Genomic DNA, 144179 nt, shown 5'->3' on the forward strand with positions numbered 1-144179 from the left:
ACAGGAGTGGGTAGCCTTTCCCTTCTCCGGGGGGAACTTCCTGATCCAGGAATCCAACCAGGGTCTCCTGCATTGCAGGGGGATTCTTTACCAGATGAGCTACCAGGGAAGCCCTGGTATGACTTGTTAGATATGGTGCCAGATACAGATCAAGGCTCTTTCTTTTAACATTTGTATGTCACATTGTTCTACCGGCATTTATTATTATTGTTTTTTAATATCTTGTCTGGGACTTCCCTAGTGGTCCAATGGGTAAGACTAAGGATCCCAACACAGGGCACCCGGGCTTAATCCCTCGTCAGGAAACTAGATCCCACCTGCCACAACTAAAAGATCCTGCATGCTGTCACAACCAAATAAATAAATATTAAAAAAAAAATTCATATAAAAGTTGTCATCTTAACCATTTTTAAGCATATAGTTCAGTAAGTGGCACTCTTTTAATGGTTCCCATTTGCTTGTTTCTTAAATCTTGAATGAGTACTGAACTTTATCAGATATTTTCCTGCATCTATTAAGATGATTATATTTGTTTCCTTTTTCCCTTTTTTAGAATGGTGAATTACATTGAGTTTTCAAATATTAAGCCTGACTTGTATTTCTGGAAATAACCCCATTTAGCCGTGATATATCAATAGTCTCCTTTTCGTATGTTGCCAATTTTTATTTGGGAAAATATCATGGAGTATCTTTATGGACACAACATACTGAAGGCTGCTGAGTTTCTGGGTGGAAGAAGAGATACTTTAAAAATGTTTAATCAGTTCATTTACCATAACATGCAGTGTAAGCATACTACTCAAAAATATGTAAGCAAGTGTCAGAAATAACAGCTCAGAATTAAAAGTGAATGGAAGCAGGAGTAGAAAATGAGGTTATTCTTCCACTGTTTGCACCACCTGTTAAAATTATGTGCACATTACTTTAGAAGTAAAACAATTTAAATTAAATTTAAGAAAAAGATCCTCCCCAACCAGAAACCAAACAACTCTGATTCAGCTGGGATTTTTTTGTTGGTGCATGCCATGCAAACTGGAAAGATAAATAGAAAACTAATTTGTCCCAGCGTAACTGATTAATTAGTCCTTAATTTTCTTCCCATGATTTGTTAATACTCTTGTATCACGGTGTTTCTGTACTATTTGTCCTTGCTCGGATACTACACTGATTAGAGATACCGTAGCATGAGTGTGGGCTTCCGTGATGGCTCAGACAGTAAAAGAATCCGTCTGCAGTGTGGGAGACTGGGTTCGACCTCTGGGTTGGGAAGATCCCGTGGAGGAGGGCATGCCAACCCACTCCAGTATTCTTCCCTTGAACAGGGCTACAGTCCAGGGGTCGCAGAGTCGAACACGACTGAGCGATTGAACATACCATGAGTTAACTGTAGTGAACCTCATTTTACAAAAAATAAAAAAAGGATGTGCAAAGGCACAGAGGTTTATAAAAAAGTAGGTGGCTGGTAAGCGCGTGGAGGAATCTGAATACATAAATAATGAACGTTGAAACATCCACAGTAAACGGCACTCGTTTAAACGAAAAACTCCGGCCGCGCAGTTCCCTGGGAGGAAACAAACATCACAATTTGACAGCCGTAAGTGAAGCAGAGACGTAGAGACTCAGACCACCAAGGCCAGGTTTGCAGGCCCTCACCTGCTCAGGCTGATTGGCAGCGGCTGCGGGGGCGGGGCGAGCCGAACGTCACTTCCCGTCGCGGCCGGCCTGGTCCTCTCGCGCGATGACGGCCAGCGTGGAGCCGCGGGGGCGGCGCCCGGGGGTCGGAGTGGGCGTCGTGGTGACCAGCGGCAGGCATCCTCGCTGCGTCCTCCTGGGGAAGAGGAAAGGGTCGTTCGGAGCCGGCAGTTTCCAGCTTCCCGGGGGCCACTTGGAGTTCGGGTAAGCAGCCGCCTGGCTGACTGGGAAAACGAAACGGGCGCGCAGAGGACGACGTCGCCGCCTGCGCGCATCCGTGCGTGAGTGCGCGCTGACGCTGCGTCGTTTCTCGCGCGTTTGTCTTTCTCGCCTGAGGCCGGCAGGGGGCGCTGTTCTGGGCGAGGCGGGAGCAGGAGTCGCCACGTCCGCGTGCGAGCTGCCCTCGAGGGGTCAGCTCCTCTCGAGCCCTGACGCGGCTGGGCGCTGTGAGTTGTCTTTTTCCTGCTGCTTGCGCTTGAAAGGCCGGAAGTGCGTATTTACAGGCCTCGAGTAGTGTAGTTGTCCCTTCAAATGTTTGCACGGTTTGCTGGCTATTTAAACGCAGGCAGTATGATATTTTCCTGCTCCCGTACGTCTTCGTAGCGCTCCAACCAAGCGAATGGTTAACGGAAACCCTGGGCCTCTACCTCCCTCGTTAAAACGGGGAAATCGTCCGAAGTACTCCCTAAGGTCTCCCTCTCTGCTTTGACTTTCTGTGAATTGAGGTGTCAGACCGACAGAGAAAGTTTAGTTGTACACAAGGGTGAATGAAGAAAGGCGGAGAGTGACCTAGAAGGTGGGTTCACCCAGGCTCTTGGACTCTTTAATCGATAGAAATTGGTAAGATGGCAGAGGAGGAATTTAGGCAGAGGTTTGTCGGGGCTCGTGCTGTAGCCGAAGGGAGGGAGCGAGAACAAGAAACAGGTGCCCTTGCTCGCTCTCCTGGAGCGGGAGGTGGTGGTGAGCTGGTTTCTTAAATGGAGTGGGGCGTAGGTATGGATCTGCGGGTTGCGCAGAAGGTGCGGCTTAAGTGATCCGCCTGCTCCTTTGGTGGTTCTGTGTGCGGAAATCATGCCTGGTAACCCTGCTTCGCTCTGACCAACTCACAAATGGCTGTAGGTTTGTGGCTTTTTTTGTAGTTTGTCTTTAATTGCCCCAACTGTGCATGCGTTATTTTTAGTCTCTAACTTTGTCCAGGTGCGAGCATCCCGGAAAGGGTCCCATCCTATCTCATAGTGAGAATAAGGATGACCTCTGCAGCAGATAAACAGCATCAGAAACGTTCAAGGGGCTTCCCAGGTGCCGCAGTGGTAAAGAATCCGCCTGCCAATGCAGGAGATATAACAGAAGCAGGTCGGGAAGATCTCATTAAGGAGGAAATGGCAACCCACTCCAGTATTCTTGCCTGGAGAATCCCATGGACAGAGGGAGCCTGGCCGGCTACAGTCCATAGGGTCGCACAGAGTCGGACACAACTGAAGCGACTTAGCAGCAGCACCAAGCTATCGCTTAATAAATAATAAAATTACTAGATTAAAAATCAAATTGCACAGACAAGCACACCCCTTGATGGTGCTGAGTGCAGAAATCATTTGAGGTACCCTGCTTTTGCTCCTGGCAGCTCACAAGTGGCAGTTGGGTTTTTGAATCTTGTTCATAATTTGTGCCAGCTGTGCATGGCAGCTGTGCTCTGGTCTACTTATTTTGGGTCCCTCATTGTTTCTTTTTGTTCTGCCGGATAGAGGAGAGGAGACATAAGGGTCCCAGGTCTCAGCCTGTCCCACCATCAACGGGATGGAGGGAGGGGGGATGTACAATTATGGCTGATGGCAGTGTTGTGTGGCAGAAACCAACACAACATCGTAAAAATTAAGAAAAATAAAAGTAGTATTTTGGTATTCTGGTCCTCTTCCAGGCGTTTGTGTTTCCTTTGTGGTGGGGAGAGGAGGTGCGGGCCCGTGTTTTGCTCGCTCTCTCTCTCTCTGCCGCCTCCTCTTCTCAGTGTTTCTGATTTCTTTATCTCGAGAGTGCCGAGGTCGGAGGGGAGGGCGCAGAGCGTTCCCTGGGTGGTGCTGCTGCGCTCCATGTGCCCTCTGGGTGCAGTATTCACGTGTGCGCTCTTTCTGAGGGTGTGTTTGGTGGCTGGTTGGAAGTCCTCCAATCCTACAAGGATTTCTGCACTGCACAGTTCCCTAACACAGGTGACCAAAAACTTCTTGTGATGCTGGCCGCCAGCTCCTGGTGCTAGCTAGCACACCGCGCTACATTTTCTTTCTGCCGGGTTCCCAGTAGTCTCACAGCATCTGCTTGGCCCGGAGAAAACATGATGCTCTCACCGCCGCTTGTTTTCTCTGCTCAGCCATCGTGGGCTGCTTTCGCCAGTCCCGTACCGTCCAAATGCCTAAAGTGGGGATGAGCTGCTGTGTTCACGTGCATCCCTGACACCTCGGGACGCGCTTCAGACTTCCCCAGCTCGTTCCCTGCTGGTCCTCTGCTCTGAGGCACCGGGCAGCCCTGTATGCTTCCACAGCTCAGCCCTTTAAGTGGGGGTAACGCACCGGTGCCTCCTTGGGAGTCAGTGGTCACCCGTCTCCCTGACCATTTATTTCTCTTGGAGCGCCTCTTGGTTTGGGGGCAGAGTTGGCCCCCCATCAGGAAGAAAGGGAACATTCCTACAGCCTGAAAACTCACAACTTTCCTCCTTCCACAAAGATCTGTCTAATGGGTAGAGTGAGGGTAGATTAGATAATTAGAGAAATAGTCAAGGTAGAAAAAATAGAGAAACAGTATTCTTTTTTGCTGAATATCTCACATACTAAAGTGCTTCATAAATATAAGGAAATTTAATCTAAAAGTCACTGAACCACACAGATTTCTTTTCATACTTGTTTTCACTTGATACTCACATACTTTATCTGACTATAAAATTCCATTTGGAACCATTTCTAAAGGGGGATACTGTATATTTTTAATCTTGTTTCATGTATGATAACTGTACAGTGAAATGTTTTAATTTATATGCAGGTTTTGGTAACTTAGAGTATCAGTTCTTGTCAATATCTAGTTATTATGGATCATATTGAAGGTGAACTAATCACATAAGTGTATTTTAATATTTTATGAATGCCTTTTGTTCTCAATTTTGAGGCATAAACTGAAATTCTGAACCTACTGGAAAAGACTTTACTTACTTCTTGATACACTTACAACAAGCCTGTGAGAAAGTAGCATTATCTTTTTACTTATCCAAAGTGGAAAGGAATGGACTTTGAACTCAAACCTAGGTCTAGTTAACTACGAGGCCTGTGCTCTTAACTGATACATCAGACCACCTGGTTGCATGCTGCTTCCGGGCAAGCGAACTAGTGCTGGATTGGCTAAATGTTCGTTTTTTGTTGTTCAATATGAAGTCCTTTTGGTCTTCAGATAACTAGATACAGGATAAACAGTATCTAAGGGTTGTTGATTTATTGTTTTAAAGCATGGATCAATTACAGCTCTTTTGGGTTACACTGGAAATTTCTAGCCAGAAATTTCATGGCTAAAAAAAAAATGAATAAATAGAATCGAATATGGTGGTGTGTTTCTGTTTTCCAGTGAAACCTGGGAAGAATGTGCTCAAAGGGAAACCTGGGAAGAAGCAGCTCTTCACCTGAAAAATGTTCGCTTTGCCTCGGTTGTGAATTCTTTCATTGAGAAAGAGAATTACCATTATGTCACTATTTTAATGAAAGGAGAGGTGGACCTGACTCATGATTCAGAACCAAAGAATGTAGAGCCTGAAAAGAATGAAAGTAAGAGAATTACATACAATAGTGTGTTTTCTACGAGAGCATGTCTGAAGGAAGATTATGTCACCATATGAAGAGAGTTAGAATGTAATTATACTTTAATTAGAGCTTAAATCTACTTAAGTTCTGAAGACATAAGGATAGAACAGGAAAGAGAATGGGTCTAGAGCCAGACTGCTTGGTTCTTCCGCTTAGAGATTTGTGACCTCCAGCCAAGTTCTTTAGGTCTCTGGGCCTCTTTTCTCATTTGTTATAATAGTAGCTACCTCAGATGGGTTGTTGTAAGGATGAAATGAGTTATTACCTACAGTGGGCCGGTCCTAATGAACACAGTAAGTACTCAGTGTTAGTTTTATTGCTAGTGTTTAATTTTGTTTCAAACTGACTTTTTTAAGCAAAACATTTAATGTGCCTTCCTCAGTTTTCTCACCTGTGCAAGAGAGATAGTAACTTTCTTTTATAGAAAATGATTAACTTGCAAAACACCTAATCTGTTGCCTTCTGTGTTGAATTGAGTGCTCTGAAAGCTTTAATGACAGTAATTGATATCCTTTTATTTACTGTGTACTACACTTTGTCCCTGGGGCTTCCCTGCTGGCTCAAAGGTAAAGAATCCACCTGCCAGTGCGGGAGATGGGGGTTCGATCTGTGGGTCAGGAAGATCCCCTGGAGGGGAAATGGCAACCCACTCCAATATTCTTGCCTGGATAATCCCATGGACAGAGAAGCCTGATGGGCTACAGCCCATGGGGTCGCAAAAGAGTCAGGGTTTAAACAACAACACGGCAAGGTGTGGGGGCGGGGGCATGGATGCACCACCCTCCCAGCAGCTTGACGTGTTCAACTCTGAAGCTTTCTGAACCCAGTTGTGTGGAGTTTTTATGAAGGATCATTATGTTATGGGATTATTATTATTGTGATTGAGTAAACCATTGCCCATTGATTAACTGAAACCTCCAGCCCCTCTCCCTCTCCCTAAGGTGGAGTGTGGGGGTCAGCGGTGGGCTGAAAGTTCCAACCCTGTGATGATGCCTCTGTCTTTCTAGTCAGCACCCACTTCCCGAAACTGTGTAGGAGCCACCAGCCATCTCATTAACTCAGCCTTGGTTGAAAGGGGCTTATTATGGAAAACAAAAAGATGCTCCTCTGATCCCTGTCACTCAGGAAATTATTAATACAAAGGTTTCAGGAATCCTGCCAGGAAACAGAGATGAAGACCAAATACATATTTCCTATTTCATGATATCACATGAAGAAAAACACAAGAAGGATCCAAAGGCCTTCAGCTGGACTAGGGTACAAAAAAAGATTCACACCTTAAGAATGGGAAGGCAGGATTGTACCAAATTCACTAGGGGAGCTGATACCTGGCCAAGGTACAGTGGCTCGGGGCTCTTTATTTACAATACAGGCATGCGCTCTGCCCCGTGTTCATCGGGCCCTGGATCTGAACAGCCTACTTCAGTCCTCTAGTCACTGCATCTTTCCTCCGGCCGTCAGATTATAATTAGAGGGATTATCCAGATGCTTCCTTCTCTAGGAGGCGCAGCTAACTGAGCATCTTGCAACACGTGGTTAGTGTGTGCCTCCCCTCTTCGTCCCCCACCTCTCCTCGCCCCCACCCCCATACTGTGTGGTCACAGGTACTGAGCAGCCCTTCCAGAGCTTGTTCCAGGTTCATGGATTCTTTGTCTCCTTCCTTCCCAGAGTGAAACTACATATCTATTTTATAGGCAGAGAAATGCTTAATGAAAGAAACAGTAATTATGCATAGATATATACATGTAATCATAAACTAATTTAGAACATAGAATTCTTAATCATTGTATTTTTGTTGTTAATATCATAATATTTAAACATTCACCTGTCGTGAGCATCTGTACACACTCAGTCATGTCTCTTTGCAACCCCATGGACTGTAGCCCACCAGGCTCCTCTGTCCATGAGATTATCCAGGCAAGAATACTGGAGTGGGTTGCCATGCCCTCCAGGGAATCTTCCTGACCCACAGCTCCTGCCACATACCCGCATCACAGGCAGATTCTTTACTGCTGAGCCACTGAAAATCATGTTTGTATAGCCAAGATAATGTGTAGCATCACTCTTGCGCTTCATTTTATTAGTAGCAAATCACTTTTTAATTTTTCTTAGTACAGGTTAACTAGCCAAAATGAATATGCTTTGTTTCAACTGAAGAAATTGCTTTAATGTCTTTCTTTTCTAGGTTGGGAGTGGGTTCCTTGGGAAGAATTTCCTCCCCTGGACCAGCTTTTCTGGGGACTACGTTGTTTAAAAGAACAAGGCTACGATCCTTTTAAAGAAGATTTGGATCATCTGGTAGGATATAAAGGAAGTCACCTAGAGGTGAACAAGGAGATTCACTGAGTTGGTTTTTTTTTTTTTTAATGGGTTGGCCAAAAAGTTCAGTTAGATTTTTTTTGTACGATGCCTATAGTCTTGCTTAGTTGTCTCTAACTTCATTTAAAACAATTTTGTGAGATTGTATTATGACACCTGTCACAGCAATGTGCATTTTTTAAAAGAAACATCAAAATTGGTGAATTTGGGGGGTAGCCATTTTAATATTGAAGATGGAAGAAAAAAGGCAACAATTTCGGCATATTATGCTTGATTATTTCAAGAAAGGTAAAAATGCAACGGATACAAAAAAAAAGATTTGTGCAGAGTATGGAGAAGGTGCTGTGACTGAGCGAACATGTCAAAAGTGGTTTGCGAAGTTTCGTGCTGGAGATTTCTCTCTGTATGATGCTCCACGGTCAGGTAGACCAGTTGAAGTGGATAGCAATCAAATTGAGACATTAATTGAGAGCAATCAACATTATACCACACGAGAGATAGCCGACATACTCAAAATATCCAAATCGAGCGTTGAAAACCATTTGCACCAGCTTGGTTATGTTAATCGCTTTGATGTTTGGGTTCCACTTAAGTTAAGCCAGAAAAACCTTCTTGATCGTATTTCCACTTGTGATTCTCTACTGAAACGTAATGAAAGTGTTCCGTTTTTAAAACAAATTGTGACAGGCAATGAGAAATGGATACTGTTCAATAATGTGGAACGGAAGAGATCATGGGACAAGCGAAATGAACCACCGCCAGCCATGCCAAAGGCCGGTCTTCATCCAAAGAGGGTGATGTTGTGTATATGGTGGGATTGGATGGGAGTCCTTTATTATGAGCTCCTTCCAGAAAACCAATCCATCAATTCCAAGAAGTACTGCTCCCAGTTGGACCAGCTGAAAGCAGCACTCAATGAAAAGCGTCCAGAATCAGCCGACAGAAAGTGCATAATCTTTCATCAGGATAATGCAAGACCACATGTTTCTTTGATGACCAGACAAAAATTGTTACAGCTTGGCTGGGAAGTTCTGATTCCTCCACCATATTCCCCAGACATTGCACCTTCAGATTACCATTTATTTCGGTCTTTACAAAATTCTCTCAATGGAAAAAATTTCAGTTCCCTGGAAGACTGCAAAAGGCACCTGGAACAGTTCTTTGCTCAAAAAGATAAAAAGTTTTGGGAAGATGGAATTATGAAGTTGCCTGAAAAATGGCAGAAGGTAGTGGAACAAAACGGTGAATACATTGTTCAGTTCAGTTCTTGGTGAAAGTGAAAAATGTGGTTTTTATTTTTGCTTAAAAATCAAAAGAACTTTTGGGCCAACCCAATACATAAAAGGCAAAATAAGGTCCTGTTAAAGAATTAAAAATATCTACATTTCAGAACAACTCCATTTTACCTGAGAAGTCCCACGTGATGGACAGTTTATTTGTAGTCTCTTAATATACCCAACACCTTTTCATTCAGTACTTGTGAAGAATTTTCAGAGATTGTGTCATGAACTGTGCTTCAGATTCAGAACACGTGACAATTGGTGATGTTATAAGTGGTAATTCTGCTTTCTGTATTGCTCTGGTATTGATGTGTCACTACCAGTGTGTGTGGAGGAGAGTGCAGTGGAATTCGTCTTAGTGTTTCAGTTCTAGTAGAGATCCTAATTCAAGTGCTACCACAGAATTTATCACACTTGTTGGTTTTCCTTTCCTGTTCTGTTGTTGTTAATGTATTTTGACAGTTCCTACCACTAAAGCAGACAGGACAGGTCATTAGGCTGTATTTCTGATTGGGAATGTAAACCTAGGGAAGCGAGTTAAACCATCCAGGATCTGTATCCCATTGTTAACAGGCCTTACCATTTTGGATCTCAGTTGATCTCTCTCGAGATTCAACTTCCTTGTATGTGAAATGTGATTAGACTAGGGCGGCGGTTCTCAGTATGGTCCGGAGAAGTCCTCAAGGACCTTCAAAGGTCCTCGGGGTCAGAGTCGCTTTTGTCACATCCACAGCGGAGTTTTCCAGAAACTGCGTGTTATAGGTTACTCTAGTAGAGTGACTGCAAAGCAGAGAAGAAAATCTAGCTCTCTCCTAGTAAGCTAGATGTGGAAGAAATGGACAAATAATGTAAAACAATGCCATGCATCTCACTTTTTTTTTAAGAAAAACATCTATATTTTTTATAAAAATTATGTTAACATACAAGTTTTGTGTTATGGGTTTTTGTTATTTGTAAATAAATAAAAGAATTCTTAGAATTTATCAGTTTTAGTTGCTAGTATGATACTATTACTAGATAACATCCTACAAAAACTCTTTGGGGCCTCAGTTGGTTTTTTTTTTTTTTATGAAGTATAGTTGTTTACAACGTAGTGTTAGTTTCAGGTATGTACCAGAGTGATTTAGATAGGTATTAATGCACACACATTTTCAGATTCTTTTCCATTACAGATTGTTGTAAGATAAATATAGTTCCATGTATTATACAGTATGTCCTTATTGTTTATCTGTTTTATACACATAAAGTGTGTATTTGTTAATCCCAAACTCCTAATTTGCCCCTCCCCATCTCCTTTCCCTTCTGGTAATCATGCCTTTTCCCTGCATCTGTGAGTCTGTTTTGTAAATAAGTTCCTTTGTATCATTTTCTTAGAGTCCATGTATTAGTGACATCATGATATTTGTCTTTCTCTGCCTGCCTGCCTGTGTCTGGGTCCACCCGTGTTGCTGCAGGTGGCGTTATTTCATTGTTTTTGTGGCTGAGTAATACTCCATTGTGTATATGTGCCATTCTTTATCCATTCATCTGTTGATGGACGCTTAGGTCGTTTTCACGTCTCAGCTATTGTAAATAGTGCTGCTGTGAACGTTGGGTGTGTTAATTTTTTCAAATTCGTCTTCATCTGCCCAGTATCTGCCCAGAAGGGGGATTTCTGGATCGTATGGCATCTTAGTTTTTTAGGGAACCTCCTTCCTGTCCTCTTCAGTGGCCGCACAGTGTACATTCCCACCAACAGTGTAGTAGGGTTCCATTGTCTTCCCCACCCTCCTCAGCATTTACTTGTAGACTTTTCAATGATGACCGTTCTGACTGGTATGAAGTAGTACCTCATCATAGTTTTGATTTGTGATATTGAGCATCTTTTCTTATGGCTCTTGGCCACCTGTATGTCTTTGGAGAAATGATGTTTAGGTCTTCTCACTTTTATGATTTTGGGTTTTTTTTTTGATGTTGAGCTGCATGTCGGTTACATAATTTGCAGATATTCTCTCCCATTCTGTAGGTTGTCATTTTGTTTTGTTTATGGTTTCCCTTGCTGTGCAAAAGCTTACAAGTTTGACTAAGTCCCATTTGTCTATTTTTGCTTTTATTTCTTTGGCCTTGGGAAACTGACCTAAGAAAACATTGGTACAATTTTATGTCAGAGTTTTGCCTGTGTTCTTTTCTAGAAGTTGTATAATGTCATGTCTTATTGAAGTCTTTAAGCCATTTTGAGTTTATTTTTGTGTATAGTAAAAGGGAGAAAAAAAATAAAAGGGAGTGTTCTAACTTCACTGATTTTGATGCAACTTTCAAACTTTTCCAACACCACTTGCTGAAGAGACTGTCTTCTCTCCATTTTTTATCTCTTTTGTCAAAGATTAACTGGTATGGGTTTATTTCTGGGCTCTCTCTTCTGTTCCATTGATCCGGATGTCTGTTTTCGTTACTAGTATCACGCTGTTTTGATACCCTAGTGTTGTCAGAAGTCTGGGAGGGTTATACCTCCAGCTTTGCTCTTTTTCCTTAGAATTGCTTTGGCATTTCCGGGTTTTCTGTGGCTCCATGTACATTTTAGGATCATTTTTTTCTGGTTCTGTGAAAAATGTTTGGGTAATTTGATAGAGATTGCATTAAATATGTAATTTGCTTTGGATAATATGGCCACATTAATAATATTCTTCCAGTCTGGGAGCGTGGGATAGCTTTACATTTTTTTAAAAATCATCAATTTCCTTTATCAATGTTTTATAGTTGTCAGCATATAAGTCTTTCTCCTCCTAGCTCAGGTTTTTTCCTAAGTGTGTGTTTTGGGTTTTTTTTAATGTGATTTTAAAAGGGATTATTTTTCACTTTCTGATACTGTTTTTAGTGTAAAGAAATATAATAGATTTATGTAATTCATCTTGTATCCTGCTACCTTGCTAAATTCATTTATCAGTTCTAATATTTTTTGTTTAATGACAACCCACTGCAGTATTCTTGCCTGGGAAACCCCATGGACGGAGCCTGGCAGGCTGAAGTCCATGGGGTCACAAGGAGTTGGACATGCCTGAGCACGCACATATGCACCTTATTAAGTTTGTTTATCAGTTAGAAAAAGATTTTCTTTTAATATTTAGGTCCTCAGTAATATTTAAGAGTGTAATAAGATTCAAAACCAAAGTTGGAGAACTGCTGAATTAGACCATAAACTCATCTTTTTTCATCATGAACCCATTTCTATAAAATCCCTTGCTTCTCCTAGAGCTTGTTATATTTGAATTTTGCCCTGTCAGAAGACTCAAGTACTGTTGTAATACATGGTACAAAAGAATTTTTCCAATGAAGGAGGATCATTTTTAAAGTTTTTAATTGCTTGCTTTTTCTAAATTGTATGTGCACATTGTAGAGTTTACCATTTACAAATCTCATTTTCTGTTCTGACAAACTTGTTTTAGAGTGAGCTCAAGTAAAATTAGTCTATGTTCCTTGAACTAATGAATTTCAGTTCTTCCTACTCCTATTTGATTATTCACATCCTTCTCTTGCCTGCTCATTAGTTTTACTCTCTTCAACCGACTTAACCCCTTTCTGTCCCTGAAAGTGAAGTGAAAGTGTTAGTTGCTCAGTTGTGTCTCTTTGCCACTGCATAGACTACAGCCCACCAGGCTCCTCTGTCCGTGAATTCTCCAGGCAGGAATACTAGAGTGGGTTGCCATGCCCTTCTTCAGGGGCTCTTCCCAACCCAGGTTTCAAACCTGGGTCTCCCACATTGCAGGCAGATTCTTTACGAAGCCTCCTCCTTGAATGGCAGATATGGGAGGCTTAATAAGAACCCAGGCAAGCCTTGTGGATGAAACTCAATAACTTAATCCCAAGTATGTTGATTGGGAATTCATTGAGGTATGTCTTTATGCTAGCTAGTACTATATAAACAGGTTATAGTTTCAGAAACTTAACATAAACTACAAGTTTCTTCCGTTATCTACTTTTTAAAAATTTTAGTAGACAAATTCATTAGGAGCTTGTGAGGTTTTCCATTTGTTTTAAATTCACCAAACTAGACATGACGGTTTACTTCAATGGAAAGAGAAAAACCAATCTGGGCTCTTTATTTATAGCAAAAAGTAAAAAGGTGACTTTTCTATTTAGAGGGGGATTGTACTTTCTCAGCATCTGACATGTACAGTGGCATCCAGTAATCACTCTAAATATTTCTCTAAAAGAGCGAATGGCCAGAATAAGGTTTAGAGCTGTTGAGTAAGCAGTTAATTCTTAAATGGTTGAGAATTGCCTTTAATAGAAAAAACTAATACACTGACTAGCAATATTCTCCTAAAATGAAATGTCTATATATACCTCACTCTGCGAGGATGCTGGCAAGTCTGAAATAGCTCTTCATGTGTTTGTTCAGTCAAGCCCCGATGTGTCCTCTATCCCAGGCAAGTCCTCCTACACCGACCCTCCAAACGTCTGAGGAACATAAAGGACAGCTGTTTCTAGAGCTGTAGAGAGAGGAGCTAAAGTCTGAAATAGAGATGTCCTGAAGGTTAAAGACCTGTACAAAGTCCAAAACCAGGCGGGAGACCGATCATCAGTTTAACAGGAATAATCCTGTGTTGGGGAAATTGCTAAATAACGTGTGTGTGTGTGTGTGTGTGTGTGTGTGTGTGTGTAATGTGCCTAAAATGAAGGTTTAATATGCATAATTTATAAGATGCCTCTTCAGTTCTTGCTGGGGGTTTATTCTATAATATTCAATATTTAAGTCCTGCTAACTTTCTAGAATTTTTTTAAAAATCCAAGTTCTGAGATAAGGGTTTTGGGTGAGAGGTGGTAGAGCTGTACAGATAAACACCAAATGAGCATGTACACAGCAGTCTCATTTGAGGTACACGTGGAACTCCCATTTTCAAATCCACTGGTCCACCAACACTCAAAGAATCTAGGTATTCCTTGAGTCCTATTTTTCCATTTTGGTTTATTTTTTTGTTGTGTTGTTTGTGTTGGTTTGTAAGTGAAAACCCCTCAAGGGAAGAGGTGCTAAGATTCTTGGGTTGTGAATGGCAGGGACCTTAAGGGCTTTAGGGCTCCAGTACTTAAGATTTGGATGTGAAGGCTTCACACAGATGCCGCTTCAGCAGGTTAAGAAGCAGATTCCTCAGTCTGCCTTCTAACAGCACCCAAGTGATTTTCATACGCTTGGCTTGTGGCCACACTTGAGAAATACCACTTTCGAGATAAAGTGTAACTAGTTATTGTCCTCTGCACAAATCTAACATCCGTAATATGGGCTGCTGTTTTTTTTGTAAACAAAATATATATAGTGTGCCCTTTTTTTTAAAAAGATAAGAGTCTATACCAGGAAAAAGAGTAAACGATGCAGTACTGTCTAAAACTGAAAAATCAAAATGTAGTTAACCACCAGAAAAAAAAGTGATTCTAGGAGCTGCAGTAAGAGGGAAGGTGAAGCCTGAGAGTGTTTTCCATTCTAAAACACTTCTTATAATTTATGTTTGTTATGACATTTCTATGGTAAGTTGTCAGAAAAAAAACCTACTTCATTTTGTTTCTTCTAAGGACGGCAGTCTATGCCTTTGAGAAACCTACCAAAGTTGGGATTACCAGTTCAGATGGGTACATCATCATATTTGATATCATATATGAACATATATGATACTGCGTCATATTTGTTCATCTTCCAGATTCTAAAGTATGTACAAAATGCAACTGGATTTACAGAAATATCTTACCTACACTGAAAGTACATTTAAAAATTTTTTAAAACATACAAGAATACAAACAAAAATAAGTTTATTTACAAAAAAATACAATAATTACAAACGGTATAAATTGAGATGATTTCTCCTCTTCCTGTGACAGAAAGTTAAATAGCCTTTACTTTCAAATGAAGGTTTCTGTTATATAATGCAGTGATCTGCTGCTCTTGCTTATGCTTTCTAAATAATTCCAGCCCTGTGAGTGATATGTACATGGGTCATTTCCCTCAAATCTTACTTCCAGTACTATGCACAAGTCCAACACAACTGGAACAGAACAAGGTAAGACAGCATTGAACTGAAAAAGCTTTACCCCAACAGTAAAGTGTGATTCTTCTTTAAGTATTAACCTAGTGGTTTAGAACTGAAACCATAATTTTTGGGTTAAAAAGAAAGTCCACTATGATTTTTAATGGGCAGAACAATTCTACTACAGCCAACATCACCTGGCTAGCTTTCCACGTTTGCCATTTAAGAAACAGATTTCTATAGTATTCAATTCTGTATGCTCTTTGTCTCACGGTCTCTAATCAGAGTCACTGCTGCTGCTTGAGGAGTCCGTTGACATAACCTCTACATCATCCTCGTTTTCTTTGTTGTGCCCTGGAGGTTCCAACAGAAAGTCATGACTGTGGTTTGGTGGTAACATGTTCATCGCCATGTCATTTGACTGCCATGGATACTGTGGAGCAAGGACATCTGGACAAAAAGACGCACACATGAGAACATTTCTACTAACGATTCATTCACTTCTTCTTCTTTCCTTCATGCAAATACTTTAAAAATTTTTTTAAAGGTTAGAAATCAAAATATACATTTGGCCAAATTAATGATCAAACTTATCAAGGAAAAATGTGATGTTTTAAAAAGTAACTAGAATCTACGATTTATTTTTTTAAATCATACTTTCCTACAGTCACTATTCAAGACAGTCACAATTTCAAATCAAATGTCTCCTCTATATATATATATAAAATGCACGTATATTAACAATATGTAACAGGTCATGTATAGTACTTTCTATACATTCTCTCTATATACACATTATAAATAGCTAATGTGTACTATACTAAGTATTGCAGTTTAGGCTGCCTCTAAGCCTCCACTCTTCTCCCTGGACCCTAAACACGGTTCTCCGCCAGCAGCTACAGTGTTCGGCTCTGCCCGTAGAGGGCGCTGCAGGGACTCCACCGGTGTCACCAAGTCGTGTGCCCAACTCTTGAGACCCCATGGACTGTAGGCTACCATGCTCCTCCGTCCATGGGATTCTCCAGGCAAGAATACTGGAGCAGGTTGCCACTTCCTTCTCCAGGGCACTTCCCAACCCAGGGATCAAACCCAGGTCTCCTGCATTGCAGGCAGACTCTACTGACTAAGCTAGGAGGGAAGCCCACAAGAGGAAAAGGCTTCTTCCCCTACTGGGCCTGCACTCCCTCCTGTGGTGCCTGGTTGGTGTGCAGGATGTCAGCGGCATCCCAGCTGGATGGGCTGGTGTAGTTTCAGTCTTCTGCTGGGACTGTACTGACACATGGTACAATCACAATGAGAAAAATGAGGTGATACTAAGGGAATCTAAGGCACAGTGAACTCCCAGTTTGTCTTAGTTAACAATATTCACAAAAGCATTTTTAGTAACACAGGGACAGCCTGACAACAAAACATTAAACACTGAAAAAGCATTATCTAGAGTACATTTTTAGCAATGTAAAAAATACAGGGTGGGGCTTCCCAGTGGCTAGGACTCTGCCTGCCAATGCCAGTAACGAGGGTTCAATCCCCGGTCCAGGAACTCAGATTCCACAGCGGGGCAGCTGGGCCCGTGCAGCCCAACTACTGAGGCTGCTCTGTGCTCTGCAATGAGAGAAGCCACCTCAATGAGAAGCCGGCTTGCCATTAACTAAAGACAGCCCACGAGCCACGACAAAGACCCAGTGGAGCTGAATAAATTTAGAATAGGTATTTTAAAAAATACACGGAAAATCATGAGATATGTAAAATATTAAGTGACTGCCCAAAAAATTTTTTCCTTTCTTCTGCCTTTTAGAAAACTTTTAAAAAGTTCTACCAGATGAAAACAAGTAGACTTCTACGTGAAACCAGAGGGGGTCTGAAGCTCAGAATGAACTCTCATAAAAAACATACTCTATTTAGTTACTAAAAAGTCCATTAGAAGCTTTGTTATTCACTTAGTTAATTTGGGGGTTTTTAACAAGTATGTTCATGTGGTATCCTTTAAACTGAATACTTCTTACTCTGTTTATAAAGTATGGTTCATTAAAAAAAAAAACCATGTCTGGAGCTTAAGTTAATGAGAGGCCTAATGCCTGAGGAAAATGGCACAATATCACCTTATTCTAATTTCTTGGGGCTTCCCTTGTGGCTCAGCTGGTAAAGAATCCACCTGCAATGCGGGAGACCTGGGTTCAATCCCTGAGTTGGGAAGATCCCCTGGAGAAGGGAAAGACTACCCACTCCAGTATTCTCGCCTGGAGAATTCCATGGACTCTCTAGTCCATGGGTCGCAAAGAGTCAGACATGACTGAGTGACTTTCACATCACATTCTAATTTCATAGCCTCCATCTAGAATGGTCTTAAAGGAGAGGAAGCAGAGAGCAGCATAACTGGTAGTTAACTAACTCTAGCAACTAAAATCGGAGAAGGCAATGGCACCCCACTCCAGTACTCTTGCCTGGAAAATCCCATGGATGGAAGAGCCTGGTAGGTTGCAGTCCATGGGGTCGCTAAGAGTCGGACACGACTGAGCGACTTCACTTTCACTTCTCACTTTCATGCATTGGAAAAGGCAATGGCAACCCACTCCAGTGTTCTTGCCTAGAGAATCCCAGGGACGGGGAGCCTCTTGGGCTGCCGTCTATGGGGTCGCACAGAGTCGGACACGACTGAAGTGACTTAGCAGCAGAAGCAGCAACTAAAATAAGATGGGTCCAGACCCTCAAACTTGTTCAACAGCCAGGTCTTTGTCTTCATCATCATCTCTGAAAAAAAGCCTTCATCTCGAAGTACTGTTCTGATTAACACATACCTGGCAGTCTGCCTGCTGCAAGTGCGTCCCCTGGGAGATGACCGTTTACTCCATTAGTGGAAGGATTGTTCATCTGACCCAGTAATCCACTTCTCATCTCCAAATCAGTTGGGTACGGTCTCCGTGGGTCCCCTAAAAAATACAGCCTGCTTTTAATTCAATCACACATGGAAATATGCTTAAATACCTTCTTGGAAATATTGATTTTCCTTGGTTCACTTTGAAAAACTCAAGCCACATTTTAAATTTTGGAATATTAAAGTCATCTTATCAATTGCTATTAAGAACATGTTGAAGTTTTAATTACATGTATTTTTATATCTTTAGATCTTCACAATAACACTATATGAAAATTGTCATTTCAGCAACCATTCCAAATGACAAAATTATAATCCTGATTCCTCTAAATTAAAACCTTTTCCTAATAACCTTTTTGTCATGTCATTTAAAGACTAATTCCTGGGGACTTCCCTGGTAGTGCACTGATTAAGACTCAGCTTTCACTGCAGGGGCCTCAGGTTCCATCCCTGGTCAGGGAAGTAAGAGTCCACATGCCACACAGTATGGCAAAAAAGACCAATTCCTATAACTTTCAGGCAGAGAATCAGAAGCCAATGATGTTCATTTCCAAACATGAAAGCACACTGTTTAGTTCTGGGCTGATGAAAAGTTGGCCAGATGTGAACCAATACTGGGGTATTTTCTCACCAACTCTAAATTATTTACCCTCCAAAACTGCAGCCACCCTTAATGTTTCAAGCTGTGGCAAAACACCACTGTCAGGAGTGACTAAAAATAACTACTCCCATCCTCCCAAAAGGCTGGAGCTCTACATGAGGTCTCTGGCTGTCAATACACGTTGCAGTTTCTCTCTCCTGTTCCTTAGTTACTCCAGCTTTCTGCAGCCTGTGCACCTGCTGCCTGGTGTCCAGTGCTTCATCTTTATACCCTAAGAGGTGGGATTGTCTCTCAGGCTGGAGCCCTTGTGGAAATCCCTCGAAAAAGTTGGCTTCTGGCCAGCCAGGGTTTTCCAGGTATACAAATACAGCTTTAGAATCATCACATATTACCTTGTATTTTAAAATATATACATTCTATATTTAAATCTTTTTTCCTATTTTATGTATAGCTACCTAAGAATTTTCACAACCACCATGTATCTAGTAAAAAGAGAATCATTTTTACCTGGGACCCAGGTCAGTGGGGCGCACACAGCATTACTTGCACTAATCCTATGTGCATACTTAATTATTTCTTCAGAGGAAATAGCACCTAAGAGAGTCAAGAGGAGTTTTAACACTTCAGCCTACTAACATACAAATTTGTCAGTGCATATGTCACAGTTACACTTCATATTCATTTAATACACTTAATTTTATTACACTTAATACATACACTTCATTTTTTATATTCATAAAAAAAGTGCACGTAAGTAGTAATATGTATAGCATGGCCTAGTTTTACTATTATTATTGTCACATATGTATTACACATCTAAGAAAAATCTCGAAGAACACACATCAAACATTAACAGCAGTTAATCTAAAATAGGAAAAGAGGGAATTTAGATGTAAATCACACCTACAAATCATGAAAAGCAAATAGCCAAGGTTTTCATTACAATTCTGACTTTTAGTATCCAAACTAAAAGATCCAAAATGGAAGCCTTTTAAAGAGAAAAGCAGGACAGGACGAGAAGGCAGGCTGAGCGTCTCCCAGCACCACCAAATGGGCACACCCCAAAGCCTTACTCAGTTCTGACTTCATGGTGCTCTAGTCCTATTCGAGTTGTCCACTGCATGCTCTCATCCTCTATCCCATCTTTCAAGGTCCACCTCAAATCACATTGTTTCCAGCCCATATTCTGTTCTCCCAACAATGTAAAAAACCCACTGTCTTTATTACACATTTAAGTAATAGCCATACTTCTTTATCTCATTTTGTAACCTGAAAAAGGACGTGACACCTCCCTAACAATGTCCAGCACAGGGCTGTAACATAGCAGACACTTCACAATGGAAATTCATTGGAAACTTTTTAACAGCATGACATGACTACCATTAATACTCTCATCAGTTTCTTGAATGGAGAAGGCAATGGGACCCCACTCCGGTACTCTTGCCTGGAAAATCCCATGGACAGAGGGGCCTGGTGGGCTGCAGTCCATGGGGTCGCTAGGAGTCGGACACGATTGAGCTTTTGACTTCACTTTCACTTTTCACTTTCATGCATTGGAGAAGGAAATGGCAACCCACTCCAGTGTTCTTGCCTGGAGAATCCCAGGGATGGGGGAGCCTGGTGGGCTGCCGTCTATGGGGTCGCACAGAGTTGGACACAACTGAAGTGACTTAGCAGCAGCAGTTTCTTGAAACCAAAACTTGAGTCTTTCAGAAAGTCATTTAATGTCCCCACATTACTAACCTTTCCTTGCTTTTTCTATTGACTTGAGTTTTTCTTTTGCTTGGTAAACAGCTGTTGCCTAATTTAAACAACATTTTAAAAAGAAATACAGATTATTCAGAACTATACCAAGTCCAGTTTTTGGCCTAATTCACAAAATCATTTATCCCATAGAAACAATATATAAAACTTGGAAATCCCCACAATTTATTTATAATATTCTGAAATACCACTTGGGTATCATTTACATCAGCTATAATCAATGAGAAAAATACCATATTTATGTATTTATGAATTAGCCTCCATTCACAAATTAATTGTTGGAAACAAAACATAAATTGGATTATTCGCTACCATTTTTGCTTTATGTCTTCTATCATAAGAATGCAGAAAACAGACCAGGTACTACTCCCAAAACAATCCTTACATCTGGTTCAAGGATAAAACACCAAAACTATTTTTTTTCTAGTTTACAAGGTAAGTTTGTAGGTTGAGAGTGTCACTCATTTATACATTATCAATGCATAATGACTATTATAATGAGCTCTTCCCCCCCCCGGGCAAAGACAAACTCAGGGTAAAACGAGGCTGACCCTAGCGTGTGCATCCTTAGCCGTAACACAGCGGGTAAAAGCAGGCAGGCAGAGGGATCTAGGTTTAAGTTCCATCTCTCTACTTTTACCCTCTTGGGCAAGATAGGTATTCATTTAAAATCATGTTTTCATCTGTAAAAATAGAAAAATGGTACTGACCTCATAAAAGTGTTAAGATTAAGCTAATACACTAGTGTACCAGGGGGCACTAGTAAAACTGTCAGTTGCCATTGTCTAACTCACAAGATTTATTCTTTTTCTAGCCCTCATGTTCACTGTCTTTAGAGAAGAGCCTGCAAAGTCTGGTCCGAATGAGAATCAAACTCAGCTCTTCCTGCAATACCACCACATAACAATTACGTAGGTCAGCACTGAGAGAAATAACTGAACAAATAAATTGTCTCTTTGAAATAGTAGAACAAGAAAAACTAAGAGTCCTCGACATATCCAAATCCCACCTCATTTAAGATGGAAGATGACATAAATTAATGTAAATTTTAATCAATTTATAAAATTGGTATATATTTTTACTGATTGCAAAATTTCTAAAACTGAAGATTTAGACTATTAATAAATGACACTTATATGAGGACAGGATAAAAGTAAAATGTCATACTTCTGTGAATTCAATCACGTGATATCTTTAAATAATGAAAATATGGTTCTAAAGAAATGCAGAGTATCTGAAAATAATTAAAAAGTGAAAGACATGGTCTTTCATCTAATGAAAGTGACAAGTTTGGTTAGATTTTAGACTGGAGATTCAAGTTTTCTGCCACTTCAAAATTCTGAAAATAGGTTTATTTTTTGTAAATAGAGTAAATAATAGCCCTTTTTACATTAAGAACCAGCCTCTATCAGCTTACCAGTATCTGTTCTGCTTCCTTTAGCTGTTTTTGTAGTTGCTGAATATCACTGTCTCTCTTTTCTACTTCTTTTTCTAAAACTTGCATTTCATGATGGATTTTTCCCTGATTAAGTGCCAATTTCATTAGTTCCTGAAATTCCCCATCTCTGTGAATTAACAACTCCAGGACCTGTGAGATAATAGTTGGTTAAAACAGACAACAGAATACTGAAGAACTACATTTCCAATGAAACCAGCCACACGTGAACTGGCAAGTCCTCAAAATCTTAACACCTTCAAAGTATTATTTTCTAATCATTATTAGAAATAAAAATAGCGTATCTATGATTATTTTAGAAAGATTAATCAAGATTTTCTACTTTTTCTAATTATATGCTATTCTTTCATACAAAAGAAATCTTTCAGAACTAGCAATATGCCAAAATGAGCAGGCTTATTCATTTCTCAGGGAAGGAAAAATTTGAGATGATTTTAGTTGACAGCCCTGGCAACCCACTCCAGTAATCTTGCCTGGAAAATCCCATGGACAGAGGAGCCTGGCAGGTTGTCCATGGGGTTGCAAGAGTCAGACACGACTGAGCAACTAAGCATGTATGTATGTTAGCTGACACCGGGAACTGAACAGACATTTCTCCAAAGATACACAAATGAACAAAACCAGAAGCAAAGGCACCCAATATCACTAATCATCAGGGAAATGCAAATCAAAATCACAACTGGATATTGCCTTGCACCAGCTAGGTGGTATCGTCAGAAAGACAAACGATAACAAGAGTTGGCAAGAATGTGGAGAAAGAGGAACCCTTAGTACACTGTTGGCAGCGATCTAAATTAGTGCAACTACTGCGGAAAACATTCCAGTAAGTGTGGAGGACACTTAAAAAGTTTAAAAAAAAAAAAAAAAAGAACCACCATATGATCCAGCAATTGTTTCCGGGTATTTATCCAAAAGCAATGAAATCACTACTTGCAAAAAGATATCTGCACTCGTATGTTCACTGCAGCATTATTCACAATAGCCAATACATGGAAGTAATCTAAGTGTCGATGAATGGAAAAAGAAAATGTGATGTAGATCTATACACATGCACATACACACAAAGGAGTATCATTCATCCACAAAAAGGAAATCCTGGCATTTGGAATAACATGCATGGACCTTATAGAACATCACATTAAAGGAAGTAAAGTCAGACAGAAAGACATTGTATGATCTCAGTTACCCGAGGAATGTAAAAAAGCCAACACACAAGAAAAGAGCTCAGGTTGGTGGCTGCCAGAGGGAAGGGAGTCAAATGGGTGAAGGTGGTCAAAAGGTACAAACTTCCAGCTGTCAGACAAGTGAATTCTGGAACTGTAACGTACAGCATGGTGACTTTAAGTAAGAACACAGTACTGAAATCTGAAAGTTGCAAAGAGTACATCTCAGCAACATGAAGTTCTTAAAAATGTGCAGAATGCAACAGACATTTTTCCAAACACATACAAATTGCCAACAGGTACATGAAAAGTTGCCACCTCCACCTTCCTTGCAATTTTCTTAAATGGTCTTATCATAAAAAAGACTTCCTTGGAAATCCAGTGATTAAGACTCTGTACTTCCACTGCAGAAGGTGCAGGCTGGATCCCTGGTCAGGGAACTAAGATCTCGCATGTTAACTAAACTTATAATGGTAATTTTGCAATGTGCACGTATATCAAATCATAATGATATACGTATTAAGCTAATCCAGTTTAATGTATTAAATATATTTGTATCAAATATATAAACATTAAGTATATATAATTAAATATAAATAAGACATTAAATATATTAAATAATGTATTAAATATCACATAATTATATGTCAACTATATCAATTACATCTCACCTAAATGATGCAAAAAAATCCATTTAAAAACTGCAATTAATAATTTAATAGTCTGATCTTCCTGTTCTCACACAAAGTAAACATAAACAGGAAACTGAGGAAATGACGCAGGTTTTTTGTTTTTAATTCAAAAAGAAACCACTTACCTGGTTCTCCTCTCCAGACTGTAGCAACTTTTGGTTTCTTGAAATTGCCAGCATTTCTATAAGTTCTCTATAAAACAAAAACAAAGTCTGCAAAGTAAACACAACAGAGGCGCTCTTATCTGACCTCCACCCAGCCGATGTGCGGGACTGATGGTCCTCACAGCAAGCAGACTCAGAGCTCCTGCCCCACAGGCCCTCTGACTGGACTTCAGCTCTCACCAGCACAGCGCATTCTCACCAAGACTCAGCTGTGCTCATTACCAGCCCCATTTATTCAAGTTTTACTATTACTATAAATATATAAATCAATATGGAGTAGATAAACACAAATCAAGTATGACTGTGAACAGGCAGAACTGGTTTCCATAAAAACCTAAGCTGGGAAATACTCAACAGAGGTGTTACAAAGGAAAACTGTATCGAACCAAGAGAAGTCAAGTCATAAAAACTCAGCAAGAGCCTGCCCTAAGACTGCCTGATGAGTGGCCAAGGGCTCATTTCACTTTAAAGAAACTGAAGGAGAAAACGCAGATGATGAATTACGGGTGGTTTATGCAAGAAAAACTCCTGCTCCATCAGGGGTCTACAAATCCAGCCCATCTGTGGTTTAGGTAAGTAGCTATTTTAGGAAGACAGCCACGCCTCTTCATTTATATATTGCCAAAAGCTGCTTCCCATGACAAAGGCAGAACAGAGTAGTTGTGACGGAGAACTTCTGGCCTGCACATTTTTTAATTAACCAAACAGGTATCAGCTAAGAGGGATTCTTACACATAATAAATCATACATTTCTAGAATGCTTCTCTGTTAAATATGTTAACTTTCCTATATGAAAAATAGTAGAATGATTGGGAGGAAATGTGCAGCAGGCATTTTCTATTTATACATTAATTTCAAAATCGATGACAGATGGGACAATTCAGGAAAGGACAGCTTCACAATTAGCCGCCTGACACTACTGGTCAGTCCGGTTTGCACCTTTTCATCTTCATTTTCCATTTTACCTTCATATTCCCACCATCCACCTTCCTCTCACTAGCCTCAGGCTATTTAGTGGATGGTACCGACTGGACTCAGTATTTCCCACTACTACCTCCCTCCCATACACTACTACGTATGAATTAATTAAAGCTAATTAATGAGAAAAGTGGATAAAGGGGTGAAAAGTTCATACATTCAAATATTTCCTGAGTGCCTATTATGGGTCAGGCACTTTCTAGATGATCTGAGTTATAAAAATGAATTAAAGTCTAATGCAGAAGTCAAGAAAATATATAAAACCAGAGTTGACAAGGATTAGGAAGAAAATTAAGCGGAGTGTTACAGCAGAAAGTGTCAGGGAGGTAGTCTGGCTACTTACACTGTGTGGTCAGGGGAGGTTTCTCTACAGGGTTATCTTTGGAGTAAAGCATGAACTAAACAAGAGAAGCCGGCCAGCAGATGTGGGAGGAAAGAATGCTTGTCAAAGACACAGCCAGTGCATCAGCGCACAGACGGGCTTGAGGAAGCACACCGGAGGCGCCAGGGAGGGCACAGAGCAAGGACGTGAGGGCTGCACCGTGTGGGGCAGGAGCCCCAGCCCGGGGAGAACTCTGAGGTCATCACAAAACGGAAAGTAAAATGCACAGACGTGTAGTGCCCTCTAGTCATCCCGAAACCATACCCCTCTCCTTCCCCACCCTGTCCCTGGAAAACTCTTCCATGAAACAGGCCCCTGGTCCCGCAGAGGTTGGCGCCTGCTCGTGCAGGGCCTTGTCGGTCAGGTTAAAGGATCAGTATTTCACTCCAAGTGCAAAGACAAGTTACTAAATTGTTTTAAACAGGAAAAGGACAGGACCTGATTCATGTTTTTAGACAATTACTGAGCTATCTGGAGACAAGACTGTAAGAAAGCTAGAGTGCGAATCAGGTCAGGTGGTCTTTGTAGGAGCTCAGGCAAAAGAATGACACTGGCTTTGACTAGGTCCTGGGCATGAGGATTTAGTCATGGAAATGGGGAAACCTGGACAGATTTAGGGTACATTTTGGAGGCAGAGCTGACAGGACTTGCTAAGATGACCAACTATTTTAGCCCATTTCTGTACCCCTTAATGAGATGAAGAGTTGGGAACCCCTGCCCTAAATGCAAGCTGGCTTCTGGGGGCTGGGCTGGGGGTGGCCGTGGGGAGCATGGTGTGAGATGCTGAGAAAGGAAGTACACAGGGCTGACCAAGAACTCAGGCACGGACATCAGGGTGTGGATTCAAGTCCTCTACTCCTTTCTTCTTGTGCGACCTGGAAAAGATGTTGGGATTGTCTATACGGTGGATCCCTCATCAGCCAAATGTAAGTAATCACAGCGCTACCATAGAGAGTGATTTTAAGGAGGTGATGTCCGTATGTATCTGAAGGACTTAAAACCCTGGCACCCTTCTACACTGTTGGCTGGAATGTAAATCGATATAACCACTATGGAGAACAGTATCGAAGCCCCTTAAAAACTAAAAGGGGATTTCCCTGGTGGTCTAGTCTGCCTGCCAATGCAGAGGACACGGATCTGATCCCTAGTCAGGGAACTAGGATCCTACATGTGTGTGTTAGTAGCTCAGTTGTATCCGACTCTTTTCGAACCCAGGGACTGTAGCCCACTAGGCTCCTCTGTCCATGGAATTCTCCAGGCAAGAATGCTGGAGTGGGTTGCCATTCCCTTCTGCAGGGGATCTTCCCAACCCAGGGATCAAACCCAGGTGTCCCACACTGCAGGCAGCATTATGCCAATATAAATTTTCATCAGGAGTCAAAATAACCAGAGAGAATGTAGGGTGGGAAGCTGTAACCAATGGCGTTGGACTGGAATTGTTATAATAAATCATAGATAGCCATTTCAAGACCTTGGAGCCATACATGACTCCCTAAAGCTAAAAACAGGCCCTTGAAGGAAGAAAACATGATTAAAAATTAGAACTATGCATCCATATACACCTGAAATATGTAACAAGTATGCCAGTTCTATTTGATACAAATTATTTGGGTTTCCCTGGTGGCTCCAATGGTAAAAAATCTGCCTGCATTGCAGGAGACCGGGTTTCGATCCCTGGGTCAGAAAGATCCAAATTAATAGGAATCAGAATTCGGAGGCAAATTATTATAGCCCTTAGTTGAAATACTAACACATTCCTGATACTACATCTTAACCAAATTCCAATTGAATAATCCATGACGAATAGTATACTGGAAATAGTAGTGAACTGCGAGTACCGGACACCACAGTTCTCATCTCAATTCAGCCACTAACTAGTCACACATCCTGAACCAGGATCATAGTAAATACCCAGCAAATGGGATGTTAAATCCAGGAACCTAACTTCTTTGAATCTCTAGTTCATTTGTAATAGAGATCACTGGATTAAAAGATCCTACATGTCACAGGGCAACTAAAACCATGTACCACCTACTGAGCCCATAAGCACAGAACTCACCATGCTTTGCACACGAAACCACAGCAATTTGAAGCCTGTGACCCACAGCTAGAGAGTGATCCCCGCTCACCATAACTATTAATACAAATAAGTAAGTTAATTTTTTAATAAAACTAAACCTACCATGTGATGCAGCAATCCCACTCCTGGGCATATATCCAGAGAAAACTGTAATTCAAAAAGATACATGCACCCCAGTGTTCGCTGCAGCACTATTTACAACTGCCAAGGAAATGGAAGCAACCTGTCCACTGACAGAGGAATGGATAAAGATGTGATACACATACACAACTGAATATTACTCAGCCATAAAACAGAATGAAATAATGCCATTTACAGCAACAAGGATGGAACAAGGCATTATCATACTCAGTCAGGTGGACAGAAAAAGGTAAGTATCATATGATATCCCCTATATGTGGAATCTAAAAAAATGAAACAAATGAACTCATTTACAAAACAAAAACAGACTCAGAAAACAAATTAAGGGTTACTAAAGGGGGAAAGTGGGAAGGAGGAGGGATAAATCAGGAGGTTGGGATTAGCATATACACACTGCTCCATATAAAACAAATCATCAACAAGGATCTACTGTATAGAATAGGGAGCTCTACTCAATACTCTGTAATAACCTATATGGGAAAAGAATCTGAAAAAGAACAGATATGTAATAGATAAAAAAAAATCTTGGTATTCTTCTAAAAGTTAAATCATTAAAGACACGTTGCCTGTAAGCTTAAATTATACAAAATGTCCCATCTCGGGGAAGCCTGCCTCCCAGGTAATGAGCATTAAGCTAAAATACCTTGTTTAACTCACAGGAAACATCCTGACCAGGCCCACCCTTGAAGGACTGCAGGAAGAAATTAACAATTCCCCTCCGGAAACTGTGGGAAACATTTGATTTGCCTCCCCTCCTAGTATAAAAGAAGACGGAATTCTAACTCAGACAGGTGGCTCTTTAGGGCACAACTCTACCATCTCGGTTTGCTGGCTTTCTGAATAAAGTCGCTATTCCCCTGCCCCAACAATTCATCTCTCTATTGGCCTGTCATGAGGTAAACAGTAGGAGCTAAAACTGGATAACTGATATATACACACACACACACAACTGAATCACTGCTGTACACGTGTGTGTGACTGTGTGTGTTGCTTAGTCGTGTCCGACTCTTTGCAACCCCATAGACTGTAGCCCACCAGGCCCCTCTGTCCATGGGACTCTCTAGGCAAGAACACTGGAGTGGGTTGCCATTTCCTTCTCCAAAAGGAACTATAGAAAGAAAGTGAAGTCGCCCAGTTGTGTCCGAATCTTTGTGACCCCATGGACTGTAGCCTACCAGGCTCTTCCATCTATGGAATTTTCCAGGGAAGAGTACTGGAATGGGTTGCCAGTTCCTTCTCCACTGTACACCTTAAACTAACACAGGATCTGACTACACCGAGGACAGGCCTTAGGGAGGCTCCGCGCCACAATCACTGTTGACACAGACGTTCCTCTGGGTCAGTGGTCTCTCGCCAATTACACCAAGCTCCTCCTCGTAGTACCCCTGGGGACCGTTTCCCAGCGCGCAGCACCCACGGGAGTTCCTTACACGTCTGTCGAGTGTCGGTGGACGAAGGGACCCACACCCGGCGACCTCTGACGTCCGCTAAGATTCCCATATTCTGGAGATCAGGGTCACTATCAGTATTAAGATGGACGTGAGTCTGAGCAAGCTCCAGGGGATGGTGAAGGACGGGGAAGCCCGGCCTGCTGCAGTCCATGGGGTTGCAAAGAGTCGAACACGACTGAGCGACTGAGCAACAACAAAGAGGGCTCTTGACCCCGAGTCCCTGAGGGTTGCAGACCCACTTCCACCGCGCTCGGGCACTGTCCCTCGGGGCGCGGCCCTCCCCTTCGAGCCCCGGGGAACCAGCCCAAGGCAGGCCGGTGGTCCCGACTCAGTCCTTCCGGCCCAGCCGCAGCAATGGCCTGGGGCCGACGGCCTCACCTCGACAAGACCTCCAGATCTTCCAGCGCTGACAGCAGCCGCTCGCGCGTGCTGTTACCGCCAGCCGCTACTAAGCCGCCGCCCGGCCGCTCCTTCTCCTTCTCGCCGCTCGACGCCGCCGCCATGGTGCCCACGGGCAGGCGTGCGCGCAGCTGCGCACTGGCGACGAGAGGCGGGCTCGGCCGGCGGAAGGAAGGATCGCCGAGGCAGGGAGGAGCGGCGGGCCAGAGCGCCCCCTGCGCGCCTGGCGGTACGCTGAGGGCGCCAGCGCCCCCTGCTGGTCAGTGAGGGCTTCGCCTTCCACCCCCTGATTCAGTTCAGTTCAGTTCGGTTCAGTCGCTCAATCGTGTCCGACTCGTTGTGACCCCATGGACTGCAGCACGCCAGGCCTCCCTGTCCATCGCCAGCTCCCGGAGCTTGCTCAAACTCGTGTCCATTGAGTCGGTGACGCCATCCAACCATCTCATCCTCTGTCGTCCCCTTCTCCGCCTGCCTTCAGTCTTTCCCAGCATCAGGGTCTTTTCCAATGAGTCAGTTCTTCGCATCAGGTGGCCAAAGTATTGGGGTTTCAGCTTCAGTTCCAGCCCCTGGAGGCAGAGCCAAACTGAGAACTGCGGGCCAACGCGGTCAGAGTCTCCTAGCCTGTGCTTAGTCGCTCAGCCCTGTCCAACTCAGCGTCTCCTAAGCCTTAAGTTATTCAAGCAGGAATGGGAAGCTTCTGCTCAACGGATTTTCAGCATTCGAAGGACTTACTTAATGGCCTGCCTCTGTTTCAGTTTCTTCGTGAAATGTGCAGGCGGGGGCGGGGGGGGGGGGGCGCTCCTCTTATTAACTTCTCTCCTAGTCTGCGTTTCCATAACGCTATTCCCATTCTCCTGTTTGGGCTCTCAGGAAGGCTGTAAGAAGTTTAGGGCAGGAGCCAAAATCTATCATATTTTCTTCCTTTTTTTCTTGGTGGTAAAATACACTTAGCATAAAATGTACCATTTAACCATGTTTAAGCGTACAGTTCAGTGACATCAAGTACCTTCATATTGTGCTACCATCACCACCATCCTTCTCTCAGTTCAATTCAGTTCTGTTCCTCAGCCCTGTCTGACTGCTTGCGACCCCATGGACCTTTGTTGTCAAAGTAATGTCTCTGCTTTTTAATATGCTGTCTAGCTTTGTCATAGCTTTTCTTCCAAGGAGTAAGCGTCTTTTAACTTCATGGCTGCAGTCACCATCTGCAGTGACTTAGGAGCCCAAGAAATAAAGTCTCTCACTGTTTCCATTTTTCCCCATCTATTTGCCATGAAGTGATGGGACCAGATGCCATGATCTTCGTTTTCTGAATGTTGAGATTTAAGTCAGCTTTTTCACTCTCCTCTTTCACTTTCATCAAGAGGCTCTTTAGTTCCTCTTCACTTTCTGCCATAAGGGTGGTGTCATCTGCATATCTGAGGTTATTGATATTTCTCCTGGCAATCTTGATTCCAGCTTGTGCTTCTTCCAGCCCAGCGTTTCTCATGATGTACTCTGCATATAAGTTAAATAAACAGGGTGACAATAAACAGCCTTGAGGTACTCCTTTCCCAATTCAGAACCAGTCTGTTGTTCCATGTCTGTTTCTAGCTGTTGCTTCTTGACCTGAATACAGATTTCTCAGGAGGCAGGTCAGGTGGTCTGGTATTCCCACCTCTTGAACAATTTTCCACAATTTGTTGTGATTCACACAGTCAAAGGCTTTGGCGTAGTCAATAATGCAGAAATAGATGTTTTTCTGGAACGTTCTTGCTTTTCAATGATCCAGCGGATGTTGGCAATTTGATTTCTGGTTCTTCTGCCGTTTGTAAATCCAGCTTGAACATCTGAAAGTTCACAGTTCCCGTATTGCTGAAGCCTGGCTTGGAGAGTTTTGAGCATTACTTTGCTAGCTTGTGAGATGAGTGCAATTGTGTGGTAGTTTGAACATTTGGGGGCATTGCCTTTCTTTGGGATTGGAATTAAAGCTGACCTTTTCCAGTCCTATGGCCACTGCTGAGTTTTCCAAATCTGCTGGCATACTGAGTGCAGCACTTTCACAGCATCATCTTTCAGGATTTGAAATAGCTCAACTGGAATTTCATCACCTCCACTAGCTTTGTTCGTAGTGATGCTTCCTAAGGCCCATTTGACTTTGCATTCCAGGATGTCTGGCTCTAGGTGAGTGATCACACATCGTGATTATCTGGGTCATGAAGATCTTTTTTGTACAGTTCTTCTGTGTATTCTTGCTACTTCTTAATATCTTCTGCTTCTGCTAGGTCCATACCATTTTTGTCCTTTACTAAGCCCATCTTTGCATCAAATATTCCCTTGGTATCTCTAATTTTCTTGAAGAGATCTCTAGTCTTTCCCATTCTCTTGTTTTCCTCTATTTCTTTGCACTGATCTCTGAGGAAGGCTTTCTTATCTCTCCTTGCTATTCTTTGGAACTCTGCGTTCAAATGAGTGTATCTTTCCATTTCTGCTTTGCCTTTAGCTTCTCTTCTTAGCTATTTGTAAGCTATTTGTAATCCCATTTGTAAGCTATTTGTAATCCTTCTCTAGAGCTCTTTGTATCTTGCAAAACTGAAACTCCATATCTATTAAATAATAGTTTTCCATTCCTCCCTCCCTTCTTGTTTATCCATTCATCAGTCAGAGACACTTGGGTTGCTTCCACAATTTTATAGTCCATCTTTTTAATCATATATCTCCCAGCAAAATGTTTTGTTCACTGTTCAAGATGACCAGTGAACTGAACCAGTGAACGTGGTATGTAAGTGCTGTGTGTGTTAGTTGGTCAGTCGTGTCAGACTCTTTGCAGCCCCATGCTTTGTAGACTGCCAGGCTCCTCTGTCATGGGATTCTTCCAGGCAATAATACTGGAGTGGGTAGCCATTCCCTTTTCCAGAGGATCTTTGTGACCCAGGGATCAAACCTGCATCTCATGTATTGCAGGCAGATTCTTTACCGACTGAGCAACCATATAATTGGTAGTTGTTGAAAATAGTTCGTTTGGGCTTTTCTTTTTTTTGGTCTGTTCTGTGAGGCATGTGCAATCTTAATTCCCTGAACAGGGCTTGAACACACACCCCCTGGGCTGGAAGTGTGAAGTCTTAACCACTGGACCATGAGGGACGCTCCTGAAAACAGTTTAAACAATTGATGTAGTTTAAATAATTTTAAAAGTCAATAATTTAAAGAACAATTCCAAATCAACCAAAAATGTGATTTAACCCACTTTTCAGCAGGGAAAACAATGTGGTAGAAGACCTTCCTTACTAGGGAAACCCAAGGTTAGACAGCCCGAAGGGTGGGAGCTCTGCATCTGACCGAAGCTGCTGTCACAGAGAGTGAGCCGCAAAGCTGTCACTCCCAGACAACAGCTGGAAGGGAGCCAGGAGCACCTGTGGTCCTGTCCTCTGGCCTGACCTTTCTAGAGGTGTCAAACCTGATTCCTGCTGGAGGATTTCCTCAGGACTCATGCTAAATAAATTCATTCATTGCAACTGCTGAATAATAATAACCCAGAATGCAATTTTATTATCTTAAAATTAGCACAATTATATGCATAGATAAACCCGCACCGAAAGCCACAAATATCACCAGAATGTTGACTGGTAAACCTGGATCAGAACAAATGAAGATAAATACAGATTTAATTGATGCAATCATTAGGACTTACACCATGGTGTAGGGATATCTGTGTTAAAGAGATGGGCGTGCTTGTGTTCACAGGTCAGAGTTGCCTTCTTCCCTACACAGGACAAGAGACTCATGGCCACCTTTTATTGTCCTACCACCCCATACTTCTGCTGTGGGCTCACCTCTTCATTTAATACAGTCAGTTCTCAGGCAATGGACTTAATTAGTTAAATTTAGGCTTTCTTAATTACAATTGCATTCTAAGCATGCCTCCCAGTAGCTCTAGTCAATAATTTCTTATATTAAGTTTCCAAGGGGCTAAACTCCTTCAATTTATGTGGATTTTGTTTGTCTTGGGCCAAGATTCTGGTGGGGGGATTAGGTAGATCATATTAGTGTAGCTTCCACATGAAAATCCTGGGAGGATTCTAATTAGTTAAAAATGGCCAGTTATAAATCCTCCTTTACAGATAACCAGGGTCAACATGTGGACTGTCTGTGTGATGTGAGGGCTTCTCTGGTGGCTCAGTGGTAAAGAATCCGCCTGCAGTGTAGTAACTGCAGGAGACATGGGTTCGATCCTTGAGTTGGGAAGATCCTCTGGAGGAGGGCATGGCAACCCAATCCAGTATTCTTGTCCGGAGAATCCCATGGAGCTGGTGGGCTACAGTCCATAGAGTCATACAGAGTCAGACACGACTAAAGTGACTTAGCATGCACTCACGCACTTGTGTGTTGTAAACTCCGTACCTCCTCAGATTTGCACAAATTCACATGTACACTGAATATTCTCTATAGAGTAATAAGCAATGGTACTTCCTACTGATACACTCTTTTGCAAACTGTAAAGATTCAAGTATGGTAAACAAACTATGAGCTATTTTATAATATATTTTAGAGTTGGCCACTGAGCAACATGGTGGGTAGGGGTGCCAACTGGAGTACTGCTGCCTTTGCCTTGAAAACAAAGAAACTGATAAGTGACTCGCCCAAGGCAGAATCGAACAGAAAGTGAAAGTGAAGCCCCTCAGTCGTGTCCGCCTCTTTTCCCCGTGGACTGTAGCCCGCCAGGCTCCTCTGTCCATGGGATTCTCCAGGCGAGAATACTGGAATGGGTTGCCATTGCCTTCTCACCCAAGGCAGAATTGAACAGAATTGGGACTCAAATCCTAGTTTTTTTTTGTTCCATATGTTGTGACCAATAATCAAACACAAGCTTTTCCCCACACTCGTTTAACTTAAAGATCTGTAAAAGGAAAATGCAGTTTCTATATTTATTGAAAAAATTCCACATGTAAGGGGACCCCTGCAGTTCAAATCTGTGTTCTTTAAGGGTCAATTGTAACTAAATATGAATGTTTTATATATTTACACTGTTCTTATGATAACTGTTCATGGGGTAGATAGCATATTGGAAAGCAGAGACATTACTTTGCCAACAAAGGTCCGTCTAGTCAAGGCTATGGTTTTTCCTGTGGTCATGTATGGATGTGAGAGTTGGACTGTGAAGAAAGCTGAGTGCTGAAGAATTGATGCTTTTGAACTGTGGTGTTGGAGAAGACTCTTGAGAGTCCCTTGGACTGCAAGGAGATCCAACCAGTCCATTTTCAAGGAGATCAGTCCTGGGTGTTCACTGGAAGGACTGATACTGGAGCTGAAACTCCAATACTTTGGCCACCTCATGTGAAGAGTTGACTCATTGGAAAAGACCCTGATGCTGGGAGGAATTGGGGGCAGGAGGAGAAGGGGACAACAGAGGATGAGATGTCTGGATGGCATCACCGACTCGATGGACATGAGTTTGAGTAGACTCCGGGAATTAGTGATGGACAGGGAGACCCGGCGTGCTGCGATTCATGGGGTCACAAAGAATCAGACACGACTGAGCGACTGGACGGGACTGAACTGAACTATGATAACTGAATTCATGGTAACTTTGAGTGTAAAGTATTTTCTCAATCTATTGATTCCAGAAGTATAAATACTACAGTGCTGTATTTTAAATGGATAGCCAACAAAGTTCTACTCTATAGCGTAGGGAACTCTCCTCGATATTATGTGGCAGCCTGGATGGGAGGGGAGTTTGGGGTAGAATGGATTCATGTATTTGTATGACTGAGTCCCTTTGCCTTTAAAGGTAGGGCCTTTAATGAGGTACTTAAGTTAAAATGAAACTGTTAGGGTGAGCTCTAATCCCATCTGACTGGTGTTCTTATACGGAGAGGACGTGAGGACACGCTGAGACCAGGGATGTGCAAGCGCAGAGCAAAGATGGTGTTGAGGATGCTGCCGTCTCACACCTGGAAGGTACCTTTGGAGGAAGGTAGCCATCTGCGAGCCAAGAAGAGGCTGCCTAAAAAACTAACCTGCTGCCACATTGGTCTTGGACTTCCAGTGTGTGTGTGTGTGTGTGTGTGTGTGTGTGTGTGCGCGCGCGCGTGCACGCGCACGCACAGGCGCACACACACTCAGTCATGTCCAACTCTTTTCAACTTCATGGACTGTAACCCACCAAGCTCCTCTGTCCATGGGATTTCCCAGGCAAGAATACTGGAATGGGTTGCCATTTCCTCCTCCAGGGACTTTTCCTGACCCAGGGATCAAACTGACATCTCCTGTATCTCCTGCATGGGCAGGTGGATTCTTTACTAGCTGAGCCACTGGAGAAGTCCCTTGGACTTCCAGTTTCCGTAGCAGTGAAAAAATTTTGTATTCTTTAAGCAACCCAGTCTGTGGTAACTTCCATCCTCTACTCATCCTTCTTAGCGTACTTTTCCTGTCAAGAAAATCTTCTCTTGAGTGCACTTCCCTCACCAGCAACTGCTTGGCTTCTTTGCTCCTCTGAGCACAAAGAGATCAGGTTATTTTGTTACCAAGTTTAGTCCTTCCTCATGTCAATTTCAGTTCGTTTTTCAGCCCTAATTCCCCACCTAAACTCAGTTTGTAAAGGTCGTCAAAGACCTCTGTGCTGCTGAATGTAAAAGTCAGTGCTCGCTGTGCTTGATCTCTCAGCCGCCTGGACACAGTCCATCACCCGCTTCTACTTGATAACCCTTTCTTCACTTGATTTCTAAGATGCCAGACTCTCTTCATTTTTCTATTTCCTCACTGATCTCTCTTCTGCATCTCTCTGGCTGCTTCCTCCTGGTTCCTCCTGACCTCTATGAAAGTGAAAGAACGTGTCAGTCGCTCAGTTGTGTCCGACTCTTTGCGACCCCATGGACTGTAGCCCTCCGGGCTCCTTTGTCCATGGGATTCTCCAGGCAAGAATACTGGAGTAGGTTGCCATGCCCTCCTCCAGGGGATCTTCCCAACCCAGGGATGGAACCTGCGTCTCTTGCATTGGCAGGCAGGTTCTTTACCACCTGAGTCACTAGGGAGGCCCAACTGGCCTCTGTACAGAAGAGCATTTTAGGGCCACTTCTAGGTTCTCATCTCCATCTGGCTCACTTCAGATCACGTCATTCAGTCCAGTGGCTTTAAATGCTGCCTGTAAACTGACTCCCTAATTTTTATTTCCTGCCCAGATCTGTCCTCTGCGCTCAGACTTGCAAATGCAGCTCCTCCTGGATACTTGAGAGTCCTCCACTTGGGTGTCTAAAAAGACATAAGCAAGCTGGGATTCCTCATCTACACCCCCACCCACCCAGCAACACTGCCTGCAGCTTCCCTCAACTCAGTTCAGTTCAGTTCAGTTACTCACTCGTGTCTGACTCTTTGCGACCCCAAGGACTGCAGCATGCCAGGCCTCCCTGTCCATCACCGACTCCTGGAGCTTACTCAAACTCATGTCCATTGAGTTGGTGATGCCATCCAACCATCTCATCCTCTGTAATCCCCTTCTCCTCTTGCCTTCAATCTTTCCCAGCATTAGGGTCTTTTCAAATGAGTCAGCTCTCCGCATCAGGTGGCCAAAGTATTGGAGTTTCAGCATCAGTCCTTCCAATGAATACTCCAATGAATAATCAGTCCTGAGTATTCCTTTAGGATGGACTGGTTGGACCTCCTTGCAATCCAAGGGACTCTAAAAAGTCTTCTCCAACATCACAGTTCAAAAGCATCAATTCTTCGGTGCTCAGCTTTGTTTATAGTCCAACTCTCACATCCATACATGACCACTGGAACCATAGATAGCTTTGATTAGACGGACCTTTGTTGGCAAAGTAAGGTCTCTGCTTTTTAATATGCTATCTAGGTTGGTCATAACTTTCCTTCCAAGGACTAAGCATCTTTTAATTTCATGCCTGCAGTCACCATTTGCAGTGATTTTGGAGCCCCCCAAAATAAAATCTGCCACTGTTTCCATTGTTCCCCTATCTATTTGCTATAAAGTGATGGGACTGGATGCCATGATCTCAGTTTTCTGAAAGTTGAGCTTTAAGCCAACTTTTCACTCTCCTCTTTCATTTTCATCAAGAAGCTCTTTAGTTCCTCTTCACTTTCTGCCATAAGGGTGGTGTCATCTGCTTATCTGAGATTATTGATATTTCTCCCAGCAATCTTGATTTCAGCTTGCAATTCATATGGCCCAGCATTTCTCATGATGTACTCTGCATATAAGATAAATAAGCAGGGTGACAATATACAGCCTTGACGTACTCCTTTCCCAGTTTGGAACCAGTCTGTTGTTCCATGTCCAGTTCTAACTGTTGCTTCTTGACCTGCAGACAGATTTCTCAAGAGGCAGGTCAGGTGGTCTGGTATTGCCACCTCTTGAACAATTTTCCACAGTTTGTTGTGATCCACACAGTCAAAGGCTTTGGCGTAGTCAATAAAGCAGAAATAGATGTTTTTCTGGAACTCTCTTGCTTTTTCCATGATCCAGCAGATGTTGGCGATTTGATCTCTGGTTCCTTTGCCTTTTCTAAATCTAGCTTGAACATCTGAAAGTTCACAGTTCACGTATTGCTGAAGCCTGGCTTGGAGAATTTTGAGAGTTACTTTGCTAGCATGTGTGGAGGTAATGAAGATAATGGCGACCTCCTTCAAAAGGTCCTGCTCACACACTGCCACACTCAGTGCTCCTGACCCCGCAGCAGTCTACCATCCACCCACGCCCCACCGGAGACACCTGCACACTCACACACAAGTCTAGGTCAGTCTTGTGTGGGGGCAATGCCAAAGAATCACAAAGAAAGGCAATGCCAAAGAATGCTCAAATTACTGCACAATTGCACTCATCTCACATGCTAGCTCAAAATTCTCCAAGCCAGGCTTCAGCAGTACATGAACTGTGAACTTCCAGATGTTCAAGCTGGATTTAGAAAAGGCAGAAGAACCAGAAATCAAATTGCCAACAGCTGTTGGATCATCAAAAAAGCAAGAGAGTTCCAGAAAAACATCTACTTCTGCTTTATTGACTACACCAAAGCCTTTGACTGTGTGAATCACAACAAACTGTGGAAAATTGTTCAAGAGATGGGAATACCAGACCACCTGACCTGCCTTCTGAGAAATCTGTATGCAGGTCAGGAAGCAACAGTTAGAACTGGACATGGAACAACAGACTGGTTCCAAATCGGGAAAGGAGTATGTCAAGGCTGTATACTGTCACCCTGCTTGTTTAACTTACATGCAGAAAACATCATGAGAAATGCTGGGCTGGAAGAAGCACAAGCTGGAATCAAGATTGACAGATCAGATCAGATCAGTCGCTCAGTCGTGTCCGACTCTTTGCGACCCCATGAATCACAGCACGCCAGGCCTCCCTGTCCATCACCAACTCCCGGAGTTCACTCAGACTCACGTCCATCGAGTCAGTGATGCCATCCAGCCATCTCAATCTCTGTCGTTCCCTTCTCCTCCTGCCCCCAATCCCTCACAGCATCAGAGTCTTTTCCAATGAGTCAACTCTTTGCATGAGGTGGCCAAAGTACTGGAGTTTCAGCTTTAGCATCATTCCTTCCAAAGAAATCCCAGGGCTGATCTCCTTCAGAATGGACTGGTTGGATCTCCTTGCAGTCCAAGGGACTCTCAAGAGTCTTATCCAACACCACAGTTCAAAAGCATCAATTCTTCAGCCCTCAGCCTTCTTCACGGTCCAACTCTCACATCCATACATGACCACAGGAAAAACCATAGCCTTGACTAGACAGACCTTTGTTGGCAAAGTAATGTCTCTGCTTTTGAATATGCTATCTAAGATTGACAGGAGAAATATCAATAACCTCAGATATGCAGATGACACCACCCTTATGGCAGAAAGTAAAGAGGAACTGAAGAGCCTTTTGATGAAAGTGAAAGAGGAGAGTGAAAAACCTGGCTTAAAACTCAACATTCAGAAAACGAAGATCATGGCATCCGGTCCCATCACTTCATGGCAAATAGATAGGGAAACAGTGGAAACAGTGGAAACTTTATTTTTGGAAGCTCCAAAATTACTGTAGATGGTGACTGCAGCTATGAAATTAAAAGACGCCTTGCTCCTTGGAAGAAAATCTATGACTAACCTAAACAGCATAGTAAAAAGCAGAGATATCACTTTGCCCCAAAGGTCCATCTAGTCAAAGCTATGGTTTTTCCAGTGGTCATGTATGGATGTGAGAGTTGGACTATAAACAAAGCTGAGCACCGAAGAATTGATGCTTTTGAACTGTGGTGTTGGAGAAAACTCTTGAGAGTCCCTTGGACTGAAAGGAGATCCAACCAGTCAATCCTAAAGGAAATCAGTCCTGAATATTCATTGGAAGGACTGATGCTGAAGGTGAAACTCCAATACTTTGGCTACGTGATGCGAAGAACTGACTCATTGGAAAAGACCCTGGGAAAGATGCTGGGAAAGACTGAAGGTGGGAGGAGAAGGGGAAGACAGAGGATGAGATAGGATGGTATCACCAACTCGATTGACATGAGTTTGAGTAAGCTCCGGGAGTTGGTGATGGACAGGGAAGCCTGCCATGCTGCAGTCCTTAGGGTTGCAAAGAGTTGGACACGACTGAGTGACTGAACTGAACTGATAGTTGAGTTACAATGTTGTGTTAGCAACTTCAATTTTATTTATTAAAAAAAAGTCATGCATTTATTTATTTACTTTTTGGCAGTGCTGGGTCTTCTTGCCGCGTGGGTTTTTCTCTAGTTGCGGCAGGCAGGGGCTCCTCTCTAGTTGTGGTTCACAGCCTTCGCATTGCAGTGGCTTCTCTTTTTGCAGAGCATGGGCTCTAGGGCACGGGCTTCAGTAGTTGTTGCTCCTGAACTCTGGAGTGCAGGCTTAGTCCTTGTGGTGCACAGGCTTAGTTGCTCCACACAGGTGGGATCTTCTGGAACCAGGGATCAAACCCATGTCTTCTGCATTGGCAGGGGGATTCTCTACCACTAAGCCACCAGGGAAGCCCCTAGCAGGTGGATTCTTATCCACTGCGCCACCAGGAAAGTCCAGCAACTTCAATTTTTAAACCAATTACAAAGCCTCAGAATGTGCCATTTTAACTGCTTTTAATAAGCTGAGTTCTCTCTACTCAATCCAACTGGTGTTGCTCTACATCAGGAGAAGTTTTACAAGCTGAACAAGGCCCCTTATCTTCCTCGTCCTGGTTACAATGGGAAGCTTTCATCAGAAAAACCTTATCCTCCTCTTTCCAAAACACAACATGGCAAAAAACTCCCACTGTCCAAAATTGCTCAGTGTTAATTAAAGTCATTAGCCCAGTGGAAAGTAAAGCAATTTGTCTTTTAACTCCCTACATTCTTGGGCCTTGAGAATAAAAAGGAGTTTAGGTTAAACATCTGATTCTCTTTAAATATTCATGGTGTGGTTTCAATGGAAAGGTTTTCTAGAATTAACAAACCTTCTAATAATAGTCTCATCTCCTGCTAGAAATTCTCCAGGCATCACTGAAAATTTATCACTTCTCAGTAACTCCAGAGAAGGTGGGCATCATCATTGGCCTGGTTTGATAGTTTCATTTATTCTCTCAACAGATATTTATTGAGCTCTTTATGTGCCAGGGATCGCACTGAATGCTGGGCCTGCAGTGGTCAGGGAAGGCTTCCTGGAAGAGATGCACTCAGAAGCTCCTAAGAAGGTAGAAATTGGCTGGGCTAAGTGTTGGACATGGGGCGGGAAGGTAGGCAGGGATAGAAGAAAGAAGAACTAGAGTAAGGAATCAATGTCAGAAAGAGAATGGTTCAGATATCTCACCATTCTGGATTCAAACATATAGTGAATTAAATGGAGAATTCAGTCCATTTATATGGAGGATTAAATAGTGAATTCACTACACATTTGAATCTCTTTGAACCTCCAAAGAGATATGTCCATGTCCGAATCTGTGAATGTGACCGTATTTGGAGATGTGTGATGTTCCAGTTAGCCCATAGCCTTGATGTCTTCAAGAATTTTCTGGGACACAGCAGCCATCAATTAATAAATCAGTGCTGTTGGGGTGTGAACTATTAACCATACAAATCCACCTACTCTACCATCACCCTATCCATATTTCTTTGTTTTGTACTCAAGGAATTCATGATAGACTCTGCCAAATTCAAGAACTTCACTTATGATAATTTTTATTTTTTCTCCATTTAACATTCCTAAACAACAATAACAGCAACAAAACGAGGTTTGAGGAAAGGGAACATACTTTTGTATTATATCCATTTTTGACAGAATATGTTTAAATTTGTCCTTAAATTTAAGGACATGTATTTTTAATTTCATAAAACCAGTACCTACCACAGAGCAAATGTTCAGTATTTTTACTGAAGCTTTTTGACTTATCTAGCATCTGAATGTGAAGGTCAGTATTACATTCATTTTAACTTTTGTTTTCTCCCAGATAAAAATATTTGTTTTGGCTATACTGAGGGAGCTTTCCCAGAAAAAGTCTCCTTTTTGGCTGTTAGTAAGTTAGCTCACTTCCTGTCTCTAACTGTGGAGACAATTCAGAGAAGATTAACTATAATCTCCAGGCTGCCGGTTTGTTTTTCATTTCCTCGCGTTTCAAATCCTGTTCATTTTTGTGTATCAGCTTTTCACATGATAGGCAGATTCTCAATCAATGTTTACTAATTTAATTGAGGAAAACACCTCGTGAGCTAAACACTATAGTTCAATTGGCAAAATTGGCTTCAGATTGCGTTCATCCATCGTCGCTCTGAATGTTTCACAATCCGGAATGAACCACAGGACCATGTATGCAAATGAGTCTGTGTAACACCTCCCCGGAAAAGCAAAGAGATAAGCACTCCAGTGCGAGGAGATGAAGCATTGATGAAGAATGGAAGCCCCCTCAAAACCACCAAATTTCTAGGCCATTTAGCCGTCTCGATACAATAACATCGTCATCATTTCCCATTGTTCTGGTAACTTTCAAATACATCTGCATTCGTGTCATCTGCTTCTGACACTGGCCAGATTTTTACCCTTAAAGCCATACACATGAGTTTGCTGCTAACTGAGTGAAAAGCATGAGGTCGAAGGCGGTTTCTTGGCCCTGGTCAGGGAGAACAGTGGCCCCTTTGTGTTTCCAGACTCTCTGGGGCTTGGCCCCTGCCTCTTCTTGGATAACTCGTTGCTCTTGGACATTCTGGGCTTCGGCCAGCTCTGGTCGCAACCCTCCCCGCGAGTCATTCCCCTGGGGCCGCCCGGCCAGCAGTGAACACACTGACTCGCTGTCCTCCAGGGCTGGGCTTCCAGAATGTGCCCTGCCCATTTTGTGAACCTAACACCTGATGTAAAATTTCTAATTACAGACCCCAAATTCTCTCTCTTAGGAGATCTGAAACTGCAAGCCGCTCTTCATTAAGAACTTGTTTTTCACTGGAAAGCCCGTTCCAAACGTTGGCCACAGTTCACTCCATCTGATCCACGCTTTTTATCTCTTCTCAACCAGACAAATGCATAATAAAGCTTCATTTGCTGCATGATCAGGCAATCCATTTTCAAGACTGGATGTACACAAGGCCCCTGCCGGGCCAGTGGGCTGTACAAAGTGCCCCCAACGTATTTCTCCAGTTTTGCCTCGGGTTATGGCAGAACAGCCATGACGTTCCTCAACAAAGGCTTTACAGTTTCAAAGGGAGCTTAGATCCCTTGATTTTAGTAGTGTCAGTGGTTCTTTTCTGAGTCTTCAGACATCCAGCCTGCTCTGTGTTTAGCGCTGGATTTTGATGTGAAGTGGTGGAATTATGAAACACAAATATCACTTGGCAAGGGACCATTCTAACAGATTTTTGCATATTTCAATCTCTTCGCAACCCGTGCCTTTTGGATTACTTGCAGCCTAGCGTATTGGTCAGTAAACTTTACATCCCTAGCGTGAGTGAAGGGCCCATCCCCAGTCTTGCACCAAGGACAGTGAAGTGGGGAGAAGTCCAGGGATATAAAGCTCCAATCAGTCCTCTTTCTTATTCCAAGTCACACTTGATGTACATGCATTTTCTATTTGGCACGCACCCCAGGGGCCCAGGCAGGCTCAAATATTAGGCCCCAAATATTAGGGGAAAGAAAGGCTGCTGAGGTCTGGCACTGCCCTGAATTGCCAGAAGAAAAGGTCAAGTCAGAAATGGGGATGGGGGCAGGATGAGGGAGCCAGGGGACAGCAGATGATGCAGGGGCCTCAGTAGGGATAGTCAGCATATATTTGGCTAGACTGTCCCCTTTTTGCATTTCTCTCAGGAAACTGTATTGCAGTAAAAAATCTGAAGAGGGTCCAAATAGAAGAAATCTTGTGCCAACTTTGGGCGCAAGTCTTCCTGTTCATTCATTCATTCAGCAACTTATTGAGCAGCCATGATCCTAAATACTGTTCTAGATTCTGATGACGTAGTAGAGGGTGATCCAGATGAATTCTCTGCCCTCCTAGAGCTTGCCTTCTAATGGGGAAGGCAGAGAATTAATCAGCAAATATATCTGATAATTTTGTTGTTGTTGTTTCTGTTTAGTCACTAAGTCGTGTTTGACTCTTTGCAACCCCGTGGACTACAGCCCGCCGGGCTCCTCTGTCCATGAGATTTCCCAGGCAAGAATACAGATGTGGACTGCCATTTCCTCCCTCATGGGTCTTCCCGACCCAGGTATTGAACCACCCGAATCTCCTGCATCTCCTGCATTAGCAGGCAGATTCTTTACCACTCAGATTTTAATTTTAGTTTATGATAAATGTTATGAAGGGGTGGGTGACATGTTATACAGGGTGACCGAGGAGGGCGTCACTGAGGAGGGTGAGTTTTAGCTAAGAACCAAAAGATGAAAAGGAACTTCTCACTGTTTGATGATCTAGGGATCATTCTGTTCATTCCAAGCAGAATGAACAGCAAATGCAAAGGCCCTGAGACAGGGAATACCTGGGAGTGTTTGAGGAAGCCTGCAGGCTGGAGCACAGTGAGTGAGGCAGAGCATGTGGGATGAGGTGTCAGACAGAGGCCCCATCCTGAGAAACCTTGTAGGTCACAGCAGGGAGTTGGTATTCTAATTTTGTTACAATGGGAGTGGAGAGGGTGATCAGTAGGTGGCTTTGGGTTGAACTTCATGGGGTACCTACAATCTGGTAAAGTCATGTAATATTCAGGGTCATTAAAAAGAGATCAGATTTTGGGTGTTTGCGATTGTTGTTTAGCCACTAAGTCATGTCCAACTTTTTTGGGGACCCCATGGACTGTAGCCCACCTGGCTCCTCTGTCCATGGTATTTTCCAGGCAAGAATACTGGACTGGGTTGCCATTCCCTTCTCCAGGGGATCTTCCCAACCCAAGGATTGAACCTGGGTCTCCTCCATTGCAGGCAGATTCTTTACTGCTGAGCCACCAGGGTGCTGAATATTTCAACCATGTTGTCTATCAGGACTATAGTCCCTACCAAGGGCAACTTTTCTTCTCACCAACCTACTTTCAGTTCAGTTCAGTCGCTCAGTCGTGTCCGACTCTTTGCGACCCCATGAATCGCAGCACGCCAGGCCTCCCTGTCCATCACCAACTCCCAGAGTTTACTCAGACTCATATCCATTGAGTCAGTGATGCCATCCAGCCATCTCATCCTCTATCATCCCCTTCTCCTCCTGCCCCCAATCCCTCCCAGCATCAGAGTCTTTTCCAATGAGTCAACTCTTCGCATGAGGTGGCCAAAGTACTGGAGTTTCAGCTTTAGTATCATTCCTTCCAAAGAAATCCCAGGGCTGATCTCCTTCAGAATGGACTGGTTGGATCTCCTTGCAGTCCAAGGGACTCTCAAGAGTCTTCTCCAACACCACACTTCAAAAGCATCAATTCTTCAGCGCTCAGCCTTCTTCACAGTCCAACTCTCACATCCATACATGACCACAGGAAAAACCATAGCCTTGACTAGACAGACCTTTGTTGGCAAAGTAATGTCTCTGCTTTTGAATATGCTATCTAGGTTGGTCATAACTTTCCTTCCAAGGAGTAAGCGTCTTTTAATTTCATGGCTGCAGTCACCATATGCAATGATTTTGGAGCCCAAAAAAATAAAGTCTGACACTGTTTCCACTGTTTCCCCATCTATTTCCCATGAAGTGATGGGACCAGATGCCATGATCTTCGTTTTCTGAACCTACTTAAGATCTGTCAATTAGAATTAAGGTGCATCTGCTTGTCACAAACTGTTCCCATCCCCCGATGCCTAATAGCACCAGTGACCTATGGTGGGGCCCTCACTCATTTATTAAGTATTTATTAAGTGCCTGTTATGTCCTAGGGATACAGTGGTGAGCAAAATACACATGTTCCTTGCTTATTATGGGACTTAATGATAGGGAAAGTGCAGTGCTAGGCGAGCATACAGAAGTGTAGTCAAGTGACCTGGTCAAGGAAGACTTCCTGGAGGAAGCGATTGGCTGAGAGCTGAAGATTAAGTAGGAGAAGACTAGTTGTGAAAGTTTTCCAGTTGGAAGGAATGGCATATAGCCAGAGGTAAGAGAGAATGTGGTGCATTTTAAGAAATATTTTCAAAAAGATGAGAGGCAGAGTACAACATTGAGAAGTGGGAAGAACTGAGGCTGAAATGTACTCAAGGATCCAGGTCATGAGGATAAATCATGAAGAGTCACATAAGGGTGTTAAAGCATCTGTACTTTATCATAAAGGTGATGGGAATTCTCTGAAGGGTATGGAAGATGGATTGGGAATGAGGGAAGACGGTGGTAGGAAAAGTCATTGTACTAATTCAGGGGGATATTTGTGATTTGACCAAAATAGTAGCCATGGAAATGGAGCAAATTTGACTGATTACAGATACATTCATCCACAGCTTAAAAAGATAACTTGGAGCCAACTCTCTCTAAGGAAATGAAGCCAAAAAAAATATGGGGAGAATGAAATTGATGCAGAGAAAGAATGAAGAGAACATGATGGGTTATGTAAGCTGAATTTATAAAGGAACAAAACCCAAGCATATGTTCATCTTCTTCATATGCTATGAAGAAGATGAACGATATGCAGGGACAGGGAGCGAAAAGGATAGTGGGAAGAAAGAGATGATATGGCCCCTGAGAGAGGAAGGGGGGCGAGTGGTAGTCCCTGGGGCCAGCCCACTTCCTGGAAACTTTCTAGGTTCAGTTCCCATAAGCTTCAGCTTTATCATGTGTTCCAGTCATGAATTCTCATGACCCCTGTCTCTCATATTGCTCCATATGAAGGAGCTTCTCCGCCTCCACATGCAGGCTAGCTTGACTGAGTTTTGCTCCTTGCAACTTAAAAGAATCTGAATCAACCATTATGTTATACAAATTAACTCTTCAAGAAAGTCATTAATTAAAAGCAAGGCAAACTGATGCAGTTATAATGAGAACTATAACTTCTGAGTGTTCGTAGATGTCCCTGTCCACGGATCAACTGTTTTTCAATTCAATGAGTCCAACTGCGAACTAGAAGTGCCTTGGAGAACAAAAAGCATTGAACGGTCGTGATGTCTGATCTCTCTCCAACTCCTTCTCCAGGGGTTGAATCACAAGAAACCACTTCTGAGGCCAGAGACCACAAATCCGGAGGCGGTGGCCCAAGGAAGGATGAGGAAATAGAACAGGGGAGAGAAGCTGACTCTTGCCAAGAAGCACTCACGAATATTCTGGAGAAGTCAGGTCAGACAGCAAAAGGGAGTGAAGGGTCGATGGAAACCCAGGATGATAATCATATTGGACATGATGAGGAGGGGATAGGATGAGATAAGGCTCAGACTGAGCTGGTGCATGGAAATTGTTTGGTGAGGTACAGCGTGAGAAAGCTGAGCAACCTACCAAGTTTCAGGCCTTGTGAGGGGACAAAAAGAAAGGAGGGTCAGCTCCATGTTCTTAAGGACTTACAGTCTGGTGGGAAACCCAGACGTACACACAGATTACATAATGTGGTGAGAAGCAGGTTAGCACGGGTGCTAGGAGTTTCCAAAGCGCAATTAGATTAAGCTAGGGGCTCAAGGTATCACAGCTGGGCACAGTTCTGTTCCATTATAACAGTTACACCAGATATAAACCTGAAACATAGTTACGCAGGGAATTTCAGGACCAGCAAAATTTTAGGTGTATCTGAAAGTTCTGAAGGACTTATAGCAGGTTGTACAATTAATATCAGAATATAAAGTGGGAACAGCAGAAGAGAAGGCTGGGAATTTAAAGAAAAGCCATTCCATGAAGGGCATTTTTATTTCCAAGATAAAAATCTTAAAAAAAAAAATCTTAGACTTATTCTTTTTTATAGATAAATATTGGTCAAAGTTTTAGTCACAAGAAGATGCAAAAGTTATGCAACAATGTATCTTCCAACTTTAAAAAAACCAGAAATGGAAATTTTTACAAAGCACTGTTAAATTGTAGCTGTAAATACTGCGCTTTTAAAATTCCAAATATCGAACAATGACCAACCAGATATTGAAGAATATAATCATGAAATCAATTTAGCAGAAACAGGGTTAGGATATGGACACTGTAAATAGTGAATATATACCTTTCTTTCTGTAAATCAGAAACAGAAAATACACATCCTTTCCTATGTTGTTGGAGCATCTTCTAATATAGATCATGCATTTAGGTATAAAGAGAATCTTAACAGAACATCCTAAAAGAGATTTTATAGATCATTGTTTTCTGATTAGAGTCTAAGCTAGAAATCCACAATAAAATTGGACGTGGTTTTATAAGTCACTGAAAGATGTTTAGCAAGAGGGTGACACAACCATGTGAGGAATGGGTTTGGAACAAGAGTTGGGAAACACAGGAGGAGGGAAACCAGTTAAAGAGATATTGCAACAGTCTAAGAAAGCAAGACAGTAAGTCCCCTACCGGTGAACCTTCAAGTTGCAAACTTTCAAAAATGCGAACGTATGTTCACATGTCCAGTCGTGTAAGTCAGTTCACATGGTCCCACATGCATGCACCCTCTACAGGCAGTTGTGCTTTTGTGTACTCTACTCTGCAGTAGTGTATAGAGCCCAGTAGTGCAGGAGCTTTATTTCAAGGCCAGGATGTCCAGAAGCAAGCGTAAACGCAGCATGATGTAGTGGGTACTGCTAAGAAGGTCTTTTACAGTTGTACTGTACTACTGTACTTTTCCAGGTTCTATACTGTAAGATTCAGAATATTTTCTTTATTGTTTTTGTGTTTTTTACGTATTATTTGTGTGAAAAGTATTATAAACCTAAAATTACATTACAGTACAATACAGCCCATTGTGTTAGCTGGGTTCCTAGACTAACTTTGTTGGACTTAATGAAAAAAACTTAGACTTATGAACATGCTCTTGCAACAGAACTCATCCATATGTAGGGGACTTAGTGTAATGTGAGTCTGAATCAAGACAGGAGATGTAGGGAATAAAAAGGAATAGAAAATTTAAGAAGTATTTAGTAGATAAAATAAAAAAGGACTGGCTGACTGAATTTAGGGGAGAGAGAGAGACAGAGAGGGAAAGGAGAGGAGGAGGGAAAGAGAGAGAAAAGAGAGAGGTGAGGGGATGGAGAAAAGGTGAATGATGAGGTTGGGTGGTGATTCAGTGCAGGCAGTGTCATTAACTCAGGCGAGCGACACAGGAGGAGGGAGAGGTCTTGGGGAAACAGGCAGCGCTCATCTTTGGGCTGGTTTGGTTTGAGGAACACAAGCTGTAGTGCAGTTTGTGGAAAGAAAGCTGTAAACATTGCCGTTGGCAGCAAGATTCTTCTTTTGTGCAGGGGAGATTCAGAACTCAGGCCATGAAAGGGGAGAGCGTGTCAGGGTTCCTCTTTTATTTGGTGCTTGGTTGCGGACGGGTGTGCTTATCAGAAGTACTTAATAGGACTTTATACAACCTGCCTCTTACGCCCACCACTTACCTGACATGTTTAGGAGAATGAGGGGGTGATAACTGTCCAAGCCAGCTGGAAGACAAGATGAAGGACTCTACGACATGTGCCACAAGGGCTGACTAATGCTATAGTGAATCCAGAAAAGGAGACAGGACTGTGAGTGAAATCAAGAGCGTGGCCTTGCTTTTTTTCATAAGTCCAGAGGAGGCACACAAGTCTTTTCGGTGCTGGGATGGATCACAGGCAGTGACTCACAGATAGGAATAAGCTTTGGGTGGAAGGATCAGGACCCAGAGGGTGCACTGGGAGGGAGAGGGAAGGGAGATGGGTCCTGAAGCCCGGACAGGGGTTAGGACTCGGCAGGGCAGACCAACGGCGATGTGGTGAGATTTGGGGTCTGTAAACAACAGTTATTTCATGAGCTCTTATGTAAATGGACTTCCCTGGTGGCTCAGACGGTAAAACGTCTGTCTACAATGCGGGAGACCTGGGTTCAATCCCTGGGTCGGGAAGATTCCCTGGAGAAGGAAACAGCAACCCACTCCAGTACTCTTGCCTAGAAAATCCCATGGACGGAGGAGCTTGGCGCAGGCTACTGTCCATGGGGTCGCAAAGAGTCGGGCATGACTGAACGACTTCGCTTCACTTCACTTCTGTGTAAATCGAAGTCATTAAAATTAATTTTGCCCTGTGAATTTTCTGAAGAGTTTCTCTACATTTCTTTGGATGGTTGATATCCAAGACCAAGGAGATTCAGCAGAGACTTTTATCTAACAAAGATAAAGCCTTGCTTTACGCGTTCACAGTTGAGGATTAAAGGACTTTTAACTACTTGAGGGGGCTTAGTAAATGTTGATTGCAATGACTTAGAAAATCCTTAGGGCATCAGATGGTGAAGCAGCCTAAGTCTTCCAGAACACAATCCACTTTGAAGCACGCGGTCCAGGGGGCCTGGAGAACGAGGAGGCAGTGATCTCAAGCAAAGGGCGTGACCTTTTCTATCTGCAGTTTTCTAGTCTGTAAAATGGGAACTGTAATTTCTTCCTTCACTCAGTGAATGTTTTATGGGCATCGTCTGTGTGCCAAGCAAGATTCTACCCATGTTACAGAGTTATTTTGAGAATTAAATGAAGCAACGTAAGTGAAAGTGCTTAGTATAGGGTCTAGAATCTACCAGGCATGAACTGTATTCACTTTTTTATGCAAAAGAATTTTTTTTTTTTTACTACAATATGAATGGACATTTGAGCCAATATTGGGTCAGGCCAACAATGGGCCAAGCATAATCAGAGTGCTTGTTATAAATATCAGGATGTCTTGCAGGGGGAAAGGATTAACTGCACTGGGGATCCAAGAAGGAGATGACTTTTAATTTAAAGGTACATTTTAGAAGCAGTAGGATGCAGCGCAAAATGTTGCTCTTGGGAAAGCGAACCCTATGTCACAGTTATTCTGGGAAGTCTGCATAGGGTGTAATGAAGCAGCACAGATGTTCCGAGTTAAGACCCGTTGGAAATATGACTGTGCTGCTGGGTCTAGAACATTGAGAAAGAACTATCAGATAGCTTGCTTCATCAGCATGTTTAGAGTTAAGGTGCATGACCAAATAATTGTTCTTCTGAGACATCTTAACTATAAACACTGCAATGCACTCACTGAAGCCTGGGAAGTGAATTTGCAATTCAGAATAAATATTTGGAATTAACTGGTAAGGATCCTGATAATTTCCCAGTGCTCTGGGTAATTCATTTTAAAGAGTCAAGGAAGAAAACCTGACTCAAGCTGGAAAACATGTTTTCTCTCAGTATTACTTTCGCTTCCAAAATGAGTTGATTCATTATCAAAGGGTGTGGGGTTTTCCATTTTCCTTTTATAAACTGGACTTTAGCCCAGACTGTGAAGAGCCTAATGAGGTTGGTCAGAAGTCACAATGAGATCCTGGAATATACCTGATACTCAAAGACAGAAGGGGAAGATCAAGGCTGCTTGCATGTGTCCCCCTGGTACTCTGAAAGACAGTAACACCACTTACTACATTTTGATAACTGTAACTGCCAGATTATTTTTCAATCTTTCCAATAGACTTTTAGCTCCTCAAGGACAAGGACTGTGTATTATTTAAAAAAAATTTTTTTTAATTTATTTATTTTTGGCTGTGCTGGGTCTTCTTTGCTGCAAGCAGGCTTTCTCTAGTTGTGGGGAGTGGGGGTTACTCTCTAGTTGCCATGCACCGGCTTCTCATTGAGGTGGCTTCTCTTATTGCAGAGCACAGGCTCTAGCCACATGGGCTTCAGTACTTGTGGTGCATGGGCTTAGTTGCCCCGTGGCATGTGGGATCTTCCTGGACCAGGGATCAATCCCACATCCCCTGCATTGGCAGGTGGATTCTTACCCACTGGACCACCAGGGAAGTCCAAGGACTGTGCATTATTAATCACTGTAATTCCAGTTGCTTGAATACCCCTCATAGGGGAGACTCAGTAAATTCCTTACAGTGAGCAAGGGGTTCGGTGAATAGAGGGGTGGATGGACAGACAGAGGGGTAGTCAGATGAATCTTGGGTTCCTGACATTAAAGAAATAAATGCCATAACAATACAGAAATGGTGCTCAGGTTAAAGGGGAAAACAGACTGAATGATTGGGGCCCAAAAGAGTTGCTAAGGAAGGATATGATTTTAGAGTCATTTAAGAAAAAGCAAACATGGATCGGTTTCACCAGTTTCTCCTAATCCGTCCTGCTGGGACTCCAGAAAGAAAGCTGCTACGGGGTAAATGAGGCTGCCTTGTGCCGATCAAGAACTAGGACGGACTCCAGGGCTTTCCAGAGGGACAGAAGGCCCTTCTCCTTGACTATGGATTTGTAATCCTGAGAGGCAAGTCTCCATCAGCCTGTGGTGGGAGGGTTACAGGGTTCTAGCGCCCACTGAACAGTCATCGTGATGACAGCCTCCAAATCGTCACTTCTCATAATGGATGGACAATGGTGGAGTAAGGAGTGGAGGAGCTTTGGGAGTGGAGGCCGTGGGGGTTGGCTTGAAGACTTCAGGGTGGCAGTGTGAGTGCCAGGGGACCGTATTTCATAGGGATTTGGTCCGGTCAGCAGCTGCAGGGCACCGGAAGCATAAACCTTTCACCTCCAGGGCATCTCAGACTGAGCCTGTCCACATAGAGTAATTAAAAAAACCGCAATCGGCCAGACCTGGAAACAGCCAGGAGAGGGCGCCTCCAGGGACAACTCACTGGTCTGCAGAGCAGCGAAAGGTGAAAATGTTAATTGGGACCCAATGGACTGTAGCCCACCAGGCTCCTCTGTCCATGGAATTCTCCAGGCAAGAATACTGAAGTGGGTTGCCATTCCCTTCTCCAGGGGATCTTCCCAACCCAGGGATTGAACACAGGTCTCCTGCATTGTAGGCAGATTCTTTTCCATCTGAACTGCCAGGAGCTAAAAAGCTGTGGGGAAGGACGGACTGCAGGGTCCCCTCCCTGAGCAACACTGACCCAAGGCCCTTTGAAAGAAGGTTGTGCCACAAGAATGGGTCATTGGAGAATGTAGTCTCTGCCTTTCTACTGGCCGGTGGAACGTGAAAAAATAGATCAGCTCTCAACTAACTGCATGGAAAGCAGCAGATACAAATACATCTGTACAAGGGAAACCTCTCCACTCCCCAACGCTTTACATGGTTCACATGAAGATCTGAAATTTCAAATTTATAATCTACACATTCAACAGGGTGGGGGATATTGGAGGGGTGGGGTGAAACATACTATACAAAGGGAAAGCTTGAATTTATAGATTATTCTACTGCTGTCACCTCTAACCATTAAGGATGTAGCAGATCACCATTTTTAAGAGCATGTGAGCCAAATGCTAGGGTTTCAATCCAGGCTTAGATGCCTTTTACTCTGAGACTGTGAGCAAGTCTCTTCACCTCCTAAGTCTCTGCTTCTTCTGTAGAAGGGGATAATAAGAACACCAATCATAGAATTGTTAAGATTAATGAAAGTAATCCAAGTAAATGCTGGCGCATAATAAGAACTCAGACTTCCCTGGTGGCTCAGATGGTAAAGAATTCCCCTGCAATGAGGGAGACCTGGGTTCGATCTCCAGATCCCCTGGAGAAGGGAATGGCTACCCACTCCAGTATTCTGGCCTGGAGAATCCATGCACAGTATAGTCCATGGGGTCACAAAGAGTTGGACACAACTGAGTGACTTTCACTTTCACAATAAGAACTCAGGAAATTAGCATTCATATAAAATATGGCTTGAATGATAAAATTTGAATTGCATCGCATTTGGCCAAACAATCCCAAGTTTCCTGGGCTTCCCTGGTGACTCAGTGGTAAAGAATCCATCTGCCAATGCAGGAAGCCTCCTGCAATGCTGGAGACCAAGGTTTGATCCCTGGGTCATGGAAAGGGCATGGAAATCCACTCCAATATTCTTGCCTGGAGAATCCCCATGGACAGAGGAGCCTGACGGGCTACAGTCCATGGAGTCACAAAGAGTCACACACACCTTAGTGACTTAACCAGCACCACCACCATCACCACCAGCTATTTTTCCTACATAATTACCGGTATCGTGAACTCGTGAGACAAATCAAAAACATATATTCAGATACACTCTTTTCCTTCTAAGAAACTTAAGAATCTCTTGTTGAGCCTCCAAAGTTTTTACAGAGTATAGTTCGGAAACAATTGCTTTATTCAGCCAAAACTAAAAGCCATACGTCCTAACCTGATTATAGTGAGTTCAATACTTCTGGCCCACTCATGCTTTAATAACCATAGACAACATCTGAAGCTGGCTCCATTGAAGCTCCTTCTAATATTTGGTGTTTATCTGAGCTGGTATGATCCTGAACCTATGTGAAGGGTACATAATTGACAGTGCCAAGGAAAACAGCTTAGGAGGAGACCTTAGGTTAGAGGAAATAAAAATCTGTTATTTGGAGTCACTGTGAATAGACACAGAAGCTTTTAAAACATATATAATAGGATGTGAGAGTCGCACCACGAAGAAGGCTGAGCACCAAAGAATTGATGCTTCCAAATTGTGGAGTTGGAGAAGACTCTTGAGAGTCCCTTGGACAGCACGGAGATCGAACCAGTCCCTCCGAAAGGAGATCGACCCTGAATATTCATGGGAAGGACTGATGCTGAAGCTGAAGCTCCAATCCTTTGGCCACCTGATGTGAAGAGCTGACTCTTTGAAAAAGACCCTGATGCTGGGAAAGATTTAAGGCAAAAGGAGAGAAGGTGGCAGAGAATGAGATGGTTAGGTAGCATCACCAACTCAGTGGACGTGAATTTGGGCAAACTCAGGGAGACAGTGAAAGACAGGGAAACCTAGTGTGCTGCAGTCCATGTGGTCGCAAAGAGTCAGACACAATTTAGCGAATGAACAACAACAATGGAATGTTGGTAAGATGCTCAGTAAAACATCTGGGCGCCTGTGACCTTCACAGAAAAAATACACTGGCACAACATTGTAAAGCAATTATACTCCAACAAAATTTAAACAAATACAAATAATGGGGCTTTAACAAAGGACATAGAAAGATAGAGTGATGAGCAGATATGAAAACAGACTAAGAGATTAACAACCTTGTCAAATTTGCTCAGAGGTCTAAGAAAAATTAGTTTTTTACTAATTTTTAAATAGTAAAAATTAGTAAAATTAAAAAAAATTTTTTTAATTTTAAAATTACTGTTTCTGTTAAGTTATTTATGTCATTTAAAACTGTGACATGAAGTGTAATCTCTATTTGTGTTAAAAAAGAAAAAGGCTTTGGAATTAGATTGTCACTTAAAGATGACTGGAACTTAAGTCTGTGACTCACTGACTTCTTTTAAACCTTGTGTTTTAAAAATATTAACTCTGGGTGGTAAAGTTAAGGGGAAAATTTTGTTTCATACCCTCCCCTCTGTTCTCTTCTCCTTTCCATTCCTTACCCTATGTCTCTTTCATGTAGCAAATAGCTGGGAGTTGAATTTCATGTGCTTAATTACATGAAATAATTACCTAAATTTTGTGTTTTGCCTGGCACAATGGACCAGGCTATAATCAAATGATAAGGTTATGACAGCAACTAATTAGGAAAGCCCAATATATGTGAACAGAGTTTTGCCATTTCCAAATAAAGACTAATGAAGTTAATGTTATTAGGACTTAATAATAGAGAGCTACATTATTATGCTGGTAGACAATTAGGCATAATTGGTAAGTAATCATATATGTAGCCTGTGTTACTTTTATGTGTGCAAATTATACTTCTACAGGTTAAGTCTTCTCATTTTAGGTCCACACAACAGTATTATCTCAGCAAAGCAGGGCTGGGGTGAAGAAAATTAGACCAGAAATAACTGACAAAGCAGAGGACCCATGAAAACAGACCCTGCATTCCTGGCAATTGAAGGTCTTGGATAAAATACTAGGGTGAGTGAAGGGAAAGTGATTCATGATAAGGCAGGAAGGAACACGATAAGGATGGAAAAGGGATTTAGGGTTTTTTTTTTTTTTTAAAGGAGGGGGTTTTGGTCAAGGGTAATTGAGATTTTTCCTGTTCTCATCACCCACCTTTCACCACTCCCTCAAAACATTTATGGCAGCCAGAAAGCCATAAACAGTAATTATCTCCACAATTAGAGACAACGTTTGATAAGCAAGCCAGCTGGCAGAGGTAACATGAAACTCTTTCTCACTAAAATGTTAATGGCTGATACTGGATCCTCTGCTATTTCCATAGGAAGAAAAAGTAAGAGTATGAGAGGGCTCTGGCACCAGAGGACTTCCCAAGGAAGGAAAGCATATTAAATGATAACAAGAGAGATAACTAACATTTACTGAGTACCTGTGGCCAGGTTCTATTCTAAATGCTCTCATGGATTAACTCATTCCCTCCCAAAGTGCTTTGTCTGAGGAAGGTACTCTTACTAATCCCTATTTTTCAGATGAGAAAGCTGAGTCCCAGAGAGAGTAGGCACTTGCTCAGGGCAACAGCACCCCACTCCAGTGCTCTTGCCTGGAAAATCCCATGGACCGAGGAGCCTGGTAGGCTGCAGTCCATGGGGTTGCTAAGAGTCGGACACAACTGAGCGACTTCACTTTCCCTTTTCACTTTCATGCATTGGAGAAGGAAATGGCAACCCACTCCAGTGTTCTTGCCTGGAGAATCCCAGGGACGGGGAGCCTGGTGGGCTGCCGTCTATGGGGTCGCACAGAGTCGGACATGACTGAAGTGACTTAGCAGCAGCAGCAGCAGCAGCAGAGTCATGGGGGTGAGACCAAGATTTGAATTCTGGCATTTCTAGTCCTAGAGTCCATACTCCTGGCCATTGTTGCTGTTCAGTCACTAAATCGGGTCCGACTCCCTGTGACCCCATGGACTGCAGCATGCCAGGCTTTCCCTGTCCTTCACCATCTCCCAGGGCTTGCTCAAACTCTTGGCCATAGTTGAAAGGAAACTGATTTGGAGAGAAGATGGCCCAGGAGACAAAACTCCCTTACCTGGATGATGTTGCCTAAAGTCAGCCTGTTTACTTCTGAGTGCTGGAATGAGAAGGAGTCCATGTAGAGGTATTGTATCTTGTCACAGAGTTGTGTCTTTGCTACTTACCAGAACACCAGTGCTGGGAGGACATTACATTGGGTCCTATGGAACGTTTTGATACCGCCTTGGTTCCCATGTGTGTATGGCTTTGCTGCCTGAATTAGTGATCCTGTTGCAGTTGCCTCTGAGTGCACATTTGGAAACTGGGTTAGTTCCACTTGTCAGCTTCCTGACTCAGAGGAATGCCAAGGGCTAATGGACTGATCCATGCAAAGTGTGTTGAGCCATAAACCAGGACTAACTGAGAGAACAGTGTGACTTGGCAGCTGTATTTGGATTAAGAGAAGTGGTAGAATAGTCTCACAGTAGCCGCTGGATGTTCTTGGTTTGGCCGCCTGGTCTGCTAGGGCTGCCTGAATTCTCCTCTAGGCTTTCAAGCAGCACCACTATAATGAAGGGCAGCTGTCTAGTAGACTTGGGCCATGTCCATATAGTCTGGGATTGTTCAAATTATGTAGAGATAAGAATTCCTAATTCAAAACAAAAATCTTCAAGCCAGGACTTTGAAAGCTATTACTTATCAAAAAAGGTTAAAAAGAACTGGATCTACTCCAAGGAAACTTTTAACCTAATAGCAGACACCATACCTTAGGACTCAATTCAAATGATAGTGATCTAATTGACATCACAAGGGCAGAACCGTTGGAAAGCTGTTTAAATAATAATAATAATAATGATTTATAAAGAGATGTGGATAGGAAGATGCCCAAGACAAAGAGGATGGGGAGAGATGTCTCAGTTGTAGCTACGATTAAGAAACAGCAAACCTAAAAGAAGTATAAAGCTACTTTTTTTAAAAAAAGAAAAGTGTGTCTGATTAATGCACACTATCTTGTGGAATTTCTCTTCCATTTTTTAAAGCATAGAAATATTAATTACCAACCTATGTCTTCAAATAAAACAGATGAAAGCAGGAGGTGAAAACGATATTTTTAATAGATGCAGTTATTAACTCAATGATTTACCCTCAGATTTTTGGTCTTCTAAGGACAGAGTTATATCTTGGGGCAGTCAGGGCTCTCTCAACCCAAGAAAGGATCACGTGAACTAAAAAATAAACACAAGCAGTGGGAACCAAGGTGGGAATTCAGGATTGGAAATAGGACAGATTAAAATAGTTTACGGAAAGAGTTTGAAGCAAGGGAAGGAAATTGAATGACAGAGGGAAGATCATATAGCATTAAGGAGCAACAAACCCAAAACAAGAAAAATAAGAGAGAGTTTTTCTGAGTGCTGCTGTAATTCAAACCATTTCGAATAAAAGCTATGACAAATTTCAGAAAACTTGAGATACAGATTTGGTTTTAAGAGGCTAAGACTTCCTTGTGGGAGCTGCCTAGGCTCGTCAGTGTTTTGTTAGTGGCAGCTCGTTAGTGTTAAACTTGGCAGTGTTTTATATCTATGGATTCTTCTCTTTAAACACTCAAGGCCCTGTCTATTCCTCACAAAAGGAAAATAGTGATACAGACTTTTTAGTGTGAAAGTAAGGCAAGGTATAATCTTCCCAGGAGTATTTGGGAGACTAAAGCATCATGAGCAGGAATTTTTCAGGTCAAAAGCTGGTGGACAATGTACAAAAACCTTCCTGGTATCCCGTCTCCCAAATCTCATGGAAGGCACTTTCTGCTTTTGCCTCTGTCTCCCACAATTTATAACGGTGGTTACCTGGTTCACAGACACATCTTCACAGGGTCTTTGCTGGATTGAAAGAGGTTCCCTTCACTAAAGAACAATGGGATTTGTGGGAAAAAAAGGTCATTTAGGTAAATTCACAGCATTGAGACAGGAGGTAAGGGGGCGGATCACAACCTTAAAAGAATGGCGTAGCCATTGAGGATACAACAAAAACTGGTTACACCTGCTAGGCCTCAAATGGTGGGAGATTCCACTTCTAGTACACCCTGAACCTCATTATACACCTACTGTAATATATTAACATCTAAATGACAAGCCCACAGGCACTATGACAGTTGTGAGGACAAGCATTCAAAGCCAAAATTGGGCTGTGGACCGATTCCTGATAATCCCCTCCCCTTCCCCAAAATAGTTGGAATAAGTCTCCCACTCGTTAGCCTATGAAATCACCCAGCCCATAAAAACTAACCATCCCTTACTCCGGGCCCTCTCGCCTTCTGAGGTGGCCCACACTCTGGGTACAGAGTGTCTGTCTCCCTGAATAAATCCGCTTTCGCTCTGCCTGCTCTTGAATTCTTTCCTGCAGGAAGCCAAGGACCCTCCCTTGGCGGCCATCCAGGGGACTCACCCGAGACTGGGGACGTGACCATCCTCTCTTGTCCCCATATTCCTGCAAGACTATGATTCTTCATTATGTTCAATCTGTGATAAGGTCTTTGAAGGTCCACTACCGAGCAGTTCCTGTTTTATGTGTCAGGGAGACAGATAGTCATTAACCGGCCCATTTCACATAAAAAACGTTCATTGTGTTTGCTGAGGATGGGGTTGCCAGGGCTGATGCTCTGCGTCTCTGTGTCTAAGCCTGTTTACAGGGAGGTGAAGGATAGCTTCCTTGCCCACACTCTGCGGGCTGCCCCACCCTGCGCTGGCCTCAATGGACGGAAGGGTGGAGCAGGCACATAGAGTTTTGACAATGCTCCAGGACTTTGCACCCCAAATATTTACTGAGACAGTCAGGTAATTCTTTAGAGAGGCTGGGCCTAACCTATAAAAGCTGGCAGAGGGACAGGAGAAGAAAGAAGTACTCCGTGTGCCTGTAATAATTGCAAAAGCCGTGATACAGAAACACAGGGAAGGTCTTCCACACCCTCTTGGAACTAATCACCCATCTGACAGCTCAGCTTCAGGGCAAGGAGCCTAGGCAGCTCCCACACACTGCTCTCCTGGGTCTACGGGCAGCTGTTTCCTCTGCCTGGAAGCGGCTCTTCTCACTTAAAGCTACCTTTTCTTCACAGAGTCCTCTCCACCCCTCTCCACATCCCACTTCCTGTATTAAGCTTCTCCCAGCTGTCTCAGCCCACAGTCATCACTTTGCTCTTCGGCCTCCCACACCACTCGCCCAGCACTTCGTAATTTCTGTGGTTGATCTGTTTATCCCTTCAACTCCCCTCGCCCTACCACCGGACTTTGTCTGAAACTGTCAGCCTTGACAACATGCTTATAAATGATGATAAATCATTGCAGTCGAGGGGTTTAGGCATGCCTGACACAAGTTCATGTTTGTGTAACTTTTAACTCAAATGACAAGTTTCTCATGGCTAGCACTTTCAAAAGGCAGTAAATCCTTAGTGTGCGATTGTTTTCAAACATTGTGGATTTTTCAGGGAGGCATAAGGAACAGGCCTCATCAGATCTGGGGAAAGAGAGGAACAAACAGCAGGTTCACAGAGTCCTAAAGGCACACTGGTGTGACCCATCCGTCCTGCTCACCTGGAACTTTGCCAGTTTCCACACCAAAAGTCCTGTGTCCTGGGCAGCCTCTCAGCCCCAGGCAGACCTGGACAGCTGGTCACTTACCAGGTGGCCAATGCGCGTTTTGACAAGAAGCAAATGCAAGTCTTAACTAATGGACTGCACCTACTTTATCTTCTCTCACCTCAAATCCTGGGGCCCCAGCCTCTCCAAGGACACTCTACTCTCCGGTGACAAGTGGAGAAGCAGGCAATGATGCCCAGTTCTTGAGAAGGAACCTTGAGTTTATTCAGCTCTGCTCACTACAGAAGCCATCTCAGGCCTGGGAGGACAGGCGGTCAAGGGAAAACGCTTTGTACAGAGTTCTCACAAAACAGAAACTAAAAGGAATACTTGGAACAGGAAACAGTGACCTTGATGGCACGATTCCCAAAGGGAGAGGCCAAAGGCGGAGATTCAGGAAGGCAAAAGTCCAGGGTCCACGGGAACTCCGTCTCACGCTGAGCATTCCACACCAGGCTTGCTCTGTGCCCCTCCAGAGCATCTGCTTTGATAACGCTCCTGGGTAATCAGGCCAACTGTGACAGTTCAAGTGGCTTGGGCTAGCGGTAAAGAATCTGCCTGCCACTGCAGGAGACGCAAGAGACATGGGTTCAATCCCTGGGTCGGGAAAATCCCCTGGATAAGGGAATGGCAACCCACTCCAGTATTCTTGCTTGGAGAATCCCATGGACAGAGAAGCCTAGCGGGCTACAGTCCGTGGGGTTGCAAAGAGTCGGACACGACCGAAGTGAATTAGCACACACAGAACAGATAAACAAGAAGACTGGAATCTACGACCACAAATACCTCTGAATGTCATAGCAATCAGCAGGACTAGTAATACTTTCTGAGCACCCAAAATGTCTTATAAGAATAGATGCATTTGGAAAACCCAGATGGTCCTGAAATGAGCGTAACAATAGATAGATACATCATTAATAATGGTACACACAAAAATCCAGTCCAGGTCGATAGTTTGTATAATGATGAGAAATTTTTCCATAATAAAATAACAAAATGAATCATTTTAATCTGTACAACATATAACCCAGTAACTCACAACAACAAAAAGTATAATTGAGAAATAGAAATATTACTTCCTGTATCTGTTTATATCACTGAAGATTTAGGTGGAGCTGATTGCTCTAAGTGTGCTTTCCTTTGACTGACAATGCTCATGTGTCCCAGAACCAAGCTGGCCAGGGGTGGGGGTGGGGGGCTGAAATTTAGGGTGTCCAGGGTATCTAGTGCAGGAATGTGCTCTAACCACCAGAGGGTATTCTTTCCTCCTCTGGACTCTAGGCAAGTTTCTGGAACCACAAACTAACCCCAAACCAGCTCCCTACTAAAAATGGGCCAGGCCAGATCACAGGAAAGTGCACTGATTCATAATATTCACACAAATTCCCCCTTGCCTTCCCATTTGAGAGAGGGTTCAGTTTTCTTCAGCGAAGAGAATTGTGCTGGCAGCAAGCCAACCTACACACACAGTAGAAAACAAATGACTTCTCTCCTGCTGGTCAAAACAAGAGAGGAGTCATTTCAGAAATAAGCCCAGGTGGTTATTTCAGATCATCCAACCCACACGCCCCACCCTCTGCCGACAACTGCCCACCCCAGCCCCCACTCCTCATGGGTAGAGCAGGATTTTCAAGAAAATGAAGATGCCCTGGTCAGAAAGAAAGAGCGGAGGGATTTCAGGGGCTGTGGGGCCTCCTGCCTGAATTTTGATCTAGGCTAATTTACAACTGAAAAAGGCCGAGGTCTCATTGGAGACCAGAAAGCCTAGGAAAGTTACCAGAGAGATTTGACAACGTCCAGAGTCAGCCCGGGAGTCTGTCCCAGCGCATTAATATACCAAGTTTAGAAAGCAAGGTCCTGGAAAGATGCCCCAGGGAGATGCCCAAGGGAGTCAGTTTGAATCCTGCCAAATGCTTACTCTGGAAAAAGGAAGACTTTGTCCCTTCCAGCTTGTTCAGTGCCAGAAGCTCTTTCAGGGAGAAAGGCCATGAAATTGAGAAATATGGGATATTGGGTCATCTGCCCAACTGAAGGCAGCTTCAGCAAATCCAAACTTCAAGTTGATATTTTCCTCTTGTTTTTCAAATGACTTCAAATAATACTTATTCACTGCTAAAAATTCAAACAGTACAGAAATAAAAGTAAGAAGTGAAGCACTTTTATCTCACAGCCAGCCTACTCCCTACAGCCCCACTCAGCAGAAATACTGTGGATAATTGACTTATGCTTTTCAGGGCTTCTGATTTCTATGAATTACAAAAAAACTGATCTCTCTACTCATCTAGTTCTCCATCTCTTCATCTCATATATCTCACAATCATCCGCTAGGGGATTTTTGTTGTCGTTTTGTTTTGTAAAAAGTGGAGATCCTGAAACAGATAGATATTATTTGACTTGAGATGTTCGTTGCACAAATCATTGCATTTTTCCAGGTCCTCATTCCATTTAGTTGTGACACTGGGTCGTTCCATTGTGCAGACGTGCCAAAAGCCAGTGCACTATGGATGGACGTTTATGTTGTTTCCGATTTCTCTTTCGATTACAAAATGCTATAATGCAATTCTTAATTAAAAGAAGTAACTATTAATGGGAATAAATGGATATTAATTAACCCATTAATAACTATTAATAGGTTGTATTATGGTTCAGCCCCTGTCTGTGCTAAGCCCTCTAGAGGATGTTCAGGTGAATAAAATAGATTTTTTTTTTTTTTTTGCCTTCTTGGAGTTTGCTCTCTAGTGGGGAAGATCTATAAGCATCTAACTGACGCAAGAAAAAATGGCTTAAATACTAATAACTTGGACAAGTAAGATATTCAAACATACAACATATTCCCTGCCTAGGGAGCATACAGAAAGGAGTTATCCAATACTGACAGCTGGGGTGAGAGAAGGTTTGATAAGCGGGCTTCATCTATGGAGAGATTTGCTGTAGTGTGTTTGATGTAGGGAAACTGATATGGGAGCTTGCAAAACTCCTTAAAAAAAATTTTTTTTTTAATTTATTTGGCTGCACTGGGTCTTAGTTGTGTCTTATGGGATCTAATTCCCTGAGCAGGGGTTGAATCTGGGCGCCCTGCGTTGGGAGTATGGAGTCTTAGCCACTGGGCCACCAGGCAAATCCCCATAGAAGCCTTAAAAATTATCCTGTTGACTGGGACCAAGGACTCTAGGATTTTTGCTTTTGAATTTTCTTTAACAAACACAATCTCATATAGGACCAGGAATGCTCTGTCCTTCTTGTAAGCGTGCTTGACTGAGTTTAGTCTATAACTTTGTCTGGCAACCTGAAAAATCCATTTACAAATACCCAACATGCTTATTGCTTTTGCTCTAGCTCCAGATTTTCTGGGCAACAGTGTGATCTCCACATAAGCGCATCACAGTTGAATTACCTGTTACATCTGGTGTGACTGTCCAGAGAAAGAGGTTTTACTGGTACTCCAAATCCAATGGTATGTTATAAAAAGAAAACATGAAATAACTTGCCTGTGATAACGAATCTCTGTAAGTCAGAATCTTCCCAGCCATCACGTACATATGCTGAAAGGAGAAGTTTTCTTTTCAAGCAATCTTAATGAGCATGTCTTTTTCTTATTAACATCTTCAAAGTGCTTTGAGCTCCTCCCCAGACGAAAGGTCCTGTGTGAGTACAAATTATTATTATGCTCACAAAATGCGTATACGCTAACTGCAGGAAAAGTGTAAATGATTTACCTCCATGGCCTGCAATGCCCTTGAGACCCTTTGATCTGCCAATATAACCACCAATTATTCTATATCCTTTTCTCTCTAAATGCATGCATCAAAGCATTCTCATGCACACCCTTGTAAATCCAGCTGTTTATTCCACAATAGCTCCTCTTAATTAACCCTGTTTCCTTTCTCTTTAGTTGGCAGCTGCTGATTCAGCCTTTCTTCGGCTAAAGAGAAGGTATATGCAACCCTGGGTATGAAATGGAAAATAACTCCATTTTTTTTTCTTTACAAAGAGGGCCATGACATAGAAGATGTGTATTAGTAAAGATTCTTTGATTACCTAGAAAAATGCATATGATACAGTAAGCGAAAAAAAAGATACAAAAATGTAGAGAGTGAATGACATGTACACACTGCTTTTTTTTCTATGCATCTTGAGATTTATTGTTAGCACACTGCTACATTTAAAACAGACCTACTGTAAAAAAAAATAAATAAAAAATAAGTTAAAAAACAAAGTAGAGAGTGTTATCTCAACTGTAATATGAGTAATTGGTCACATGAATTGAATAAAACCATGCCAGTCACTGAACTGAATGTTTTGCCTAGTGATAGACTTTCATTTTCAGTATGAGCTAAGTGCTAGCATCCCTCTTTTCAAGATAAAGACACTGAGACTTAGATAGGTTAAGTGATGGGGTTCTCTCTGGCATTGTCTGGCTCCAAAATTTGTCCCTTTAATGAAAGTCATGCTGCCTTTTAACAATGATTGTCTTTAGATAGAGAAACGTGGGTTTTTTTCCCCCAACATTTCATACCTACACAGTTTTAAAAAGAAACAAAACTAAAATATAAATGACATGAGTTAATCAAATAAAAATGAAGAGGACTAAGTCACTCTTTTATTGATGGCTGTGATGACTTAGGCTAAATACAGGTAATGTGTCATTAAGCTCAGAGTTCTCTAGATCTCTGCTTTCTTATCTTTAAAGTAATGGGTTAAACCAAGGTACCTTAAAGCACGTTTCAGTTCTAACATTGCTTTAGTCCCTTCGTTTCTGTTTATGCTTCAGAGATGGCACTTTTCTTGAACAATAAGTAGATTCCAGTTCCTTAAGTCTGCTCAAAGAGCTCTGTTAAGTACCAAAGAAAGAACCATGGAGCTGAGTGTTAAGTGAATTCAGTTTGTGAGTCATCTTTGAACACCAGGAAAGAATAAAGACTCTTTATGTTAATGATAAATGTTGAAAAGTACTAATTAATGTAAAATTATTACACTATTATAAAATTATCATTGTGAACCAAGAATAACATACTTTTCTGATCTGACTCTAGAGTAAAAGACAAGTTACCCTGGAAATCAGAGCCAGGTCTCTTTCTGACCGGGGTTTAGTTTGGACATGTCTAGAATGCAGGAGTAAGAAACCCTTGGAAAGAACATGAAGAGTGGGTGTCTCTAGCTGAGAGGAGCATTTGATCTTTTCTTGGAAAATAACTACCTGCAACACAGAGGAAAGTTGCTTGTCCCCACGGAAGGATGAGTTCCTCAAACAGGAAGCATGTGGCACCAACCATGAAGAACCATCTGTAACGCTATAAATATTAAGATGTCTGGGAAGTATGAAGAATTTTTATTTCTGCCCACTGAGCATTACATTTATTTATTTATTTTCTATTTCTGAGAGTAGTCTTTATTTAGAACTCTTTCATGCCCAGTATTGTATTTTTCAACACAGAGAAATGCAATGATTCAGCACATAATATTAGCTCAATGAAGGAAGCGTATTAATATTTAAGCTTTAATTAGTACAGTGTTTCTTAGGTAAGCCTTAGGAACAGTACCCTTTCCATAATTAATACTTAGAATTCAATCTTCTACAGAACCTAGAATCTTTTTTTTTAATCATCAATTAAAAAAATCCTTCCAGGGATCAAAGATTCGGGAATGAAAAATAAAATCATTTTTATATTTGAAGAAAACGTGGAAGAATTTCTTTATAATCTTAAAGTGGGGAAGATCTTTCTATTACAACTAAAATCCAGAAATCAGCAAAGAGAAATAATAATGTTAGATAAGGTTAACAATATAACAGTTAAAAACAATAAAAACATACACACATTTTTTTTTAAAAATGAAAGATTAACTACCAACAGATAAAAAAGTTTGAAATTCATATCAAGACAAAAAGCAAATGTACCAATGTATGAGTTCTCAGCAATCAATAAGAAATGGATCAACAACCCAGTAGGAAAAAAGGCAAAGAAAATGAACTGCGAGTTCACAGATAAAGAAACACGTATGGGAGATACTTTAACTCGAGCATCTTCAAGAAGTGTAAGATATAACTATTCCAAGTTATTTTGCCCTACCCATCAGATGGGCAAAAACCTACACATTTGATAACATGTTCCATAGCTAAGACTTTGAGAAGGAAAGCATTATGTGTAGAAGAATAAAATTGGACAGCCATATAAAAATATCTGTCAAAATTACAAAGGCACACAACCGAAGGCAAGTTTTAGGACCCCTTGCTTGCACAGATCTGTTTCCAGGGCCTGGAAAGAGTCTCAGTAATTCTTCAACATATTATGTTGTTTTCGAAAACTTTCCAAAAATTAGATATTTTCATCACGATTGTTTAAGACCACTGTTCCCTTTCCACCGAGACTCCCTCTCTATTCCACTTTCCCTTGTGAAGTGTGGCACCAAAATGGCATCAGGAGCTTTTGGCGTCAGGCTAAAGGAAAGCTGATGTGTAGATACATTTAGCCTGGATTTAGTAGCATACCCATCTGTGGTATGCAGTCACTTCCATTGTAGCCAAGTTATTGCCTGATGTCCTGCTGTAAGAACGGTTTCCAGAAATATTCCTATCACCCACTTTGCCAATTACCTGCTATCCTGACTAGAAGTTACAGGGCCAAAAGTTCTACTGAAATACAAACATGTTTTATGGTGCCTGATACCAGAATTATGTGAGTGGAAAAAAAACAAGGTTTAAAATATATGAAGCCTGAAGCCAATCTATGGAAAATTACTTTACTTGTTAGATATGTAAAATTATAAGTGGACTCTTTAGCTTTTAACCAGTATCTAGTCAAAATGGATGTACTTCACAATGTAGCAATTATAAATGGCCCATGTTTTATAATCATCTTTGAAATGAGAATCATGTGAAACAGACTTTATCAGAATGTCTGGACTGCAGGGCGCAAATCTATAGCAGCAGTACAAATGGCAAATGTTTGCAAGATTTGAATGCTTCACGCACGCCAACTGTCAAAAAATAATTTTTAAAATGTAAATTAACCACACTAAAGCAGAGCCTAAATTATCTTTCTGCTTTCTCTCTTTAAAATATCACAACATTGTAGCTACATGAAGAGGTAATCAAAGTGTATGCAGCCAATTAAAAAAAAGAAAGAGAGAAAGCCTTATGGAGATGTCTCAGGTAGTTAATTAGTAAAACTATTATGTTACTTTTCAGAATATTCATGGTATTTTTTTTAGCTTTTCAAAATTAGTAGTCTATTGTGATTTTCTTTCTATATAAATATTCATTTTCATCCAATTTTGAATTGGATAATTTTGTATTCTTTTTCTTCACGAAGATCCACAGAATTATAATCCTCAGGGTACATACAACATGAAGCTTTCTTTGTAATCATCCAATGCACTAGAAAACCTCAAGTGTGGGAATTTATCTTAGAGTTGTTCTTGTACAGGCCTGTGCAAGTTTCAGTTCAGTTCAGTCGCTCAGTCGTGTCCGACTCTTTGCGACCCCATGAATTGCAGCACACCAGGCCTCCCTGTCCATCACCAATTCCCAGAGTTCACTCAGACTCACGTCCATCGAGTCAGTGATGCCATCCAGCCCTCATCCTCTGTCGTCCCTTTCTCCTCCTGCCCCCAATCCCTCCCAGCATCAGTCTTTTCCAATGAGTCAACTCTTCGCATGAGGTGGCCAAAGTACTGGAGTTTCAGCTTTAGCATCATTCCCTACAAAGAAATCCCAGGGCTGATCTCCTTCAGAATGGATTGGTTGGATCTCCTTGCAGTCCAAGGGACTCTCAACAGTCTTCTCCAACACCACACTTCAAAAGCATCAATTCTTTGGCACTCAGCTTTCTTCACAGTCCAACTCTCACATCCATACATGACCACAGGAAAAACCATAGCCTTGTAAGTCTCTGCTTTTGAACATGCTATCTAGGTTGGTCATAACTTTCCTTCCAAGGAGTAAGCGTCTTTTAATTTCATGGCTTCAGTCAACATCTGTAGTGATTTTGGAGCCCAGAAAAATAGAGTCTGACACTGTTTCCACTGTTTCCCCATCTATTTCCCATGAAGTGATGGGACCGGATGCCATGGTCTTCGTTTTCTGAATATTGAGCTTTAAGCCAACTTTTTCACTCTCCACTTTCACTTTCATCAAGAGGCTTTTTAGTTCTTCTTCACTTTCTGCCATAAGGGTGGTGTCATCTGCATAACTGAGGTTATTGATATTTCTCCCGGCAATCTTGATTCCAGCTTGGGCTTCTTCCATCCCAGCGTTTCTCATGATGTACCCTGCATAGAAATTAAATAAGCAGGGTGACAATATACAGCCTTGACATACTCCTTTTCCTATTTGGAACCAGTCTGTTGTTCCATGTCCAGTTCTAACTGTTGCTTCCTGACCTGCATACAGATTTCTCAAGAGGCAGGTCAGGTGGTCTGGGATTCCCATTTCTTTCAGAATTTCCCACAGTTTATTGTGATCCACATAGTCAAAGGCTTTGGCATAGTCAATAAAGCAGAAATAGATGTTTTTCTGGAACTCTCTTGCTTTTTCAGTGATCCAGTGGATGTTGGCAATTTGGTCTCTGGTTCCTCTGCCTTTTCTAAAACCAGCTTGAATATCTGGAAGTTCACGGTTCACGTATTGCTGAAGCCTGGCTTGGAGAATTTTGAGCATTACTTTACTAGTGTGTGAGATGAGTGCAATTGTGCAGTAGTTTGAGCATTCTTTGGCATTGCCTTTCTTAGGGATTGGAATGAAAACTGACCTTTTCCAGTCCTATGGCCACTGCTGAGTTTTCCAAATTTGCTGGCATATTGAGTGCAGCACTTTCACAGCATCATCTTCCAGGATTTGAAATAGCTCAACTGGAATGCCATCACCTCCACTAGCTTCATTCGTAGTGATGCTTTCTAAGGCCCACTTGACTTCACATTCCAGGATATCTGGCTCTAGGTGAGTGACCATACCATCGTGATTATCTTGGTCGTGAAGATCTCTTTTGTACAGTTCTTCTGTGTATTCTTACCACCTCTTCTTAATATCTTCTGCTTCTGTTAGGTCCATACCATTTCTGTCCTTTATCGAGCCCATCTTTGCATGAAATGTTCCCTTGGTATCTCTAATTTTCTTGAAGAGATCTCTAGTCTTCCCATTCTGTTGTTTTCCTCTATTTCTTTGCATTGATTGTACAGGAGACAGGGATCAAGGCCATCCCCATGGAAAAGAAATGCGAAAAAGCAAAATGGCTGTCTGAGGAGGCCTTACAAATAGGTGTGGAAAGAAGAGAAGTGAAAAGCAAAGGAGAAAAAGAAAGATATAAGTGTGCAAGTTTGTTCAGTCCCAAATTGTTTTGAAAAAAGATTGAATTCAGTAGGCTGAACAGATTATGGGCATATCCATATAATGGAATATTATACAGCTCTAAAACTGGGGGCATGCTTAATATTCTGGTATGGAAATGGCCACAAGATGTATTTTTCAGTGAATATACCTTGGTGCAGAACACTGTGTACAGAATACTTTTTATTTTAAAAATAAGCAGGAAGAAAAGGAACATACATTATCATTTGTTTTGCTTATTTTTGCATAAATAGGTTCTGAAAATGAATGAAAGTGATTGTAGGGAGGAGGCCCTGAGTGGACTCAGAGGTGGGACTGAGACTGTCTGTTTTTGGCTGCCCCATGCAGTTTCCAGGATCTTAATTCCCTGATGGGGAATTGAACCTGGGCCCTCTACAGTGAAAGGGTGGAGTCCTAACTACCTGACTGTCAGGAAATTCCCTGACACCTTTTTAAAATGCCAGTGTATTTACTTATTAGCTATGAGTCTTAAACTCATGTGTATTCATTTCAGAACCATTTATAATAGTCTTCAATCAAAAGAATTTTGAAAACCTGAGTGAATTTTAAATAAGGCTATAAGAAAACATAACACCATTGAAAATATTTAATTGTATGAAAACTTTTTAATTTCTGCACTTGGAAAGAAATAAAGGCAAACAAACAGGATTTATTGTCTTTAACATCCAATTCATATAAAAGGAAACTCTTAAAACTACTCAATAAATAGTGAGCAATGAATATGAATAGTCTAGCAAAAAGTTTAAAAAGCAGATAAAAATATTAAACTTGGAAAGCATTGTTAGCTTCTCCTCTGCTATACCCCCAAGTCCAATATACTGCAAAGCAGTGTCATTTTCTCTCCATTGTCAATATAATCACCATTGTCACTGTCACGATTCTAGCCCAAGCCACCACTTTCTCTCGTTAAGATCAGTGCAGGACTTTCCAGGTGGTCTAGTAGCTGAGACTCCACGCTCTCTCCCAATGCAGAGGCCTGGGTTCCATCGCTGGCTGGGAAAGTAGATTCCATATGCCACAACTCAGAGTTTTCATGCCGCAACTAAAGATCCTGAATGCTGCAACTAAGACTCAGTGCATTGGATATAGTCCCAGAAGTAGCATTGCTGAGTACTCTTTTATAAATGAAATTCACAGACCATCAAAGTGAACCATTTCCTTTAACCATTTCAAAGTAAGCAAGTCGGTGGCATTTAGTATGTTCACGACACTATGCCACCACCTCCATCTAGTTCCAACACATTTTCATCACTTCAAAAAGAAAGGCCATACTCGTTAAGCAATTGCTCCCCATTCTCTTCCCCACTCAGCCCCTCACAGCTAACAATCTGCTTTCTGTCTGTGGATTTACCTATTCTAGGTATTTCATGTAAATGGAATCACACAATATGTAGTTGGTGTTTGACTTCTTTCACTTTAGCATAATCTTTTCAAGGTCAATCTACAATGTAGCTTGTATCAATACATGATTTGTTTTAATGAATAAATACTGTTTGGCTACCTGCGTATGCCACACCTTGACTAAACTGGTCGTCTGTTGATGGGCACTTGGGTTGTTTTTCTCTTTTGGCTATTGTGAAATGTGCTGCTATGATCAGCCACCTTTTTGATGGGCATATGAACTGGTACTGAGCAGACTGACCAACGAGCCTGCTGGACTCCTATCCAGAGATGGAGTCTGGCAGGGACACTCCACCATGGCACATCAGCTAGGGCCTCTGCCATTAGTGGTTAAGTATTTTGAATAATTACATGCAGATTACCATAATTTGAACATATTAACAACTCATCTATTTCATCATCTGCTCACATTACCAATTTATCTACTTCCTTTCATACTTTCTTGCTTCTCTTTTTTTTTTTCTTGCTTCTCTTAAACCCACAAAAGATTGAGACAGACTTGGGCATTTAACCCAGAGCAGCCAAGGATAATCTGTTCGAGTGACCAAGGATGTAGCCTGAAGTAAAAATTCAAACTAATAGGCATGATGACTATCAGTTGAGTCAGTCATGGGGAAAATGAATTGAAAATATGAAAGGAAGTAGATAAATGGGTACTGTGAGCAGATGATGAAATAGATGAGTTGTTAATGGCATCTCGAGGGCAGAGCTTCCTGGGCGGCAACTGCTGACCGGTGACAAGGGGACAGGCTGGTCCCCAGAGCTCTCCTACATCCTGAATGACCTTCACCTGCAGCCTGTGTGGTTCAGCTAGCTCTTGTTCACTCTGTGATGTTACAGGAGCTCTGGCTTTATGGCTTGGATTCCTGCCCTGAATGTTTCTACAGCTTTCATTCCTACAAACTTCCCAATGACTGAGGGAACTTGAGTAATTCCTTGCATGCAGGAACGTACTTCAGGAAAACACCTCTGAAAAGAAGTTAGGTTGCAGATATCTAGAGCTTTACAATCATTTCCACTCTCTGATTCCTCAGCTTCTCTCTGGAACTGCAATCTAAGGCAATAATCCCTATGTTAGGAAAATTCACATGGCACAAAGAAGTTAATCTCAATTTTAGTTTAATGCAAGAAATTGCAAATCTGTGTCAAATTTAGGAGAATTTGAAAAAGAAAAAAAGAAGTGTCATAATTTTATTTAATAACTTATTTGTTTAATTTTAAATTAGATGAAGTACTTTAACCTAATACCCTATGCAGAATTATATAACTATATTAACATTGATATATTGTTATATTAGAATCTTAACTGAAAAAAAAGAAATATATATTCATGTGAAAAATATTCATAGAAAGAAATGGCAAAATAGGAACAGCGATTATCTTTGGGGGATATTTTTCCCCTACATTAAAAAATTTCTAATGATGATGTATGGCAGAAACCAACACAATATTGTAAAGCAATTATCCTTCAATTAAAAATAAGTAAATTAAACAAAAAATTCTAGTGAAATGTGCATGTGTTGTTCTTATAATGGAAAAATGCTTACAAAAAATTAAAGCAGAGGGACTTCCCTAATGGTCCAGTGGTTAAGACTCCATGCTTCCATTGCAGAGGGCACCAGTTCAACCCCTGTTTAGGGACCTAAGATCCCACATCATGCATGACATGCAGCGTGGCACACACCCCTACTCCCCACCAAAAAAAAAAAAAGTGGAATACAACATGGTTTTAAATAAAGCTTAATCATCCTAAAGTGATGTTTATTTATTAGGAAAGAGGGAGTGACAAAGCCTTCGGAGTGAGTAGAAACTAAGAGAAAAAGATGATGGCGATTTAAAGGATTTCATCTCCACTGTGCTCCTCAAGGAACCTGATGGGACCCGGCTTTTCCAGAAGGGACAGGATACTGCCTTTTGTGGCAAGGACAAAGAAAGGTTGGGGTAGCTAAGACACTACAAGACTTTCTGACAAGTTTAAGCCCTCCATGGCCGAGAAGGGCCAAGACACAGAGCTTCTTAGAGAAAACCCGTGCCAGAGAGGCAGTTCCAAATGGCCAGACTTGTGACTTCTCCTTGCGGGTCAGAAACATACGCCCATGATACAGCAGGGTAGTGAGACTGCAAGAATGGAAGGCTCTGGAAACTATTTGAACATTTGTTTCATGTGAATTTTTTATTGACTCTTCAGACATGCTAGTGAAGAGTGCCCCTCAGTTCTGAGGAAGCCTTTGTAGCTTGTGCAACAGCAGAATGGGCCAAAAGCTGGGGGCTGTGACCTCTTTTCAAATAAAATGTCTTGAAATAATTTTTTTTAAATGATGTCAGGGAGAGATCTGGTGGTTAATTAATTCATTAAGCACACACTCGTTGAATGTTTACTATGAGCCAGACACTTCTGTGAGCCTTAGGGAGAGAATTTCTTGTCTCCATGGTACACACATTCGCTGGTGGCGGACTGCAAGGTGCAGAAAGGGGGATACAATAAATAAAAAGAATAGGTACATAATACAGTATGTTGGACAGCTATGGAGAAAATAGAACAATGGAAGGAGTTAAGGAGAGTCAGTTGTCAGGTTTTAGCATTTAATAAGGAGAAGGCAATGGCATCCCAATCCAGTGCTCTTGTCTATGAAATCCCATGGACGGGGGAGCCTGGTGGGCTGCAGTCCATGGGGTCGCTAAGAGTCAGGCACAACTGAGCGACTTCACTTTCACTTTTTACTTTCATGCATTGGAGAAGGAAATGGCAACCCACTCCAGTGTTCTTGCCTGGAGAATCCCAGGGACGGGGAGCCTGGTGGGCTGCCATCTATGGGGTCGCACAGAGTCGGACACGACTGAAGCGACTTAGCAGCAGCAGCATTTAATAGGGTGAATCAGGAAAAATAGGGCAGAGATTTTCCCGGTGGTCCAGTGGCTAATACTCTGTGCTCCCAAGACAGGGGCCCTGGGTTGGATCCCTGCCTAGGGAACTAGATCCCACGTGCTGAAACTTCAACGAAGATGGAAGATCCTGCATGCCACAAGTAAGACCCAACACAGCCAAATAAATAATTGAAAATAAATATTTTTTATAAAGGAAAAGTAGGGCAAGGACATTGAAGCAAAGATGTGAAGAAGATGGGAAATACACCTCAAAAAAAGCATTCTGGGCAAAACCCTGGGCAGGGCTGCATCTGGCCTGGTCAAGGAACAGCCAGGTCAGGGAGGCTAGGAGCAGAGTGATCAAAGGGAGAGCAGTGAGAGGGGTGAGGTGACCAGGGAGGGTCAGGGCACATGGAGTCTTGAAGGCTGTTGTCAGGAGAATAAAGGGGACAAATTCACCAGCAGAGGCCGACAAGCTGTGGGAGCTGATAAACAGAGACAGGGCAAAGGTCACTCTTAAGAGTGATTAGGGCTCAATGGTGTCATTAGTGAGATAGGAAACACAAGACGAGGAATATATTTGTGCCAGGGAGGAAAGGGGAGAAGTCATTTGTTTGGAAGGTAGTTCTTTTGAGGTGCAAAGAGGGCCCCAGAAGTTAGAGCTGGTACCTCAGGAAACAGGTCAGGATGGAGATGCAAGTGGTGAATTATGAGGAAAGACTGCATTTCCCAGCCTTTCTTGCAGTTAAGTTTGGCCATATGACTAATTTCTGGACAATGGGATATAAGTAGAAGTTTTCTGAAGAAACTGGAAAAGTTCCTTCAAGAAAATGGACTCAGCTGGGTCAATTTGTCATCTCTCTTTTCTCTTTTCTGCAGTCTGGACTGTGGATGATTTAGCTGGAATTCCAGCAGCCATTCTGAAATAAGCAGGTGCCCTTGAGGATGGAAGCCAAGGGTTAGGATAATAAAACAAATAAAGAGAAGTTCCCTGGGTTTCTGATGACTATTAAGCCACTGTATCCCATACAAGTCTAGTTTGCTGTCCTTTAAAATGTTCATATATTGAATAAAAACAAACATATTTTAAGCCACTATTTTTTTTTTCTGATACACTCAAACTAAACTAACCCTAAGGGTTATAACTGGAAATACAGATTTGAGAGTCAGTATCACATAGATAAGGGCTTCCCAGGTGACTCAGTGGTAAAGAATTCACCTGCCAATGCAGGAGATGCAAGTGATGCAGGTTCGATCCCTGGGTCAGGAAGATCCCCTGGAGTAGGAAGTGGAAAGCCCACTCCAGTATTCTTGCCTGGACATCTCCATGGGCAGAGGAGCCTGTTGGGCTACAGTCCACGGGATGGCAAAGAGTCAGACACAACTGTGTGACTGAGCATGCATGCATGCTATCATATAGATGGTATTTAAAACTACAGGACTGGTGAAATTGCCAAATAAAGACTGTAGAGATGATCAGGCTTGAGATCAAGCCCTGGAATTAAGGCTCAGAAATTACACGTGGAAGGTGGGACCAGCAAAGAAGACAGAAAAGGAAAAAATGAAGTAAGCGGAAAACCAGGAGAGTGTGTTGCCAACAGAGGCTAAGAGTAGAAATTATTTCTGGAAGGATAGCGGAATGAACTACGTCAAATACAACTGGGAAGGGAAAATGAGGACAGAGAACTGACTGATTTAGCAAAATTGGACTTCCCTGGTGGTCCAGTGGTTAAGAATCTGTGCTTCCAGTGCAGAAGGTGTGGGTTCAATCAATCCCCGGTTGGCAAACTAAGATCCCACACGCCATGTGGTACAGACAAAAAATAGAGAAAAAAAGATTTAGCAAGATGGACGTCATTTATGAGCCACCACTTCAGTAGAGTAATGAAGACATGAAGACAAGCCCTACGGGAGCAAATTCAAAAGAACGGGAGGTGAGAATGTGGAAAAGGTAGATGTAGACAACTCTTTTGAGATGTTTTACCATAAAGGGGAACAAAGAAGAGGTAACAGGGTTAAGAAAGAGATTAAGATGAGCAATATTAAGTCAGCTTAACAGATTGATGGGGGTGATTCAATAAAGGGGAGAAACTGATAATGCAGAAAAAAGTAAACAACTGCAGAGGCAGAGTCTTTGAGACAGAAGACAAGATAGAACCCAGAGCACGCTGGGAAGGTTGCCTCTGATAGACACCGACCTTTGGGAGAAGAGTTCTAGGGAAATGGAGGAGGCAAAATCCAACTGTGCTTGGTTCAGGAGTGAACACAGAATGAGCTAAAAATGACACAAGTGAAATAATATTAGTGGTTGCTTCCAGGTTCCGTCTATGGGGTCACACAGAGTCGGACACGACTGAAGCGACTTAGCAGCAGTAGCAGCTGGGTAATATAGGACTCGGATTATTTTTTTCCTGTGCTTCTTTTTGCATTTCTGTGACTTGCAAATTTTCTAGAGGAGTACCTACTACTATCATAATTAGAAAAAACTTGACAAAAGTGGAAGGAAAGGAAAGTCAGTCAGTGTGCTCATTTCTGTCTATCTTGGAACTAGGCCCATCCCTGGGAATAGAGGAAGTACAAGCTAGTACCTTATTTATGATGAAACCGTTTCTACTTTCTCAATCTCTCGTCCCCTCTCTGTTGGGAGCTACTAACCCAAAGTGCTCCAATAAAGGAGGAAGTCCAGTGTAGCAGACAAAAACGCAGTGGCTAGAGCCATGGTGGGCTTCCCTGGTGGCTCAGTGGTAAAAAATCTGCCTGCAATGCAGGAGACCCAGGTTCAATCCCTGGGTCGGGAAGATCCCCTGGAGGCGGGCATGGCAATCCACTCCAGTACTCTTGTCTAGAGAATCCCATGGACAGAGGAGCCTGGTGGGCTATAGTCTATAGGGTCGCACAGAGTTGGACACGACTGAAGTGACTAAGCAGCAAGAGCAGCAGCAGCAGAACCATGGTAGTTGATCCGAATCGGTGGCCCAGGCAGATTCCTGGGGGTTCGGTTGGAGGATAGGAATAAGGTGAGGCTTGGAAGTCTAGGTAAGTAGGCAGTAGCACTAGAAAAGTCTACCTGCAGGCAGCCACTCAACTCAGGTTGAAGAGCAGAACTGGCAGAGTCAGAGACGTGCTTGGAAGAACAAAGCTAAGGTCAAACGGGGCCCACCACGGGGCTCCACTTAACAAGCCGCAGGTGTATGAAGGGCTCCGCACTAGCTGTTGGCAAGTCTCACACACGTTACAGAGACGCGCTGAGAGGACTGAAGCTTGAAACCTGCCTCATACAGTTTGGAACATGTCTCTTATTACTAGATCATTCGTCAGTCATGAATTAAGATATTTATAATCCCATAATTACCTTATGGGAGCACAATTATTTATTTTCATTTGTTTCAAAATCATTGCATTTTTAAATGGAGATATTTAAAATAAACCACATTTTTGTGGTATGAATCCTATTTTAGAATTTGTTTTTATCTAATTAATAGCCTTTATTTTTTAGAACAGTGTCAGATTTACGGAAAAATTGAGCAGATGGTCCAGAGTTCCCATAGCCTCGCCTCCCCTCCTCTACTTTCACACACAGCTCCTTCTTTTATTAACATTTTGTGTTAGTGTGGTATATTTGTTACAGTTGATGAACCAACTGTACAGTTTTGATACACAATTAACTAAAGTCCATAGCGCTCCAGTACTCTTGCCTGGAAAATCCCATGGATGGAGGAGCCTGGTGGGCTGCAGTCCATGGGGTCGCTAGGAGTCAGACATGACTGAGCGACTTCACTTTCACTTTTCACTTTCACGCATTGGAGAAGGTAATGGCAACCCACTCCAGTGTTCTTGCCTGGAGAATCCCAGGGACGGGGAGCCTGGTGGGCTGCCTTCTATGGGGTGGCACAGAGTCGGACACGACTTAAGTGACTTAGCAGCATAGCGCTGGTGGTAAAGAACCCATTTACCAGTGCAGGAGATGTAGGAGACTCAGGGTCGATGCCTGGGTTGGGAAGTTCCCGCTGGAGGAAGGCATGGCAAGCCCACTCCAGTATTCTTGCCTGGAGAATCCCATGGACAGAGGTGCCTGGCGGGCTACAGTCCATGGGGTCACAAAGAGTTGGACACTACTGAAGTGACTTAGCTATCAGCTATAGTTTACATTAAGGTTCATGTTGTACAAATCTAAGAGTTCACAAGTGCACGAAGTCATATATCCACAGTGACAGTATCACGCAGACTAGTTTTGTTGCACTAAAAATCCCCTGTGTTTTACCTATTCATCCCTCACCTTTGGACTCACCCATCCCCCTGGACCCACCCATCCCCCTGGACCCACCCATCCCCCTGGATCCACCCGTCCCTCTGGACTCACCCGTCCCCTGGACCCACCCGTCCCCCTGGACTCTGGGAAGCTATTGATTATTTAGTGTCTCCACAGTTCTGCCTTTTCCAGAATATTGTAGAGTTGGAATCTTACAGTGTGTAGCCTTTTCATATTTGATTCTTTCACTTAGCAATATGGATTTAAAGTTCCTTCATGTCTTTTCATAACTCGATGGCTCATTTCTTTCCTTTTCTTTTAATCACTGGATGGTATGCCATTGTTAGATATACCACAGGTTATTTATCCATCCGTCTAATCAAGGATGCCTTGGTTGCTTCTAAGTTTGGGCAATTATGAACAAAGCTGCTACACATGTAGGTTTGTGTATGAACATAAGTTCCCATTTATTTGGTTACAATTTTTTTAGTTTCCATACTGCCACTAAAGATCCTGTGTGCTGCAACTAAGACACAGTGCAGTCAAATAAACTAATTAATGGTGTTTTGTTTTGTTTTGTTTTTAAAGAGTCTATAATGAGTAGTGAGGGTACTATAATGGCCAGGCCATCACAGCCTCCATTCATAGGCCCCTGGTGGGTGAGTCTGGGTCTGTCCTGTCAGGGAAAAGCTCTGTGTCTGCACATGGTTCAGGTTTCAAGTTAAATACCCTCAGAGTCTGCCACTGAGAGGAGCAGTAAGAAGGCTCCAAGGGAGGCAGAAAACCCAAGCAAAACTCAAACTGTAGACCTGGGGAAGAAAACAGAGAGCCCAGTCATCAGAAGGGAGGACCACAGGGCGATTGGGTGCTTGTTTTCAGTGCTGAGCTAGGGATCCTGAGATGCCTGTGACCTAATATCATCCCAGGGCTGAGCCTTGAGGTAGGGTCAGGGGAGCGGGACTACAGAAACAAGCCAACAGAGCGCAGCTGTGTGAGACCGGCACGTGGGCACTATGGGGCGAAGACTTGGGCAGCAGACCCTACGGAGCCATTGCATCCTACACCCCGAAAGAGCCACTCCTTCAGGACTCAGCTCCTGAAAAGCAGTAAGCAGTTTGTAAGCTGACTGACACGTAAAGAGACCTAGAGAGATTTGTTGTTTAAAGGAAATAACACAGTCAATGCTTTTTGTAATGTTAGTTATTACTCCCTAATTGTTACTACTCGTTGGAAGGACGGGTGCTGAAGCTGAAGCTCCAGTATTCTGGTCATCTGATTCGAAGAGCCGACTCATTGGAAAAGTCCCTGATGCTGGGAAAGATTGAGGGCAGAAGGAGAAGAGGGTGTCAGAGGATGAGATGGCTGGATGCCATCACCAATGCAATGGACACGAACTTGGGCAAACATCGGGAGATGGTGAGGAACAGGGAGGCCTGGTGTGCTGCAGTCCATGCAGTCACACGACCAGGCAACTGAACAACAATAACTATTGTTATTGTCACTATTTTTGAAAATTTGATTTTAATCCATTGATTTTCTTAAATAGAGCATCCTTTTAATATGGTTTCCTTCTATTAGATATAGATATATAGATCTGACAGTTCCAAAAACAGAAACAGATGCTACTAATACATCCTAATTAGTAAGGTTTAAATTGGAATCTTTGCAATATATTCATGAAGCTAAAAAAAATTTAGTCTAAACAAGAATTTCCCAAAACTGACTATAGATAGATAGTAGACAGTATCAGTCGTGTCCGACTCTTTGCGACCCCATGGACAGTAGCCAACCAGGCTTCTCTGTCCATGGGATTTTTCCAGACAAGAATACTGGAGTGGGTTGCCATTTCCTTCTCCAGGGGATCTTCCCAACCCAAGGGAAAACTGACTATACATAGAATTAAACTGGGAGTGTTAAAAACAGATTCCTGGGTCCCACCTCTTGAGCTTCTGAGTCAAAAGGAAACATGGGAAGGCTGGGGACTCCTGATGATGGCTTGTGGCTTAGAAACTTCTGTGCAGCCATGGAAATTGAGCACGTGGACATTAACACAGAAACGATCTTATTGTTCCTGTCCCTGGCTGTCCCTCACCCAGTGCACGAAGGAAGTATTTCCAGTTTACGCTGAACACAGTGATCCTACGGGTGGCCGGGGGAGGGGAGGGATGGGGTGGGCTACTGGCCTAATAAGGAGGTCTCAGAACCAAGCGAGGGGCCACTGCTGTGCAGTCCGGTGTAGAGGCAGACCTTGGTGGCTGTAGGTTCCTCAGCTCCTGGAAAAGACCTCTAAATACAAGGCCAGGGCTGTGACTGTGCTCAAGAGGCTGTGCACTTGATCTAGAATTCAAAGAAACGGGTTTTGTATTCGCTCCCATGTTCCCTAAAAATCATTAGGGGAAAACTGAATTTGCCCCCGTGGCAAGCAGAACAATGACTCCACCTCCGATGATGTCCACGTCCTACTCCCTGAAAGTGGGCCTGTGTCAGGTCACAAGGCAGAAATAGATGGTTGTTAATCAGCTGACCTTGAGATGGGGAGATTATCCTGACTATCTGCGTGGGCCTAATGTCATCACAAGGGCTCTTAAAAAAATGCAAGAGGGAGGTAGAAGAGAGCCAGAGAGATAACTCTGAGTAGGACTCCATGTTGCTGGAGAAATGGGGCCACAGGCTGTGAAATGTGGGTAACTTCTGGAAGCCTAAAGAATCTGCTTATAATACAGGAGAGCTGACTGTGTGAGGAGGACTCCACGTTGCTGGAGGAATGGGACCACAGGCTGTGAAATGTGGGTAACCTCTGGAAGCCTAAAGAATCTACTTATAATACAGGAGACCTGGGTTCCATCCCTGGGTCAGGAAGTTGCTTTGGAGAAGGGAATGGCAACCCACTCCAGTATTCTTGCCTGGAGAATTCCATGGACAGAGAAGCCTGGCGGGCTACAGTCCATGGGGTCACAAAGAGTCAGACACGACTGAGCGAGTAACACCCTCACACTTTTCTGGAAGCCAGAGGAGGTTAGAAAGTGAACCGAAAGGAGCACAGCTGACCCGTTGATGTCAGCTGAGAGAGACCCATGTCAGACTCCAACCTCCAGAATAATAAATTTCAAGCCACTAAATCTAGGCTTTAAACAACACAGATTTTATTTTTACAGCAAGAATAGGAAACTAATAGAACACCTATGACCAAGTTCTTTATTTTTTTCTTTAGAACTCAAGAAAAGAAGAACTAGAACTTCACATCTGACAGTCTGTCGTGTCTTCTTATCACAAGTCCCTGCAAGCCATCTCGAACATTTCACTTTTCTTCTCTTTGAAGAGACAGAGAAGATTCTATATCTAAGATAACCAGGCTTACTTACTGGGCCAAGATCCAGGATCCATATTTTAAAAATCTCCCTTGGTATCTCTAAGTTGACAGCCAGGTTTGCAAACCACCGGGCTGAAATGTTAAATTCTAAACCACGTAATTAGGAGTGACTGCATGCCTGGAGAATGACCACACTGGATTATTATTAACCTGAGAGGGCATAACAGTGTGGCGTCCACAGAGACTGGGCCTGGTGATGTAACATTTCATCAATGACCTGAATAATGAAATGGTGAGCATGCTCATTAAATGTGAATGTGGTACCAAAATGGAAAACAGGCGGACGGAGGAAGGCATTTTAATTAATTAATGAGGCTTGTTTGGATGGAGAGCATATTGATTCAAAGGACAGGTAACAGCAGGGTGAGGAAGTGCTGGAGGAGTTGCTAGGAACAGAATGAAGGTCAGGGAAGGCAAGCACAGAACAATACACATTCTGTGGAAGGGAAGGAAGTGGCACAGCAACAGGCAGGGTGGGAGCAGACTGTGACATTAGAGAAGGATCCTGTAGTAAGGCTGATCACAGAGTTGGTGGTGCTGGGGGCGGGTGCTGGAAGGCCACTTGGCTTGGGCCTCGAATTCACATAGCCCCTGAAATTTAGAATTCTGACATCATGCTGGTATCTGATAAAGGCGTTCCTTTGTTAATGTAAAGCCCAGTTTTATGATCCCATTATTTTGCAACTTTTCCTTTCTTAATGTATTGGGAGCCTCAGAAAACGAAAGTAGCCTAGACGTGTCAGCTTCAAGAGTCCTGGCTAGAGATCACAGAGGATCACAAGACTCACTATTGCAAGCACAGGTGTGCCTCCATTGGGTATTTTGAGGATTCACAAGGAGCAGTGAGGGGTCTCTAGCCAGCAAGGCTGGGGGGATTCGAATCCCAAGAGGACAGGAGATTTACTTTGATTTTTCCTGAAGAAAGTATCAATAGATTCTGTTTTGATTTTTCTGTTCCCCCCACTCCCAGAGTTATATATTTGTATGATCTATTATTTGTTTGTTTATTCATTTTTTGCAATGCACCAGGTGGCAATTGAGATCTTAATTCTCCGACCAGGAACTGAACCCATGCCCCTGCAGTGGAAGCATGGAGACTTAAGCACTGGACCACCAGGGAAGTCCCCGTGTGTATAATCTAAAACTTATACACGTGTAGAATACAGTTCTACAAGGTGTATTGTGAAAAACACAAATCCTCTAGAAATCCCTCCTCACCATTTTCCACACTCTCACCTCTTCTAGATGATTCTCTAGTCTTCAGATCTTTAAATTCACATGCTTGAAATACTTTTCCTTGCTCTTTCAATGGTGGCTATTGTCTGAGTTGTCCCCACCACAGAAACAAGGATTTGGTGTCTTTCCTCTTGTGCCCCGCACGTATGCGCCTGCTCCCCATCACCCACTCTTCCAACATAGCAACCCTGTAATCTCTGTTAGGTGAATATTCAGTGTGTTACTATTAACAGACGAACTATAGTAAATTACGATACATCCTCCCTTCTCGTATACTTTTTTTTTTTTTCGGTCCCTGGAACTAGTAACTGTCTTGTTTCTTCTTTTTTTATTTTCTACACTTTTATTTATTTTCAATTTTTTGGGGGGAGGGGCAGAACCATGTAGCTTGCAGGATCTTAGTTCCCTGAGCAGCGATTGAACCCAGGCCCTCGGCAGAGAAAACACTGAGTCCTAACCACAGGACTTCCAGGGACTTCCCTTTCTACATATTTATATTTGCTGTTGGTCTGTATCTGCTCTCAAGGTTATCGAAAACATTCAGATACTCTCATAATTTCAGCAGTGTCTCCCAAAGCCTCCGAAAATGCTGCCGACTGGACCTGAGACAGGGCTCTCATCTTAAGCCCTCTTTTCCCCTCATCCCAGGGACGCCTCCCTCCTGGGTAAATTCTGGGTCCTCTTTCTTTATTTGTTCCATCTCCTGACTTGTGTTCTAGAGACTTCCTGAGGCAGGGGCACAAGATATGAATTTTTGAGAACTTGTATGTCTGAAACGTGTTTAATCTATCTTGACAATGTGATAGATGGTTGGGGTTGGGTACATATAGAATTCTATATTGGAAATCATTTTCTTTGAGGACTTTGAAGGCTGCGGCCATCTGTCCTTCAGGGTTGCTGCCGAAGAGTCTGAATCTGTTCTGATTCACCACCCTTTATTTCCTCTTCTTTGAAGGCTTGTAGCATCTTTCCTTTGTCCTCATTGTTTCAAGATCTCACCTTGGTGTGCTTTGGCATGAGCCTATTTTCAATTCTATGTGGGTATTTGGTGGCCCTTTCATTCTAGAAACATGCTCCTCTGTTCTAGGAAATAGTTTTGAATTACATTTTTAATGACTTCCTCTATTCTGATTTCTCTGTTCTCATTTTTTGGAAATCTATTTTCATATATTAGATCTCCTGTTCTGGAGACTCAGTTTTCTTATCTTTCATTTGTCTATTTCTTTTTCTTTTGCTCTAATTTCAGGAAAATTTACTCTCCTTTATTTTCTAACTCCTTTATTGAATTTTTATGAGTATGTATTAACTCATGTCTGACTCTTTGCAACCCTACAGACTGTAGCCCGCCAGGCTCTACTGTCCATGGGATTTCCCAGGCAAGAATACTGGAGTGGATTGCCATTCCTCCTCCAGGGCATCTTCCCGACCCTGGGATCAAACCCAGGTCTCTTGTGTCTCCTGCATTGCAGGCGATTCTTTACTGCTTGAGCTATTAGGGAAGCTCCCAATTTTTATTTATATTATCCTATTTCTGATTTCCAAGAGGTCTTATCTGCTCCCCGAATGCTCCTTTTTCTGATGCCATATTCTTTTTGATGGATATACATCTTAGTTCTGAGGTTATTAATCAGAGGATATTTGATATTTTATTCAACCTGCACTGTCTCTCTTTTCTCCAAGTTGCCTTCTTCTATTCATTTTGGTCTATGTAACTCATGTGAGAGGCATCCACAGTGTCTGGGAAATGTGGATTGTCTGCTCATTTAAAATGGGGGGCGGCGGGGGTGGGTGCGGTAGCTGAAGAGCTGAGTGGAAAGTCTGAACCTGTAAGGGCTTTGTGACCAGAAGATCCACTGTGTGTTCCAGTGGGGCTGTTTGGTTGGAAGATGCCCACATCAGTTCAGTTCAGTCGCTCAGTCGTGTCCGACTCTTTGCAACCCCATGGACTGCAGCATGCCAGGCTTCTCTGTCCATCACCAATTCCTGTTTTTCCTTAAAAAACTTAAAGATTTTGGGAGTCCAAATTCCCCAGACAGGACTCTGAATTTCTGACCGCAGGCACAACAGGGAAAGAGCCCTGGGTCTTCATTTATTCACTCAACCCCTCTGTTTTTGCTACAGCACCCAGTCCTCAACTCTGCCTGGTGTCCTCCAGTCTGCAGACCTCTGTTTTTGTTTCTCTGCAGTGGGGAAGGGGCACTGACCAGGCTCTGAAGAAACAGGAGGAGATCTGGGAGTCTTGTTCAGTTGCTCAGTTGTGTCTGACTCTTTGTGACTCCGTGGACTGAAGCACGCCAGGCTTCCCTGCCCTTCACCATCTCCCAGAGCTTGCTTAAACTCATGTTCATTGAATCAGTGATGTCATCCAACTATCTCATCCTCTGTCATCCCCTTCTCCTTCTACCCTCAGTCTTTCCCAGCATCAGGGTCTTTTCAAATGAGTCAATTATTCACATCATGTGACCAAAGTATTGGAGCTTCAGCTTCAGCATCAGTCCTTCCAGTGAGTACTTAGGGTTGATTTCTTTTAGGATTGACTGGTTTGATCTCCTTGCTGTCTAAAAGACTCTCAAGAGTCTTCTCCAGCACCACAGTTTGAAAGCATCAGTTCTTCGGTGCTCAGCCTTCTTTACTGTCCAACTGTCACATCCTTACATGAAAGAGGTGAAAGTGAAAGTGTTAGTCGCTCAGTCCTCTAACAACTGACTCTTTTTGACCCCTTGGACTGTAGCCTGCCAGGCTACTCTGTTCATGGAATTCTCCAGTCGAGAATACTGGAGTGGGTTGCCATTCCCTTCTCCAGGGGATTGTCCCAACCCAGAGATCAAACCCAGGTCTCCTGCATCACAGGCAGATTCTTTACCATCTGAGTCGCCAGGGAAGCCCAAGTCCATACATGACTACTTGAAAAACCATAGCTTTGACTATACGGACCTTTGTTGGCAAAGTAACGTCTCCGCTTTTTAATGCGCTAATTGCTGCCTAAATGAACTTTGAACTGATGCTCTGGTTTTCTCATGCCGCCACTTCTTTACTGAAGGTGCCTGGTGCAGCCTGTTCATGAGCCTTTGGGGAATTCTGGATGGCTTCTTGAATTGTTCCACTGCTGGTTTAGGATTCAGTTTTCCCCTGTCTGCCCTGTCATTAGCCATGTTTCTTACTTTCGAGCTTTTGAAATTTTGTTGCTATGGGAAGTTAAACATTTTTTGTTGCTATTATTTCTTCCCTTAAAAAATTCATTTGCATCTTTTGCATGAGATTTCTAAAAAGAGAAGATGAAGATGTATACTTGTTCAGGAAGATTTACTTCTTACTCTTTCCATTTTCCGATAGTTTTTTTAACCAATATTTGTTTACAAATTATCATTCATTGTTTTGCTTTTCAAGTTAAAACCATCTAGTTGCTTTTTTCAAAGAGTATAGCACAGGACCTCCCTGGTAGCTCAGTGGTTAAGAATCTGCCTGCCAAGGCAGGGGACACAGGTTTGATCCCTGGTCCAGGAAGATTCCACATGCCATGGAGCAACTTAGCCCGTGCACCACAACGACTGAGCCTGCACTCTAGAGCCCAAGAGCTGCAATTACTGAGCCCATGTGCCCTAGAGCCTATGCTCCCCAACAAGAGAAGCCACCACAATGAGAAGCCAATGCTCTTGCAACTGAAGAATCACTGGCTTACCACAACTAGAGAAAGCCCATGCCCAGCAATGAAGACTCAGTGCAGCCATAAATAAATAAATAAACAATGTACAAAAATTAAGAAACTAAATGTTAGAGAAGAAAGAGTATAGCTCATAGAGACTATGAAATAATGGTTGGCTTTTCTAGGGCTTTGAGAGCTTTGCAAATGCTGACCTGTGCAGTAGGGGCTTGTATGTGCATGTATACCTACCGTCGTCGAGACAGCTGCAGCCTACATGGGGAAGATCATACACCCACAGCTGATGACCCCAGACCAGTAAATAGCAATACACTCCTAAGAAGGAAACTACGTGGGTCCAAACAACTCATCAGCAGTCATGTGACAGGCATTTCCTTGTCTCAGCCCGGAGTTGTTGGATGTTTGAGTTACTCCACTCATAATGAATTCTCTGAAGCAGTTGTCTCCAAGTTTTTTCATTGACACTCATAAGAAACACATTTTTACCATGCCCTCGAATATGCAAATTAATTTATTTACAAATTATATGTGTCTTCCTATAGCATTATCATATACAATATTAATATATATAAGTAGAGTCTTTTTTAAGGAGATGATAGAAAATAAAATTAGAATCCTAGTATTTTTCTTCAGTATCTCAATGAATCATCTTGCATACCATGGAATTTTCAACCAGGATGAGCTGAGGATCAGAACCCCTGGGAAATTTTTTTCAAAAGCCTCCCATCCAGGGCCCAGCTGGGCACTCTGAATCAGGACTTCTGAGGATGGGACCCTGGCAAGGATATTTTGAAAAAGTTTCCCTGATGATTCCCATGCACACTTCCGGTTAAGACAAGACTTAAAAATCAGAGGCCTTAAGAAACTGTCAAACATCTACCCTGAGTTGCAAATTGGGAAATGTATAGCTTGATTAAATATCTGAATTATCACAGACCTCAAAAAACTTTGTCTCCTTCCCTCAGCTCTTTTTCTTCCTCTGTATCTGTCCTCTTTCTTCACTTTTTAGTATAATCTTGATATTTCTATTATAGACAATAGACATTCATTTTTGAAAATATAGACAAGAGAAGAAAATTAAAACTCATCTAGAATCCTACCATTCCAAGATAACTCTTAAATTTTTCATTTATAGCCTTACAGATATTTATGCCAACATATATTTAAAAGTATATTTAAAACATATGCTATACATGCTATTTTTAACCTATTTTCTCACTTGGTAATTCTATTTTTTCCTATGACAAATTTGCAAGTGATGAGACAGCTGGTGCACATGCTCAGAGCAGATAGTGACATTGAAGCCCCCTAGAGCGGGCTGAACTGAAAGTTCCTCAGACTAATATTCTCTCCCCTTCCCCTTCAGATCCTCCCTTACTTGGTTTCTCTTGCTTTCTGCACGCTCTTTCTCTTTTCTTTTACCTTCTACCCTCCGCTCTATTCATTAAACCAACCGAAGCCTTCAGGACAAGGGTTAATATTCATATTTGACACTATGAAACTTCCTGATAATTTGACAAGGGATGTATAACCAGAGAACTGGAGAGACAGCTGTGCCTTCCTCTGCAAAGGGATTTTCTGAGCAAGCCCAGGCAAGAGCCTGCTGTTCTTGATGATTATCTGTTATTTCCACTTGGGAGCCCAAATTAAAGCTGCTTATTTGCCTTCTAAGCAAGGTGTGGCCAGAGGCAGCCGGAGGCGCCCAGATTGTCAGAGAAGAGCCATTTCAGGGAAATTGCAGTTTCTCGAATTGTAACCGAGAGACAAGACTGCAGCTGACACAAGGCAAGGTCCGAGAAGCAGCAGGCTCGACAGTCCAGAACCAACCAGCTGCCGTGCTTCCACTTGGAGGGTAATCAGTTTTCCCACTGCTGTTCCTCATAAAAAAGCGGCTACAGAAAACCAGTTCCTCCTGTTTGAAGAGTGCTGGTTACCCTTGCCTGGTTCCTCAACCCACTGCCTCGGGAATTTCCATCTGTAGTTACCAATGCATGGAGAGTGAGGGAAGCTTCTGGTATTTGAAAACTTCATTGGGATGATATGAAAGCAAGTAAGCCCCTTCCACCACAATAGAGCCAAACTGTGTTTTCTAGAGGCTGTGGAAAAGGATCGTTTTCACTAAATGCAAATCATTGCCCCCAAATTAACAATGAAGTTGTCAATGGCTTCATTGACTGTAAGAGCCTACATTAGCCAGCTCTCTAAGGGCATTCTGCTGTGGAAGGTCCCAGGAAATGAGTACAAAGTAACTTGCTCTCCAGCTTCACCCTCAATACCACCCCCTCCCAAGCTTCATTAGTTATCAGTTGGAGTGGGAGGAAGGGGACAGTGTATCACACTTGGGCCTATGCTATGCGATGCTTCAGGAGGACAGCAATTAAGTGCTTTAATAGAGTGTTAGTCACAGTAGGTGGGACTCCTCATTCTACAGAGGCAGAGCCAGAGAAGCTGATGATAGCTGAAGAAAGGGAGGGCCCCCCCCCCCCCGCCACACATACAACCTCTCCCTTTCCCAGCAAGAGCTACTTAATAAGCACCACTAAGCTTGTGTATAAGACTAGAGATCTCTTTAAGAAAATTAGAGATACCAAAGGAATATTTCATGCAAAGATGGGCTCAATAAAGGACAGAAATGTTATGGACCTAACAGAAACAGAAGATATTAAGAAGAGGTAGCAAGAATACACAGAAGAACTGTTCAAAAAAGAGCTTCACGACCCAGATAATCACAATGGTGTGATCACTCACCTAGAGCCAGACATCCTGGAATGTGAAGTCAAGTGGGCCTTAGAAAGCATCACTACGAACAAAGCTAGTGGAGGTGATGAAATTCCAGTCGAGCTATTCCAAATCCTGGAAGATGATGCTGTGAAAGAGCTGCACTCAATATGCCAGCAAATTTGGAAAACTCAGCAGTGGCCACAGGACTGGAAAAGGTCAGTTTTCATTCCAATTCCAAAGAAAGGCAATGCCAAAGAATGCTCAAACTATCGCACAATTGCACTCATCTCACATGCTAATAAAGTAATGCTCAAAATTCTCCAAGCCAGGCTTCAGCAATACATGAACCGTGAACTTCCTGATGTTCAAGCTGGTTTTAGAAAGAGCAGAGGAACCAGAGATCAAATTGCCAACATCTGCTGGATCATGGAAAAAGCAAAAGAGTTTCAGAAAAACATCTATTTCTGCTTTATTGACTATGCCAAAGCCTTTGACTGAATGGATCACAAACTGTGGAAAATTCTGAAAGAGATGGGAATACCAGACCACCTGACCTCCTCTTGAGAAACCTATATGCAGGTCAGAAAGCAACAGTTAGAAATGGACATGGAACAATAGACTGGTTGCAAATAGGAAAAAGCGTATGTCAAGGCTGTATATTGTCACCCTGCTTATTTAATTTATATGCAGAGTACATCATGAGAAACACTGGGCTGGAAGAAGCACAAGCTAGAATCAAGATTGCCAGAAGAAATATCAGTAACCTCAGATATGCAGATGACACCACCCTTATAGGGTGAAGTGAAGAGGAACTAAAAAGCCTCTTGATGAAAGTGAAAGAGGAGAGGGAAAAAGTTGGCTTAAAGCTCAACATTCAGAAAACGAAGATCATGGCATCTGGTCCCATCACTTCATGGGAAATAGATGGGGAAACAGTGGAAACAGTGTCAGACTTTATTTTTGGGGCTCCAAAATCACTGCAGATGGTGATTGCAGCCATGAAATTAAAAGACGCTTACTCCTTGGAAAGAAAGTTATGACCAACCTAGATAGCATATTCAAAAGCAGAGACATTACTTTGCCAACAAAGGTTCATCTAGTCAAGGCTATGGTTTTTCCAGTAGTCATGTATGGATGTGAGAGTTGGACTGTGAAGAAGGCTGAGCGCCGAAGAATTGATGCTTTTGAACTGTGGTGTTGGAGAAGACTCTTGAGAGTCCCTTGGACTGCAAGGACATCCAACCAGTCCATTCTGAAGGAGATCAGTCCTGGGTGTTCTTTGGAAGGAATGATGCTGAAGCTGAAACTCCAGTACTTTGGCCACCTCATGCGAAGAGTGGACTCATTGGAAAAGACTCTGATGCTGGGAGGAATTGGGGGCAGGAGGAGAAGGGGACGACAGAGGATGAGATGGCTGGATGGCATCACTGACTCGATGGACATGAGTTTGGGTGAACTCTGGGAGTTGGTAATGGACAGGGAGGCCTGGTGTGCTGCAATTCATGGGGTCTCAAAGAGTCAGACATGACTGAGCCAACTGAACTGAACTGAAGCTTGTGTATAAGCTTATGTGAAATAAGGGGGAAATATTTTGACATAAATGTGTCCAGAAAAGATCTCTTACAGAAAGAATAACCTCTCACTTATGGCAAATTTGAAAATTAAAAAAAAAATTTGTTTTTCTTTGAGAAAAGTGAAAATATTTTTCTTCTCCCCAGGGAAACAACTCTTTACTTGTAGCAGCACCTGGAATTCCACCATTAGTGACTAATTTCAATGTGTACTGTAGGCAACCTGGAATTTAAGGGGCCTGTATCAAAATGCACATTCTTTATATGAGGCCAGCCAGTATTTCTTGCTGAAATCAGAATCTTTGAGATGACTTTTTAATGCAGACAGCTGGCGCCGCACACATACATACTCCATCGCCCCAGCCCCTACTATGACCATGACCTTTAGCCAATAGGTGGGTCTCCAGTTGTCTGGTGTCTTAGTCATCTCAGGCTATAACAAAATACCAGAGACTGGGTGACTTAAACAACAGGCAGTTCTGGAGGGTGGAAGTCCAAGATCCAGGTGCCAACAGTTTGCGGTGAGAATGCTTCTTGGCTTGTAGATGACCGCCTTCTTGCTGTTCCTTGTGTAGCTCTGTTCATTTGCTTGTGCACATGGAGAGAGCAAGACCTCTCTATCTTCCTTTTCTTATAAGGACACTTATCCCATCATGACCTCATATGAACCTAATGATAACCCAAAAGCCACGCCTCCAAATAACCTCACATTGGGAATTTGATCTATACAGTATATGAATTTGCTCTCCTTATAGCTCAGTGGGTAAAGAATCTGCCTGCAATGCAGGAGACCCGGGTGAGATTCTTGGGTCGGGAAGATCCCCTGGAGAAGGCAATGGCAACCCACTCCAGTATTATTGCCTGGAAAATCCCATGGACAGAGGATTCTGGCAGGCTACAGTCCATGGGGTCGCAGGAGTCGGACACGACTTAGCGACTAAACCACCAACCACATGAGTTTGCAGGGGCGGGAGGGAACATGCAAACATTCAGCTCATAATAGCTGGCTTTTGATAGGACCTTGGGGTAATTAACTTTAGTTCAGAATAGGTAGTTGACCTACTTGTGCAGGTTAGAAAATGATTTCCACCGTAGATGATGATTGGGTTGCTTCAATCAGAACTGACCCTCTATAATTAAGGAAGAAAGCAATGAAAACTGGAAATAGTTGTTTGTAAAATGTTGACACTTCAAAGGGAAGTACAGACAATAATCAACTCTGTCACTCTTCCTGCACTGAATCCACGGTCCCTCTCAAAGCCCGTCTCTTTCTTTTCTCCCTGCTTTCTCTGCCAGCACATATTAGGGTAAACATTTTAGGAATGTAATGTGTGTTTGTATTATACATACACTTGTCTTGTACTTTCTTTATATTACATGGGTTTAATATTTCACTTGGAGATGTAGTTATTTCACTGTGTTGGCCTCTCTTACTTGATGGGGCAGTGGCTGAGACAAAACAGAAAAGTCCTTATCTTTTTTTTATGACCTTCAGAGTAAAGGAATCATGTATCAGGTGGTGACATCGCAGGAGCCCCTAAAGAGTGTGAGAGGGCAGTAAGGAGTAAGTTGAGGTTGAAAAAAGCAAGACAAGATGCCCCTACCTGCCAGTTTTGCAAAGAACAAGCTTCATTATGCTAAAGTCAGTTCCCGTCAGCAATCTACAAGGAGGAAGCAGTTAGTCCAAGGTCCCTCAGGCCGCTCACTACTTATACCCTACCTCAGATTTCCCTCAGGTGGAGATGTACTTGGAGCCCAGAGTCACTGTCCAGGGTTGGGAGAACATAACTGTGCCTCTCCTGCCCGTTGGCCTCCTTTTTCCCACCTCCACGCAGGCAGGTGAAATTAAACTGAAATTAACACCAAGGACCCCACAAAGGGTAAAGAAACTGCACAGGCCCATGCAGGCAGAGCCCCTGGCTAGAAGAAGCGGAAGGTCACTTCAGGTTCTTCAGGCATTTAGGAGAACTTTGGAGGATTAAGTTACTTTTATTTTCCTAGTCCTCTTCTCCCCTGTGTGCTGTGTAGGCTGCCTGTCGCACCTCCTGGCTCCAGGCAGCAGCTCCGCACTGCACCCCAAGTGCACTGAAGAGTGCAATGAAGAGTGCAATGAAGAAAGAGCAAGATGCCTGGGCCTCTCGCCTTCCCAGACGGAAGACGAGGCTCTTTGCTGGTTCTGTTGGTTTTACACTGCTTCCAGGGAGTAGCGTGTGACAGAGCCGCAACCTCCGGTCACTCTGTCAGCTGTCTGCAGTTCCTCCTTTCTTTTCCTTTTCCTGGCCTGATAAACAATGACCGTTGATGCATCCCGCTATCTACAGATTCTGAGCCACACTTAGTTTTGGTTAAGAGAAAAATTCTACGTTCACCAAAACAGTGGTCAGAATGCTTTACTGTATGAGCAGGAACTTGACTTTCTCTGATACAGATGACAAAATCTATTAGTCACCATTCCTGTTTTCTGTATGTTTATAGTTGATAGCAAAATCGATGCTACCCAAGAAATAGACAAGGAACTTCTTGGTAAAGGGAGGAAGTAACCAAGTAGTTGAAAGCGGAGACTCAGGAAGTAGCTTAGTTCTGCATTCAATTCCTCCTCTCATTTCTAACAGTTCCCTCCTCTCTGAAAAAAGAACAGCAAGAATAGCAAAATCAACAAATTGTGAACTCAGTTTCCCACCTGTCCTAAGAATGCTGGTGTCCCCTGTCCCACCCTTGTTACAGTCAGAATTCTAAACAGTAAATTAGAGCAAACCTATAAATCTACTAGTACAAGCAGGTGAATGCACGCCTCTACTGTCACTTCCCAAAGACAGGAAGAGCTCTTTTTCGTCTAAATGGCAGATACCAATCCTTCCAGCTTTCTCTTCTATAAGTTAACGTCTAAACACGGCATTTCAAAACAGTGGCGGAAAAGACGGATTATCCAAGACATATTATTGAGGCAACCATACAGCCACATGGGAAAAAAATAGAATAAAACCCATATGAAGCAAAGATTTAAATATAAATAGGAAATTATAAAAGTACTAGGAAAAATGGTTTAAATTTTTTAATGGTTTTTTAATAGTTTTGGGAGTGAGGCAGTATTACATAAAACCAAGAAGCCATAAAAGGTTCAACTATAGAAAACTGGTAGATTGAAGTATATAAAATAAAATTTTAAAAATTAATGAGAAAAACGACCAGAGACGAAGACAAAGGACAAATGATAAACTGGGGGAAAGTGCCTGCAATTCTTGTCACAAGAGGATAATTCCCCCAGGTAAAAAGAACTCTTAACTTTTTTTTTAATTGAGGTAGTGTTGATTTACAATATTATATAAGTTTCAGGTGTCCAACATAGTGATTCACAACTCTTAAAAGTAATACTCCATTTATACTTTTATAAAATATTGACTATTTTCCCCTGTGCTGTGCAATATATCCTTGTAACATTCATTTTACACACAGTAATTTGTACCTCTTAACCTTCACCCCTATCTTGCCTCTCCCCCTTCCCTCATTCTACTGGTAACACTGGTTTGTTCTCTTTATCTGTGCGTGCGTGTGTGCTAAGTTGTTTCAGTCGTGTCCAACTCTTTGCAGCCCTATGGACTGCAGCCTGCCAAGTTCCTCTGTCCATGGGATTCTCCGGGCAAGAATACTGCAGTGGGTTGCCATGCCCTCCTCCAAGGGAACTTCCCCACCCAGGGATCAAACCTGCATCTCCCTTGTCTCCTGCACTGGCAGGCAAGTTCTTTACCACTAGTGCCACCTGGGAAGCCCCTTTATCTGTAAGTCTGTTTCAAAAAGAACACCTAAAATTAATAAGCAGGGTAACAAAACCCAATAGAAAAAGACAGAAAAAGGATACAAGCAGAGAACTCGCAAAAAAGGATACAGAAATAACTCATAAACACACAAAAAGATGCTCAACCTCAATCATAATAAAAAGAAAGGAAATTTAAACCGCCCTGACAGATTTTTTTCCCCCTATCACATTGACAAAAACAAAAGTTGGGTGACATATTTTGTAGGCCGAACTGTGAGGACACAAGCATCTTACCCATTGCTAGTAAGTGTAAATTAGTACTGTCTCAACAGGTCTTCCCTGGCGGCTCAGATGCTGAAGAATCTGCCTGCAATGCAAGAGACTGGGATTTGATCCCTGGGTTGGGAAGATCCCCTGAAGGAGGCAATGGAAACCCATTCCAGTATTCTTGCCTTGAGAATCCTAGTGACAGTGAAGCCTGGCGGGCTACAGTCCATGGGGTCCCAAAGAGCTGTACTCAACTGAGCAACTAACACTTTCTTTCAGTTTCAACAGAAGTCAATTTAACAATGGCTTCCAGCTTCCAAATAGGCATAACCTTTGACCAACAATTCTACTTGTAGGAATTGGTCCTACACATATATACACAAAAGGAAGTATATTCAAAGTAATTCACAACAATGTTTTATGTGTATATGGATTACATGGAACTGTAAAAAAGAATAAGGAAGTTCTGTATGCACTGGGATGGAACCATCTTCAACATATTTTGTTACATGAAGAAAAACAGAGTGTATGTGTGTGTTTAAGTAGTCTAAGAACTTGTTATTTCTTTAAGAATTTTCAGAAAGTATACCAAAAAACTCATAACATTGGTATTCTCTAGGGAAGGAAATTGGATGGCTGGGGGACAGTAGGGGCAGGGAGACTTTTTACTGGATATATTTTTGTACCTTGTGAATTTTAAACCATGTCAATATATCACTGTCCTCAAAATAAAATATTATAATAAAGAATAAATATAGGAATTCCCTGGCATTCCAGTGGTTAGGACTCTGTGCTTCCACTGTAGGGGGCCCAGGTTCGATCCCTGGTGGGAGGAGGACTAGGATCCCACAAGCTGCATGGGACGGCTAAAAGAATAACAAAAACAAAAGAGACAACAACCTATGAGCTTGAGTGAACTTCAAAAATGATGAAGAGGATGGTAACTTTATGCTTTGAGAATTTCATCTTAATTGAAAAAAAAAAAAAAAGAGCAGGATCCTGACAAAGAAATAGAGACCAAGCCTGGTCTTCTTCTGGTAGGCCTCTGTCTTGGGGCATGGTACTATCCTATGTGTTGTAAATGTTTAACAAATGCCTCCCTGCTGCTGCTGCGTCGCTTCAGTTGTGTGCGACCCTGTACGACCCCATAGACGGCAGCCCACCAGGCTCCCCCGTCCCTGGGATTCTCCAGGCAAGTATACTGGAGTGGGTTGCCATTTCCTTCTCCAATGCATGAAAGTGAAAAGTGAAAGTGGAGTCGCTCAGTTGTGTCTGACTCGTAGTGACCCCATGGACTGCAGCCTACAGGCTCCTCCGTCCATGGGATTTTCCAGGCAAGCCTCCCTAGGGAAAAAAAAACAACACTGATTTGTAGCCTTTGTCGATTTCTGTGTTATAAATATTCCCAGCACTGAATAAAGAATTGGGACAAGACACACACAGTGTGCTCTAGTGAGCCAGCACAATCCAGCTTCATTATACAACCGGCATCTCTCCAGTATTGAAACCAGCACCTCGAGAAACATCTTTGATGCCCAAATGCTTCCTGTCCCCACTCCTTACTGCCCATTGTGGCCTCAATAGCCACTCCACTCCTCCCCGATTGAGTAGAACTCTCATAGTTTGGGAATGGATCCGATCCCCAGCGCGTGTGTCCTGATTGTTTAACCCAACACACCGCGGTTCCCCATTGCTGTGCAGAAAAAGATTTATCCCTTGGTATGGCCAGATGGGCCCTGAGCATTCTGGAGCTCCAGTTGAGGCCAATGAGATGTAAAGGACATTCGCTGGAAGCATCTCAAAAGTTTCCCACTTTTCAAAGACAATGGCAGGAAGAGACTGTTTCTCTCTTCCTCATAGAGATGAGGCTAGAGCAGCTGTGCCATCTGGTCAAGCAGCCTGAGTTTGGAGGGGAGGGTCAAAGCCAGAGCCTAAGCACCCCATCCTACTTCTGGTTTTCCTGGGCTGAAAACCAGTACATTCACTATTTACGCCCTTCTCAGCTTCTTGCATTGAATGAATCTTAAGCAACACATTTTTAACCCTCTTGGGCAGGTTTATTTTGTGTATCAATGTGACTAGGCTACAGCACCCAGTTATTCAATCAAATACCAATCTGGGTGTTGCTGTGATGGTATTCTGCAGATATGATTAACATCTACTTCACTTGGCTGTAAATGAAGATTATCTTCACAATCTGCTGCATGGCTTTGTCCAGTCAGCTGAACGGTCTTAAGAGCAAAACTGAAGTTTCCCTGAGGAAGAAGAAATTCGCCTGTAAAGAGCAGCATCGGCTCTTACCCAAGATTTTCCAGCCTGCCCTTCCTGATGGCCTGCACTACAGATCTCAGATCTGCCGAGCCAGCCCCACAATCACATAAGCCAACTCTTTGTGATAAATACCTCCCTCTCCCCTATATATGTGTGTGTGTGTGTGTGTTTCTGTTTTTTTTTCTCCTACAGAACTTTGAAAGACACACCTGTTTTCCCTTTACAGTACTTATCTCAATTCAGGGTTATGTACTTTGCATTTATTTGTATATTTGTCACTTTTCCTAGTTAGTCTATAGCCTGTATGTATACATGTGACTAATCGGTAGAATAGCTGGTCAAAAGTTATGTACATTTGGAAGATGAAAAATATTGTTAAATTAGCTTCCCTGGAAGGATCTACACTCTTACTAGATTATAGGCTTTATGTTCTTGTCTTCCTATGTGTTCTCAGCACATAGTACCTGTTCAATAAATATGGACAGATGGAATTCTAGGAAGAGAAACATGAATTAAGGCAGAAAGTCCTGAAGGTATGCTAGGCTGTGGAGTTCCAATCATAACATATCCATTTGGCTGTCCAAATTCAATGCCATTCATTAATGATTTTTTTTATTCAGATTACATACTGAACAAAATTTCTCTAATAGTTTGAGCTCCTCTGTGGCCTGTCTATAAGGAATCTTCTCTGGTCAGGCTCACCTGGCCAGTCAGCTCTCCCCAAACTAACTTTCCAGTCGAACATCTGTATTCTTAATCATTCTGGGAATCAGTCTGATCAGAACAGTCTGATCCAGAAGAACAAGGAAAGACAAATCATATTTTTGACTAACCTACAACTCCAATTAAGGGGAGAAAAGAAAAATAGAGCATAAGGAGAAATTGTCCAAGAGCTGGGAAATCGCTAAAGCACCCACATCTGTAGGGGGGTGGCACCTTTGTGAACCTTGCCTTCTCAGCTACACTGATCTCATACCAGCCTCTGTTTAGGAAGCCAGGGCAAGCACTTGTCCAGCTTGTTCCTGAAAAGACTTACGGCAGGTGGACCTTGATGGTAATTCTTCTTGATTAAGGACAAACCTAAAGTGGTAAAAGGAGGAGGTTTGTCCAGGATCACATAACTTTTACATAGACATTCAGAGAACAAGCATTAGCTTCCTCTGAGTACAAAGCTTCTGCCAAAGAACCAAACTGAAGATGCAACAGGAAGAGTATCTGATCTGGGCAGAATGTTGAGTCCAGAAGACTTGAGGACAGTCTTAGATTATGACTAGAGTTCTGTGATCTATAATTCAAATTTTATGCTTCTGTAATTTCCTTATTTCAGTCACTTGAGTTCTTTTAGATTTTTTATTTATAGAGTATGCAAAATGTAAAAAAGAAAAAAATTAGATGTTATCTTTTATTTATTTTTAATTGATATATAATTGACATATAATGTCATGTTAGTTTCAAGTATCAGTTCAGTTCAGTCGCTCAGTCGTGTCCGACTCTTTGAGACCCCATGAATTGCAGCACGCCAGGCCTCCCTGTCCCTCACCAACTCCCAGAGTTCACTCAAACTCACATCCATCAAGTCAGTGATGCCATCCAGCCATCTATCCTCTATCATCCCCTTCTCCTCCTGCCCCAATCCCTCCCAGCATCAGAGTCTTTTCCAATGAGTCAACTCTTCGCATGAGGTGGCCAAAGTACTGGAGTTTCAGCTTTAGCATCATTCCTTCCAAAGAAATCCCAGGGCTGATCTCCTTCAGAATGGACTGGTTGGATCTCCTTGCAGTCCAAGGGACTCTCAAGAGTCTTCTCTAACACCACAGTTCAAAAGCATCAATTCTTCGGCGCTCAGCCTTCTTCACAGTCCAACTCTCACATCCACACATGACCACTGGAAAAACCATAGCCTTGACTAGACGAACCTTTGTTGGCAAAGTAATGTCTCTGCTTTTGAATATGCTATCTAGGGTGAACATAACTTCCTTCCAAGAATTAACCGTCTTTTAATTTCATGGCTGCAGTCACCATCTGCAGTGATTTTGGAACCCAAAAAATAAAGTCTGACACTGTTTCCACTGTTTCCCCATCTATTTCCCATGAAGTGATGTGACCAGATGCCATGATCTTCATTTTCTGAATGTTGAGCTTTAAGCCGACTTTTTCACTCTCCTCTTTCACTTTCATTGAGAGGCTTTTTAGTTCCTCTTCACTTTCTGCCATAAGGGTGGTGTCATCTGCATATCTGAGGTTATTCATATTTCTCCCAGCAATCTTGATTCCAGCTTGTGCTTCTTCCAGTCAAGAGTTTCTCATGATGTACTTTGCATATAAGTTAAATAAGCAGGGTGACAATATACAGCCTTGACGTACTCCTTTTCCTATTTGGAACCAGTCTGTTGTTCCATGTCCAGTTCTAACTGTTGCTTCCTGACCTGCATACAGATTTCTCAAGAGGCAGGTCAGGTGGTCTGGTATTCCCATCTCTTTCAGAATTTCCCACAGCTTATTGTGATCCACACAGTCAAAGGCTTTGGCATAGGCAATAAAGCAGAAATAGATGTTTTCCTGGAACTCTCTTGCTTTTTCCATGACCCAGCAGATGTTGGCAATTTGATCTCTGGTTCCTCTGCCCTTTCTAAAACCAGCTTGAACATCAGGAAGTTCACAGTTCACGTATTGCTGAAGCCTGGCTTGGAGAATTTTGAGCATTACTTTACTAGCATGTGAGATGAGTGCAATTGTGCAGTAGTTTGAGCATTCTTTGGCATTGCCTTTCTTTGGGATTGGAATGCAAACTGACCTTTTCCAGTCCTGTGGCCACTGCTGAATTTTCCAAATTTGCTGGCATATTGAGTGTAGCACTTTCACAGCATCATCTATAAGGATTTGAAATAGTTCAACTGGAATTCCATCACCTCCACTAGCTTTGTTCGTAGTGATGCTTTCAAGTATACAACATTATAATTCAATATTTGTATCTAAAAAAGGAAAACGTTGAGTCCAGTGGTTAAGACAGCAAGTGCTTCCACAGCAAGGGGCATGGGTTCCATCCCTGGTCAGGGAACTAAGATTCTGCATGCCTCATGATGCCATGGCCAAAATAAGTAGGGCGGGGGGGGAACTTTTTGATTCTAGCCATAACATGGTAGTTTTCATTAAACAAAATGAAAATTGTTAACACCTGGACAAAATATTTAACACACCATTTGAAAGAATTTGGGGAGTGACCAACACAGATGATCCCTAAGAGAAGGTGGGCACATCAACATGACCTCCATATTCACCCTGGCTCAACTCACAGGGCAAGGAACAGAGTACGAGGCTGCTACTTTACTAGTCTGTTGCGCAAAGAAGCCAGATTGGAGTTTGAAGTTGCCAAAGTGGCTGGGACTTAGGTGGTAAAATCCCAGAGAGAAGGAAATTTCAGAGAAGTGAACCCAAAGGCTAGATGCAATCTCCCCTTGAGCTGTCTGACAGCTCCTAAGCTGAGCAAAGACAGCAGAGACTGCAACAAACCTAATAGAAAGCAGCAACTGGGAGGCTGATGCACTGCGCAGTTTTTGCAGCCGTGTGGTATTAATGAGGTGGGAGTACAAGGTGCACCAAAGTGAAATAGCAACACTCAGACTTCTGATCCAGACCTCAGAAAGACCTCATCCTGGTACTGAAGCCAAAACCAAAAGAGACCAAAGCTAATAAATTAACCCTTGACATATTAAGGTGATTTGTCTGTTTTAACTGCCTCCCTTTTAGAAGGAACATAAAATAATACAGAGCCTCTAAGAGTGAATAACCAGTATGCTAAAATAGGAGGAAAAATGGAATAATAAAAAGTATTTGATTCCTCCCCTCAAAAAAACAGAAGAAAGGAGAAATAAAGTAATAAAAAACAGAAATTGAAACAAGAAAGTACATATAAACATTTCAATAATTACATTAAATGTTAATAGATTATTACTCCAATTAAAAGAAAAAATTGCTTTTGGATAAAAAATCAAAATCTTTATGCTATTAATGAGACAATTGTAAGGACAGAAGATTAAAAAACAAAAAAGAATTGAAAAAAAATATGTCATGTAAACCTCAGATATGCAGATGACACCATCCTTATGGCAGAAAGTGAAGAGGAACTCTTGATGAAAGTGAAAGAGGAGAGTGAACAAGTTGGCTTAAAGCTCAACATTCAGAAAACGAAGATCATGGCATCCGGTCCCATCACTTCATGGGAAATAGATGGGGAAACAGGGCAAACAGTGTCAGACTTTATTTTTCTGGGCTCCAAAATCACTGCAGATGGTGACTGCAGCCATGAAATTAAAAGACGTTTACTCCTTGGAAGGAAAGTTATGACCAACATAGATAGCATATTCAAAAGCAGAGACATTACTTTGCCAACAAAGGTTCATCTAGTCAAGGCTATGGTTTTTCCTGTGGTCATGTATGGATGTGAGAGTTGGACTGTGAAGAAGGCTGAGCGCTGAGGAATTGATGCTTTTGAACTGTGGTGTTAGAGAAGACTCTTGAGAGTCCCTTGGACTGCAAGGAGATCCAACCAGTCCATTCTGAAGGAGATCAGCCCTGGGATTTCTTTGGAAGGAATGATGCTAAAGCTGAAACTCCAGTACTTTGGCCACCTCATGCGAAGAGTTGACTCATTGGAAAAGACTCTGATGCTGGGAGGGATTGGGGGCAGGAGGAGAAGGGGACCACAGAGGATGAGATGGCTGGATGGCATCACTGACTCGATGGACGTGAGTCTGAGTGAACTCTGGGAGTTGGTGATGGACAAGGAGGCCTGGCGTGCTGCGATGCATGGGGTTGAAGAGTTGGACACGACTGAGCGACTGAACTGAACTGAACTGAAACACTAACCAAAAGAAAATTAGTGTAGCTATATTAATATCAGACAATACAGGTTTTAGGGGAAGAAATATTTCTAGTGATTAAAAGAGACATTTCATAATGATAAAAGTGTCAATTAATGATCAAATAAAATAGTCGCAAGTTTGTAACACACTAAAGAATGTATAAGTAATTTATAAAAAATATAGCAAAATTTCATTATATATTAAGCAAAGTTGACAACTAAAAGAAGAAATGGATAAATCCACAATCATTATTGGAGATTCTAGCACTTCTTTCATTAGCTGATAGAAGTGAAAGTGGCTTTCTGCCTGTGGACGCCTCCGAGAAAGCATCGTTGAAGTCTTCCCCGCCTCCACTGCCATCATGTCTAAATCAGAGTCTCCCAAAGAGCCCGAACAGCTGCAAAAGCTCTTCATCGGAGGATTGAGCTTTGAAACAACCGATGAGAGTCTGAGGAGCCATTTTGAGCAATGGGGAACGCTCACAGACTGTGTGGTAATGAGGGATCCAAACACCAAGAGCTCCAGAGGCTTCGGGCTTGTCACATTCACCACGGTGGAGGAGGTGGATGCAGCCATGAATGCAAGGCCACACAAGGTGGACAGAAGAGTTGTGGAACCAAAGAGGGCCGTCTCAGGAGAAGATTCTCAAAGACCTGGTGCCCACTTAACTGTGAAAAAGACTTTTGTTGGTGGCATTAAAGAAGACACTGAAGAACATCACCTGAGAGATTATTTTGAACAGTACGGGAAAATTGGAGTAATTGAAATCATGACTGACCGAGGCAGTGGCAGAAAGAGAGGCTTTGCTTTTGTAACCTTTGATGACCATGACTCCATAGACAAGATTGTTGTTCAGAAATACCACACTGTGAATGGCCACAACTGTGAAGTGAGAAAAGCCCTGTCTAAGCAAGAGATGGCTAGTGCTTCATCCAGCCAGAGAGGTCGAAGTGGTTCTGGAAACTTTGGTGGTGGTCGTGGAGGTGGTTTTGGTGGGAATGACAACTTTGGTCGTGGAGGAAACTTCAGTGGTCGAGGTGGCTTTGGTGGCAGCTGTGGTGGTGGCAGATATGGTGGCAGTGGGGATGGATGTAATGGATTTGGCAATGATGGAGGTGGCGGAAGCTACAATGATTTTGGCAATTACAACAATCAATCTTCAAATTTTGGACCCATGAAAGGAGGAAACTTTGGAGGCAGAAGTTCTGACCCCTATGGTGGTGGAGGCCAATACTTTGCCACACCACGAAACCAAGGAGGCTATGGTGGCTCCAGCAGCAGCAGTAGCTATGGCAGTGGCAGAAGGTTTTAATTACTGCCAGGAAACAAAGCTTAGCAGGAGAGGAGAGCCAGAGAAGTGACAGGGAAGCTACAGGTTACAACAGATTTGTGAACTCAGCCAAGCACAGTGGTGGCGGGGCCTAGCTGCTATAAAGAAGACATGTTTTAGACAATACTCATGTGTATGGGCAAAAAACTCCAGGACTGTACTTCTGACTAGTTGTATAACAGGTTATTTTAGTTTCTGTTCTGTGGAAAGTGTAAAGCATTCCAACAAAGGGTTTTAATGTAGATTTTTTTTTTGCACCCATGCTGTTGATTGCTAAATGTAATAGTCTGATCATGACACTGAATAAATGTCTTTTTTTTTTTTTTTAATGTGCTGTGTAAAGTTAGTCTACTCTGAAGCCATTTTGGTAAACTACCCCAACAGTGTGAAGTTAGAATTCCTTCAGGGTGATGCCAGGTTCCACTTGAAATTTATTTACAACCTGCTTGGTGGAGAAGCTGTTGTCTTCAGAATCTTGGTGTAGTTGAACTGACAGTTACTGTGTTGTGACCTGGAGTTCACCATTAAAAGGGTCACCCATGCAAAGTCATGGAGTTTTTTAAATTTTTTTTGGTTATTAATGATTGTTGGCATATCCTATGCAATATATCTAAATTGAATTATGGTATTAGATAAAGTTATAGATGGGAATGAAGCTTGTGTACCATCCATTATCATGTGTAATCAATAAAAGATTTAATATCCTCTTGAAAAAAAAAAAAGAAGTGAAAGTGAAGTCGCTCAGTTGTGTCTGACCCTTTGTGACCCCATGGACTGTAGCCTACCAGGCTCCTCCATACATGGGATTCTCCAGGCAAGAATACTGGAGGGGTTACCATTTCCTTCTCTAGGGGATCTTCCCCATCCAGGGATCAAACCCAGGTCTCCCGCATTGGAGGCAGACGCTTTAACCTCTGAGCCACCAGGGAAGCCTCAAAAAAGATGCAGAAAAAGGGAAAAGACTTGAATAACACAAGTAATCAAATTAACCTAATTGACATACATAGAATTTACAATGAACAATGACCTTATACTGTTGTTTTCAAAAGTATATGAACATTTATCAAAATGGGCCATATGTTAGGCCGTAAGGTGAAAGTGAAAATCGCTCAGTAGTATCTGACTCTTCGTGACCCCATGGACCATACAGTCCATGGAATTCTCCAGGCCATAATACTGGAGTGGGTAGTCTTTCCCTACTCCAGGGGAATCTTCCCCACCCAGGGATTGAACCCAGGTCTCCCGCATTGCAGGCAGATTCTGTACCAGCTGAGCCACAAGAGAAGCCCAAGAATACTGGAGTGGGTAGCCTATCCCTGCTCCAGCGGATCTTCCTGACCCAGGAATAGAACCAGGGTCTCCTACACTGCAGCAGATTCTTTACCAACTGAGCTATGAGGGAAGCCTGGGCCATAAAGCAAGTCTCAAAAATTTTCAAAGGACTGAAATCATACAAACTATGTTCTCCAACTACAAAGGAATCAAACTAGAAACCAATAACAGGAAGAAGACTAGAAAATCTCCAAATGTTTGGAAATTAAGGGATACATTTTTAAATAGATTTGTAAGTCTAAGAAAAAATTGCAATGAAATTAGAAAATATTTTAAGATAAATGATAATGAAAATATGACATATTAAAACATTTTTGATGCAAGGCTTACAGGGAAATTTATAGCTTTAAATGTATATATCTGAGAAGAAAGACTGAAAATCCACATGATCTAAGCTTCCATCTTAAGGAGCTAGAAAAAGAACAGCAAATTAAACCCAAAGGAAATGGAAGGCTACAATAAAGATAAGTGTAGAAATCTTTGAAATAGAAAATACATATGCAATAAAGAAAGTCTACCAATTCTAAAATGGACTCGAGGTGCTTATCTTTGTTTCTTAGTTAAGGTTTGTTTTAGTTCTTTTTCAATCTGTTTACCTTTTATTTCCTTTTCTTATCTGATTGCACTAGCTAGGCCCTTCAGTATGTTATTGAATAGCAGTGATGACAGAGGACTTCTTGCCTTTTTCCAACCTTAAAGGTAAGTATATAGTTTCTCACGATTAAGTGGAATGTTATTTATTTATTTATCCATGCAGTTAGCAGGATCTTAGTTCCCTAACCACTGGACCACCAGGGGATTCCCAAGTGGATGTTATTTGTAGGTTTTTTTGTAGATTTTTTAAAATCAAGTTGAGGAAGTTCCTCTCTATTCTTAATTTGTTAAGAATTTTCATCTTGAATGAGTGTTGGATTTTGTTAAATGCTTTTTTCTGCATCAATTGATACGATCATCTGATTTTTATTCTTTAGCCTGTTGATGTGGTGGATTACATTGACTGATATTTTAAATACTGAATCAGCCTTGCATATCTGGAAAAAATACAATTCAGTTGTGGTACATAGTTCTTTTTATACATTGTTAGATTTGATCTGCTAATATTTTGTTGAGGATTTCTACATCTGTATCCAGGAAAGATACTGGTCTGTAGTTTGCTTTTTTTGTTATTTTTTGTCTTTTTCCAGTTCTTTGTTATTTTTTATTTCTTTTTTTCTGTAGTTTTCTTTTTTGAAATGTCTTTTTCTGGTTTGGGTGTTTGGGTAATGCTCGCCTCATAGAGCAAGTTAGAAGGCAAAGATTACTTTCTAAAAGTTTCCTTGTGATATGGATGGTGGTGATGATTGTGCAACATTATAAATATATTTAACATCACTGAATTTACACTCAAGAATAGTTAAGATAGCAAGTTTTATGTTATGTATATTTTACCACAATAAAAAGAAAAGTATTTTTTGAGTCTTCTTGAGCATTGATTGTACTAAGAAGTAGTCTATGTGAGATCTGGAGAGCCTTAGTTGAAAGATCCAGAAAGCTCTAGTAGAAAAGGAGAGGGAAGCCAGGAAAGATGCTAGAACCAAGGATTATAGGGAGCAACTCTGGTTGCTGAAGGTTAAATACACAGTTCAGTTCAGTTCAGTTGCTCAGTCATGTCTGACTCTTTGTGACTCCATGGACCACAGCACACCAGGCCTCCCTGTCCATCACCAACTCCCGGAGTTTACTCAAACTCATCTCCATCGAGTCAGTGATGCCATCCAACAATCTCATCCTCTGTCGTCCCCTTCTCCTCCTGCCCTCAATCTTTCCCAGCATCAGGGTCTTTTCAAATGAGTCAGTTCTTGGCATCAGGTGGCCAAATTATTGGAGTTTCAGCTTCAACATCAGTCCTTCCAATGAACACTCAAGACTGACCTCCTTTAGGATGGACTGGTTGGATCTCCTTGCAGTAATGAATATTAAATTCACAATGGAAGATAATATATTGGCCAAAAAAACACCTCACGGATGGTAAATGATGTAGAATTTGAGAAAAGGATGTCCATGAGTCCTTTTCTTCTTCTAAACTAAGTGTACTCTTCCTTTAACTCATCTACATCTAGAGGGCCAAGGATTGGGGTGATGGTAAGTGGAACACTGCCACAACTACGTGTAAAGACAGCATTTTACATCCAGGGGTAGGAAATACGCCACATTAAAATCCTGTTAAGTTCCTATCATTTAAAGACACATTATTCTATCCAAGGTTGACAAAGCATACTTTTGTAATGTGGAGACAGAGATTGCTAATCAAGTTAATGGTGTAGGAAAAATTGTGTTGGAGGTAGAAATGGAGGAAGGAATGATTTGGACTTACTTAAAAAGAATAAACGCTTCAAGCCTCTTAACAATTATGGTCAAGCCTCATTAAGTTGAACTTCACCAGTTTGGCATTTGTGCCAAAACTTAGTGCTAGTACTGAATTTTACTTTCACTAAATACAATCTTTCTTGTAAAAAGAGTGTGTTAAAGGCTTTCCTCCTCTAATTCCTCAAAACACCATGAAATACAAAGTAGTTATGGTTTCACAGATTATTCTTATTTTACAAAACATCCTCTGCTTTGACACCATCAGTTATAATTCACCATGAAAACACTATTTTTAATATACAAACTTCTAAAGGCCCATTCTAGTTTTTGAAATGGTAAATGCGCAAAATGTCCATCTTAGGATTAAATTCTAAGCCCATTACTTCTTTCTCACCTTTAGACATCTACAGTCCAACTGCCTGCCAGGCACGACTTGCCTCCATTTGAGCACCCCTGAAATTTCATTCTTTAAGCCATCAGTCCCCTCACCCAAATCTGTCCTGTTCCTATTATCCATTTGTATTTCCATTATCAAAATCTTGTTCAAGCCAGAAACCTTGACTCCTCCTTCCCTCTCATCCTCCACATCCATCCAGTCACCGAGATCTCTATTCATTGCACCTCCTGGCCACATTTTGACGCCATCCACTTCCTAATATCCCTGTTACCCATCCCATTCAGCCGCTCTCCCCTGGAAGACTACAACAATCTCCCGTTGATTTCCCCTTCTCCTCACTGCAGCTGAAACAGTCTTAAAAACCCTGCACTTCAAATCTTTTCAACAGTTGCCAAAATATCAAATCCTTATTTTGGCACCCGAGGCCCTCTCTTATAGAAACCGGTTTGTTCTCCATCATCACCTCACTTCATTTCCCTCTCCGCTCTCAAAACCCCAGCTGTACTGACTTCCTTTAGCTCCTCAAGCATTCGGGGAAGGGTGTGCCCGGCTGCTGATGGCCCTCACTTCCCCTTTGTTTAGCCTGTGTGTGTGTGTCCTTCAGGCCTCAGCTAAACTGTCCCTTTCTCAAGGGGGCTCTCCCTGAGCCCAATTAGACCAGCTTCTCTGTCCTGTTCTCCCATAGCACAACGTTCCTTCGCTTTCACAGCACATGTCACGCTCATAATTAGTTATTCAAGTCCATCTTTCCTACTAGAAAGTAAGCTACACCCCTGCACTAAGCTTAATGCTTGGCACACAGTAATGTTAAAATGTTAGCTGCTCAGTCATGTCTGACTCATTGCAACCCCATAGATTGTAGCCCACCCACCAGGATCTCTGTCCATGGAATTCTCCAGGCAACAATACTGGAGTGGGTTGCCATTCCCTTCTCCAGGGGATCTTCCTGACCCAGGGATGGAACCTGGGTCTCCTGCATTATAGGCAGATTCTTTACTGTCTAAGCCACTAGGGAAGCAGTAAGCTCTCCTTAAAATTTTGATAAATATATTAAATTCCATTCATTTATATTAAGTATTGTATTTTACATGTTATATGTTATTAATATTAATATTTTAAGTAAATTAAATATATTAGAGAATAATGTCATTAAAGAAGAAATGTCTTAAAGAATAAACATTCACATATATGCTGCTTAACAATATGGACTCTGGGATCTGTCTGCTGGGTTCATACCCCAACTTCCCTACTTACTAGCAAGGAGACAAATTATTTAGACTTTTTGCATCTTTCTAAGTGGATACAGCAATGCTATCTGCTCCTCATAACTTGGGTCAGTTATGGGGACTAAATAAATTAGTATGTGTAAATCACTTAGGACATTGTCTGGCACACAGTAAGCACTCAACAAATATTAGGTATTATTATTATCTCTTTTGCCTGCCCCAGCAATCCTAGGAAAAATTATAGTCAGTAAATTAAGGTATATATACAGTAAGAGTCTCCAGAGTTTGAGGATGTGCTGAGGAAAACATCATTGTCTTGAAGTGGAACTATCAAAAGTCAACATAAAAAAACATTAATTCAGCCCTCAACTTGAGTAGTCCTTCCTTCAGCTGCTACAGATAAAGCTTTGGGAACCATCCAAATGAATCAAGGGAGCATCTTCAGGTCCAGATTAAATGAGATAATGAACATTAGGAGCACTTAGAAAATTGTAAAGTATGATATAAATGTTTGTGGCTGTAATGACTGTTATTAGTAGTACAGTAATTCTATTACCCAGTCAATAGTACATATTGTAATCTGACTGTCTGAAGCAACACAATTGCTTGTAATCACAAGGACCTATTAGCCGAGCAGAGGAATTGAAGTGGGAAGGAAGAAATAGGTGATATCTATCCAGCACAATCCAATTAAGAGAGATACTTGTGTGAGGCAAGGGAGGTAAAACTCATGGAATAAATTTCTTCTCCTACTTTGCAAATATTTTCGTCCTAATAGTCCACACTCATCAAGCAAATATTTTGCCTTTGACCAGTTTTGCAGGAACCAGGAAAAAGAATAAACTGGATATTAATCACTTTAAGGAATAAATGTATGCATTGTTTCTCAGCCGTTGAGTACTTACTGAGCTGCTAGAGTAGGGCAGGCCCCATACAGTGGTGTTAGCGGTAGGTAGCTCCTGCCTCCTTGTTACAGTCCAGAAGAGACAGGAAGGAAATCACATAAACAATACATAACTGCATCTTGTGCTAAGTGCTATCTTAGACTAGATAATTAAGGCTTAATTCCGACACTTTAAGTGAACCTAGGAATTAACCAGACAATGGAATGAGGGTAAGCTATCAGGCCGAAGGAAGTAAAGGGTTTGGTGTGTTTGGGACTCTGAAAGGCCAATACAGATTGGAAGTATCAAGGAAGAGAAGGGCCATATGTCTGGAGAGGTAGGCAGGAGCCAGATCACAAGGGCCTCGGAGGCCACTCAGGGGCAGCTTGGATTTGAGTACAAAATACGAAGATAATGTTAGACATGGTGACATTTGTCCTTTCAAATGACCCTTTTGGTTGCTATGTAAAGAATGGATTGGAGTGGGCCTGAAAGTGGAAACGGAGAGACCAGGTAGGAGAAACGTGCAATCACTCAGTCAAGAGACAATACTCACATGGATGAGAATATTGGCAGCAGACAGAAAGAGACAGAAGTACAATATATTTAGGAGACAGGGTTACGAGGGCTTGGAGATAGAGTGGATGTAGGGGAAGAACCTGAAGAATTCTGGCTTGAGTAATCGGGTTGAAGAGTTATAGTGTGTTAGTCGCTCAGTCACGTCCAACTCTTTGTGACCCCATGGACTGTAGGCTGCCAGGCTTCCCTGTCCATGGAATTCTCCAGGCAAGGATACTGGAGTGGGTTGCCATTCCCTTCTCCAGGGGATCTTCCCAACCCAGGGATCAAACACAGGTCTCCAGCATTGCAGGCAGATTCTTTACCATCTAAACCACAAGGGAAGCTTGAAGAGTTGCCATCCATTCACTAAAATGAGCAAAGATTAGATGTGGCTCTGGGTCAGAACATAGATGTTAGGGAGTGAAGAAGAGTTTGGTTTGAGTATGTTAAGTTTGAAAAGGACGTGAAATTTCCCAGGGGAAGTAAGTGTCACGTGACAATTTTAATGTATGGTAAGGAGTCTTAGTAGAGAGACCCAGTTTTCTGGACATTTGAGGGTCAGTGGTATATAAAAAGCATCTAAAACCTTGGGATTAGAAAGTTCACCTAGGGAAAAAATGTAGACAAGCCACGAGAATCTCCAGAGTCAGATTCTTACAATCTGTCAACTCTGGGTAGGTTAATAAGATCAGGTTTCTGAACCTAAAGGACTTGATAATCATCTCTACATCCATGGTGACCCCAGTCAGCTACCTAGCCAAAACAAGCAGCAGACCATTCCATCCTCTTCTAAAATACAACTGATATTATTATCCCTGTTTTACAAAGGGCACAATGAGGCTATATGAATTTAAGTGATCTGGTTAAAACTGCAGAATCAGTAAGTTACAGATAGGATTGAAGCTGAATTCAGGTCATTATCATCGCAGTTCAGAACTCTTTCCATCCTTCTAAAAGCTTTCCCTGCAATTAATTATCCAAAGCTTGTGAAGAAACACAAAAGTTTGTTATGCTGGTGGGAAGATCATAGAACAAAGAAAGCTGTTAGGCAAAGTTAAGTTCTAAACCTGAGGGAAGAAGAGATCACCATGAACTCAGGGAGTTAATGTAGAGTCTAGTGTGGACTGTGAAGGTTAAGGAGGAATTAGGATGAGGGAAAGTGAAAGTCGCTCAGTCGTGTCCGACTCTTTGTAACCCTATAGACTATACAGTCCATGGAATTCTCCAGGCCAGAATACTGGAGTGGGTAGCCTTTCCCTTCTCCAGGGGATCTTCCCAACCCAGGGATCAAACCCAGGTCACCTGCATTACAGGCACATTCTTTACCAGCTGAGCTACAAGGGAAGCCCAGGATGAAGAAAAGAGAGGGGAAAAACTCTCAGACTTAAGGACATGATGAACCAAGATGCGGAGCACACCAGGGTATAGAAAAGAACTGATGGCAAATGGGCTTCCGTTTCACATGTCAACTCTAATAGACTGATGGTGGCTCAGCGCAGGGGGATTAGCAAGATCTGTCAAGGGCAGGAGGTAAGGAAGTGGGGGTGGGGCTCCCCGGTTACCTCTCTCATGTGTGTGACTGAAAAAAAACATACTTGGATAACTGAAGTAAGGTCAGATTATTTCTACCTGGAAAGCCAGGCAGAAAATGTTGAACTTAGTTTAGTAGTTCAAATAGGAGCCTTTATAAATTTTTGAAGAGGCAAGAAATACCAGGAAATCTTTAGGAAATGCATGTGCTGTTGCTGGTGGTATGTTACACAAGACTGAAAGGGCTGAACTCCCAGAGGAAAACTAGGGAGCTGTTAGCCCAAGGTAAACCAGTGACTTTTCAAACTTTCCTTAGCAGGAAATCCCTTCTAAATATGAAATCGTATGTGAAATTCCAACACATAAAGCAAAAATAAAAATTAAAAAGTGGTTCTTTTATTAGGAGAATATTTTATGGCTTTGAACATATAATATGTTTATAATAATGTCAAAGCAAAGATAAAGGAAGTTGATTAAATAAAGCCAAAAATTTTAACTCTGGGATGAGAAGATAGTTACATCTTATATTAGGTTTAGCACTCAACTGTCCAATTCATTTCTGAATTTTATTTTGGTTTTATGTAGCAAGAAAATCCTCATACAATGATTCACAGAGATAAATACTTACATATGGTAATTTTTGTTTATTTTGTATTTTGCAGTTGGCCTGCAATCACAAGTGTTAGTCACTCAGTCATGTCCAACTCTTTGCCACCCCACCCACTTGGAGCCCACCAGGCTCCTCTGTCCATGAAATTTTCCAGGCAAGAATGCTGGAGTGGGTTGCCATTTCCTTCTCCAGGGGATCTTCCCGACCCAGGTTGGGGTCAGAATGGAACCAGGGATGGAACCAGGGCCTCCTGCATTGCAGGCAGATTGTTCAGTTTTTGAGCCATCAGAGAAGCCCATCACAAACCATCACAAGGCACTCTTCAATTAAACTAATCCACAAAGAGTGGCATAAATTTTTTTTTTTTCCTTAACAAAAATATGAATGGCCAGAAGCCTCCAGGGAATATAACTGTGCAGACACCTGTAGTGTGAGATTTTCATGCTGGGCCATGGTGTAGGTTGTCTGCTAAAGCGCAGTCACTACGGTGTGTGAAGAGCAAGCGCAGGAAAGATGAGCAAGCCTAGAAAGATGCTCTGGAGTCCAGCCAGGCACTTAATCTAATGCGGTGCGCCTGCGCGGGGCCCTGGCTACAGTTGCAGTTTTACACGAGCGGATGTGCCCACTCCCTAGTGAAAAAAGAGCAGTGTACAATTTCAGCTTTCCCAACATCAAAAACGTTAGGTTTTGTGTCTGTGTTCGAATCTGCTGACATCACAATTCTTTGTTTTACTTGAATTGCCCCCAAGAAGAGAAACTAAGGCAGGCAAGGGGAGAAGAGGAGAAGGTTCCAGGTCTGAGATTTCTTTTCAGCTGTAGAAGAGCTTTTGTAATTTATTTAGTAATAGGCTTGGATTAAGCCCCAAGGATTAACATAGATCATTCACAAACCAAGTGAGCAAATTTCATTTTGTAACACATATTGCGTATTACATGCCTAATGGTTGAAGGAATGTGGCATTTAACAGAAGTTTTTTAAAGTGCTAATAATTCCCTTCCTTAGATTAAAGAAGGCTGATGTGGATCATTTATATTCCAGAAATTTCAGGACCCTAAGGAGCAAAGAGACTGTGGGGAATAAGGCTTCATTTACTTTAAACATATTTAGGGCCTCTCTTTTAATATTGTCAGATGTTTATTTGGTAGTTTTTTTTTGTTTTGTCTTGGACAGGAAAGAAACCTTAGGAGTAGAACAAAACTATTTACACTGACTAGGATATCAAACTGATACTCTATTTTTTAGTTACAAAATTAAAATTTTAGTTTTCCTTGAGTTTAAATTAGTGATCTTGTTATGCAAATTAAAATTATTCTCTCACTTTTCTTTGATTAATATTTGGTTTGCTCACACTAAGAAACTAAATTAGGTTAAATAATCAGTACAAGCTTGGATAATTAAATCCCCTTAAACATTTTAAACTGCATTTATAAATTTAATAGAGCCAATTTTTATTATAAACATTTCAAAAAGCCTGCAGAGCAAATTTATAACCTTATGAGTGCTTCCCCAAATACTTAAATAACCCTTATTAATTGAATGCATTAAATGCATAAATATGGCAAATTAAATTCTCTGAGGCATTTTACTTACTTGGAAAAAAGAATGTTAATACTGAAAGGAATGAGGAAATTGGAAAGAGAAGGTGGTGTGATAAAGGCATGCCGATGCAAGGCCTTAAAAGATGTGCCATAAAAAATTCTTACTAAGTGGGAATTCCCTGGCAGTCCAGTGGTTCAGAGTCTGTGCTTTTACTGAGTAGGTCTCAGGTTCAGTCTCTGGATGGGGAACTAAGATCTTACAATCTGTGTAGCACGGCCAGAAAAAAAGAAAATGAAATTGGTATTAAGAGGTTTGGGACTGAGGTTCCCTGAAATTAGACTCACAGGAGTCCTTCAACATACACATGCCTAAGCTCCAGCACAGACCTACTGAATCTCAAATACTGCAAATATTTTGAAAAGGCTCCCTGATTCCTGAGGCTGCCCAAGTCTCCCCAAATTTCCCTCTCCCTCACTCCAGTCCCATAATCTCACATCTTGCATCCTCAACCTGCTTGTGCATCACAGGTTGGAGCTCAGGGAAAAGCTCCTTCAAGACATGTTGATTTGATATTAATATTATCACCTTGATAGCATCTACTTTATAAGCAACTCCCATGGAGCGAATGCTTAGAGAGTAGAGCACCGAGGCTTGGGAGGACACCCAGATCGAAGGGACAGAAGGAAGAGAAGCCTAACGAGGCCATGAAGTTTATCGTTTGCACTCTGCACATCAAATCCGGGTTTCTATACCCCTCCTCCTCTACATATGTATGTATATATTTATTATCAATGCCTTGGAATAGAAATCAGATGCTAAAAATCTATATTTGAATTCTGACAAGGATATAGACCAATGGCCTAATGTATGTATGGCTTCATGACAGGGTTCAGGTAAAGATTTTTTCAAAAAAGCACTCAAATTTTTTGCCTTGAATGACAAAAACATTCAATGAATCTTTTTTTTCCCCTCCCTCCCTCCTTCCCTTCCTTTTTTCCTTTCTTCTTTCTTCCCATAATTCCTACCTCCATCCCTCCCTTTCTTTCTTTCACAGGAGCTACTGCATGCCCAGCATCGAATGAGGCACTGTGGAGGTTGTGCAAGAAATTCTTGTGCCTTGGCCTTTCCTCCAGACGGTATAATTTAGCTGAAGAGATGAACTAACCCAAATAAAACAATGAGAAAAGCATAAGACCATGGTGCAATGAAATATTAGGTAGAATGTAACAATAAGTAACAATAAATGAGATGGGAGGTCTCTGCACATGGTAGGAAAAGGCAGTTTGGGGTCTTGCGAGATGCAAAGACATCAGCTGATTCTCACAGACTGAGTAGGATGGATGTACAGCCCATACCAGGCGCAGAGGCCCCCGGACACCAGGCAAGGAAAGGCCCATTAGAGAAACACTGAAAACTCTGAGGAAGCTGACCACATTTTCCATAAAAATATCAGGACACATGGTTCGACACATGGTCTGACAACAGGAAAGAATATTTTTAATTGGGGCTGTACCAGAAAATCTAGAACATATGGTTACTCTATTTATGGGCCAAGAAAAACCTAATACAAGAGAGGGCTGAACTCACCAACCCTAGGTAGACGAGACACAGCCACACATCTGAGAGGCCGCTAGACTGTTTCCCGTCATTGGAGTTTGTTTTTTTGTTAAGATTTCTGTTAACCTTTTCAAAGAAAAGGTCAACGGTTGAACAAGGAAAGATAAGAAGCAGAAGACAGAATTTATATTCAGATTTCTTAAATCACATTCTTTAATTTTTTCTCAATTGCCTGAAATAATTTTTGTAGTAGACAGGGTATAAATAATGAATACAAAAATGTTTCTTCCTCCTGGGGTAATCAAATGCAATGTAAAGTTTCCTTTCTTGTAAGAAAAAGAGAACATCCGTACCTGGTGTAGTTCCAGGCTTGTGATCAGAGCCTCCATTCATGTTTTTTAAATATATTTTAAATTATCAGGATTGTTATATGTAATTTTGCCTTCTAAGTCCTTGATGTCTCTCTGTTTTTCTCACTGTTTTAGTAGCTTGCTGTCTGAAATAAAGTACAGGCCAGAAGCTTCCTTACCCAGTTTTGCGATTTAATAATCTTAGCAATTATTGGAAAAGAAACAGTTTTAAAGGCTTTAACTCAAGTCTTGGCAGGTTCAAACATCTTCCCTTTCACCTTTCAACCCATCCCGGAGCTCAGGAATCACTTGCCAACTCATTCTCAACATTATCAAGGAATTGCACATTTCTTTCCTTCTGTGGTCAGTAAATACATTGACCAAGATGCTGTGGTAATCACTGCTGAAGCAAACAACAAAGCCACACATTTGAACAACTGGCTTCCTCTGCTTCTAAAAAAATTCTTAAATGCAACTTAAAATATGTGTGTTTCCGCTGAAAGCATGAAGACATATTTTTAATGAGATTTCCTGAATACTAGACTTGTCAATAGTTTTCTTCCACTTCCCAGTTTTTTCAGGCCTCAAAAAACATAGGTACATTTAAAGGCAGAGCTTGATTTTCGTTAACTAGAATCGCTAAAAAAGAGGAAACACCTTAAGGCACACAACAGAAAGGGAATGTTTTGCAACCATTAAAATAAAAAAAAAAACTGTGTTCCACCTTAAGAAGGAATGAACTTCTGACATAGGCTACAGCGTGGACGAACCTTGAAGAGATTATGCTAAGTAAGATAACTCAGACACAAAAAGACAAATACCGCAGGAATCCTCGTAATACAATGGGCGACCTCAAACTCACAGAGAATGAAAGTAGGGTGGTGGTTGCCAGGTGCTGGCGTGAGAAGCGAAGGAGGCACTATTGTTTAATAGGTGCAGAGTTTCAGTTCTGGAAGATGAGGAGAATTCTGGAGATGAATAGTGCTAATGGTTGCACAACAGTGTGGATGTATTTAATGCCACTGATCCACACACTTTAAAATGGCTAAAATGGTAAATTGTATGTTATGTACATTTTCCCAATTTTTTTAAAAAATAAAAAATGTAATTATGGATAAATCAAATCTACCTGAATTAAAACCCCTCTGTCCCAATTCCCAAACCTAGGTCCAAAGCTAACAGGTGAATTACCCATGGCTTTTGGAGAATTTAGTCGAATCCTAAATAGTCAATAAATGATAACGAGAAATGGAAAAGATAAAAATTGTTTGTTACACAAAAAAGTGTTATAAAGAATACTGTCAGGACCACAAAGAAGAAGGGCTCACTTCTACCCAGAATGGGACATTTTGCTTATTTTTTCCTTTGTATATTTTGAGAAACATTTAGACTCTTTAATTTCACTGGTATAATGTGTACATAAATTGGGCAACAGAGAAAGAGAAAACAAGTTCTCAGGGTCTTTCCTGGTGGCTCAGTGGTGAAGAATCAGCCTGCCAATGCAGGAGATCCGGGTTCAATCCCTGATCGGGGAGGATCCCACATGCCACAGAGAGACTAAGCCCAGGCACCACAACTACTGAGCCTGTGCTCTAGACCCGAGGAGCCACAACTACTGAAGCCTGCCCGCCCTAGAGCCCCTGCTCCACTGCAATGAGAAGCCGGAGCTAGAGAGTCGCCCCCACTGCCACAACTGGAGAAAGCCTGCAGGCAGCAACAAAACCCAGCACAGCCAAAAACAAATAATTAATACAATTATTATTATTTTTAAAAAGGTCTCAGAAGATACTTGAGGGTTTCCCTGGTGGCCCGGTGGTTAAGAATCTGCTTGCCAATGCAGAAGACATGGGTTCGATCCCTGGTCGGGGAAGATCCTACATGCTACTAGGCAACTAAGCCTGTGCCCCACAGCTACTAAGCTCAAGCTCTAGAGCCTGAGTGCCCCAACTACTGAAGCCCATGCTCTGCACAAGAGAAGCCATCTCAGTGAGAAGCCCACGCACCAAAATGAACAGTAGCCCCTGCTCGCAGCAACTAAAGAAAACCCATGTGCAGCCAAAAATAATAAATTTGTTTTAAAAAAGAAGGTACTTGATAATATAAAAATACAAAAGGATAGAAAACCCTTTAGACATGTCTGACTTTTTGCTACTCCGTGGACTGTACCAAGCTCCTCTGTGGGATTTCCCAGGCAAGAATACTGGAGTGGGTTGCTATTTCCTCCTCCAGCGACCTTTCCAGCCCCGGGACCAAATCCATGGCTCCTGCCACATTTCCTGCATTGCAGGCAGATTCTTCACTGCCGAGCCACCAGGAAGGGCCATTTAAATGCTATATGTTAACTATAAGAAGACCGGGTATAAAGGCTAGGTTACAAAGTGGAGAAGAGAAAACTGTGATTAGGAGGAAAAAGTGATAAAATGGCCATAGTAGGCAGTGTTACTTACTGTGTTTGACAGGATAAACCACAAAAGAATTGAAGGATATGCACTTTATTGTTAAGGATTCTACAATCTAACAGAGAGACAAAAGGCACAAATAAGAAAGAAACACATTTTTAAAGCAGTGATTCAGAAGGGCAACATAACATAATGTAAAAGATATGTAAGTATTAATCAGGGATCAGGCAGAGGAATACAAACAATAAGATCCCAGACATTTGGGGTCCAATTTGGAAATAAAGGAGGGATAATACAGATGAAAAGGAAAAGGAGTGTTGCAAACTGGAAAGAACAACAGAGCCCTAGAGATTAGAGCCAACTAAGCCCCCTAAACCTGCACAAGAATTTCCAGAGGAAGCAAGTTAGTCCTACACGGTGACTATCCACAGATGACTTGGAGGAATTCAGGGGACTGAGAAGTACTTGAAGATTCCTGGAAAGGCATCTAAGAGTACACTTCCAAAGTTGTTCAGATTTTAATGCTGTAGTCCTAGAAAGGGGAATCACTGCAGTCGTGTGGATTCAGCTAGCCAAAGGCTGACCTGGAAATAGGTCAAGTGGTGGCTCAGACGGTAAAGCGTCTGTTTACAATGTGGGAGACTTGGGTTCGATCCCTGGGTCGGGAAGATTCCCTGGAGAAGGAAACAGCAACCCACTCCAGTATTCTTAGCTAGAAAATCCCATGGACGGAGGAGCTTGGTGCAGGCTACTGTCCATGGGGTCGCAAAGAGTCGGACATGACTGAGCGACTTCACTTACTTTATTAAAATGTAACCGTCAGCAAGGTTCAAAGTTGTCACAGACCACTCACTCTTGAGTCCAAGTCGAATCTTGAGTAACAGACTTGGGCTAAGTCTGGACTCAGTGTAGGAAAGAGATCCCATCAAATGGAAAGTCTGCTCTGCAAAGTCTAATCATAGCAGCTCTTACAGATTGCGCGTGTCACTGGGCACGGGATATTACTCCAAGGGCTCTCCAAGGGCTCACTCATTTCATCTTCATGGTCCTCTTGGGGGTCGGAAGTGGTGCCGCTGCCCCTAGAGCCCAGGCCCTTAAGCCCTTGGCTACACCAACCTTCTCCTGCTTTTCAAATGATTATGTGAAATTGTGTCTGTTCTTGGACTGGAAGAGCCATGAGGTGTATACATGAATGCAATCTAAAAAATAATATTGCAGCTGTGAGCTGCACAACCTCAAGAATCTGTTATATATTTGGGACTTCCCTGGTGGTCCTGTGGCTAAGACTCTGAGCTCCTGACGCAAGGGGCCTGGGTTCCTCCGCTAGCCAGGGATCCAGATCCCACATGCCACAAGAAAGAATTCGCATGCCAGAACCTAAAGATCCCAGATTGAAGATCCCTGTGCTACAACTAAGACCTGGCACAGCCAAAAAATAAATATTAGAAGAAGAAGAAGAATTTGCTGTATTTTTAATGAACTAAAAATGAATGTAATAAATTTACTTTTAGCCTGGCCACATGCCATGAAGGCTTTAAGACCACAAGAAACATAGGTTTATGAGAAGTAGACTGTGAATTAGGCAGACTCTATATATGATACCATAAAAAATGTTCTGAATTTTGAAAATTACTGAAAATGAGTCACAGAAAAGTTATTAGACTGGAAAGAGTTTATTCCCCAGACCTCTAAAGCTTACAGCTTTAGAGATTTAGAACTAGTCAAGCCCTTCTTGGGAGTTATGACATATGCTCATCTGGGAATTCATCAGGTATCAATTCATAACCCAATCTGGTCCCTGAAAGATAATGAATGACTTTGTAATATAAGGCATCAAAGAATAAATATTCATTTTCTGACACTCTGAAGAGAAGATAAATTTAAAATGTCAGTTCCATTTCATCCTCACTAGATGAAAATTTGTTTCATTCCTATCAATCTGTTAAATAAAGAAGCTCCAAAACATACAAACACACTGAAAAAGAAGAAGACTGAAAGCTGCAAGTGTTGTAATAGAGTAAACACACTTTCCCTAGGAATGACCAGTGCTTGGAGTGCGATGATGGTGTCTAGCCTATGGTCTCAGATTTTCCAGTTCTTCTTCCCGATGCAATTGCTTGTTTTATTGTCATTTGTTATGGACTGACTTCTGTCTCCCCTAAATTCATACGCTGATGTCCTAAACCCAGTACAGGTGATCCCTCAGAGGGTGATGATACTTGGAGATAGGGTCATTTTTTTTTTTCTTAGTCAAAAGGCCGAGAAGCAATGGAGATAGCATCTTGAAAGAGGTAATTAAATTGAAATGAGGTCATGAGGGTGGACCTTAATCCAATATGACTTGTAAGAAGAGGAATTTTGGACACAGTCACACTCAGTTGGAAGATATAAACACAGAGGGAGAAGATGATTATCTTATCAGCTAAGGAGGGAGACCTTGGAAGAAACCAACCCTCCAACATCTCGATCTTGGCCTCCAGAATTGTGTAATAAAAACTTGCGTTCTTTTAAGCCACCCAGTCTGTGGTCCTTTGTTCTTGCAACCCTGGCAAACTACTGCACTATGCCTTCTACCAGATTGTAAGCTTCTCGAGGGCCAGCCTGTGTCTGGATGTCTTCTCTATCCTTATATGCCCGGCACACATCATGAGCCTGGTGAAGAGTAGGTGCTTAATAAATATTATTGAATGAATAGCTGACTGCCACTGGATGTCTTGGTCCATTTTACTGGAGTACAGGTATGTAACCATTACCAAAAATGATCAAGGGTAACTTTCTCTCTTTATTAAAAAATAACTTTGGGACTTCCCTCCCTGGTGGTCCAGCGGTTAAGAATCTGCCTTCCAGTGCAGGGGACAGGGGTTCAATCCTTGGTGGGGGCAGTAAGATCACACATGCTGTGGGGCAACCAAGCCCATGTCATACAAAGAACAGTCCACCCACCACGTGGATGACCTAGCACAGCACCCCCCCCCCCACAAAAAACTATATGGCTTGCAAAATGAGTACATTAATTAAAATAAGTTTAAAATAACTTCATATTCTGATTGAAAATGCTGATCATTGTGAAAAACAGAGAGCAGTATTAAAAAAATAGAAAATCATTTAAAACCCTGCCACTTAGAGATAACCACTTTAAGTTTTGACACTTTCCAGTCCTTTTTTTACTATATATGTATACATAGATCAGCCCTGGGATTTCTTTGGAAGGAATGATGCTAAAGCTGAAACTCCAGTACTTTGGCCACCTCATGAGAAGAGTTGACTCATTGGAAAAGACTCTGATGCTGGGAGGGATTGGGGGAAAGAGGAAAAGGGGACGACAGAGGATGAGATGGCTGGATGGCATCACTGACTAGATGGGCGTGAGTCTGAGTGAACTCCGGGAGTTGGTGATGGACAGGGAGGCCTGGCGTGCTGCGATTCATGGGGTCGCAAAGAGTCAGACACAACTGAGCGACTGATCTGATCTGATCTGATGTTTACATATTTCAATACAGTAAAATAATACTGTATCACTTACCATATGTTACATTTTCCCTACAGAGTTAAAAATTCTTCATAAACATTTTAAATGACCATAAAATATGCAATAAAATCAGGTAAATTTTTTATAACTGAAATCCTCATTGTTAGACATTCAGGTGTTTCTAATTTCTTCTATCACAATTAGCACTGCAATGAATTTCTTTGTATGAAAATGCTCTTATCCACTATTCTGAAGTTTTTAAAGGATAATATCCTAGCACTGCAATTATTGATGCAAAAGATATGGCTGTTTGAGTCACTTGTTAAGGCTTTTGATCCATATTCTTCTATTTTTTTTTAAAAGATAAACCAATTTATACTCTCACAAGCAGTCAATGAGATTTCCCATCTCTTTACCCTAAAGTATGATTTTACAAATCTTATTAATGTGATAAGATAAAATGGCATCTGGGTGGCATTTAAATTTTCACCCTTTGAATATTAATGGAGCTTTCCATTTTCCTCTGTCATTTATAATTTTGCCTTTAGAATTGTCTGCATGCCTTTTCAAAGGGATTTTTCTGAGTGGTTTTTAGGAAGTGGTCTTCTAGCCAAACTCCTACTGCATTATTGCCTGCCCTTCATCAGAGGCCTCTATTCTGAGTTAATTAGACCACACATTTTAGGTCCCAGAATCTTATCACTGGCTGCTACCCTGTAATGAAGTCTTTACAGTTCTGAATAGATGGACAAACTTGGCCAGTTATTCATCTCCTACTAACAAATTTTGATACAGCAAATACAAGTAGATATATTTAGTTATCTAAGTCTAAAATCAATTTTCATTGTAGAATGAAAAGGAAGTTCTCACTTTAAAATAATAATAATAATACAACCAAATTTTGTAAGGAAGGAAGATAGCACTCTCCCTCTAATACAATTTTGGCATAAACGTGCCTATTTCTTGGGCTTCCCTGGTGGCTCAGATGGTAAAAATGTCTGCCTACAATGAGGGAGACCCGGGTTCGATCCCTGGATCAGGAAGATCCCCTGAAGAAGGAAATGGCAACCCCTTCCAGTACTCTTGCCTATTTCTTAGCTGCATTTATTAAATTTGGGACACAGAGGAAATTAAAAATACATACATTCTTCAACTGCTTCATTCGAAAATTCACATCCATGGTAAAACATAATCTTGCGCCTTGAAGAAATCTTAGAGGTCTTCTCATCAAATACCTTTCATCAAGGAAAACTTCAACAAAGAAGGTTTTAAGGTGGTGATTAGTGATAGAGTTTGGCTTTAGAGAGAGTAATAGACTAGGACAGTTGGAATTTGGAGGGATATTGGTAATACCAAACAGACTAGGGGAAGCCCCATTGAGCGGAGTGAAATAAATACCATGCAGGGACTTTCCTGGTGGTCCAGTGGCTAAGACTTCATGCTCCCAATACAGGGGCCTGGGTTCGATCCCTGGTCCGGGAACTAGATCCTGCACGATGTAACTAAACAGCTCGAATGCCGCAATGAAGATAGAAGATCCCAGGTGCTGCAACTGAAGACCTGGTGCAGCCCAAAAAATAGATCAATATTTTTTAAAAACTGGGTTATTTAAAAAACAAAACCATGACCGTGCAACTTGGAATCCTTCACTCTGCTTCTCTTCCAAGTCCTCACTGGCTAATCCTTGCCCATCCTTGCCCTCCGTCCCACAGTCACAGCAGGAGAAGTGTCCTATGCTTTCCCCCTGCTGTTCCCCTCTTCATCCTCTCCCTTCACACCTCCGGATGTCACCTGTCTCTTCCCCTCTGTGTTGTCATCCTTCCCTGTCCATCTGTTCCTTAAACTAAAAATATATTCAACTTTCTTTTTCCTAAAAAAAAAGTTTCATTCTAAGCTTTGTTAGCTAACATTACCTGGTGTGTCCCCTGTCCAAAGCCCCTGGAAATGTTCCCTGTGTTTCTCTTTTCCTGCAACTTTCTTCCCCCACACACATATATTAAGGTAGTTGCTGCTCAGACACTACCCCCACTTCCAATTAGGTGTGCATGTTCTTGAACTTCGTATAAATGTACTCATACAGCGTGTACTCTTTTGTGTCTGGCTTCTTTTATGCCTTTATTCTTTTTTGTGTGGTAAAATATATGTAACATTAAATGTACTATTCTGTTTTGAGTATAGAGCTCAGTGGCACTAAGTCCGTTCACACTGTCGTGCAGTCATCACTACCATCCATACACAGACCTTTTTCATCTTTCCCAACTGAAACTGTATACCCAGTAAACAATAACTCCTCAGTCTCCCCTCCCCTCTAGCCCCAGGTAACTTCTATTCTACTTTCTGTCTCTATGAATTTGCCTATTGTAAGTACCTTATATAAGTGGAATCGAGCACTATTTACCCTTTTGTGTCTGGTTTATTTCACTTAGTGCAATGTACAAAAGGCTTTCCTGGTGGCTCAGTTGGTAAAGAGTTTGCCCACAATGCAGGAGACCTGGGTTTGATCCCTGGGTCAGGAAGAGCCCCTGGAGAAGGAAATAGCAACCCACTCCAGTTTTCTTGCTGGAGAATTCCATGGACAGAGGAGCCTGGTGGGCTACAGTCCATGGGGTCACAAAGAGTCGGACACTAAGTTTCACTTTCACTTTCAACGTATTCAAGATTCATCCACACTGTAACAGAACTTCATTCCCTTTTATAATGATAATAGTCCATTGTGTGCGTATACCAAATTTTGATTACTGACTTTGTTTATCCAAAAGTGGACATTTAGCTTGTTTCCATTTTTTGGCTATTGTGAACAGTGGTATACAAATAGCCATTTGAGTCCCTGCTTTCAATCCTTTTGAGTAGTGGCATTCATGGTCATGTTGTTATGGAGTACACCCTCATACCACTTGCCCCACAACAGGCCAATAAATTGAGAGATGAGTTGGGGTAAGGAATAACGATCTTATTTGGAAAACTGGTAGGCCAAGAAGATGGTAGACTTGTGTCCCAAAGAACCATCTTCCCTGAGTTAGGATTCAGGTTTCTTTTATATCAAAAGAGAACAGAGAAAAGTCCTGGTTCCAGCCAGACAAGAGAAGATGTGTTAATTTCTTCCTCCCTGGAGTCATTCATATGTGGGCCTGGTCAGGGTGTTTCCTGGGAGCTAAACAAAGTATTTTAGCTTAATGCTTATTACCTGGGATACAGGGTTCCCAGAGATGGGCCATTATGTATAATTTAAGCTTATAGGGCAACATCCCTTTAGTGATCAACTTGTAATAGAATGCAAAGGTCTTTGCTTTTACAATATGGTAATTCTATGTTTAACTTCCTGAAGAATTTCCAAACTGTTTTCCACACAGCTGCAACATTTTGCATCCCTACCAGCAGTGAATTTTCTCCACATTCTCACCAAGACTTATTTTTCTTTCTGTCTTTTTAAAAATAATAGCCATCCTATTGAGTGTGAACTGGTATCTCACTGTGGTTTTAATGTATGCATTTGTTCTTAAAATGCTCTCTGTCTTTGGTTCCTGCTTTCATATTGGTTCTTTGTTTACTTTTCATGCTTCCTGGCTGACTTCTCCATCTTTCTCTGCCTCTTTAATTTGGTTTTCCTGGGTTCCTCCTCAGCCTCTCCTACCTGCTTTGCACACAGTCCCTGGAGATTTCCTTCAGTCCATGATAGAAGGATCACACCCATGCTGGTAACTAACAAATCTATACTTCTGTAGTCAGGACCTCTCTCTGAGCATAAGATTGCTTTTAAATCATTATCTTAGAAAATAAAAGAGTGTGAAGTTTAAAACTTGTTTAAAAATATGGACACTTTAATGGTCTTTGTTGCTGCTGAGAGGAGGGAGTGAGGAGGAAAAGACTCTCACTTTCTGAAAAAGTGTGATTAAAAAACACAGAACATAAATGTACTATTATAACCAATTTTTTAAAATAGGCTTTATTGGACTTCTCTGGTAGACCAGTAGTTAAGAATCTGCCTGCCAACGCAGGGGACACAGATTCAATCCCTGGCCCAGGATGATTCCACATGCTGCGGAGCAACTAAGCCCGCGAGCCACAGCTACTGAGCCTGTGCTCTAGAGCCCGCGAGCCACAGCTACTGAGGCCCACGCGCCTGGGGCCCGTGCTCCACAACAGGAGAAGCCACGGCAGTGAGAAGCTGGCGCACCACCACGAAGAGGAGCCCGGGCTCGCTGCAGCTAGAGAAACCCCGCAGGCATCAGTGAAGACCCATCGCAGCCAAAACTAAATAAATAAAACTATAGAAAATGGACTCTATTTTTTAGAGCAGTACTAGGTTCACGGCAAAACTGAAGTGAAGGTATAGAGATTTCCCAAATACCTCTTTCTCCCATGTACACATAGCCTCTCCCATATCAAAATCGCCCACCAGACTGCTGCATGTGTTACAGCTGATGACTCTACACTGACGCAACATCATCACCCAGAATCCATAGTTTACATTCGGAATCACTCTTGGTGTTGCTCATCCCATGAGTTTGGACAAATGTATAATGATCTGACCATGACATCATAATGATCATGTCAAGTAGTTTTACTGCACTAAAAATCCGCTGTGTTCCACCTATTCATCCCCCTCTTCCCCCCAACCTCTGACAACCACTGATCTTTTGACTGTCTTCATGTTTTGCTTTTCCCAGAATATCATATAGCTGGAATCATATAGTAGATAGTCCTTTCAGGATAGTTTCTTTCACTTAGTAATATGCATTTAAGTTCCTCCATGTGTGTTCATAGCTTGATCGCTCATTTCTTTTTAGCACTAATATTATGAATACATTGTCTGGATATACCACAGTTTATTTATCCATTCATCTGCTGAAGAACATCTTGGCTGCTTCCAAGTTTTGGCAATTATGAATAAAGCTGCTATAATCATCTGTGTGCAGATTTTTGTGTGAATGTGAGTCTTCAACTCATTTGGGTAAAATGAAGGATCATGACTGCTAAATCATGTGGTAAGAGAATGTTTCATTTTGCAAGAAACTGTCAGACTGTCTTCCAAAGTGGCTATATCATTTTGTATCTGACTAGCAACGAATAAGAATTGCTGTTGCTCTACATCTTCACTACTATTTGGTATTGTTAGTGAAAGACGAATGGATATGGTGCACCTTATTAAAATTTAAAACTTCTGCTCTGCAAAAGACACTTGCAAGAGAATGAGAAGACAAGCCACAGACTGAGAACATGTTCATGAAAGATATATATGTGATAAGACTGTTGTCCAAAGTATACAAACAACCGTTAAAACTCAACAATAACAGAACAAACAATCCAACTAAAAATAGGCAAGGAACTTGAACAGACACTTTACTAAAGAAGATGTAAAAAGATGGCAGATGTGCACATGAAAAAATGTTCAGCTTCATGTTATGAGTTGAAAATTAAAACGATGAGATACCCTGCATGCTTATTAAAATGGCCACCATCCATCATAACCATTTTAAGTGCACACCTTCAGCAGTACTTATTCACACTGCTGTGTGACAAATCTGCAGACGTCTTTTGATCTTGCAGAACTGAAACTATATACCCACTGGGCAATGACGCTGCATTTTCCCATCCCCCAGCCTCTGGCAAGCAGCAGTCTACTTTCTGTTTCTATGTACCTGACTACTTTCGTTAACTCACACAGGAGAATCAGAATCGTGTGTGTCCTTTGGGGACTGATCTATTACACTTAGCATAATGTCCTCAAGGGTCATCCACATTGTAGGGTCATCCATGCACATCCTTGCACAGGCAGGATTTCCCATGGTTTTTTTAATCATAAAAAATGACTGATGTTTTCAGTTAGGTAATGTATGTTGTGCTAGCTGTTTGTTCCACCTGCCCCCAATCAGACATTCTCTAGCCTCCTTGCCCTGCTGAGTCCCAGGAGGCTGACTTCTACAGACTGCCTTCCCCCTCACCCTCTGGTTTCTGGTTGCAGTTGGGTTGGCACATGGGAAGCACCATCAGGAGCCTGAAGGGCATGAGGGCATTCGTTTATCCCCTGCACAAACACTGTCTTCCTGCTCAGCACAGTTCAGGGAGTGGCTGCTCTTCATCCCACTTCCTCAGCACCAGCTCATTCCAGGCTCCCTTAACACCATTCCCCACTCTGACTGCACCCCTGCCCATAGGCCTGGGGTTAGGAATAACTTCCTGCTGTTGCTAGTCCCTGCACGCTTTCCCATCCCTTGTATTCTTCCTTTAACCTCACCCATACATGTTTAAATCATCTCTTTATTAAAGTCTCTTCATCAACCCCTTTTGAATATGTCATCTGTTCATAGGATTCCTGCTCTGATCCTGAGTCAGACACATGTAGCTATGTTTAAAAAAAAAAAAAATTAATGGTGTAGAAGGCTAAGAAGTGAAAAAAGAAATCTGTTTCTTCCCCATAGCCTTTAATTCCATTCCATTCTATGCCTAGTTGCCATTTATTTGCTTGGGGATTTGCGGGGGAAGGGTGGGAGATGGAGGTAGGATGACCTTGACCTCACCTCTTGGGTGAACTCTAATTGGTCTCAGATAAGCATGCTAAACCCTCCCTTGTGTGCTGTTTTTGCGTAGTCGCTCAGTCGTGTCTGACTCTTTGCAACCCCATGGACTAGAGCGCGCCACGCACCTCTGTCCACAGGGATTCTCCAGGCAAGAATAGTGAAGTGGGTTGCCAACCCTTCCTCCAGGGGATCTTCTAAACCCAGAGATCAAACCTAGGTCTCCCACATTGCAGGCAGATCCTTTACTGTCTGAGCCACCAGGGAAGTCCAAGAATTCTGGAGTGGGTAGCCTATCCCTTCTCCAGGGGATCTTTCTGACTCAGGAATTGAACCGGGGTCTCCTGCATTGCAGGTGGATTCTTTACCAGCTGAGCTATGAGGGAAGCCCAAATCATCCCTTACTGGTACCTGGTTCAGAATGCTAGGCCCAAGCTATCCTTGTAGGGATTTTCCTGTCCCAGGGATTCAGCTGAGAATGGGCTCATGAGTCACGGCTATGATTCAGTTCAGGCCAATAAGACCCAAGAAGAAATTTGCTGGGGGGGGGGGGGCGGGGTTCCTCTCATGAGAACTATAATTGGAGAAGTCCCAGAACTGCTAAAACTAGTCTGAGAAGTCAACAGAGGAGGCTGGGCCAGGAGAATCAGAGAAACAGAGTTGGGCCAGCAGATTAAGCCATTGAAGCTAAACCCTATATCCAGCAAGCCCCTACACTACAAACCATGAGATCTGATCAGTTTCATGATTATCTGTTTACTTACAACAAAAGCATCCTAACCAATACATGCTTATACTGTAAAACACACATACCCAAATGGGATCATATCATAGATTTTGTATGGCAAATTGCTTTTTTCACTAAGTCATACATTCTAAACATCTTTCCAAGTGAAAACATTTAGCCCTGCTTCACTATTTTAAATGCTGGACGGTCTTTTCTCAAAGGGAAAAGTCAGAGTTTTTCCTTTCTTCAGTGGAAGACCAGTTAGGTTGTTTGCAGATTTTCCTTATTACAGACGGTGGCACAATGACACATATTTTGGAGTGTCTATATTAATATGTACATAAGATAAATTCCTCATAGAATTGTTTGGTCAATAAGTCTGAGAATTTTAAATGTTCATAAATACTGCTAAGTTGTCTTCATTAGTTTACTTCATTAATAAAAAGGTTCTATTAGTTTACACTCTTATTATGGATATGTGAGTGTACTTATTTCTTCACACCTCTGCCGATACTGGGTATTATAAAAAGTCTAAACCATTGGTAATCAGATGAACATTACATCTCATTAGTGAGTTAATATTTTATTCATGGGTTAGGTCAAAGGAGAAAAGGAAAGATATATCCATCTGAATGCAGAGTTCCAAAGAATAGCAAGGAGAGATAAGAAAGCCTTCCTCAGTGATCAATGCAAAGAAATAGAGGAAAACAATAGAATGGGAAGACTAGAGATCTCCTCAAGAAAATTAGAGATACCAAGGGAACATTTTATGCAAAGATGGACTCGATAAAGGACTGAAATGGCATGGGCCTAACAGAAGCAGAAAATATTAAGAAGAGATGGCAAGAATACACAAAAGAACTATACAAAAAAGATCTTAATGACCCAGATAACCACGACGGTGTGATCACTCAACTAGAGCCAGACATCCTGGAGTCCGAAGTCAAGTGGGCCTTAGGAAGCATCACTGTGAACAAAGCTAGTGGAAGTGATGGAATTCCAGTTGTGCCATTTCAAATCCTCAAAGATGATGCTGTGGAAGTGCGGCACTTGATATGCCAGCAAATTTGGAAAACTCAGCAGTGGCCACAGGACTGGAAAAGGTCAGTTTTCGTTCCAATCCCAAAGAAAGGCAATGCCAAACTACCACACAATTGCACATATCTCACACACTAGCAAAGTAATGCTTAAAATTCTCCAAGCCAGGCTTCAATAGTACATGAACTGTGAACTTTCAGATGTTCAAGCTGGATTTAGAAAGGCAGAGGAACCAGAAATCAAATTGCCAACATCTGCTGGATCATCAAAAAGCAAGAGAGTTCCAGAAAAACATCTACTTTATTGACTATGCCAAAGCCTTTGACTGTGTGGATCACAACAAACTGTGGAAAATTCTGAACGAGATGGGAATACCAGACCACTGACCTGCCTCTTGAGAAACCTGTATGCAGGTCAGGAAGCAACAGTTAGAACTGGACATGGAACAACATACTGGTTCCAAATCAGGAAAGGAGTATGTCAAGCCTGTATATTGTCACCCTGCTTATTTAACTTATATGCAGAGTTCATCATGAAAACTCCCGGGCTGGATGAAGCATAAGCTGGAATCAAGATTGCTGGGAGAAATATCAATAACCTCAGATATGCAGATGACACCACTCATGGCAGAAAGCGAAGAGGAACTAAAGAGCCTCTTGATGAAAGTGAAAGAGGAGAGTGAAAAAGCTGGCTTAAAACTCAACATTCAGAAAACTAAGATCATGGCAACTGGTCCCATCACTTCATGGCAAATAAATGAGGAAGCAGTGGAAACAGTGACAGACTTTATTTTTGGGGCTCCAAAATCATTGCAGATGGTGACTGCAGCCATAAAGTTAAAAGATACTTGCTCCTTGGAAGAAAAGCTATGACCAGCCTAGACAGCATATTAAAAAGCAGAGACATTACTTTGCCAACAAAGGTCCGTTTTGTCAAAGCTATGGTTTTTCCAGTAGTCACATGTGGATGTGAGAGTTGGACCATAAAGAAAGCTGAGCGCCGAAGAATTGATGCTTTTGAATTGTGGTGTTGGAGAAGACTCTTGAGAGTCTCTTGGACAGCAAGGAGATCCCACCAATCCATCCTAAAGGAAATCAGTCCTGAATATTCATTGGAAGGACTGTTGCTGAAACTCCATTACTTTGGCCACCTGATGCAAAGACCTGACTCATTTGAAAAGACCCTGATGCTGAGAAAGATTGAAGGTGGCAGGAGAAGGGGATGACAGAGATGAGATGGTTGGATGGCATCACCGACTCAATGGACATGAGTCTGAGCAAGTTCTGGGAGTTGTTGATGGACAGGGAAGCCTGGAGTGCTGCAGTCCATGGGGTCGCAAAGAGTCGGACAAGACTGAGTGATTACACTGAACTAGGTCAAAATATTTTTATGGTTGCTGTGTTTTGTAAACTGTTGATATGTTTTGCCTATTTTTCTATTTAATTGTATTTTTCTTATTGATTTGAGATATCTCTTTGCATATATTTTTCAAATAGCTATTTTTGATAGGTGTTAAATTTTGTATTCCTGCTTTTTGTTAATCATTTTTATTTGTTTGTGATACATTTTTTCACAAGAAAGCTTCATTCAATCTAATGTGTCGATGTTTTCCTTCATCATTTCAGGGTATTGTTTACACTTAGAGTTCCTCCTTCACTTCAATATTATTATTTAAATTCACCAAATTTTTTTCCACTTATTTTATGGGCTCATTTTTACATTTGAGTCTCTGATCCAAGTTAAAAGTTTTTGTTCTACACAAATCTGAACTCTTTGATTTTTTTTTTTTTTTACGATGAGTATATATAAGTATCACAGTTTTTAAAAATATAGTCACCAGTTAGTACAGTACAGCTATATCTTTCTATGAAAATCTTGACAAAAACAAAACCAATAACAGATGTAATTTTAAAAACAATATGGCAAATGAATGAAGCTAGGCTTCCCATATTTTGCTTTGAAAGATCACCATATGTGAGCCTCCCTCTGCTTCCCCGTGTGTACACACTGTTCTGCACATGAGGACGGCTGGCTTCGTATCAGTGGCCACCCCTCCTGAAGCTTGATATGAATCCACAGGAGAAAAGGAAGAAAAGATGTCAAGGGAAAGAGTAATCGAGTAAGATAAAAGCCTGTTGGAAGCAGAATCAGCATTTACTGCCAGGCATCAATAGCTCTGCTGAATAGTACGCTTCATTTCTCAACTCCCACCTCATTTAAACTCTTCAAAGCCCTCCACCCTTTCGGTCCACAGCCCCAAAGCGTCTCCCCAAAGCATAAAGTCAAGAGCGTGGGCTCTGGAGCCAAACTGCCCAGTTCACACTGGACTCTACTACCTAACTAGCTGTGAGTCCTTAGCAAGTTGCTCAAACATCTTTGGATGTCAGTTTTCTCTCTTAAAAAGTGGGAGTAATTGTAGTAATACTTACCTCATATAGATGTCCAGTGGATGGATTTGGTGAGGTAATACACAACAAACACTTATCATAGTATCTGGAATATAATAGTTCTCAGTAGGTATTAGCTCTTTTCATTATCTAAGTCTAATTAAGTCTATCTGAGCCTCAAGTCCCTTGTAGAAGTCTAAGGGAATATCAGAAAGTTAGGAATTATGAGATATTCCAATTGTATTGCTGTTTCACAGGTTTTGGAAAGTCATGCAAGTTCTGCCTTTCTACTTTGCTAAGCTGTAATATGTGGGCAATTAGTTTCTTATTACAATTAACTGCTCATTATAAATTACTGTAAATATGCAGTTTGAAGGCTACTATTATTAAAGTGGTTCTTATTCACCTGACTTAAAATATGCTGTTTTTTTTTCCCAACTGACTCAGGGTTCTACTCACTACCATTGTCCAATAAAATTAGAGAAAGTTGTTGAATCATTTCAAACCTGCTTATTGATGCTAAGATCCCATTGTGAAATGGGGCAAAAAAAATCTTAGTCATGGTTAGGCAATAGCACCATATCAGAAGGGAAAGGAAAGGAAATGTGTGGTAATTGATAAACTGTGCAACTGAGGTCTATTTTGTAATACTAATTCTCCCACCAATCTTATGAAGTTAGCACTTTATAATGTTGGCCTATCAAGTTCCCTTCTTATAGAAAAGTAGATTAAAACTTTACAAGATCACATTACTGGCAGGGATCATTAAGATTCATTTTAGAAAACTGCTTACCACATTTATATGTAGATACAAGTTGCTTTCTTTTTTTCCCCCAGAAAAATACAGTAACGTGATTAAAATGCACTAATTTATTTTCTTTAAATTCCCTTTTATGTGTATTACACTTCATCTTTGGTACACTCTATTGTGGCTGAATTTTTTGGTTCATTTCTTAAAATTCACTAGTTTATATACTTTGATGTGTTTATGTTGCTATTTGGTTTATATATTGTTGTTGTTTAGTCGCTGAGTTGTGTCTGACTCTTTTAGGACCCCATGGACTGTAGCCTGCCAGGCTCCTCTGTCCATGGGATACTCACTCCAGGCAAGAATCCTGATGTGGGTTGCCATTTCCTTCTCCAGGGCATCTTCCAACCCAGGGATCAAACCTGCATTGACAGGTGGATTCTTTACCACTGATCTACCTGGGAAGCCCTTATTTGGTTTACTTACTAGGACTTTTATTTCAATGATCATATTTTTGTTTGTTTGTTTGTTTTCAAGAGCAACAGGTGATTCTTTAATTAAAACTGCCTGCTTTTACAGGTGTAGTATCCTGTCATATCTCTGCAGTTATTGATCACAGTTAACTTGAAATATTGTTTGTTCTAGAAACTGTTTCCTTGGGCATTCACGCTTATACGTATTGCCTTTGGTGCCTGTCTTCCACGGTGTTGGTTTTCCTTAAAAGCCTGCTGATTCTTGGTGTACTGCTTGTCTTCGTGTTTGAGCAGCCCTGTCTGTAGGAGCTGCTTCTGCTCCGGGGAGCTGTCACGGTCACTGTGGATCTCTCCAGCCCTCTTCTTCTCCTTCCTCCTCCTAGACACTCCCCTCCCAATTTCACTACCCTCTGGAACATGTTTCTCAACCCCTTTTTCATTGTTGTTCTTCTAAGAAGCTGTTTTAGGACACTTTCTCCCCAGTCACTGCCTAAGCTCAATGAATTTTAGTACCGCAGATGTGCTGTACATCTGTTTATTTATTGTTGTCCTTTGCTGTCATTCAGTCTCTAAGCTGTGTCCAACTCTTGGAAGCCTCATGGACTGCAGCACACCAGGCTTCCTGTCCTTCACCATCTCCCAGAATTTGCTCAAACTCATGGCAACTGAGTCAGTGATGCCATCCAACTATCTCATCCTCTGTCGTCCCCTCCTCCTCCTGCCCTCAATCTTCCCCAGCATCAGGGTCTTTTCCAATGAGTCGGCTCCTCACATCAGGTGTTCTTTGGAGGGCCGCAAATTATTGCAATATTTAAGGTGTTTTTGTTTTTCTTCTCTCCCCACCCCCAAATCGATTTTTGCCACACCAGGAGCAATAGTGTACACACCCCCAGCTGATGCCGTGTGCTCTGAAGAACATTCCTGCCTTTCTGCACCAAGTGTCCTGGAGGTAAATGCTCTTACTGCCTTCTGCTTAGAAAGTGAACGTGAAACTGTTAGTTGCTCAGTTGTGTCTGACTCTTTGCGACCCCATAGACTGGGGCTTCCCAGGCCCCTATGTCATGGGATTCTCCAGGCAAGAATACTGGAGTGGGTTGCCATGACCTTCTCCAAGAGATCTTCCCGACCCAGGGATCAAACCTGGGTCTCTCACATTGCAGGCAGATACTTTACCATCTGAGCCACCAGGGAAGCCTCTCTGCTTGGAAAATTGTAGCCCAAAAAACTCTCCATTCATTCAGTGCCTCTGAGCTTAGAACATCCCAACATTCCCCGAGTCATTCCTACCTCTAGAGTCTCTGATGCACTAGGATGTCTAGTTGCTGTTGTTCTTTTAAAAAACTTTATTCTTTAGAGCAGTTTTAGGTTCACAGCAAAATCAAGCAGGAAGTACAGGCTGTTCTCATACACTCCCTCCCCACCCCACACACAGCCTCCCCCACCATCAACATCCGCCTCAGTGTGGTGCATTGGTTACAACTGGCATTTGGTTTTCAGCTGATGTTTGCTCTGTTAATCCAATGATACAAGCTTTCAATATTTCTAGAATTCTTCAAACACAAGGACCTATTCATAGCATATTTTGTTATTTTCAAGCAATAGTATGAATTCTGCTTTGTCTTTATAATTTTTGTAATTTTGAGGGACTAGAACAGGTGGGTAGGGAGAGCTTTCCTTATAGTCCTCCATCTGAAATCAATCTTCTAGACGGACAGTTCTACCATAATTTTTAAAAAAGGAGGTTGAGGTGGTAATTAACTTCCATAGACTGTTATTTTAACTTGTATCAGCAATCCTCCAATTTACCAAGAATCTTCTAAGTTCTAAAAGACTAAGTTATTCTTCACTAAATATTCTACATTCGTAACAAATCTTATGTGTTAGCTTACATATGATGAAGTAGTAGGGCTCTATTTTCATGGGTTCTTTCTTTAATGTTCTATACTTATCATTGTTGGAGTTTATGATATATTTAATTTATATAGTATATTAAAATGATATATCAATGCTATATGTTTAAGTAGATTTACAGAAGACCACAAAAGCCATTAAATTCTATTTCTATTGCTCCAGTTCACTTTTAATCTGTCAGTATATATGTACACATATTTCATGCTGCTGCTGCTGAGTCACTTCAGTCGTGTCCGACTCTGTGCGACCCCACAGACGGCAGCCCACCAGGCTCCCCCGTCCCTGGGATTCTCCAGGCAAGAACACTGGAGTGGGTTGCCATTTCCTTCTCCAAACCCCCAGCGACCCCATGGACTGCAGCCCACCAGGCTCCTCCATCCATGGGATTCCTCAGGCAAGGGTATAGTCCAAGGCAATGGCACCCCACTCCAGTACTCTTGCCTGAAAAATCCCATGGACAGAAGAGCCTGGTGGGCTGCAGTCCATGGGGTCTCGAAGAGTTGGACACGACTGAGTGACTTCACTTTCACTTTTCACTTTCATGCACTGGAGAAGGAAATGGCAACCCACTCCAGTGTCCTTGCCTGGAGAATCCCAGGGACGCGGGAGCCTGGTGGGCTGTCGTCTATGGGGTCGCACAGAGTCGGACACGACTGAAGCGACTTGGCAGCAGCAGCAGCAATACTTTATACATACTATTTTTGTGCTGTTATGTTAGTGTATGTGTTTACTTATACTTAGAGTTCTACAAAGTTGCCATTTTTACTACCCACCTAATTACTTTTAAAATAACTGTATCTATTTAGGGCTGTGCTGGATCTTCATTGAGGTGCTCAGGCTTTCTCCAGTTGCAGGGAGCTGGGGCTGTTCTCTAGCTGCAGTGCATGGGCTGCTCATTGCAGCGGCTTCTCCTTTTGTGGAGCACAGGCTCTAGGGCGCGTGGGCTCAGTAGTTGTGGTGCACAGGCTTGGCTGTCTCTCAGCATGTAAATTCTTAACCTCTGCACCACTAGAGAAGCCTTACTTATACAATTATCATACAGAATGTATGATGTACTGAGAAGATGTCCGTAAATATGGGCCATTTACATTCTGTATGATAATTGTATAAGTAAGGGGACACGAGTTCAATCCAATATTTTTATATTGTGTCAAAGAGTATGAATACTGTCAGGTGGCTTTCCAAAAACCATGTCCCCATTTACAATTCACCTTCAGCCTTGCCAAACACAAAATCTTTTATTCTTTGGGAAGTTTTTAAATTGGCTTTTTTTTTTTTTTACATTTGTGACTATGTTTTCCCACTCAGTGACTTCCTATCTCTATTGTCCCAGGCATAAACGTGTTTGTGGCAGATTATGTTTCCCTAATCTGTCTATATCAACCTAATCATCCAATACATTTTTCTTCGACACTCTTCCACTGAGAGATAAGCTCTATGCTCTTCCCCTTGATTTTGGGTGGGCTTGTGACTCTGGCAGAAGTGATACTATGTGACCTCCAAGGCTAGGTTAAAAAAAAAAAAATGCAATACAGTGTCTGCTTCAGTTCAAAATAAATGCATCGCATTCTACGCTTGCTCTTAGGACTCAGCCACTCTGCTGTGAGAAAGCCCAAGTCACTGTGAGGAGGCCCAGGTGGAGCAGCAGTGCAGAGGGCTGCAACACGTGGCCCTGGCTGAGCTCAGGACAAAGCCAGCACCCACTTGCTAACCGCAGGCATGAGTCATCTTGACTCACTAGTGCTCAAACTAGTCGCTCCTGCTGATGCTGTGGGGTGAGGACAGAGGTAAGGGATCCTGCTGAGTTCTGCTTGAATTAAAGATTTAGGAGCAAAATACATAATTGTTTTTGTTTTAAAGCACAGAATTTGGGGCTGATTTGTAACCCAACAGTTGATAACGGATACAGTGTGCATATCTCCTTTAACCACTTTTCAAGTGCAGTTAGGAATATTGATACGTGGTTGTTTAACTCTTTATTTGGAAGAGCCACTTTAAAAGAGAGAAATATAGAGATATGAGAGGTAATACAGCATAACATATGAGTATTCTAGAATTTGACTGCCTGGGGTCAAATTCTGGCTCTGCCAAGCACTTACAAATTGTCAAAGATAGCTTGTTATCTGTTAAGTGGGATGATAATGGTAATCACCTCATTAGAAGTATTGTGAGGATAAAATGAGTTAACGTATATAAAGCACCTAGCCCAGTGCCCAGCCAACAGCAAACCTTATTTAAATGCTGGCCATTCCCAGCAGTTACATATTTTCACATATTCTCTATTGTGTTTTCTTTCTTTCTTTTTCAAAAAAGTTGCACTGATACACATTTACTTTACTTTTATACTTGGTATCAGTCAGGATTCTTTCCAGTACAGCTACAGAAAACACGGTAAAAACAAAGCAAAATAAAAACTGACTTAAGAAGGAAATAGCTTAACGAACCTAATCAGAGGTAAGGTGAGATCTGCAGTGGGTCAGTATACTATCTCGATCTTGACATCCGAGGACTTCGGTGGTGGTCCAGTGGTTGAGAATCAGCCTTCCATTGCAGGGGACATGGGTTCGATCCCTGGTTGGGGAGCTAAGATCTCACATGCCTCCAGGCAACTAAATCTGAGCACAGCAACTAGAGAAAACCCAAATGCTGCAATACAGACCCACTGCAGCCAAACAAAAAAAAATAAGAATAAACTAGTTCACTACCATATTTTTTTGTAACGCCATCAAAGACCCAGGTTCTATTTAGCTCTTAGATTTTCTATTCGTAACATAGTGGGGGGAATTCTGTGGTGGTTCAGTGGCTAGGACTCTGTTTTTACTGCAAGGGTCTAGGTTCAGTCTCTGGTCAGGAAATGAAGATCCCACAAGCTGTGTAGCAAGGCCAAAAAGGAAAAAAAAAAAAGTGACATAGTGTGTAAATAATTCTAAGTCATGTCCAGATACAGCAAAATATAGAGGAACAAGAAAACTCATCTCTCTCTTGGTGCTCTCATAAAAGGAAAAAAGCTTTTCTTTGAAGACTTACATCCATTGGTAAAAATTGGGTATGTCCTCAATCTATAGCCAAATCTCTTAAATGTGATTAGAATGGAATAGGTGTTGGACTGTCAACTACAATGTTCATTGAACACTTTGAAGAGTATACAACTTGATTCTGATAATATACACTGTTTCATCAATGTGTGTGTGCTAAGTTGCTTTAGTCATGGCCATCCTGTGCAACCCCATGGACTGTAGCCCACCAGGCTCCTCTGTCCATGGGATTCTCCAGGCAAGAATACTGGGTGGGTTGCCATGCCCTCCTTCAGGGGATCTTTCTGACCTGGGGATCAAATATGTATCTCTTACATCTGCCTTGGCAAGTGGGTTCTTTGCCACTAGCACACCCTGGAAAGCCCCTGTTTAATCAATCAGCTCAGTTCAGTTCATTTGCTCAGTCATGGCCGACTCTTTGCCACCCCATGGACTGCAACACACCAGGCCTCCCTGTCCATCATCCACTTCTGGTGTTAACTCAAACTCATGTCCATTGAGTCAGTGATGCCATCCAACCACCCCATCCTCTGTCATCCCCTTCTCCTCCCACCTTCAATATTTCCCAGCACCAGGGTCTTTTCAAATGAGTCAGGTCTTCACATCAGGTGGCCAAGGTATTGGAGTTTCAGCTTCAGCATCAGTCCTTCCAATGAACACCCAGGACTGATCTCCTTTAGGATGGACTGGTTGGATCTCCTTGCAGTCCAAGGGACTCTCAAGAGTCTTCTCCAACACCACAGTTCTAAAGCATCAATTCTTCGGTGCTCAGCTTTATGGCCCAACTCTCACATCCATATGTGACCATAGCTTTGACAAGACAGACCTTTGTTGGCAAAGTAATGTCTCTGCTTTTCAATATGCTGTCCATGTTGGTCATAACTTTTCTTCCAAGGAGCAAGAGTCTTTTAATTTCATGGCTGCAGTCACCATCTGCAGTGATTTTGGAGCCCAAGAAAATAAAGTCGGACACTGTTTCCACTGTTTCCCCATCTATTTCCCATGAAGTGATGGGACCAGATGCCATGATCTTTGTTTTCTGAATATTGAGCTTTAAGCCAACTTTTTCACTCTCCTCTTTCACTTTCATCAAGAGACTCTTTGATTCCTCTTTGCTTTCTGCAATAAGAGTGGTGTCATCTGCACATCTGAGGTTATTGATATTTCTCCCTGCAATCTTGATTCCAGCTTGTGCTGGATGTACTCTGCATATAAGTTAAATAAGTGGGGTGACAATATGCAGCCTTGACGTACTCCTTTCCTGATTTGGAACCAGTTTGTGGTTCCATGTCCAGTTCTAACTGTTGCTTCCTTACCTGCATACAGATTTCTCTGGCGGCAAGTCAGGTGGTCTGGTATTCCTGTCTCTTTCAGAATTTTCCACAGTTTATTGTGATCCACACAGTCAAAGGCTTTGGCATAGTCAATAAAGCAGAAGTAGATGTTTCTCTGGAACTCTCTTGTTTTTTTTTTTTTGATGATTCAGCAGATGTTGGCAAGTTGATCTCTGGTTCCTCTGCCTTTTCTAAATCCAGCTTGAACATCTGAAAGTTCACGGTTCATGTACTGGCTTGGAGAATTTTGAGCATTACTTTCCTAGCATGTGAGATACGTGCAATTGTCCAGGTGGTTCATTACTTTTAAATTCTAGCTTTGTAGAGGATGGGCTTCCCAGGATGACTCAGTGGTTAAGAATCTGGCTGCCAATGCAGGAGATGAAGGAGTCCCGGGTTCGATTCCTGGGTTGGGAATATCCCTTGGAGAAGGAAATGGTTACCCAGTCCAGTATTCTTGCCTGGGAAATCCCAGAGGTGCCAGAGCCTGGTGGACTACAGTCCATGGGGTCACAAAAGAACCCAGACAAAACTTAGTGACTAAACAAAGAGGAGAAAGCAGAGACGGATTTAAAGATGCTGTACTTGAAGATTTGATGATGAAGCCACAGGCCAAGGAATGTCAAGAACCAGCAAAAGCAAGAAGAGTCAATGGATGGATTCTCCCTTTGGAGGACATGTGGCTCCATCAACACCTTGATTTCAGTCTGGTGATACGAGTTCAGGACTTCTGACCTCCAGATCTGTGAGGGAATAAATTTCTATTGTTTGAAGCCATCACTTGTGAGATAATTTGTTAGAGCCGCCATAAGAAGTGAATATGATTCCCATCCAATAATACTTTTTCAGTTATGGGGAGATTTAAGAATCATACACCTGTGGGATCCTGAAACCCTTTTTATCTTCCAGTTCTGACCTAATGGCACCATGCAAGTCAATCACACTGTAGACTGTGCGAAAGAAGCCGCTTTATAGCACCCTTCCACGCTTACGTTATCAGCCAGCTTGAGTCATTTTTCAAGGCAGCTCAATAGTATGTAGATCAGCACTGCCTCTACCCACGGCCCCCACCAGTTCTGTGCAGGTTGATCTCCAAGGATCTGTCGCCTTTCAAATTCTCCCATCTCTCGGGAGACTCTAGCCTTTAGGACAGTGTTTGTAATGACAGCAGGATTCCTGGATTTAGAAGTAAGAACTACCTTTGATGTCTAATATGAAAACAAAAGATTGTATGGAACTGACACACTGGTAAAGCAGGTTCCTTCACATCTAGAAAAAAATTCTGCCGGTTTCCTGAATACAGTTGGCTATAATTATCTGGCTGAGAAGAATATGGAAACATTCTAGCTTCCATTAGACCAGAGTTGAGCAAAATGTCCCGCCTTATAAAATGCCAGTTGAATGAAACCTGAAAATGGAATGCAGCCGTTCAGGTACAGCGTGCCATTTCTCCGCTCACAGAAATTCCCACTTGACAGAGTGTCTTTGTGTTTAGGCTCCTTGAGAACCAGCCTGGGGCCCCATGGGCACTGGAGATAGATACAAGGTCTTCACTCTTTTTCAGCCACTTTATGTTTTGGGGTTTTTTTTGTTTGTTTGTTTTTTAAAGGTTTCTTTGTTTTATTTTGTTTTTAAAACCAGGAAAGCAGCTTGCATTTCCAAGGTCACCAGCTCCCTCTCAAATCTCTTCTTTTCACGACCATATTGTTTTGTTTTTCTTGACCCTAGGGAAAAATTCAACCACAAATGTAATGTTTATCCTTCAAAATAGCAGCTGAAAAAAGCACAGGATGTGTGAGACTAAAAACACTCTTTTCGCTTCCTTTTCTGTGTGTGTGTGTGTGTGAGTGTGTGTGTGAGTGTGTGTGAGTGTGTGTGTGTGTATGTGAGTGTGTGTGTGTGTGGATGTGTGTGTTCTATCTTCCTCAAGTTTCTTCCAAAGGGAGCCTGCTCCAAGTAAGAATTCTCAGTTTGGCTGGGAAGGAGAAGCTCCCCAAATGAGAGTAGCATCGCCTTGGGAACAGAGCTTCGTGTGCTCTGCACCTTCGGGTTCGGGGTTAACTTCAGTTTAGCAATGATTCTCCTCCCTTGTCTTCTTTGTTAAGTCATGACTTCAAGCATGTTAGTCCTGCCTCCCTCCTCAGTTGTTTGAAAATACCGTTTAGATCATGGGTGCTAGAGATTCCAGAAGACTGGCTTTTCTTGGGAACTCTGTAAGAAAGTCTTCTGGAAACCTGACGGAAGCAGCCACTCAGCCATTTACTTTCCTTTTGGATGCACTGCATTTGACAATAAGATACTTTAGCTTAAATTCTTGCCTCGCAGAACCTGCTTGTCCTTAATGATACGTGTCCTCTCTTCCACTTCTCATACACCGCACCCTCTTTACTCACGTCTTCCTTTATCTTTGTGTCGTTGCACACTGTTCTGCAACCAACTTGCTATTAACAAGGAATCTACTTGTTTTTTAGCAAGGGCCTTTCCTCACCCTCATTATTTCAGTTATGCTTTTTTATAAAGTGTCTATAGGTCAAGGCTATGGTTTTTCCAGTGGTCATGTATGGATGTGAGAGTTGGACTGTGAAGAAGGCTGAGCGCCAAAGAATTGATGCTTTTGAACTGTGGTGTTGGAGTAGACTCTTGAGAGTCCCTTGGACTGCAAGGAAATCCAAGCAGTCCATTCTCAAGGAGATCAGTCCTGGGTGTTCTTTGGAAGGAATGATGCTAAAGCTGAAACTCCAGTACTTTGGCCACCTCATGAGAAGAGTTGACTCATTGGAAAAGACTCTGATGCTGGGAGGGATTGGGGGCAGGAGGAGAAGGGGACGACAGAGGATGAGATGGCTGGATGGCATCACCGACTCGATGGACATGAGTTTTGAGTGAACTCCAGGAGTTGGTGATGGACAGGGAGGCCTGGTGTGCTGCGATTCATGGGGTTGCAAAGAGTCGGACACGACTGAGCGACTGAACTGAACTGAACTGATAGGTACTGTGGCAAATGGTTTCTTAAAAAATTGAATTGAATTGCTTTGGTTAAATGCCATTAAGATTCCTCATCTGCAGCATACACATGTTTGTGTCTGTTATAAGCACTCTCATTTTCATTCAGTTAACTCTGGTGTCTTAGAATGATGGCCATGCTATTTCTTGGGATTGTCTATAATGCAATATACTCTATTATGCCTCCAAAGTATCATCTTTCTTTTTGCAAAAATGTAACTAGTTCACTTTCATAAAGAAATGAATTTTTTGAAAACTGAATAACCCAAAGGAAAGAAAAATTTGGTATGGTGTATCTAGAGCAGCAAGCTCCATAGGTGATGTTTTGACCCACAGCGCTGAGAGGCACTGAAAGAGTTAAGAACAAAAGGTCCTCGGACTTCCCTGGAGACCCAGGGGTTAAGACTTGGCCTCCTAGAGCAGAGGGTGCAGGTTCAGGGAGCCTCATGGCCAGAAAAACCAAAACATAAAACAGAATCAATACTGTAACAAATTCAATGAAGACTTTAAAAATGGTCCACATCAAAAAAAAAAAAAATCTTAAAAAAAAGAACAAATAGTCCTCTTCTGAATAGTGCAAGCCACAGTGAAGTATTGCCCCCATGTCTCCCTTCTTTTAGTAACTTAAAGGATGATCATTGAGACTAGGCTACTTTAAATATGTGCCTAAGTGTATGGACATTTCTGAAACTACAAGGAATTTTTTTTTTGTATGACTGGAAGTTTATTTGCAGTTCTGCACGATTTTGTTCTTTCAAGGAATGTCTTACTGTGTTTATTCCTTCAATTCTTCTACATCTAAAAAAAAAAAATGGCCCAGAGTGAGCACTTTGAAAGAGGAAGAAGATACTATTCTTTATTCCTTTGCTGTTGTCTCTGATGAAACCAAAGGTGGGTCACTTCCTCAGTCTATCTTTTAGCATCTTATCTGATCTTCTTTTATAATATTTCTTTTCCTTTCATGTAATCTCTTAAAGCAAATGGCAGCTAAATGAGCAGTTTCTGGCTTAGGTCAGGTGATTTCTCAAGATGGATTTTTTAGGCCTATTATGTAGTGTAATCAACCAGCTCCAAGAACATCCTAAGGAGAAACGTGTGTGTTTAGTATACTTAACATGCCTGAATTTCCCTTGGCCTTCAAAATGTATATTCCAGCTCTGCTCCTATTTTATCTGCCTGAAACATCTTTTAAAGGAAATTATAAACATAAAAAAGAAGTTTCTAAATAAATACTTGGGTCTTGATTCTCTAGAGTTTTCATAAATCAAACTCCCCCCACCCCCTGCCTTTTCTTAAATTTAGCCAGAGGAAAACTAAATGAAAGATTGTACAGAAATGATCCCTTTAGATGCTTTCTGACTCAAAGTATAATTTTTCTCTTGGGTATATGCCTTCCCTCTTATGCAGTGATTCAAAGTAGAAGGAAGTTGATGATACCACATTCAAAGTAAAAATCCAAGTAGATTTCTCCTGCTCTGGTGGACTTATTTGCATTTCTCATGTTCTTTTGCAGTTGGTTAAAGTGATTTGGGACCCATATTCCTTAGGTGGGGAATAAAATAATTCCTTTTGTATCCAAGTGTTTTTTAAGGTGCAATCTGTGATGGGGACGCTCTTAAACATACTTCCCAAGACCTTTTTTTGTCCCTGGCATGGGTCACACAGCACAGTTCATTGTTATAAATCTTATCTTGAGCTCCTTTAGTTGTAGTCTGCTAATTTGTTTTA

The 144179-nt window shown here is 42.1% G+C and overlaps 3 protein-coding genes and 1 long non-coding RNA gene across 7 annotated transcripts; 3 read left to right on the forward strand and 1 right to left on the reverse strand.

Annotated features, from left to right (window-relative positions):
- Window positions 1–1648: 1648 nt before the first annotated feature.
- On the forward strand, window positions 1649–11397 carry NUDT15 (nudix hydrolase 15). The gene is made up of 3 exons (XM_061434600.1): window positions 1649–1896; window positions 5290–5486; window positions 7708–11397. The coding sequence occupies exons 1-3, from the start codon at window positions 1739–1741 to the stop codon at window positions 7866–7868; spliced, it is 516 nt and encodes a 171-aa protein (XP_061290584.1). The 5' UTR covers window positions 1649–1738; the 3' UTR covers window positions 7869–11397.
- Window positions 11398–14882: 3485 nt separating this feature from the next.
- MED4 (mediator complex subunit 4) lies at window positions 14883–59084 on the reverse strand. Of its 4 annotated transcripts, none has more exons than XM_061434596.1 (7): window positions 58992–59084; window positions 23788–23854; window positions 21769–21939; window positions 20331–20388; window positions 19095–19181; window positions 17910–18041; window positions 14883–15564 (listed from the first exon to the last, which is right to left on the reverse strand). In XM_061434596.1, the coding sequence occupies exons 1-7, from the start codon at window positions 59027–59029 to the stop codon at window positions 15392–15394; spliced, it is 726 nt and encodes a 241-aa protein (XP_061290580.1). In that variant the 5' UTR covers window positions 59030–59084; the 3' UTR covers window positions 14883–15391. The 4 variants fall into 4 exon arrangements, with proteins under 4 accessions (XP_061290580.1, XP_061290582.1, XP_061290583.1 ...); XM_061434598.1 differs by lacking the exon at window positions 58992–59084 and adding an exon at window positions 56735–56832; XM_061434599.1 differs by lacking the exon at window positions 58992–59084 and adding an exon at window positions 56626–56650.
- Window positions 29430–47503, forward strand: LOC133258221 (uncharacterized). The gene is made up of 3 exons (XR_009739866.1): window positions 29430–29516; window positions 40805–40908; window positions 42599–47503. It is a non-coding gene; the product is annotated as an uncharacterized LOC133258221 (long non-coding RNA).
- Window positions 59085–102050: 42966 nt separating the features above from the next.
- Window positions 102051–103408, forward strand: LOC133258217 (heterogeneous nuclear ribonucleoprotein A1-like). Its single transcript, XM_061434593.1, has one exon. The coding sequence runs from the start codon at window positions 102111–102113 to the stop codon at window positions 103059–103061; it is 951 nt and encodes a 316-aa protein (XP_061290577.1). The 5' UTR covers window positions 102051–102110; the 3' UTR covers window positions 103062–103408.
- Window positions 103409–144179: the final 40771 nt, after the last annotated feature.

The sequence above is a fragment of the Bos javanicus genome, chromosome 12 (assembly GCF_032452875.1).
Source record: "Bos javanicus breed banteng chromosome 12, ARS-OSU_banteng_1.0, whole genome shotgun sequence".
NCBI classification, from domain to species: Eukaryota; Metazoa; Chordata; class Mammalia; order Artiodactyla; family Bovidae; genus Bos; species Bos javanicus.

Bases quoted from the DNA above. Each gene is read 5' to 3' on its own strand.
- MED4 (XM_061434595.1), bottom strand. From the start codon at position 29,361: ATGGCGGCGGCGTCGAGCGGCGAGAAGGAGAAGGAGCGGCCGGGCGGC. The intron at 19,182-20,330 runs GTTAGTAATGTG...TGACTCTCTTAG, and splicing joins AATAGAAAAAGCAAGGAAAG to GTGCTATTTCCTCTGAAGAA. The intron at 18,042-19,094 runs GTAAAAATGATT...TGTATTTTTTAG, and splicing joins CCCACTGACCTGGGTCCCAG to GGGACCCACGGAGACCGTAC.
- NUDT15 (XM_061434600.1), top strand. From the start codon at position 1,739: ATGACGGCCAGCGTGGAGCCGCGGGGGCGGCGCCCGGGGGTCGGAGTG. The intron at 1,897-5,289 runs GTAAGCAGCCGC...TCTGTTTTCCAG, and splicing joins GGGGGCCACTTGGAGTTCGG to TGAAACCTGGGAAGAATGTG. The intron at 5,487-7,707 runs GTAAGAGAATTA...TTTCTTTTCTAG, and splicing joins AGAGCCTGAAAAGAATGAAA to GTTGGGAGTGGGTTCCTTGG.
- LOC133258217 (XM_061434593.1), top strand. From the start codon at position 102,111: ATGTCTAAATCAGAGTCTCCCAAAGAGCCCGAACAGCTGCAAAAGCTC.